Consider the following 144,179-nt stretch of genomic DNA (forward strand, 5'->3'; position numbering starts at 1 on the left):
TATGTCATAAGATATGGGTGATTACACCACTCTCCTCACCTCTCTTCTGAGGTCATTAATCAGAATCAGAATTTATTGTCATGAACATGTCACGAAATTCGTTGTTTTGCAACAGCGTCACAGTTCAAACATTTACATAAACCACCTTACAAAATAAATAAAAATAGTGCAAGAAAAAGTCAAAGTGAGGCATTGTTCATTCTGATGGCGGAGGGGAAGAAGCTGTCCTTGTGCTGCTGAGTGCTGGTCTTTAGGCTCCTGTACCTTTTTTCCCATGGTAGCAGAATGAAGAGGGCGTGGCCTGGGTGTGGGGATCTTTGAGGATAGAGGCTGCTTTCTTAAGACACCGCCTCTTGTAGATGTCCTCAATGGAGTGAAGACTGGTACCTGTGATGTCACAAGCCATTAACAACCCTCTGGAGTTTTTTCTCGTCCTGAGCGTTGACACCTCTGTACCAGACAGTGATGCAACCAGCCAGAATGCTCTCCATGGAATACCTATAGAAGTTTTTGAGAGTCTTTGGTGACATACCGAATCTCTCAAACTCCTCATGAAGTACAGCCACTGACGAGCCTTCTTCGTGATTGCATTAAAACACTAGGGGCATGGTAAATTGCTCCTCAATGCAAGTAACTGGAAGAACACCAAAATGGAGGAGTTGTGGACAAGAGAGAATCAGTCGTAGGGGGTTAGGTGCAAAGGGAAGAGGAATGATTGCCAACATGATGCAATACGTCAAATGGCAGCCTCCTGTACTGTAAAGGTAAGTAAGGTGCTGAATCTAGGAACAGGCAGCAAGCCTGTTGTGGACTCTGATCTTTATGGAGGTGTCTTCTTACTGTCAGTGGGGAATTTGATAGTCCTGTGCATCCTTACATCTATGGTATGGCATCAAGCAACTCATCACTGCAGCAAGGAGCGACCCTGGTGAATCAACCCTCTCATTCTGTTTGTCACCAACTCCAAAGTCCATGAAACTGCCTGCTTACAACATGCATTTAACTAATGCAGCAGAAATTCAGTCCTGCGTGTCTTTTGCTTACCCCCATGGTTGGAAACGTGGAATTAATTGTTTAATGCCATGGTTCCCTTGAAATGGGTTGCAAAAAATATGGGTCCCCCTGCATGGAAGTTAAAATTCAGCCCAAAGTGTGGAGCGGCTGGGTGCTGGTTTGGAAACCTTCAGGGGTGAACTTGGTCAACAATAGTTGTGGCAGCAAAAAGGCCGACTGCTTTACACCAAGCCTGATTTCTGTCTGCTTTGAAAGCAATTGGTACAGTTTAATATCAGATGCTGAGTTAGTATTAGCCATTTTGCAGAAGCCTGAAGTCCAGCAGCTCTGGGCTATCCCTGCTCTTCTCAGACTGCTTCGTATGTGCGAACGTGGAGAGCAGATTTATAAAGGAAAGGTTGATGATTTTGCCAGATCCAGCATGCTGAGAAAACCTATTGAGGGGGAGTAAGCAGAACCTTGCTGTTTTCTTGATCATGTCCTGCAGTGCTAATGGTTTGTAGAAAGATTTGCATTGATCTGCCTCAATGACTACTGCCCAGTAGCACTCACTTCTACTGTGATAAAATGCTTCAAGAGGCTGGTCATGGCTAGAATTAACACATACCTAAGTAAAGATCTGGACACATTGAAATTTGTCTACCGTCATAATCGCTCCACAGCAGATGGAATATCATTGCCTCTCCACTCAGCTCTGGACCACCTTGAAAACAGCAATTCATACATACAGCTCCTCTTCATAGACTACAGCTCAGCCTTCAACACCATTATTCCCTCAGTGCTAATCAAGAAGATACAAACTCTGGGCCTCTGTACCCCCCTCTGCAAATGGATCCTTGACTTTCTCATTGGAAGACCACAGTCAGCATGAATTGGAAACAACGTCTCCTCCTCACTGATCATCAACACAGGACAAAGACCCACGCAATATATATAAATCAAATTATATCTTCTTTTGCTCTGGAAGATTGAGGAGGACCCGGCCAGATGGAAAACTCTGCCCATAATGTGGTGGGCAGAGTTAACTGTGTAAAAATGAAGGTGATGCCAAGACTACTATATCTTTTTCAAATGCTGCCAATTTCATTGCCCCAGTGCTTCTTTAAAATGTTCAATGGATGTGTCAGAAACTTTTTTGTGGAATGGCAAGGTGTCTAGAGTCTCCATGGAAAAGTTGACATGGGAATATAAATTGGTGGGGCTTAAAACTTCCAGATTTTAACAAATACTATTGGGAGTCCCAGGCAAGGTTTGTTGCCTCATTTTTTGAGGTGTCTCCCTTTTTGGGTACATATCAGGTCACATGTAGTAGGAGAAAAGATAGCAGGAGAATTTATATACAAATGAGATGCCAAATCAGTTTAAATAAAAACAGATAAACCCATTATAAACATGTGTGCCAGACATGGCAAAGAATAAATTGATGTACTGGATTGAAGGTGGGGTTATCTCCTAAAATGGCCTTGACCCAGAACAATTGAATACCTATGACTCTGAGCATTAAGATCCTGGACACCTGGGTGCCGGAAGGGGATCAGGTGAATCGAGGATTGTTACAATCAAGGGCAGCTCATGTCATTCGAGCAATTAAGGACTAAATATAAGTTATCGAATAAAACATTCTTCTGCTTTCTGCAAATAAGGTCTTTCCTAAGGGATAAACTGGGACCAACAAAGACTCTGCCTGACTTGGAGACTCTAATTCAAAAGGGGATTGTGTGTAAATTTATTTCTAGGATGTATTCCATAATCCAAATTCGAAAGCCCGAACCCGGGCCTACTTCGGTCAAGGGAAAGATGGGAGTCGGACTTGGGCATCACAATTGATGAACGATGGTGGGATGATTTGTGTTTGAATAGCCTGACAGGAATTATTAATGCCAGACACATAAATGTGCAATATAATTCCTTTCATCAGCTATACCTCACACCAATAAAAATGACGCAAGTCAAAGCCGGAAATCTCGGAAATGTGTTTTAGGTGCAGTGTGGAGATTGGAACCTTTGTCCACTCCATTTGGGTGTGTACAAGGGTGAGACCCTTCTGGGAAGACCTATGGGACACTCTGAAAAAAATTACAAAGGTGAGTTTTTCACAGGATCCGGAGTTGTACCTTCTAGGGGACATTGAAGAAGTATAGTTTAGACTGGCCAAACACCAAATTCAGTTTGTGAAGGTCATCTTGTCAGTAGACAGGAAATGTATAGCGGTTACGTGGAAGTACGACTCCTAGCTGAATATTGCACAATGGAATATGGAAATCCAGAGTTGCATTCCCCTGGACAAAATCACCTACAATTTGCGGAAGAGATATGGCACATTCGTTGAAGTGTGGGAACTGTATCTGAGGCACATCGGTCAGTGCACAGGTATAATTTACAACCCCTCCCCCCCCACCCCCCCCCCCCCCACCGGATAAGAGAAAAAAAACAACAATCAATCCCAGCAGGTAAAGGATTAAGAATATGAAATGGGGAATATGGCGCAGATGACGTGTGCTTTTGCCCCTATCTGTTTTTATTTAATATCCAAGGTCCTCTAGCTTCACGGAGGATCGTTTTCTTTGTTGGTATTTTGGTGATTTTTGTTTGCCTGTATTTTTGTATTTTTATATTTTGGTATTTGTACAATTTAAGGGATAGGGAGGGGAGAGTGTAAGGAGGGGGAAATAAGAACTCTAAATCATATTACGTGGAAAGAGAGTGTGAAGTTCTATTTATTGAATTTGCATGAGTCTTTGGAAAATCAAAACTAAAATATTTTTAAAAAACCACAGATGCACTCCAAGGATGCGTACTTAGCCCACTGCTCTACTCATTATACACCCATGACTGTGTGGCCAGGCACAATTCCAATGCCATCTACAAGTTTGCCAATGACACCACTGTTGTCGGCAGAATCACAAACGTCAACGAGGAAGTGTAGAGGAGGGAGATAGATCAGCTCGTTGAATGGTGTAACTACAACAACAACCTTGCGCTCAGTGTCAGCAAAACCAAGGAAATGATTGTGGACTTCAGGAGGAGATCAGGGGAACATGACCCAGTCCTCATCAAGGGCTCAGTAGTGGAGAGGGTTAAGAGCTTCCAAATTCCTGGGTGCCAACATCTCCGAGGATCTGTCCTGGAGCCTCCATGTTGATGCAATCACAAAGAAGGCTCACCAGCGGCTATACTTTGTGAGGTATCTGAGATTCGGTATGTCACCGAAGACTTGTAAACTTCTACAGGTGTACGATGGAGAACATTCTGGCTGGTTGCATCACTGTCTGGTATGGAGACGCCAACTCTCAGGACAAGAATAAACTCCAGAGGGTTGTTAACTCGGCCTGCGACATCACAGGCACCAGACTTCACTCCATCGAGGACATCGACATGAAGTGGTGTCTTAAAAAACCAGCCTCTATCTTCGAAGACCCCCCACCACCCAGGCCATGCCCTCTTCACTCTGCTACCATCGGGCAAAAGGTACAGGAACCTGAAGACGAGCACAAGGACAGCTTCTTCCCCGCTGCCATCAGATTCCTGAATAATCAATGAACCACAGACACGGCCGCAATTTTTGTCCACTATCATTGCTATTATTATTTTACTTTTTATAGTAATGTCGTAAGATGGTTATAATCTGAACGTTTGCCCTGTGACGCTGCTGCAAAACACCAAATTTCATGACTTGTTCATGACAATAAATCCTAATTCTAATATAGCACCTCAGGACATCCAAAAGCTCTCTCTCCATTTATTGTATAGTTGGAATGTTTAAAACACCAAAGTAAAATTGGGAATAAATGGTTGGCAGGCTGTGACCAGGAATGGTACTTGGTTTCCACTCATCACAATCTAGGACTGAGATGAGGTAAAATTTCTTCACTCAGCTTGACATCTGAATTTAGGAAGAGGCACCAAACTGGATATAACTGTTTACATATAACCGTTTATAGCGTGAAAACAGGCTATGTTGGCCCTTCGAGTCCGTGCCAGTTCACTTGAACAACTCCACTAGCTCCCCCCTCCCGCTCTCCGTCCATAACCCTCCAACCCCCTCACATCCATGTACTCATCCAACCTTCTCTTAAATGACAGAAGGGACCCTGCCCCAACTATCTCTTCTGGAAGATCATTCCATTCTGCCACCACTCGCTGAGTGAAGAAGCATCCTCTAACATTTCTCCTAAAGTTTTGCCCCCTTACCCTTAACATGCCCTCTTGTTACAACCTCCCCTGCCCTCAGGGGAAAGAGTCTATTTACGCCTAGTCTATCTATTCCCTTCATAATTTTAAATACCTCTATCAAATCCCCTCTCACCCATCTATGTTCCAATGATACAAACTGGTGATAGTACAAATGATACAAATCTTGCTGAGATTTTGAGTAGGGACAGGAACATCAAAAGGCTTCAATGAAATATAGGCAAGCTGAGTGAATGGATGTAAGCATAGACAAGTACCAGTGATTAGGAAAATGCTGATGTTCAGAGGGGCTTGGGTGTCCTTGTTCACTTGTCACTGAACGCAAACACAATGACAATTAACAGTTTTCGCACATGTTATGGTGACCTTCATTGCAAGAGGTTTTGAGTGCAGGAGTAATGATATCTTGCTACAATTAAACAGAGCTTTTGAACACAGAATATTACAGCACAGAACAGACCCTTTGACCCACAATGTTGTACTGATCTCCATGAACATTCTCCACAACAATCTAACATTTCCAAACCACACACTCATAACTCTATGGTTTTCTTACATCCATGTGCCTCTTTAAGTGTGGTGAAACCACTATTGTACATATTCATTATATATGTAAATTACATGACCTTTCCCGGTTGACCCTGCTCTCACTGTCCAGCTTGTGACTCCTTCCTTTTCTTCCCCATAAAGGCTGTCATGCCACAAGCCTGCCCCCAGTTCGAGTCCACGCTCCAGATCTTCCCTCCACCCGTTTGCCAATTTCACCCCTTATTGTAAGGCCGTCACCACTAAAAGTCCCCTTTGGAGTCACGAATGGAGTCTCAGTCTTTCAGAGGGAGATGGATTGGATGGTGGACAAACTCAGGCTGCGGGCCACTTTCCCATACCTCGACAATGTCACTATTTGTGGCCATGATCAGCAGGACCATGATAGGAACCTCTAGAAATTCCTCCACTCTGTGAAACGCCTCAATTTGACGTATAACACAGGGAAGTGCATCTTCAACACATGTTGCCTGGCTATACTAGGCTGCATTACAGAGAATGGAGTCATCAATCCCAACCCCGACCGCATGCGCCTCCTGTTAGAACTTCCTCCACTCCCCCACTGCCTCAAAGCCCTGAAACGGTGTCTGGGGTTTTTCTCTTATTATGCTCAGTGGGTCCCCAGCTACGCAGAGCAGGCCCGACCCCTCTCATCAGGGCCACTATTTTCCCCCCGTCGGCAGACGTTCGTGAGGAATTCGACCGGATCAAAGCCGGCATGCATGTTGTGGACGAGTCCATCCTGTTCCAGTTGGAAAATGATGCATCAGATTTTGCCCTGTTGCTACACTTAACCAGGCAGGCAGGTCCATAGCGTTTTTTTCGCATAACCTCTAGGGCCCTGAGAAAGAGGCCCAGGCTATCATTGAAGTGGTAGGGCACTGGAGACATTATCTCATTAGAAGGCATTTTACCCTGCTGACTGACCAACGGGCAGTTGCCTTTGTGCTTAATAATCAGCAGTGGGGTAAAATCAAAAATGATAAAATTCTGAGGTGGAGAATCGAGCTCTCCACCTAAAATTATGACATAGTGTACTGGCCCTGAAAGCTCAACAAGCCTTCGGATGGCCTGTCTTGGGGAACTTTGCGCCAGTGCGCAGATAGATCGACTGCAGGCATTGCATGTCGACCTCTGCAACCCAGGGATCATCCGTTTGTTTCATTTCATCAAGCCCCATGACCTCCCTTACTCCATCGAGGACATCAGGATGCTAATCAAAAATTGCCGGGACTGCACGGAAAGCAAACTGTGCTTCTACCAGCCCAACCGGTCACACCTGATCAAAGCCACTCACCCCTTTGAATGTCTAAGAATGGACTCCAAGGGATCCTTACCCTCCATGAACCGCAACGTTTACTTCATCAACATCAACGATGAGTACTCGCGGTTCCCCTTTGCTATCCCCTGCTCAGACATGACTGCAGCTACCATCATAAAGGCCCTGAACAACCTGTTCACTATTTTCAGATACCCCTACTATGACCATAGAAACAGGGGTTCATCCTTCATGAGCGACAAGCTGCGGCAGTATTTGCTATCCAAGGGCATTGCCTCTAGCCAAACCACCAGCTATAACCCCAAAGGGAATAGCCACGTGGAGCAGGAGAATGGCATGGTCTGGAAGGCAGTACTACTGGCTTTAAAGTCCAAGGGCCTCCCCATCCCCCACTGGCAAGAGGACCTCCCAGAGGCACTCCACACTATCCGGTCCCTCCTGTGTACGGCCACCAACGAGACACCTCATTCCCCAGGAAATCGGCATCCGGAACCACATTACCTACCTGGCTGATGTTTCCCGGGCATCCTACTCCTGTGGTGACATGTCTGTCCATGGGCTCATGTACTGTCAAACCAAGACCACCCGTAAATTGGAGGAGCAACACCTAATTTTCCATCTGGGTACTCTCCAACGGATGGCATTAGCATCGACCTCTCCAGTTTCTGCCAGCCCACTCCCCATTCTCCCTCCCTTCCCCATCCCTCTGACTTCTTCCCTCCAGCTCTCCACCCCTATCCCTCTCCATTCACAGAGCCACCCCCCCTCCCCCTGTTTGCTGGTGGGCCCTCCCTCCCTTATCCACCTATTACCTCCTGCCAGTAGGGCTGTGCTTCTCCCCCTGCCCCTCCCCTCCACCATTTTATTTGGGTGGCTGGCTACATTTTTCTCATCCATTGATGAAGGGCTCAAGTCCGAAACGTTGGTTATGTATCTGTATCTTTGCTACATAAAGGACATTGTCTGACCTTCTTCAGGTAATACAACGGAGATGGAGGAATTGAAAGGAATAGAATCCTTGCCGGGGACTGGGTGTGAAGAAGTGTAGTCGAGGTAGTTATGGGAGTTGATAGGTTTGTTAAAAAACATTTGCTCATACCTTGATGAGGGCTTAAGCCCGAAACATTGGTTATATATCTTTATCTTTGCTATATAAAGTACATTATTTGACCAGCTGAATTTCTCCACCTTTGTATTTTTACTTCAACCATGGGGTCTGCAGACTTTTGTTTTTAACCTGGTCTCCATTTATACTCCATTGTCATTTTCCCTTCTCTATTCCTCTGGTTCACCCCTCCCACCATGTCCCCATTACATTGGCTTCTCTTCCCATTCATTCCCAGTCTTGATTAAAGGTTTCCATCCGAAACATTGACCATTCCTTTTCTCCCACTAATGTTGCTTGACCTGAGTTCCTCATGTGTTCAAAAGGTGTACGTTCCAACTTACACAGTGGGAAACCTTCATCTCTTTAGAGTGAGCGGAGTTGTTCACGGAGTCCTGAGATGCTGCTTTGTAACTGGCCACTGCAACGCACCTGGATCTGTCTGCTCATTGATTCTACCCTGTGTGTGATGGTGGAGGGTAGGGTCGGGGGAGCCAAGAGGGCATGGGGATGGTAAGAAGGGGCTCAACACCTCCTCATGATGCCTAATCATATATGGAACTGCATCTCACTACCATTTGAGGCTCATGGGGATTCGGGCACTGTAATGCTCAATTCCTGGAAGCCCATTTTGTTGCATCAAAGAAGCAAAGGAAATCCCTGTCCAGTCTGTTTATAATTAAATTCTTCCAAAAGAACATCTCTGGAAACATCTGATGATAGGTCTGAGAGGAGAAATCCCAGTTTTAAATGAAAAACTAGATTCTCTTGATGCAGGGCCAAGCTTAATGGAACGCCCAGGGAGTCGTCCAAGAGCTGCATCTGCACTGTCTACATACCATCATTTAAGTACATCAAAAAAATGTACTGCATTCATCAAAGCAGATGCTAAAATATTTTTACCATGTTTCCTTAAACAAAGCCAAAAGATGTTTTCAGACACTGTGTGGATATCAACTCACAAGCTGGGTATTTGAAGTATTGTTTTCTACGGACCATAAGCAATTGTCTGCTGCCTGAATCACAATTCACACCAAGGGCAATACCAGGACAGAGTGGCTATATCCAACAATAATATAACACCTAATCTATTTACACTTATCTAAACTTAACTAACCTTATCTACACGTGTCTAACTTAACCCTCAACTATGTGCGAATTTACTAGTGTTGCGTGAAATACCCCAAGTCACTGCAGCTCAAGGCTAAGTTCTTGAAAGGCAGTTCCAAGTTCAGAAAATCCCAATGTTGACACATAGGCTTTAAATTGATGCAACACACAGACTTTAGATGGATCAGACACGCAGGCCTTAGGTGGATGCGACACGCAGGCCTTAGATGGATGCGACATGCAGGCCTTAGATGAAATTAGCAGTTCTTGAAGTGGGTGAAAGAAACTGGGGATAACAGAATGTTGATTAACTCACAAAACCCTTTTTGAGGTGCTTTCAACGAAATGTCCTTTTTGGACGAGTGCCAACCAAAACTCCCCTCTTCTTTGGCGGAGGGGACATGAAGCAAGTGATGGTCACAAAGCTTCCAGAACCCTTTTCGTGAATCAGCCGCTCAAGTGACTCTCACCATCCAAGCGCACTATTTCTTCTGCAAGTAGAACCCTTTTTGTGGGTCAGTCAAACAAAAGTGACCTTCGCTCTTTTGGTCTTCTCATTCCTCTATAACAGACAGGAGGAAATCAGACAGATTGTCTATAATCATGTAAGAGACCAATCCAGCACAGAATTTCTTCTGCAGAGAGCTGTTTGCTCCTGTGCTGACTCCTTAAAATGGCCCCCGATCAAAGCTATGCACTGCTTCTTCAATATGCTGGTCACATAGACTCTGCATCTGGGATTTCTAGGGCTTCTCTCCTCACTCTGCAAATGTATCCATTTAGGAATATGCTGTTTTCAAAGCCTGTTGCCAGTTCACAGTCACTTTCCAAAACCTGCAAGCTTTTGTTAAATTTGATCTCTTAAAGTGGCAGTCCCACATAAATGTAAATGAACTGAAAAATAGGAACACATCAAAGCGGATGATATAAAAGTTGAAGCCATTGTGGACAGCATAGATGGCAGTCTCCTAGGTTACAACAGGATATAGACAGGATGTAGAGTTAGACGGAGAAGTAGCAGATGGAGTTCAATCCAGTGAAGTGATGCACTTTGGAAGGTTGAACTTGAAGGCAGGGTAAGTGGTTGATGGCAGGATTCTTAACAGTGTACAGAAACAGAGGATTCTTGGAGTCCAGGACTATTGATTTTCAAGGTTGCTGTGCAAGTTGGTAGGTGGATAAGAAAGCATATTGTATGCTGGCCTTCATTTTTCAGGAGGATTGAGTTCAAGAGCCATGTTGCATGTGTATAAAACTCTGGTTAGACTGCACTTGGAGTACTGGGCTCAGTTCTGGTCACCTCATTATAGGAAGGATTATGGAAGCTTTGAAGAGGTTGCAGAGATTTACCAGGATGTTGCCTGGATTGGAGAACGTGTCCTTTGAAGAAATGCTGAGTAAACTCATTATAGGAAGGATATGGAAGCTTTGAAGAGGATGCAGAGATTTACCAGGATGTTGCCTGGATTGGAGAATGTGTCTTTTGAATAAATCATATAACCATATATAATCATATAACCATTTCAGCACAGAAACAGGCCAGTTTGGCCCTACTAGTCCATGCCGAACATCATCTCCCACCTGGTCCCACTGACCCGCACCCAGCCCATAACCCTCCACACCTCTCCCATCCATATACCTATCCAACCGATCCTTGAATATTAACATCGATCTCGCTTCTACCACCTCTGCCGGAAGTTCATTCCATACCCCCACCACCCTCTGCGTGAAGAAATTTCCCCTTATGTTTCCCTTAAACTTTTCCCCTTTTACTCTCAATCCATGCCCTCTTGTTTGAATCTCCCCAACTCTCAAAGGAAAAAGCCTATCCACATTGACTCTATCCGTCCCCCTTATAATTTTGAATACCTCTATCAAATCACTCCTCATCTTCTATGCTCCAGAGAATAAAGTCCATGGATTTTTTCAGTACTTTAAATAAAATATTCCACTCTACTATATTGACTGCTTTTTCAGCTTATGAATAAAAATTGATAAAAGGAAAAATAGTAGGGATTAAATAACTGGTATGGATTTGATGGGCCAAATGTAAGAAAATATGAAATCCCTCAAAAGCACCGATGGAAAAAGACTTCCCAGTTTCAGTGATCTCCTGCAGCTGACATCAATGCAACAACACTCAATATTAAATATACTCCATTTTAGGTGCAGCATCATTTCATAACATAAGAAATAAGAGCCTCCAGTGCCATAGCAGATCTGACCATGAATTCAACTCCCCGTCACTTTTAATTCTATTACAATGTCAAATTCTATCCCACTGGATCAAAATGAGGCGATCCTATGAATTGGTATTGGTCAGGCAGTGTCTGCAGCTTCCACAGGCAGGTAATTCCACAGATTCATTAGGTGTTTACACACCGCAGGTGAGCAATGACCCTACTTTGTCACAGGAAAAGTATCAAGAATTCAGGATCAACTGGGCCTTTCACACCATAATCCAAATTTCTGGGAATTTACCCTCCTTGGCTATTTAGGGAGAATCCCACCCCAAACTGATGACACATTACGCACTCACAGGAGAAAATTCCACTTTGTCTGTCGCCCACACCCCCCCCCCCCCGTTCCCCTCGGTAGGTCAGTGGCCCGCCTCCCCCCTTCACCTCGGTTGGTCAGTGGCCAGCCTCCCCCCTTCCCCTCGGTTGGTCAGTGGCCAGCCTCCCCCCTTCCCATCGGTTGGTCAGTGGTGTTGAGTAAACTAGGATTTTTCTCTATTGACCGAAGATGAGAAACGACTCTGTGAGAGGCATAGACAGGGTGGACAGCCACCTTTTTCATAGGGTGCCAACGGCCAATACCAGATGACATCTGTTTAAGGTGAATGTAGGAAAGTTTTGGGGAAATGTCAAGGGTAAGCTTTTTTTTACACTGTGGTTGTTACCTAGAATGCAGTTAGGGGTGATGGTGGAGGCTGCAACAGGGACATTCAAAAAACTCTTAGACAGGCACATGGATGTAAGGAAAATAGAAGATTATGGGTGTGAGGGAGGGAAGGGGTAGATTGATGCTGGAATAGGTTTATGTAGGTTGCTTGTTCTGTGGTGTAATTTTCTATGTCTCACAACCACTCAGCAAGGACAAGTCTGATGCAAGAAGGAAGTCTGGGGAAATGTGCAAGCAAAGCAAGTGGAATGAGCTCCAGTCTCCTGGGAGCCACTGTGGGAAGGTTACTGCTCATACATTAGGCTCATATCTCAAGTACCTCTGCCTGACTGACATCATCAATGATGTTAGAAGTCCGCAAACTTGCAATATCAAAGCTCACACTGAGTTAAAGACGATTACTTGGTAAATATGACTCTTTAGTGAAATATTAGCATAAATAGAGGAATGGTTAAAAGACAATATGTGTAAACAGATCATTTTATCATTGGTGGGCTTCAGTTCCCCATCCCATTCTCTTGCTGACATGTCTGTCCGTGGTCTCATGCACTGCCAGACTGAGACCACATACAAATTGGAGGAACAACACCTCATCTTCTGACTGGGCACCCTCCAACCGGATAGCACGAACATCAACATCTCTGGTTTCCATTACTCCTCCTTCCATATTTTTCCCTATAGCCCAGTGGTTCTCAACCTTTTTCTTTCCACTCACATCCCACCTTAAGCAATTCCTTACTAATCACAGAGCACCAATGGCATAGGGATTACTTAAAGTGGGATGTGAGTGGAAAAAGGTTGAGAACCACTGCCATAGCCCCATTCACGCTAGCACTTCAAACCAGTAATTAACTGCCAATCTACCACTTAATGTGCCAGTGTGAACGCTCGCGAACTGGCACAGAGGGGTCAGATCGCCTCGGGGATGAGCCACCTAGGGAGGGTGTATGATTGGCGATTCATTTTGAATCAGCATACCGTTTACCCCAGTGTGAATGGGATGGGGGTATGTAGGATGTCACCACTAGAGGATAGGTGCCCCTTTGCTCTGGGATGCCAGGTGATGAGTGTGAAAGGGCGCAGAGAACCAGTTAACACTGGTCCAGTGTGAATGACAAAAATGCTATTTTGAACCGGTTCGTTGAACTGTCAATTTACTGGTTAGCCAATGTGAAAAGAGTATTCCTTTAGCTCTGGCTCTCTTTTCTCTCGGCCTCCATTCGCAGAGCCCAAAACTGCCCTCCTTCCCCTATCATTTCTCACCTTTCCTTTCTCCTGTCCTAACATTTCTCTTCTCCCAGCCATTTCTGTGTTTTTATCTATTTAGGCTGTTTATTCGAGGTAATGTTGACTAAGGACATATTTCATTGATACATTTTCTCCTGCAGATGGACCAAGATGATTGAGGCGTCCAGTTTCATGCCAAAGGCTTGCCCTGTGGCCATACAAGTCGGTGACCTTAGGGCAACACGTGGTTTAATTAAATTAAACCTGTGGCCAATCTTCCGAAATTTATAATAAGGTATGCTGATTTATAATGAGTTGCCTTTACCTGACACTTCTAAGATGGAAAAACATTCAAAGACACTTCATTTTGAGGAATACAAATCGTTCGGGTTAAAGTGTTTCCTGTTTTCTATCGTGTCTTTTAGACGTGATTCGGCCGCTTCTCTTCTCTCTGCCTCCCGACCATCCCCAACTCAATCATTGACCGTCGTCGCCTCAGTGCAACCTACACTGATAGTCCACCTACAGCTGATTGACGTGCGAGTAGCCAATTGCAGCACGAGTTGGGCCGAGCACGCACCGAGCCGTCCAGCAGAGTCAACGACCCACAGCTGATGGACGTACGACTAGCCAATTGTGTTACGAGTTGCGGGGAGCGCGAACCAGCTGATTGGGGCGTTGTCGCTCTCTCTCTCTCTCTCTCTCTCTCCCGTGACGGGTTAGGTTGAGCGGTGGAAGATCTCTTGGTCGTGGTTAAAGGTGGTGAGTGAAGGGGCTGTTACTGATATCAGATAGTTTTATATTCGTTTCTTATGAGTTAAAGAGATAAATGGAGTTTATTGCGGGAATGTCTTTGTTTTTAAAGAGCAGGCCTTCAGAGTCTGTTTTTAAACCTACTCAAGTTTCAAGAATGTTATTTTCACCTCGCCTTACTATGTTCTTCTATTTTTTTTTAACCAGCACTGCATTTAAAAAATAATTCAGTATTAAATGATCCTCACTACAAATTGTTTTCATATCTGATAGAAATTTTACTGGGGAATGGTGCATGTACTTCAAAAGGCATTCTTTCTCTATTTTGTAAAAGAAGTGAAATGCCCTTGTTAATGTAATAATGTCTAGGGCAATAATTTAAAAATACTTTATTTTGGGTAGTTTGAGTACCTGGCCTGATTTGGAATGTACGCATTCTCCTTGTAGGAAACTCCAGTGAAGGTGGGCAAGAGGAAATAATTTTGAACCTTGGGAGAGTTTAATGAGCTAAAGGCTGATAAATTGTACTTCTTTCTGTTATTATTTTTAATCTGTTGGAACAATAGCTTGCTTGAGCATTCATCTACCAACAGTAACTCCAATCAGATTTGGACTTGTTGTCAGAGTACATACATGGCATCATATACAACCCTGAGATTCTTTTTTTTTCCTGCAGGCAAGGCAGAATTACCATTATTGGCAGGGCAAAAAAAAATCTCCAGGGTGACATCAAGTTTCACTTGTCACCTGGATCAATAAATCTTATAGGTATGGGTAACATTTGAGTGAGTTCACTGTAAAGATCCTTCAGTTCCATTGCTGGTGGTGTCTTCTTGGCATTATCCTCACTTCAACGAGTCCAGACTTATCCTCTTCCAAAGAGAATACAGTTTACCTGAAGTACATCATGTGCTTGCAAGCTAATGATAACAAAATCTTTACAGCCCATTTTAAAAAAAAAGCCCTCTAAATTGTTCTCTGAGTTCGTGCACACTACAAAAATGTAATTGGATCACTGTGCAGTTGTTAGACCTTATAAGCATCTGACCTTGTGCAAATGGTTAAATCAGTTAATTTAATCTTGGCCTATTTTTGTGTCCTGGGATGTAATCTTTAGATTTTATTATAAACAATTTGCATTTGATGTTATAAAACAACCACAAATTGGAAAATAATTGACTGAGGGAGAACATCAAATGATTGATCAAAAACATGGTCACTGAAAGGGTTTTTTGAGCATCATAAGGATGGAGAGGCAGAGAATTATGGGAAGGGAGCTGAAAATCACCATCAATGGTGGAGCATGAACTGGATGGAGAAAAGTGGAGGAGCTGAAGGAAGTTACAGAGATGGGGAAGGGTCTGATGTGGCCTCCTCTACATCGGTGAGACTGGATGCAGACTGGAAGATGGTTTCGTTGAGCACCTATGCTCTGTCTGCTGCAATAATAGCATCCTCCCAGTGGCCAAACATTTTACCCCATTCCCACACCCACATACCTGTCTATGGACTCATGAACTGCCAAACTGAGGCTTCCCTCAAATTGGAGGAATAACACCTAATATTACATCTGGGAACTCTCCATCTTGAAGGCATGAACATCGACCTCCAGTTTATGTTAAGGCCCTTCCCCACTGAGTCTCTCCTTCTCTATTCCTTTCCTCCAGATAGATCTACACCCCATTCCCTATCAGAGAGCAACACTCTCCCATTACCTTTTTTTTCATCTTCTGCCCTCCCACTAAGAGCCTGTGACCACTTATCCATTAGCCTTACTCCTCCTCCCCCCGCCCGCCACTTCCTCCCTCCTCTTCTCCTCCCCCGCCCACCTTTATATTCAGGCGGCTACCTGTTTTTGCTCGTACCTTGACCAAGGGCCAAGACCTGAAAAGTCTACTTCCTGTCGATGCTGCATGACCTGAGTTTCTCCATCACTTTTGTGTGTTACAAAGGGGATTGAAAACTAGGGTGAAATTGTTTACATTGGCATTGTTAAACTAGGAGCAATTGTGGGTCAGCACGTCAAGAGGGATAATTGGTGAATGGGTAATGGACTTGATGAAAGTTGAATCAAGGGACAGCAGATTTCTGGATTAACTGAAAGTTATGGCGTCAGAAAGATGGGAGACTGGCCAGGAAAACACTGTTAACAAGGTATCTGGTTCAAACTTCTACTTGTGTTTTATCTGAAGCAGCCTGGCCTCCCCTGGTTCTTTCACTGATTGGAATCATAGCTGCCACCTTACAGCTGCATCAACTTATTTCTACCACAGTGTTTGACGCAAATTGCAGTAGAAGCGCACAACCCACTTTCCAATGAGGGGACAGCAGAAACTCTGGAGCAACTCCAGTGTGGGCTGGCAAAGTTTGCAAGCACCAGCAATGCACCCAGTGCACTTTCATCACCTGCCATGTCCACCGAGCATGAGACGAAATCTTATTTCCGACATTTTTTTTTGTATTTCCTTGCCTCAGTACAGGATATGGATTTGAGACCTGTGCATCTCCAGCATCTTTTTTTCTCACTTAAGCCCTCACCAGGTATGGGGAAGAACGACATGCTTTCAAAATAGTTCATGTCACATGATGCAATCTTTGACTTTCCAATCTTATATTCTGGCAAATGCACCACGTATAGACTCATTGAGTTAATGCACTGAAAGCCTCGTACAACAGAGCTTGTTCAAATGAAATGCAATGCCGGAAAGTGTACCGTCATGTACTTTGGTCAAAGAAATAAATGGGCAAACTATTTTCTAAATGGGGAGAAAATTGAAAATTTCCAGATGCAAGGGTCTTGAGAATCCTTGTGCAGGATAGCCTGAAGGTAAATTTGCAGTTGAGATGGCGGTGAAGAAGGCGAATGCAATGTTGACGTTCATTTCAAGAGAAGTATAAGAGCAAGGATGTGATATTGAGGCTTTATAAGGCACCGGTGATACCTAGTTTGTATGTTCTCCCTGTGTCTGTGTGGGTTTCCTTCCATTGCTTTTAAAAAAAAAAGGACCGGAGTTGTAGGTCAATTGGGTGTAATTGGGCAGCACAGACTCATGGGCCGAAAGGATGTGTAACCGTGTTGCATATTTAAATTTAAAGGAATATTGTGAGCAGCTTTGGGCTTCTCATTTAAGAAAGGATGTGCTGACGTGAGAGAGGGTTCAGGGGAAGTTTCACAAGGATGATTCTGGGAATGAAAGGGTTATATGAGAAATGTTTGATGGCTCTTGGTCTGTACTTGTTGCAATATAGTAGAATAATGGGAGATCTCATTGAAACATTTTGAATATTGAAAGCCATGGACAGAGTAGATGTAAAAAGGTTGTTTCCCACGGTGGGAGAGTCTAGGACAAGAGGGCACAACTTCAGGATTGAAGGGCGTTCACTTGGAATAGAGATGCGGAGGGATTTCTTTAGTCAGAGGGTGGTAAATCTGAAATTTGTTGCCACAGGCAGTTGTGGAGGCAAGCCATTGGGTGTATTTTGGGTACAGATTAATAGGTTCTGGATTAACCAGGGCATCAAAGGCCAGGCAGTGGGGCTGAGTGGGAAAATGGATCAGCTCATGATTAAATGGTGGGCCAGGACTTGATGGACTGAATAGGCTTTTTCTGCTCCTATGTCTTCTGTTCACCTGTTTTATGTTGATAACTGATGGTCTTTCTTAACTAGGGATGGGAATGTCCATTTCCTTTATGGATGTTCTGAATCTTTTCTGAATTATAAACAGGAGTGTTTCTGATGTGAATACCTCATTGTAAGTTGTGAGTAGTTATTCTACAGGTTTGCTGATTTCAAAGTCCTGTCACAAACTCTACAGCAAGTTAGATTCCATGTACAAAAAATGGACTTCAAATATGTCAAATCCTTGTGAATATACGAGCAATTCCTTCAACTCCAATGTCCAGACAATGTCCACACAAATTAATATTCCCACCTGTTATAATCCAGTTTCAGTTGCACACCTTGTGAATTTCCACAGGGATTTTCCAACACCAGTGTCAAGGCTCAGTTTATTGCTTTCTTTTGTGAGTGAGAAGTTGTGGGTTCAAATCCCACAAAATTCAGGCCAGTATTCTACTACTGACCTGAAGGATATGCCACACTGTCAAGGCAGATCCATGGCCCTGTCTGCTTGCTCTCTTTAATGAACATGAATGCTCACCAGGTGAGTTTCTTTCCATAACCATAACCATATAACTTTCCATGTCCTGGGGCCAGTAATTATCCTTCAGATATCACTAAATAATTTTAAGTGAGAATTTGTTTTGGGTGTTGTTAGTGAGATCTTGTTATTGTCGTTGGCAGGCCAGTTAAGAGCTAGCAGCGGTTCAAATGTGTCAATTTGTGTAAGAAGTCCTGCAACAAAACACTGTCTTTGGGAAGCTCTTAGTGACAACATCACTTCCCTTCAGCACAATAGCTGAGGAAACCATTGGAAAGGCTATAAGTGGAGTGCAAAGAGAAGCATGTTCTCTTATGTTTGAACTGTGCCCTTCTTTAAAGTAGGAGACAGGATGTACGTTGGCGTCGCTCACAGTGAGGTTAATCCCAACACTCGGATAATGAACAGCCGGGGAATCTGGCTGGCCTACCTAATTTTAATTGGAATTCTCCATGTCGCCTTGCTGAGTATTCCATTCTTCAGCATTCCGTTGGTGTGGACCCTCACTCACATCATCCACAACACGGTGAGTTAAGGAGAGTGGGTAGGGTGGGACAGCGATGGTTGGGTATTTAGATGGGTGCTTTATAAGGCTGTTTGACGTCTTTAAGGACATAAGACAAAGGAGCAGAATTTGGATTTTCGGCCACACATATCTGCTTCGCCATTCAAATGGATGAAGTAGAACATAAGAGCACAGCACACCTTCAGCCCATGATGCTGTGCTGACCTACATCACCCTACTCAACAGACAAAATCTTCCCTCCCTCACACCCATAACCCTCTATTTTCTTGTCTGTCCAAGAAAATGTCCCTATTGCACCAGCCTCCACTACCACCCCTGGTAATGCATTCCAGCCACCCATTACCTTCTCTTTTTAAAAAAAAAACTTATCCCTGACATCTCTCCCAAAGATCTCCTCCACTCACTTTGTATAGATGTCCTCTGGTGCTTTCTAATCTCGGAAAAAGGTGCTGGCTGCCCTACACTATGTCTCTCATAATCTTGTCATCTCTCATCCTTCTTTGCTCCAAAGAGGAAAGCCCCAGTTCTGCTAACCTTGCCTCATAAGATGCATTCTCCAATCCTGGTAAATCTCCTCTGCATCCTCTCTGAAGCTTCCACATCCTGTAATGAGGTGACCAGAACTGAACACAATATTCCAAGTATGGTCCCACCAGTTTTTATAGAGCTGCAACATTACCTCGGGGCTCTTGAGCGCAATCCCCTGACTAATGAAGGCCAGTACACCATAAGCCTTCTTAACTACCCTATCAACCTGCGGAGCAACCTTGAGGGATCTGTGGATTTGGACTCCATGGTCCCTCTGTTCTTCCACACTATTAAAAATCCTGGCATTAATCTTCCAAAATGCATCACTTCCACACTATTAAAAATCCTGGCATTAATCTTCCAAAATGCATCACTTCACACTTATCCAGATTGAACTCCATCTGCCACTTTTCTGCCCAACTCTGCCTCTGCTTCCTGAAGCCAAGCCAATCCTGAATCCACACAGCCAAGGTTCCATGGATCCCACATCTCATGACTTTCTGAACGAGTCCACCATGGGGGACCTTATCAAATGCCTTCCTAAAATCCATATGCATCACATCTACTGCCCTACCTTCCTCAATTTCTTTTGTTACTTCCTCAAAAAACTCAATTAGGCTTGCTAGGCATGTATTTCCCCTCACAAAGCCACGCTGACTATCCCTGAGAAGACTATACTTCTCTAAATGTTCATAAATCCTGTCCCTAAGAATCCTCACCTGTAGTTTGCCCAGCACTGATGTAGAACTAGTCTATAATTCCCAGGATTCTCCCAATTACCTTTTTAAACAAGGAGACCACATTTACTATTCTCCAATCCTCCGTTACCTCCCCTGTGGCCAGGGAGGACACAAAGATCATTGCCAACACCCCAGCAATCTCTTCTCTTGCCTCCTGTAGTCACCTGGGTATATCTTGACAGGTCTCAGCGAGTTAGCAATGCTAATGTTTTTAAGAAGATCCAGCACCCTCTTTCTTAACCTCAACGTGCTCCAGCCCACAGGCCTGTTCTATACTGACCTCACCTTCAACAAGGTTCCTCTGTCTGGTGAACACTGAAGCAAAGTATTCATTTAATACCTCCCTCCCTCCTCTGCCTCCAGGCACATGTTGCAGCCCTACCTTCACTCTTGTCATCTTTTGTTCTTCACATATTCATAGAACGGTTTAGGGTTTTCCTTAATCCTACTTGTCAAGGCCTTCTTGTGTCCCCTTCTAGCTCTCCTAAATCCTTTCTTAAGTTTCTTCCGGGCTATCATATAATTCTATGAGCCCTTCCTGTCTTTCCTAAACCTGTAAGCTTCCTTCTTTCTCTCACCTCTTTTGTCAACCAATTTCCCTTTTCCTACCATCTTTACCCTGTCTCAGTGGGACAAACCTATCCAGAAATTCAGCACAAGTGATGCCAAAATATCCTCCACATTTTTTCCTGTGCTCTTCCCTGAGAAATCTCTTCCCAATTTTCTCTCCCCAGTTCCTGCCTAATTCCATCATAATTAGCCCTTCTCCAATGAAACACCTTCTCATTTTGTCTACTATTCTTGTCAATAACTACGATAAAGGTCAGGGGAGTTGTGGTCACTTTCACTGAAATGCTTCCCACTGAGAGGTCGGTTCCCTGACCAGGTGCTCTACCCAGTACTAAATCCTTGGACACACCTGACAAATTCTGCTCCATCTCAAGTCTCTCAAATCCGCACCAGTATCTCTGCACCATTCCAAAATCTGCCTACATATCTGCTCCTCAATGTCCCAAGAGCTATTGGGGCTGATAGACTACTTCCAATACAGTGATTGCTCCCTGCCCATTTATACCCACACTGACTCAATAGACAATTCCTCCACTATGTCCTCCCTTTCTGGACCTGTGATACTATCCCTGATTAGTAATGCTACTTCACACACCCCCCCCCCCCTTTTACTTTTTATCCTATTCCTTTTAAAACATCTAAACCTTAATACCTGCATCAGCCAAGTCTCTGTAATGGCCACAACATTGTAATTTCACCTACTGACCCTTGCTCTAATTCATCTCTATTCCTAATAATCCTTGCATTGATATAGACATATTTTAATTCCTCCAACTGACTACATTTACGCTCCCACCACTGCCCGTCCTTCCTGACAAACTCACATGTTGCATCCAGCTTTCCACCATCTGTTGTGTTCTATGCCTTCACATTTTGGTTCCCACCCCCCTGCCAAACTAGTTTAAACTCTCCTCAAATGTTCTAGCAAACCTGCCTTCCAGGATATTGGTGGCCTCCATCCTGTTTAGGTGCAACCTGTCTTTTTTGTACAGGTCATACTTTCCCCAAAGATCCTAATGATCCATGAACTTCAGCCATGCATTCATCTGCCATAACTTCCTATTCCTGCCCTCACTGGTACATGGCATAGGCTTCAGGACCTCCTCAGTTTTCCTATCTCTTTCAACCCCTTTCTCCTCCCCATAACCTTTGTCACCCTTACTACTTAAGAATCTATCAAACCAATGATGTGGCCTCCACAGTCATCTGTGGCAACAAATTCCACAGATTCACCCCCCCCCCCCCCCCCCCCCCGGCTGAAGTCACCTCTCCTCATCACCAACCCCCATGGAGCACCATTAGTTACTGGCAGCCAGCCAGAAAAGACAGCCTTATTTCTACTCTTTGCCTTCTGCCATTCAGCCAATCTTCTATTCACCATAGTATGTTTCCTGGTAATACTGTGAACTCCTTTCTTGTTTAGAATTCTTGTGTGCGGCACTTTGTCAAAGGCCTTCTGAAAATCCAAATAAATAACATCCACTGACACCTCTTTGATCTTAAAACAAACCTGCAGTATACAAGTTGCAATACACAGGATTCAGTCTCTTGAGCTTGAGGGTACTGTTGCCATGGTTAATCTTCGGCATTCTTTCCTACCCTCATATTATCAAAGGACAACCAGCCAGGCCTCCCTTCCTGATCACTTTCTTGGGAATCTGTGTGTGTGCGCAAGCTCCCCTGTGATTTACACCACCCCACTCCAATCCCCCACTATAACCTACACTTATTCATCAGAGATGGTGATGGTCTCCTAGCAAATCTCCATTGCTTGGGCACTGAGACCTACTCTCCCACTGTGCATTGACTGCCAAATACTGTGAAAGTTGTGTACCAGAAGAACATCTTTGAATGATTAATTTGGTCACTTAATTGGTTACTGTATATTGCCCCTGCTGTAGGTAGATGGTAGAATTGGGGTGAGCTGATAGATATGTGGGAGAATATTTGAGAAATGAGGTTAGATGCTGGAACCTGGAGCAAACTGCTGGAGGGACTCAGCAGTTGAGCAGCATCTGTGGAGGCAGAGGGATGTAGTAGGGTTGCTCTATGAGTTGGCATAGCTTGAATGATCTCTTTCCATGCTGTAAGGAAATTGTGCTCACACTGGAAAGGTTGGATTCTGATTTTACTGTCAAGATGCATTGCGATTTGCCCTGTAATACAGTGTTCCTTAATAACTTGAAGTTTCCACAGGTATTCCCCATGCAAGGGTCTGTGGCCTATTTGGCAGCAGAACCTAGGCAGGTCCCTTTCTCATCCAATCAGATTCTGGGAGTTTCAGGTCTGTAATGATTGAGCATATTGCTTGATGCATTTGCCCAGTGACTTTTAAACTGGAGCTATTTTTTTCCAATTGTATCCCTGAGCTTTGCAGAAAGCTCTGTGCAACCAAGTTTCTGTTCACTTGATCTGGGTTACACATTAACACACTGGCCCAGTACACTTATCCAAAATATACCAAGAATAAATGTGGCTTTGATGGAGATACAATCATCACTTATGACTGATAAATGTTAATGATCAAGGCAAAGAGGGATCTGGAATTGATGGAGGCAAGTATTAGTATTAATACTAAGTATTAGTGTAGATGGTTGGCATTTATTCAGTGTGCCAAAGGGCCCATTTATACGCTGTATAGCTCTGTCTCTATAAGCTCAGCAGTTAAATGAAAATCTAAAATTTAATTGATAAGCTGTTTTAAACTGGTTAAATTATTTTCTACAAAGTGGAAGAGTGTCACTACATATTTCACAGGACTTTTAAGCCTAAAACCAAGGCTTTTAAATATGGAGGTCTTTGTATGGGAGAGGCTGGGTGTTTAAATGTTGTATCAAGAGCAACATCAAAATAAGGTAGAAATGATCCAGCCTTTTACGATCTCCATAAGTATCCACCAAGGTTGTTTAAAGATGAGCCTTCCACTCACAACAAAAAATGGTGAGGGCTTCAAGTCAACACCAGGTGTGGTAATGAGTCTCTGTTTATAGGCTATGTATTGGTTTCTGCACACGGTTAAAGGAACACCCTTTGAGACTCCAGACCAAGGCAAGGCACGGTTACTGACCCACTGGGAGCAAATGGATTATGGGATCCAGTTCACATCATCACGCAAATTTCTCACCATTGCACCAATAATTCTGTAAGTCCCAGTTTTACTTTTTGGTAACTGCTTTAATTGTCAGAACTAGGGGGAAACCTGGAGCATTGTCGTGAGAGGGAAACAGAAACTAGCCAGTGAAATCCCCAATATTTACAAGTTTTAATCAGGGTTCAAAACTCCTCTCTTGACACTTGAATGTGTTTTTTTTAGATACTAGACTTTGTTTGCTGTGACATAAAAGATTCTCAGCACCATTGGAAGGACAAGGGCATTCCCAATGTGCTGGGCAATGTTTATCCCTCAAATCAGCATTTCTTGAAACAGATCATTAATTCCTTGACAAATAAATTTGAAATTGGCTGCAAGGTTATTCTACTGTGCTACAATGCCTATATGTCAAACAGCCTTGACTATACAGTACTTTTTTTAAGAGTACTTGTGTGAAAATATCTAGAAATGCAGGTCTACCTTTTTTTTGGATATCACTTCAAGATCTGACAGGCGATGATCCCAGGATAGCTGATATGGTACGAATCAGTCTGTCAATTTCACAGTTGAATACCCTTTCAATACACACCTTAAGTGTTTTAACTTTTTAAAGTTATTTTATCCGGGGTGGGGGGGGGGGGGTGCGGGTGGCGGGTGGAAGTTGTCACTGGCAAGACTAGTGTTTAATGTCGTGAGAAGGTGATTATGAACCACTGCCAATAGGTGCCATCTTTGTGAGAAGGGTTTGGACCCAGTGATAATGAAGGGGCAGCAATGCATTTGTAAAGCAATGTGATTTGGAGAGGAATCTGCAGTCAGCAGTGTTCCCATGTGCCTGCTACCTTGAACTGCTTGGAGAGGAAAGTCACATGGTTAGTCAAACTAGCCAAGGTGACTTGCAGCAATACATTCTGTGCAGTAATGATGCACATTGCAGCCACTGTTGTCCAGTCGAGGGGAGAGTGAATGTCTAGAAGTGGTTTAGGTGTCAATTAACTGAGTTGCTTTACCCTGGGTGGTAACCCTCAGCTTCTTGAGAGGTGTTGGAAGTTGCACTTCGTCCAGGCAAGTGGAGAGCATGTTTTGGTTATGGTGGATAGGCTTTTGGGGAGTAGGGAGAGCTCAAGCCCAAGTTGCTTGGGCTCATGGAAAGACCCATGGAAACAAACTTTAAACAGGTTAATTATTGAAAAGTAATCCAAGGTTGCAAAGCAGATTTTGTGGAGAAACTGGGATTGTTCTTTGTAGAGCAGGATAAGGGAAAGGAAAATTTAATTGTAACATTCGAAACCATAAATGTATTTTGATGGAGAAGTATTCAAGGTGGATTAGGGGTTTGAGGACTATGGGAAACTGGCACAGAAGAATTGAGGTTAGCATCCTCCTCCTGCTCTTGTGTGGAGGCAGAGGAACTTTCCTGTGGCTGGAAGGTCAACAAACAAGGACAAGGATTTAAGATAATTTATAATAATAACAATATGTTTATTGTCATATACATTGTATAATGTACATATGCACCAAAATTGTTGCTGCAGCTGAACAGGTACTTCATGAAAAAACAAGAGTACACATTAAATTAAAAATGGAAAATAAGTACAAATACAGGTAGTTAATATATTCACAGTTTTCAAAGTGCAATAGTGCAGACAGTCCTTTTGTGCTGTGGGAGCATTCGATGGTCAATGTAACAAGGGGAGGTTCAAGAGTCTGATCACTGTTGGAAAGAAAGTGTTCTTGAACCGAGAGGAGCTGGTCTTCACGCTTCTGTACCTTCTGCTCGAAGGGAGCAGTGAGGAGGTGGTGACCAGGGTGACGTTGGCTGCCCTCTTAAGGCAGCACCTCACAGAGATTTGGTAGAGAGTCCAATAACATGCCAATTCTCGTCAGACTTCTCAGAAGGTAGGTGTTGCTGTGCCTTCTTCATGGTTGCCTTGATGTGCTGGCTTCAGGAGAGTTTTTCTGAGATATGGACTCCCAGGAACTTGAAGGTACTTCCTCTCCCCATCTCTGTCCCATGGGTGTGGACAGGTACATGGTCCCTCAACCTCTCCTTCCTAAAGTCAACAATAGCTCCTTGGTTCTTGGTGATGTTGAGAGCAAGATTGTTGTTCTGGCACTACCCAACTTGGTTCTCCATCTCCATCCTGTATTCCAACTCCTCATTTCCAGTTATTCATCAGTGAATTTGTAGATTGAATTGGAGCTGAACTTGGCTAAAGCAGTTGTGTCATTGGCAAAAGAATCAGCAACAAAGGATTTACAGGTTTATAGGGAATGAGCAGGGGGAGAGTTTAACTCCAAAACACAAATCATGGGCTAAATTGTAGTCTTAAACAGTATGTAATTTGCTGAGTAAAGGATTGCTTGTCATTTAATAAATGGTTTCATTTTCTTTCCAGGTATATGCTAGCAAGTTTCTACACAAAATATAATGTTGTTCATTTCCTGGTGAACACAACATCTTTGCTCACTGCCCTCATTCCCAAACTCCCTCAGCTACATGGGGTCCGCCTTTTTGGCATCAACAAGTATTGAGCGGGTGGTTGGTAGCTGAGCGAATGCTGCCACTTACTCCAGCCAACCTCAGAAGGGGCAAGTCTGAATGATGGGCACAATTTACTGAGTGAATAAACCACGAAGAAGCAGCTGGATCCACCTCTCAAATTAGTATCTACACACTTTCCCAAGTGGAAGTCATTGTATGTAGAAATTGTCCTCATGTGAATAAGTTACTTGTTTATAAATTCATATTTCCCTTTTTACATTAATTGTACACACACACACGAAAAAGTTTGTCATTGAGGGTGTGGTAGTGTCTGTGCATATAAGAATGTGCAAATACAGTCCATAGATCTCATTTGCAAGACTAGTCAGATTAGAATGTTTCTTGAAAGTTGTAACCCAGACAGATAAGGTGTTGAAGAAGGTGTTTGGCAGGACAGAGTACAAAAGTTTCCAAGGCATTGGTGAGATCACACTTGGGAGTACTGTATGCAGTTTGAACTATAGGAAGGGATACAAGAAGAGATTCAGCAAGATTTTGCTGGGACTGGAGGGGTTGAATTATAGGGACAGGCTGGGACTTTATTCCCTGGAGTGTCAGGCCGAGGGGGTCGTTATGGAGGTCTATGAAAACATGAGGTGTGCGGATCAAATGAATGTGCAGATGATTCCAGGACTAGAGGGTGTAAGCAAAAGGTGAAAGATTCAGACAATCTTTTCACTCAGAAGGTGGTCCATAGGTGGAACCGACCTGCCAAAAGGGGAAGCGGGGTAAGGGAAGAGAGAGTGATAACAACATTCAAAAGACATTTGGACAGATTTATGGATTTGGCTGGGGGTGGGGGGGGGGGGGGGGTGGGATGGACCAAGTGCAGGCCGATGGGATGAGCCCACAGTGCCCATTTGGTCGGCAAAGACCAATGAGGTCAAATGGCCTGTGCCTGTTCTGTGCAGTATTCTGCAAGTTAAATTTCTTAATTTAGACATACAGCACGGTAACAGGCCATTTTGGCCCACAAGTCCATGCCGCTCCATTTACACCCCCAGTACGTTTTGAACGGTGGGAGGAAACTGGAGCCCCCAGGGAAAACCCACGCAGACACAGGAAGAACGTACAAATTCCTTACAGGCAGCGTGGGATTCGAACCCTAGTCCCAATCGCTGCCACTGTAAAGGCGCTGCGCTAACCGCTATACCAATCATGTTCTCTCTTTCAGCCTCACCCATCTGACAAGTGCAGTAAAATTTTATAAAATTTCTTCATTATTCATTGTCCAGTCCAGAATACATTTGCTATAATTCTTCTCGTGTCTAAAACAGAGGAACCGCTTGACCTTGGCTGATCATGGTCAACTAAACTACAGCAATATGGACTTCCATGAAATTTAGGATCATACAACAATGAAAACAGGACCTTCAACTCAACTTGCCTATGCTGACCAAAATGTTCCACTTGCCTGAATGTGGGCCATGTATCTGTCCAAACGTTTCATAAACAGTTCAATAAAGTAAATTGAACCATCTGACTTTAATAGGACTCTTGCTGCTACAGTGTGCGTATATATTGCCCCCGGTTACAGATTTCCCTTCTCTGAGCAAAAGACAAAAGGCATTCATTTCTATCTATTTCTCTTATGAGTTTGTAAGAGAATCTATGTGATCACCCCTTATCCACCTGCACTCCAAGGAAAAAGCCCCAGTCTGCTCAACCTCTCTGTGAGGCTCAGGTCCGCATGTTCTGGCAACATTCTCAATCTTGTCTGCACCCTCTCCAGCTTGATGACCAAAACTAAATACAATACTCCCAATGGGGCCTCAGTAGCACCTTGTACAACTGTGATGAGACCTCTTAACTCTACTCAATACTCTGATAAAGACCAATGTACCAAAAGACCTTTTGACCATCTACTTGTGATAGCACTTTCAAGGTACTATGGACTGTATTCAGAGATACACTCTGTATTCAGAGTGTTCTACAACACTCCACACCCTTTACTGTGCGTATGGGTCCTACCCATGTTAGACCTTCTACAATGCAGCACCTCACATTTCTCTGTATTAAATTCCATCAACCACTCCTCTGCCCGCCTGATCCTGCTGCAGTCTTTGGCAACTGTCTTCACCATCTAGAATACCAGACACTTTAGTATCATCCGCAAACTTACTACTCATGCTATGTACCCTCTCATCTAAATGATTGATATCAATGACAAACAGCAATGGGCCCAGCATCTCTGAGGCACACCACGAGCCACAGGCCTCCAGTCCAAGAAACAACCTTCCACCATCACCCTCTGCTTTCTTCCAAGAAGCCAATTTTCTCTGGTATTTCACAACCACGTGTGAGGCTGGTCCACTGGTTATTATACAGGATACTTCACTCCATCAAGGACTTTTGCATGAGGCGGTGCCTTAGGAAAGCAGCCTCGATCCTCAAAGAACCCCACCACCCAGCCCATGCCCTCTTCACTCTGCTACCATTGGGGAAAAAGGTACAGGAGCCAAAAGGCAAGGACTCAGTGTCACAAGGACAGCTTCTTCCCCTCCACCATCAGATTCCTGAATAATCAGTGAACCAAAGATCCTTCCTTACTTTTAGTGCAATACTATTTTAATGTTGTAAGATGGTTATAATATGAATGTTTGCACTGTGACGCTGCCGAAAAACACCGAATTTCTTGACTTGTTCACGAAAATAAATTCTGATTCTGATATATGGGCTGTATTAAAAGAATCAAGAGTCAATGCATTGCAGGGGTAGGATAATCTTGAGCCTGGTACTAGTTATAGCCCTTGCTGGAAAGGGCAACTTTGCAGAAAGGTTGGAACGGTGAGAATTAAACCACAACATCTCGAATCACAGGCGACAATACCAAAGCTCAGTGATAAGCATATTACACACCTTAAAAATCACTAATCCTTGGACCGCTCAGACTCTGGTGCAAATGTTGAGTGTTAATTAGTTCCGAGACAGAGAATTTCAGGCTGGTCTCTAATGGACACACAGCATAAATGATCATAGGAGACAATTACTGTCAGAGTAGTGCATTAAACATTCTTGCCCATTTCTGAAATTAAATTGTTTCTGTGCAAAATTTTTATTTACTGCTAAAATAGAAAGTTCGAACCAAGGCCCTTTTCCTTCACGCGTGTTAAACAGCCCATGGCACTCTAACCAATAAGTTAGTTTACCCCATTTGTGGGGATTAAAAATTTGACACTTAACCAAAATCTCTAAAACATTACCTTTCTTTCAGTAATGGAAAATCAAACTAAAATGTAGATGCTGGGAATCTGAAATAACAGAAAATGCTGAAAAAAAAACAACTCAGGTCAGACAGTGGCTGTGGAAAAAGAACGCTTTTTTAAAAAAAATCAAAAACAGATGTAATTCACAATAAATTCTTTACAAAAGGAAAGCTGTTCAAAGTCTCTTTGCATCCATAGTTTCGTATCCATTCATTTCTATTTACACCATTGCCATTGTGGCATCTTGTTACTCCCCCATTTGCCCAGGTCTCAGCCCTTCAATGCGCAGTAATGGAAGGACTCTAGACCGTGATTCTTACCTGCAGCACGCTCATGTTGGCTGCACCAAGCCTCAGTGAATCCCTCCACACCTAATCCTGCATCCTAGAATGTGTCAATCAACAGCATTCCTGTACTGACATCTCAGTCTGCTGAAAGACCAACATCTTTTGGGCAGGCCAAAGGCAGTCTTTCACCAGGTTGATGATCTTCCAGCAGTTCTGGATGTCTGACTGTGTGTGTCCCTGGGAACAGCTCGTAGATCAGAGAGTCCTCTGTCACGTTGCTGCTGGGGATGAACTGTGACAAGGACCCTTGCCTCCTACCCTACAATCTGAGCAAATCTGCATTTTGCAAAGAGGTGGGCAACTATCTCCCCTCCACCCCAGTCATCTTGGGGACAATGTGTGTTGTGGGTGATGCTCCAGTTATACAGGAAGGATCTGACTGGGAGGGCTCCTCTCACTCAGTGTCTGCAGGACTATCCGTGCTGACTACTGCCTGATGGCCTTGTAGTCAAAGGTGTTGGTCTGGAAACTTTTCCACAAAGGATATGTAGCAAAGTCCATCTGACTGGGACGTTGCATGGCAATAGGGCCATGCCCTTCCTTCACAACACCTGAGACAGGTAGAACCTCAGCACATATTTTGGTTCCATGCACAGCCTGATGCAGCCACATGAAGGTGGTCATCAAGATAAAGGTATGCCCTTCGCCCCATTGACTGGCGATTTGTACATGGCGACCCTTCAGACCTTTTCTATCTTGAATCCCCATATGATCCGGAAGACTGCTCTGGTGACTGCCCTGCAGAGGTGTGGGGGGCAGGCCACACTGCAGTACTGAGAGTACCTCGCACCTGATGACCAGGTTCCTCCCTGTTGAGAAAGAGCGTTGCTCCCACAGACCCAATCTCTGGTGGATATTTGCGATTCGCTCTAATTTTTATTGCATGCCTCAACCCATCCAAACCAGATCCCCAATACACTTAGGCGGTCAGATCGGACTGTGAAAGGAATGGTGGACCGATCATTCCAGTTACTGAAGAGCAATATCTTGCTCTTCTTCTGGTTTACCCTGGCACTCAATATAGACTCAAACTGGCCGCAGATGCTGATCCATCCACAGACTGATAGTGTCCAAACAGAAGACGGTGACATAGTCCATGTTCAGGGATGCCTCCACTGCCAGGCCTCTTATGCCCTCGTCCTTCCTGATGTACAGAACACATATAAGACTGGAAAGCAGGGGCAATCTGCCTGACTCCGTTTATCACCCATTTATTTGGGCTGCACTATGGATGTCCATGTAGAGCAGTTTAATTCAATTTTGGATTCCCTCCCAAAAGCCCGTTTTGGAGAGCATGTGCATCATGTATGTGTGCGATATCCATTCAAAAGCCTTCTCTTGGTCTAAGCTGACCAAGCAGGTGTCCACCACCCCCCCCCCCCCCCCCACCCAACCCGACCTGCATGTAGGCAATGGTATCTCTGAACAGTACAAGGCTGTTAGTGATTTTCCTGCCCCGAACCGTACAGGTTTGCTCTGTCAGACTGAACTCAATTGGCAATGACTATGGACAGGATTTTGTAATCAATATTTAACAATGATATGAATCTCCAATTCCTGGTATCCTCTTGTTTGAAGGTGAGGGTGACGATACCCTTCCTCATGGAGTCTGACCTGCTGCCTGTCAGGAGCATAGCATAGTATACTTTCAGCAGATCCAGTCCTACTCAGTCCCATTCATGAGACATCACTTCTGAGAGATTTACTTGATCCAAAGGAATGGATGGAGTCTGTCAGCTCCTCCAGGGTAATTGGCAGGTCCAGACTCTCCCACTTGCTGTTCTCTAAGACCTCTGTGATAAAGGACAGGAAGTTTTGGGAGGCCATTCTGTCTGTGGCCTTACTGTCATACAGTTCAGCATAAATTCAGTTCCTGGATCTGACAAAAGTTTGGTTTCTTTTTTCACAGATATTGCCCGACCTGCTAAGTGTGTTAACATTTTCTGTTTGTGGAATTCTGTTCTGCATGTGATTAACTTAAAAATAACTTTATTGGATCAAAAGCTGTCAAGGTTCTTCAGGGTGATATTATAACGTGTAAATCTTCCAAAGAAATGTGTACAAAAAGTTGTGACTGGTCCATGATACCTTAAGGAGTGAAAGACTAAAGTCTTTAGACCTGTGATTGAAGTAAAAACAGAAATGCTGGGGGAACTCAGCAGGTCTCGCAGCATCCATAGGAAGTAAAGATATCTAACCGTTTCTGGCCTGAGCCCTTGACATTGCGAGACCTTGCTGAGTTCCTCCAAGATACCTCAAACCAACTTTTAATATCCCAACCCTTAGAACATAAAAGCACATATCAAGTTGTTTTCAATGGACAGTTCTCATAAATCGAAGCACTTGTGAATATTTTAAAATGCTTTCTTACCTCTTCTTCAAATAGGAGTTCCAGACTTGAGCCAGGAGTTAATATTTGAAGAAGGTTTTGAACTCCTACTTGAATAGCTCAAAGAGTTTAAGACTTTATACCCTATTTGAACTCCTATACCTCCACTACATTAATGAATGTGCTGTACTTTAACATCACATTCAAATTGTAGTTTCTGGTCCCATGCTCTGATAAATTAGTGGAATAGGAGCAAATATTGGATCAATTCAATGAACACAACTGAACAAAAACATGCAAAATATGGAAATTGAGAACTTGCACACAGAACACCATCCTTGCATCATGACTTCCTGCCTTAGAGTACAAAATGAAGGAGGCCATGTTGCAGTAATATAAAACTTTGATCAGGCTGCACTGTGTGCAGTTCTGGCTTTGGAAAGGGGACAGAAGAGGTTCCCAGGATGTGGCCTGGATTAGAGGATGTGAGTTCTGTGGCAAACTTTGCTTTTTTTCCCTGAAGCATAAGAGGCTGAGGGGAGATTTGATGGAGGTTTATAAAATGATGAGAGGCAGTCATATGGTGGATAGTCAGAATCTTTTCCCAGAGCAAAAGCTTCACACACTAGAGGACATGTGTTTAAGGTGAGGGTCTGGAAGTTTAAGTGACAGGTGCAGAGCATTTTTTTAAAATACAGAGTGGTGGGTGTCTGCAATGGACTGCCAGGAGTAGTGGTGGAAGCAGATACAATAGCAGTTTATTCTAGATAGGCACATGAACATGAAGGGACTGAGGGAGCAAACATCAGAATTTTAGCTTGATTTGGACATTGTGATCAGTATGTGGGCTGAAGGGCCCAATTCTGGTGTTGTACAGTTCCATGTTTTATCTCGAAGTTTTGAGCTTGACTGTAGCCTGAATAATCAAGGAGGGCAAAACTTTGTGTTTAGAGCAAGAATCCGAAGTGAAACAATAAACTATAACAAGATTTCAGCCCCTGCACATTCACTTAACAAAACTTTACATCATGACTTCACAAAATTTGAAATCTTCACAAACAATAACACTGCCAATATTTAGCAGATCACCGATAACCAACCTCATTTCACTGAGGATCCTTCCACATTTTGCAGTTATGTAAATAGGGTTAGCTACTGAACAGTGACAGGCACAAGTGTTAGATTAAAAAAATTTCAGTAGTTATGCCATCCAACACCTTAGGTTCAACATCTTCAAAAAGGTATTTATATGCCTCTATTTGAGCTCACACTCCATATGGAGAGCACCCTCACCACAGGAAATAGTTCATTGTAGCAGCCACGTATCTACAAAATCTGCTTACAGCAATAAGGATTCGATGGATCAAATGAAGGGCAATGTAAAAGAGCCACTGAGACTGATCCTACTTTCCAGATTTCAACTTGTATTTATTAAGTGGTTACCTCAAGCAAACATCAGAAACCTGACTCAAATATTTAGCTGCTTAATTTCTGGTTTGCTTTACAAGGCCCCCATCTGTTTCCTCAGGTTGGTCGAGTTTTTTTCATCAAGGGAGCTTATCAGATCAATGTTTAATGTTTAGACAACATCCAAAGCAAATGATCTCCTCTATTATTTGTTAGAATTTGCTGTGCGCAAAATGACTGCTGAGTGTTTTGCATTACACCTCAAAAGTACTTTATTGGCCACAAACCACTTTCCCAAGGCTATGAAAGGAGCTATACACATGCAGGCAAAGCAATAGGAGTTCAGTTTTAATTGAGATTTAAAGATACAGTATGGTTGCTGAGAATATTGTGTCATTTTTAAATACTTTTTTTAAACAAAGAAAAATACAGTTTGGTGATGCAATCTGCATTTATTTTTACTCCTAATAAAGTTCTAGCTAACAAAAATTGTGTGGAATCTGCAAGCCTTTTTAAATCAAAAGAATGGAGGTCCATTGGGTGAACCCATCAAATAACATCAAATAAAATTGCTCAAAACTGTAACTTCAACAATGGTCAGCAGAACTTTTACAACTTACAAACTTCTACATCGAACAGTCTTGCCATTAAAAGGTAATAAGTTGTCAATTACTTATTCAACCTCAAATATCTTGTCAATTGATGATAGGGTGGGGACAAGATCAAATAAATAAACTTCCCATTCACACCTCATTGAATGATGAACATATGATGCAAAGGCTGGATCGAGAGAGTTCCAGTGTTGACCCCTGAGTACCTCATTTGGGTTGCAAGGCACTTCATATTTGTGTTCAATTGTACTAAGAATTCTGAAAACATCAATGTAACATGTTTCCTCTTGCTACTGCTTAATACTTGTGTAATTACTATGAAAGAGAATATCACCCTTGTTGATGAATTTTGTTAAATTCAATTAGGGAACTGAAGAAGGAGAAAGGAGGGGAGACAGACATTACAATAGCAAGAGACAGCAAAATAAGCACAACTCAATTTTTCTATTTATGGTAGAGTTATCAAAGGTTCATAAGACTTGCGAATAATTTCTGCAGCACAGTAAATTATCCAATATTTATTTTTTTAAGAAATTCAATCTCATCTCTCAAATCACAATAAGTGTCCCAATTTTGCATTTAAATTATTTTCTGGTTTCTTTTTTAATATAAAGTGCTTTATTTTAAAAAGAAAAGGCTCATCATACGGTGGAACTCAGGCTATCAGCCAAGCACAATGTTTCGTCTGTTCCTTTTCCATTCCAAATGTTTCCTCATTAAAAGCGGTCAGGAAGATGTATGACCTTGGGGAAAGGAAGTGCTGAAAAACGGAACATTTCAGAAAGTTGCCAAGCATGGAAAAATAATAAAGCATTTTTTAAAAAAGTCTAATTTTCCATTCTAACTGTTGAAACCAGAAATTAATTTGTTTTTACCTAACAAATTAGAAAGCAAAGCCCTCTTAAGATCACCTTGGTTCCCACTGTATAGCCAAATTAAAATGTTAAAAATGAGTTAAAGTCTATTAATTTGATTCAATAAGAGGACTTATTTATCTTTGTTCTAATCTAGAATTAAGTTTGACCCTCTCAGTCAGACTGCTATCTAGCTGACTACTGAGATTTTTTTAAAGCAGATACAAGGCTTAGTGTGGGAATGTTCGTCGCACCTTCTTCCTTCTTTTTTGCTTTGAGTCTGTTCTCTGTGTGGGCTCTTCTTTTGCCTGACCATTGGACCCCGTTTGTGATGGGTAAAAGGAGCTCATGTTGGACTCTGGTGCAGCTCCCCAGAAAATCTTGCTCAAAAATTCTTGGATGTCAGCAGGAGAACTTGGGCCATTTTCGAAGCCAGCTCTACACAGAAAAAAAAAGTTACGGAACAATTTTTTAAACCACCTCTTCAAATGACAATATTCTCATACAATAGACTGTCAAAATCCTTAACCACAAGCAGACTATGCACTATAACCAGAAGGTTTCCTAATTCACTGGTATGGACCACACAACATACTCATGAAAAGCAAAAAGATGGCTGTTTCTTCACCAACACCTTGTAATGCTCATACGTATTGGATGAGGCTACCTCCTGCACTCTCTACCTGGAACATCCAACAGTGAAGCGTCACTCCTATTTCTGCCACAAAAATTTACATCAATTATATTAACTGCAATCTACAAACCACCCTGCATGAATACCTTCATCAATAAGTGTGTGGAAGACTGTGTGACCAAGAAGACAATGGTTGGAGGTGCTGTGGATAGTGTTGAAGGTTGTCATAGATTATAGTTGATATAGACAAGAGGTAGAGTTGGGAGGAAAAGTGACAGATGGAGTTCAAGGAGTTCAAAATGTCCTAGACCCCCAAAAAAAACCCTGATGGAAGTCATATACAGGCTTCCAAATAGCTGCCAGGATGTGGGATGCAAATTACAACAAGAGTTGGATATGTTCAAAAGGGAGTTAGCTAAGGCTCTTGTGGGCAGGGGAGTTAAAGGTTATGGGGATAAGGCAGGGAATGGATACTGACAGAGAATGAATGATCAGCCACAATCAGAAAAAATGGCGGTGCTGGCTCGACGGGCCAATTGGCCTACTCCAGCACCTACTGTCTATTTTCTATTGTCTATAAAATAAAACACAAAAGTCTGCAGACACCGTGGTTGAAATAAAAACATAATGCTGGAGAAACTCAGTTCAAACAGCGTACTTTATGTAGCACAGATAAAGGTACATAACCAACGTTTCAGGCTTGAGCCCTTCATCAAGGCATTCCCCCGGACAAAAGGCATGCAACAAAGGCAATATTACAGTGGTTGGTGGGGGGGGGGGGGGGGGGGGGGAGGGGGGTGTGGAGCTTCAATCTGCAGGTAGACTAGGAAAATCAGGTTGGTGCTAGATCCCTAGAGAAGGAATTAGTGAAATGCCTATGAGAGGGCTTTTAGAGCACCTTGTGATTGAGCCCATTAGGGAAAAGGCAATTTGGATTTGGTGCTGTGCAAAGACCAGATTTGATGAGAGAACTAAAGGAACCTTTGGGAGGTAGTGATCACAATATCATAGAATTCACTCTGTAGCACAAGAAGGGGAAGCTACAATCGGATGTGTTGGTATTACAGTTGAGTTTAGATAATGGATATATGACTGGAAGGGAACCCCAGTAGAAACAATGGTAGATCAGCAATGGCAGGTGTTTCTGGGAATAATTCAAAAGATGCAGGATCATTTCACCCTAAAAAAAAGAAGCGTTTTAAAGAGAAGAATAAACAACTGGCTGACAAGGGAAGTCAAATTCAGCAGAAAAGCAAAAGAGAAGGCATATGGTATTGCAAAAATTAGCGGGAAGCTGGAGGAATCTTTTAAAACCACCAGAAGGCAACAAAAAAAGCAAAAAGGGGACAAAAGATGAAAGTAACCTAGCCAATAACATATAAAAGGACATCAAAACTTTCAGAAATATAAAGAGGCAAGAGTGGACATTGAACCGCTGAAGAAGTGGGAATGGGGAACAAAGAAATGGCGGATGAACTGAACGGTATTTTGTGTCAGTCTTTACAGTGGAAGATACCAGCAACTTGCCAGAAATTAGAGAGTCAGGGGACAGAAGTGAGTGTAGTCACTATCACTAAGATGCTTGGGAAGCTGAAGTGGATAAGTCACCTGAACCAGATGTTTTGTACCCCAGTGTTCTGAAGAAGAGAGCTGAAGAGATTGTGAATGCATTTGTAGTGATCTTTCAAGAATCACTGGAGTCAGGAATAGTTCCAGAGGACTGGAAAATTGCAAATGCCTCTCCACTCTATAAGGGAGAGAGGCAAAAGACATGCAACTATAGGCCGGTTAGCCTGACTTCAATGGTTGGCAAGATTCCAGAGTCCATAATTAAGGATGAGGTTTCGGGGTACTTGAAAGCACAAGATAAAATGGGCAGAAGTTAGCACGGTTTCCTTCAGGGGAGATCTTGCCTGACAAATCTGTTGGGAGTTTTTTGAGGAAGTAACAAGTAACAAGCAGGACAGACAAAGGAGAGTTGGTGGATGTTGTTTACTTGGATTTTCAGAAGGCCAGTGACAAAGTGTCACACACGAGGCTGCAGGTAGAGTGTATGGTGTTGTGAGAAAGGTACGAGCGTGAGTGGAAGATTGGCTGGCTGACAGAAGGCAAAGTGTGGGAATAAAGGGGGCCTTTTCTGGCCAGGTGCCAGTGACTAGTGGTATCCTGCAGGAGTTGTCATTAGGTCTGCTACTTTTCATGCTGTAATGTAAATGATTTAGATGAAATTAATGACTTTGTGGGCAAGTTTGCAGATGATACAAAGATAGGTGGATGGGCGGGTAGTGTTGAGGAAGTAGGGAGTTAGACAGGTTAAGAGAATGGGCAAAGAAGTGGGAGATGAAATACAGCACGGGGAAGTGTATGGCTGCGCACTTTGGTTGAAGGAATGAAGTAGACTGTTTTCTAAATGGGGAGAGAATTCAGAAAGCAGAGGTCCAAATGGACTTGGGAGTTCTCATACAGGATTCCTTGAAGGTTCACTTGCAGGTTGAGTCTGTAGTAAGGAAAACAAATGCAATATTGCCATTCATTTTGAGAGGACTATAAATATAACTATATATAACAATTACAGTATGGAAGCAGGCCATCTCGGCCCCTCTAGTCCGCACCGATTTAAATAATCTCCTCTAGTCCCACCTACCTGCTCCCTGTCAATAACCCTCCAATCCCCTCACATCCATGCATTTATCCAACCTTCTCTTAAATGACGACATTGACCCTGCTGCAACACCTCTTCCAGAAGGCAAATATGTAATGCCGAGGCTATATAAGGTGTTGGTCAGACACATCTGGAGTATTATAAAAAGCAAAACACGAAAATTTGTAGACACCATGGTTGAAGTAAAAACACAATGCTGGAGAAACTCAGTAGATCAAACAGTGTCCTTTATGTAGCAAAGGTAAAAATACATAACTGACGTTTCAGGCTTGAGCCCTTCAAGGAAATGGAAAATATCGGCAGGGGTCTGAACCAGAGTATGGTGGGGCTTGGTTGCAAAGGCAAGAGGTAATATGTGGAGAAGGGAGGGAGTGGACAGCAGCGAGCAAGGGGAGGAGAGATGGCTAGGTGAGTAGAGAGGGAAGTTGGGGTGGGGGGAGGTAAGCTGGCAGGGGGAAGGGAAAGGGGAGGGTTTCTGAGGGTTAGAGGGTTGGGGAGAAAGGGGTAGATGGGATGGAATAGGGAGAGGTGTAGGGGGATAAGGAAGGGTAAAGAGTAGTAAACGGGATGGGTGAGTGGTATCCAGCAATGAGAACTGGACTATAGTAGGAGTCTATGTCGGAGCCACGTGGTTGGAGTCAGTGTGGGAAGCTCCGGCCTGAGGGCGGGTGGGGCTCAGGTGAGAGTTGGCGGCATCAGGATCTCCTGTAGGTAGGCGGAATGGATCAACCCTTCCCTTCCCCCTTCCAGATCTCCTTCCCCCTTCCCTCTCTACTAACCCAGCCATCCCTCCTCCCCTGCGCGCTGCTGTCCCTTCTTCACTTATAACCTCCTGCTTTTGCGACCACGCCTCCCTCCTTCTGTTTTGTTCGGAGCCTTTGATGGCTCTGAGCCTGCAGTCGCTGAAATTTAGAAGGACGGGGGGCGGTTGGGTGGATCACATTGAAACATTCCCACTATTGAAAGGGCTGGGTAGATTGGGCGCGGAGATGTTTCCAGTAGTGGGAGAGTCTGGGACCAGAGGGCACAGCCTCAGGATAAAAGGACATCCTTCTAGAAGAGAGATGAGAAGCTTCTTCAGCTAGAAGGGAAAAACTCTGTGGAATTTGTTGCCACAGATGGCTGTGGAGGCCACATCACTGGGTAGATTTAAAGCAGAGCATGATCAGTAAGGATGTCAAAGATTATGGGGAGAAGGCAGGAGAATGGGGTTGAATGGAAAAAATACATCAGCAATGATTTGAATGGGGGAAACAGATTCGATGGACTTAATAGCCTAATCCTGCTCCTACATCTTACAGTGTAATGATCTTTGCTAAGCCCTGCATCCTGTCTAAATTCCATTGTAACTTATGACAACCTTCCACATCTTGCCTTCATATCATCTGCAAACTTATTAACCCACCCTCCACTTGATCACATAAAAATGAGAGTGAAAACAGTTGGAAGATCAATAATGATTGTACCGAGCTTTCTTACTCACCGATGTTGACCACCGGCTCCACAAGTTCTTGTAGCAAAAGATATATGGCAATGAACGTGATGTTTATCAGGAGATATTCTTACCTTCTGACACCCAGCCCATTCTAAAAAGAAGAAAAAGAAGTTATTCAAGTTGTAACTTGATACCTTGATGAAGGGCTCAAACTCAAAACATTGATGTATTTTTACCTTTGCAAGATAAAAAACACTATTTGACCTGCCGAGTTTCCCCAGCATTGTGTTTACTTTAACCATGGGGTTTACAGATTTTCATGTTTTACTTGTGACTGTGTGTGACTTGAGTTCACCAAATTCTCTTCCAAAAGATCAGAGAAAAATATGAAGGCAATGTCACAATGGTTGAGGTAATGAAAGAAATCCAGGTACTTTGTATCATTCTATATCCCAGCCAAGGAGGTGTGGGTGTCCCAACCCCACCTGTTACCCACTTGCTTCCTAACCACCCATTTGAAAGTGAATTACAAAATGGAAATTGATTGATGTTCAGGCATTAAGAAAGTAGAATCAAATCTGGTAAACATGGCTCACTTAATTCTATGTTGGGAACAAGTTCAAGGAACTGGATGATCTTTTCCTGGTCCTATGAACCATTCTGAGTTTCCTTCACACTATTGCCAAGCCACCACTTTGTATCTAATGGCTTGATCCATAAATCCATCCAAATGTCTTTAGAATGTCAAAATTGTGTCCCCTTCTGCAGGAGAAACACGCCCCCCCCCCACCACTCAAAATTAAAGTTGTCCCTCAGGTCCCTCTTGAATCTTTCTCCACTCACCTTAAACCCACGTCCTTTAATTAAAAAATCAGCTACCCTTTAGTTCAAAAATCAGCTACCCTTATCCACACCCCTTGTGAATTTATAAACCTTTATAAGGTCACCCCTCAGCCTCCTATGCTGTCGGTATAACCTGTATAAAAAAAGAGGTGAGGCAGAAGCTAGGAAGTGAAAGGCAGATCCAATTCAGGGGTTAATGGACAGACGGAGTCAGATGGGGGAAGATAATGACAGAGCTGGGAGGTGAGATGCTCTAGAATACAATTTTAGCTAGATTCTCCAGAACCACTTTCAGAAACACTCAAGAGTTTGCTGTCATGGAAGAGCTGTAATTTCCATCAACATTTCTTCTCATTCAGCAGAAAACAAGTGCTCTAGCCTGTTCAGAGAAATGACATCATTTCAGTTTCAACCAACAGCAGGTCATTTTGTATGTTTTAGTGTTGACTTTCGTTTCACAAAAACAGAGGAAGCACCTGTTGACAATCATAGGCCTAAGATATTTATGTCGAGTTAAATGGAATATAGAGCACAGACAGAAATCAGGAGCCAGTGATCTACACTGGTGTCTATGCTCCACAAAAACACTGCTGGAGTAACCAGGCAGCTAGCTTTATGCAACACATTATTTCCAAATTGGCAATGCACACAAAGGTCGAAAGATACCATTTTTTTTTCTTAATCCAACATGCTGGAACTATATCAAGACAGCTTTAAATTTTTAATACCTGTGATATCATAGACTTTGCCATCCATCATCGCAAAGTAAGTGATTTTCAATCCCAGCATTTTTGATTCTGCCCAAAAGTCTCCATCCTCGACAGCATGTCTCTTGTTACACTTAGCACAATATCGAGCTGCCCGAGGGTCTCGATCCATTTCAAATCTCCTGCAAATAACATTTGAACTTAATTGCGACACACAGGTAGATAAGGAAATGAAGTTCCAGAAAAGACTTGACATAGGATGTCACAGGGGCCCTGTGGTTAGTAAGGGATTACTTAAGGTGGCATGTGTGGAAAAAAAGGTTGAGAGCCACTGCCCTAAACCTATCCTATCCATGGATCTGTCCACATGCTTTTTTTTGAACGTAAACACTGCGATAGTACCTGCCTCAACCACCTCCTCTAGCAGCTTGTTTCATACACCCATCACTCTCTGTGTTTTAAAAAAAAGTGTCCTCTTAAATCTCTCGCTCCACCCAAAATCCAAGTCTTCTGAACATAGATTACAGCCCACGATGTTGTATATACCTACCAAATAAAAACTAAACACGCCCTATCTCATAACCCTCTATTTTTCTTGCATTTATGTGCTTGTCTAAGAGTCTCCTAAATGCTCTACCAGCCTCCATCACCACCCCTGGCAATGCATTCCAGGCATCCACAACTGCACGTTAAAACAAAACTTACCCCTGATGTCTCCCGAAAACTTTCCCCCCCTCACTTTGTACAGATGCCCTCTAGTGTTTGCTACTCCCACCCTGGGGAAAAGGTGCTGGCTGTCCACCCTATTTATGCCTCTCAGAATCTTGTAGACCTCCATTAAGTCACCTCAGATTCACCTACTCTGGACAAAGGACTCTCTGCATGCACCCAATCTATTCCTGTCATGATCAAAATAGGTGGTAAAGCTGGTAGTGCTTAGGGCACGGAAAGGCTGCAGAGAGACTTGGATAGATTAGGAGAACGGGCAAAGAAATGGCAGATGAAATACAATGTTGGAAAAGGTACAGTCACGCACTTTGGTAGAAGAAACAGACGGGCAGACTATTATTTAGATGGGGAGAAAATTCAAAATTCAGAGGGATTTGGGGGTCCTCGGGCTGAATACCCTGAAGGTTAACCTCCAGGTTGAATTGGCAGTGAAGAAAGCGAATGCAATGTTGGCATTCATTTCTAGAGGAATAGCATAGTAGACCAGGGATGTAATGTTGAGACTCTATAGGGCGTTGGCGAGACCTCACTTGGAAAACTGTGTACAGTTTTGGGCACCTTATTTGAGAAAGCGGGTGCTGGCGTTGGAGAGGGTTCAGAGAAGATTTACTAGAATGATACCAGGAATGAAAGGGTTAGCATATGAGGAATGTTTGTCGGCTCTTGGGCTGTACTTGTTGGGACTACAGAAGAACGAGGGGGGAACCTCATAAAGACATTTTGAATATTGAAAGGCCTGGTTAGAGTAGTTGTGACAAAGTTGTTTCCCATGGTAGCTGAGTCTAGGACAAGAGGCCACAATTTCAAGATAAAAGAGCATCAATTTAAAACAGAAATGTGGAGAATTTTCTTTAGCCAGAGGGCTGTGAGTCTGTGGAACTTGTTGCCACAGATGGCAGCGGGAGTGGTCTTTGGGTGTATTTAAGACAGAAATTTACAGTTATTTGATTAGTCAGGGCATCAAGGGTTTTGGGGAGAAGTCCGGGGAGTGGACCTGAGCGATAAGGATCAGCTCATGATTAAATGGCAGAGCAGACCTGACAGGCTGATTGGTCTACTTCTGCTCTTGTGATTTTCTACACCTCGATGAGATCACCCCTCATCCACCTGGGCTCCAAGGAATAAAGCCCCAGCCAGCTCAACCTCTCCTGGCAGCTCAGGTCCCTGAATACTGGCAACATCCTCATCAATCTTCTCTGCACCCTTTCCAGCTGGACAACATTTTTTCTGCAGCACAGTGACCAGAACTGAACATAATACTCCAAATGGGGCCTCACCAATGTCTTATAAAACTGCAACATGACCTCCTAACTTCTATACTCAATACTCTAACTGATGAAGGCCAACGAGCTGAAAGCCTTTTTGACCACCCTATCTACCTGTAATGCCACTTTCAAGTTACTACATCCCTGTATTCCTAGATCCCTCTGCTCTACACCACTCTTCAGATTCTTACCATTCACTGTGTACCCATGTACCCTGTCTATGTAAAACTAGTCCACAGCAATCTAAACCTTCCCTCACATCTATAACCCTCTATTACATCCATATGCCAAAGAATCTTTTAAATGTTCCTATTGCACCAGCCTTCACTACCACCTTTGTCAATGTATTCAAGGCACCCACCACTCTGTGTAAAAAACACACCTGACATGTCCCCTAAACTTTTCTCTACTCTAAACAGATTGAGCTGTTCACTCTATCTAACCAGCTCATAATCACATATACCTCTATTTAGACACCTCTCATCCTTCATCGTTGCCGTTGTCTACCTTCTTGTGCATCAGGACGTTTATCTCCTCAACCCTAATACTGACCATACTCAAGCCACTACTATTGAATGCCCCAAGTTCCCCATTCATCATGTCTTTCTCAACAGGATAGGAATTATTCTTTAAAATGGTATGGATGGATCTCCTGCAGATGCAGAGTGATAGGAGAAGAAAACAAAGAACAAATCTGGCCAGAGATACAAGGTGTACTAACAGCATTCGAAGGAAGGATGTTCATTTCTCTCTTGCCACTATTTGGATTACATGATGAATGGACAGTTGAATGGGGAACACAAAGACACCTGCAAATTTTGTTCCAAGAGTTGGTTTCTTGCGGGGTGGGGGGGGGGGGAGAAACGTGACCAGGGAGACTAACAAAACAAAAAGCACGCAGCTTTACACTTATTTTACAGATTAGCAAAACAAATAAACACACTTATGTTTTCCTTCACATTTACTGCACAGCATAATGTTCATTGCCTCCTTCAGATCTTCCTGGAGTTTGGTGAGAAACTCATTCATGGATCGATGCAACTCACTCTCTGCAGCGCATTTGCTAAAAAAAAAAGAAAACGCCATTTTATTTGATAAGAAATCAAGAGCAGAAAGTGGCTGGAAAAACTAAACTGAGATTCTGTGATTCCTCAGAAAAAGAAAACAATACAAACCTCTCAGCAACAAGCCTTCAGTATCCATCCACAGGGAAAGTCAGCCACGATAAAATGAAAAAGCAATACAAAAAGTAGTTGCATTTTTGCAGCACCTCTACATCTGGAGGATGACCTCCCACAACCAACAAAATTATGCTGTTAAAGTGGCAAATGCAGCAGCAAGTTTGCGCATAGCAATATTCTACAAATAGCAAATGACCATCTGGTTAGCTGATGGACCCATCCTGCTCTTCAAATTGTGCCAAGGGATCCCTTACGCCCATTTGAACAGGAAATCAGTGCCTTATTTTAGAACCCAAATAGGGGAACCAATCACATCCGAATGTTCTTGCACAGCTCCAATACCGATGTATACAATACAAATCGATAACAGGCACATCACTTCATGTTTCCTCCATGTCATACTCTCCCCTTCTTAAAAAAATAATTACATCATTGCTTCCTTCAATGAGAAGCAAGCAAAATATACACAAAGTATGGAAAAGTGGTTGACCAAAGTACTTACTAGATTAAAAAAAACAGAAAGATTGGCCTAGAGATATTTCATATTCATTAATATTATTCTGAGCAGCTAAATATTTTACCTTTTATGTCACAAGAAAATGAGAAATTATTAATATGCTCGTGCTGATAGATATTTGCGCTAAGCAGCAAGTGTTGTCAGTGTCCAAGAAATAGGAAACTTTTTTTCATCCAGCTTTCGCATCAACTACTTCCAAAGCATGGCTTCCCTGTGTGAGACTGACATACCACCTTTAATCGCTGTGAATTTTACAGACAGTTTTCTGATGTAGGACTTGGAACACAAATCAAATCTGCCAAGACTCGGTACACTTGGGATGTTTGTAAATGACAGAGGAGAATTTCATTCCATTTACCTGAACCACACTCTAACTCAGTCCTGTGTTTAAAAAGCAATATTCTTAAACATTACCACCAGGAAGCTTTATTTTTTTTTTAAAAACATGCTTCAGAAGAGTTTCACTCCCTTAACTCAAAATGGTCATCGTTGGAATGGAAAATTATAAGCAATAATCAAATTCAAGTTCAAAACTTTAATAGAATACTTTTTGATATCACAAATGGAAGGTAAACTGGCATATTTTAAAAACAACTGATCCTGCAAAGACAAAAATTATAGGCCACATGGATGTATCTGGAATGCAGCACTAAATTTTGCTTACATTTCATATTCCTTCCTCCTCTCAGGATTGCTCACAATATCCCACGCTGCTCGCACCACCTTAAAAGCTTCCTCCGATCGTGGGTGTTGGTTTTTATCAGGGTGAACCTGCAATCACAATGGGGTGGGTTACTTTAAAAGAGAAAGCTTTTGAATTGATGCCACTTGTTCAACTACTGCTGATGGTGGTTCACGTGAAGACAAGTCATCTTCATTTTAAAAAAATATTGAACTAAAACTCATCCTAGAACTCTTGAGTGGCAATAAATGATTAGTCAAATTTTACCAGCTGATGAGATTTGGGTAACAGCACCAATTAATTGAAGGAGTTTTTTTTTTCCCCACTGGTATACATTATTGCCTTGGTTTAACCAGTGGGATGCCACCCTCACTTCAGAGACAGAGAAACAAGGTGAAGGGGGGGGTGGGGCTGATGGGAAAATAAAGAAATAAAATTACTCAGTGGGGATTCACTGTCAAGGCCATTGTTCAATGACCCAAGGCTAGACATATGTACCACATTGGGCAAATACATAATCAAGTTCTGATGTTACATCTAAACTGCCTGCTGGACATGATTTCGGCTCATAAATGAAGAATTAATATTCCATCTCAATTTCATGGTCAGCCTGTTGGGGGAAAATATTTAACAAAGCAAAGTTCTAGACACTTCATTGTATTATTAAAATGAAATAGCAAGCCACAACTAAATACTGTTTATAGATTGGCAAATCTGCCAATCTACAGCCTCGTGATATACAAAGAGAACTGCCTCTAACATACACTGATATCTGAACAAATGAGTTGAAAATAAGAAGAAACCTAACAATAGTGAATGGAGCCCTAAAATTCAGAGCAGCATATTATATTGTAGAAATCAGGCAACAGGTCAGGCACATCTTTCAAATTATTAAAGATAATTTAACAAAGATCGCCTGTGTGTATATCTGAAATACACATATTGTTTCGCATGACAATGAATCTTTCTCTAGGTGTAGTTCTTAATGAGTAATTTCTTAATATTATTTACCTCTGTGGAAGAGCAAGAACTGGCAGATGATTTTTCTCGAGAATGGCTGCATTATTTCACACGCACAAATATCTCACTCGACACCTTCAGACAAACTGCTAGGTATTTTGAGAGTTTACCCCAGTTTGATCATGGCTGTAGTCCCTCCTTAGATTGAGGTTCTACTACCCAAGCTAATGCTTTAACACTTTAGCACCTGTCATTACTGCATGAGGTGCTATCTTTGAGGTGAGACATTAACTAAGACCCCATCAAGCCTTTCAAGTTGTATGTCAACGATCCCAAAACACTATTGGAAGAGCAGGGTGTTCCCTGGTCCCTGGCCCAAGTGTCATCTCTCAACCACTGTCACATTTTTAAAAAATCACATTGCTGTTTGTGAAATCAATGCGCAAATTAGCTACTGCATTTCCATTTTTGACAAAGTTGGCTAGACTTATTTCATTGGCAACAAATTACGTTAAGGTGCCTTGGGGCTGTGAAATTGCAATGAGTACAGATTTTTCTTGAATTTCCTCATTTTAAAATTGACATTCAGTGCATTTTTCTTGCTTCTACTTTTGTTAGAGTTGAAATATATAGCCTTTCCTGTCAGAGAAGAGTCACCATTTCAAGTACTGATTCTTCTTTGCATGGTCACAAACACCAAACTTCCAGAATTTCTGCTCATTTACAGTACTTAAATGTTTGTACAAGACATATTGTTATTTTCCAAAAATGCAAATGGAACCTGCAATCAAGTGATCCCTCCCTGGTACTGTTTGCCACATATACTCTCTATCCCATAAACACATGTCCTCTGGTAATGTGACATTTTTACCCTGGATAAAGATACTGACTCATAATTACAGCAAGCTATTTCTTTCAAACCGACACATTCATTCATGGAACAGAATCCAGTCATTGTCAAGGCAGCATCAGTAACTTTCTATTGATCATAACCTAGCTAATTTAAACCCTCAGCTGCATGCATACAGCACGCTATGAAAAGATCAGAATCATAATTGGACAGAAAGACATTTTACATCACATTTGCTCAATCAACTGTAAAGCCTTTTCCTCCTCTGCTAGAACAACAATTTTAGTTAAAGGTATATTAATATTTATTTTATGCCATGCGCAATACTGATTTAGAGGACAACTACATATACTTTGCATGCTTCTCGCAATGATAATCACTGACCAAAATGGAAGAGTTAAACCATCATGAGGTAAAGCACCACAGGAGAGAGCACAGGGGAAAAACACTTATATTTAGGACATTATTATTATTACATATGATATTTAAATCAACTTCTCAAAATGTGTAGAATCAATTTTACAAGAAATCCTGGACATCAACAAGGAAAATGGGAAGTCCGTTCACATTACTGCATCTCGGACCGTAACATTTCTGTTGTTAAGAAAAGATCCGCTAACTGGGTGTAGCAATCTCATAACTACAATCCAATCCAAGCACTCAATTAGCTTGCTCAGAACCCCATTAGTAGGAAGCAGATGCACAGCAATAACATATTAGGTTTGCTTTTTCAAATTTTGGTGCAAATATTCAGAAGTTTGTGCTTTCCAAGATTCTGATGGTCCAGTATGCATAAGGATGCTGACAGAGGAAGTGTTTTGTTTTAAAAACAGACAATAGCCTCACTTAAAACCTGATAACTAAATATTCTGACAAGAACAAAATCAGCTGCAACAGAAAAGACAAAAGTTCAACATCAAAATTCTAAAAGGTGAGGTGTGGGGGGGGGGGGGTGGAGAAAACTATTCACCTTGTTTAGTATTTTAAAATAATTAACTTATTTCTGCAGAAACATAGACCCAGAATTTGCTGGGAACACAGAATTTAAAGCCCTTGGTGTTACTGTTGAGCAAATGCCCTAGTAACTTCTTGTAATCAAAGGTTACCCAGTAAATTGCGAACTGCCATGTTGCTGAATTTTTTTTACTGTTCCACTTTGTAAAAACAGCGGCTCATTGCCATCCACTCATTGCATTCCAAGTTTTTGCTGCATTTGCGCCAATAAAACAATTATATTTATTGCAAAGTATATCATGGTTTATAACAATGCAAGTATATTTTGAGATTTCTCTTCTTGCAAAATGTAAATTTTTCAAACCCAGAGAGAAAACAATCAAAACTAGATTATCATTCCTGCAGATATTGTTCTGTTTGTTCTTTCTTAAAATGCAAAATCTTTTACTTTTCTTGAAAATCGAACAAAACTATAGACACTAAAAATTTAAAATAGAGAATGCTAGACATATTCAGCAGGTCAGACTACATTTGTGAGAAGGGAAAGTTAATATTTCAGGATGATAACCTTTTGACCAGAGATGTTAGCTTTTTTAATTTTCCTCTCTTTTTTCACATTCTCTTCCACACTTTCATTTTTCCCAATTTGAAATAAATTTGCCTCATTTCCTTCACTGTTATTCCTGTTACATTTTATCAGTCTGCTGGTTCTGTCATTCACCAAGATCTGAGATGCTGCATTATCTTTGTCAAGCAGTTGTTAGCGCACATTTCCAGCAGTTTGAAAAGAAAAATGCTCAGGCACAGCAAATTCTGGAGGGAGGGTGCATTACATTGCAAATCAAGGCAAAGTACATCATTAAATGCCACTTTGTGGAAGAATGTTTTACCGATACACAAATAACACATTTCAACACACAGCATTGTTTTAATTTGTCCTATTTATCACTTACTACACTACAAGGCATTGCAAGCGACTGAAGTTGAGACATGAGAGGAAGTGCCCATCAATTTTCCTGCAATCTTTCAGATCCCAGCTGTTACTGCAGAGTCAGTTTAGAGAAACTTTGCAGACACCATTGCCTCCCTCTTAGCAATAAACTCAAGATTAGAGGGCAGTGCAGGGAACGTCAAATACCTGTGCGGATAAGAAGTGAAAAAAGACACTTTCCAGTTTGCCATTTGCTTCTGGTAAGCCTGGGGACATTTCCTGCCACATGCATTGAAGTTGTTACTACATAGGAAATACCAACATACTGAAAGAACTGAGCAGTTCCCACAAATACAACAAAGATTTTTAAGTCACAGCATTAGGAAAACAAATGTTTGATATTATCTGTACATCTGAGCAAAAACATCACTGGGCTTTCATATTCCAATTATCACTGAGAAGCACACAAGAGCCAAAGAGGGTGGAGCCTGCTATCACTGTCAATAAAGTTGAGCAGCACCTTGGCTGTGGTACTCGTCGTCCATTGGCACCCAAAGAATATAAATGCAAAGGCATTCATTTAAAGTTGGGGTGGGGAAAGAGAGTGGGTGATTTAAATAGAAAAAGTCACATTTTATACACATCACACTTTGAATGTTAGATAAGGTAACTGGCTTAATAGAAGTCTTCAAATGGCACAGTTGCACTGTGTCTTTAATTAAATGTCTTCACACAGAACTTACCAGTACGGCCAACCGCCGATAAGCCTTTTTCAGCTCAGCATCACTGGCTATTACCTCCACGCCCAGAACTTTAAAAGGATCCAACTCCTCCTTTGGTACATCAGCCATTGCCAACAGCTGGTCAATCACGTTATCTGGCTGGTACCGATGAGCACCGGGTGACTGGGGCGAAGATGAAGCAGACCGGCCCACAGTCTGCAACTTAGCAATTAGCCAGAATTTCATTTGCAATTTCTCCCACAGTCTTTTCAAATAATTCCTAGATTCTTCTCTTGAGGAGAACAAGCAGTGCAGAAAACAAATCATTACCAAGTGGGGAAAGCTTTCCTGGTCCCATGTGGGTAACCTCTGAAAAATCATGAAAAGACCAGACTTTGCATATTTGTAGCCAAGTTGTACACATCCTATAAATAACATTAGTGCTAGAAAAAGCAGAGCAAGCAGCATTTTTAAAAACTTTAGAGTCATCTTCATTAAGGAAAGGCAAAACCTCCTCAGCTGCTCGGACCCCAACTTTGCCTGCTTCAGAAGCCATGACCTTGCACATCGCCAGAGCAACTTCTCCATTTGTTTTAGCAATCCAAACTTTAATTTATTTCTGTTTTCAGCATGCTGCCGCTTCCTCTCAGATTTTGAGTGCCTTTGTTTATTACTTGAAGATTTGCTATTCTTCTTTGGGTGCTCCTTCATATCCTCTTTATTGTAGGTGTTTAGAGAGGTATCTTTTGTCAGCGATTTGTTTCTTTGTCGATTGCTGCTTTTTCTATTGATTATTTTCACATCCGGCATCTTTATGTTGCTTTTTGCCATACTTTCCTGTTCATTTAATTGATCACATTTGTCCATTCCATCTTCTTGTGAAACATTGGCAGAATGTATGCAATTCAAGTTTTTTGTTCTGAAAGGGAAGTTATGGTCATCATAGCTGTCGGGTTTAAAGCACCCTTCCAAAAACATTTGAGTACGCGCAGAGCCCTTCGACTGAGGAATGGATGATGGACATCTATTCTCTTGCATATCTTTCTCAGTCATACCTTTGTGATTGGTTATTGCATCAGAAAAAGAGTATGGCTTGCTACTTCTGGCCAACTCTTTCTTTCGGTTCAGCTCTTCATCTAAAAGTTGTGATTCTTTGTGAACAAAGCATTTCATGTTATCAAGAGACTTGGGTGAGCTGTTTGATGTCTCAGGATTTGTTGCAGGTTGTTGACTTGTTCTTAACCAAGTCTGATTACCATGCAAAGTGCAGGCACATCTCGAAATATAGTGACTTGACTTAGTTTTGTCACATCGAGCATGGCAGGAATAATTTGGAGAATTGACACCTGGGTGATTTATCTGGGCAAATGGACAATGACTGTGATGTGGCAATTGGGATGCACATTGCTGCTGCTCCTCCTGACCCCAGTGAATCTTGTTTCTTTTTCTCTGCAGATCACCTCGGCTTCTATTATGATCCTTTAGCTCCATTGCAGCAGAATCTGGAGTTGCTGGCAATTAGATTTGTTCCATTTTCACCTGGAATCAATGAGATATAATCAAAAGAAGTAATTACATGTAGATATTCAAAACTTGCACTAATTACATGGTAGTAGCTATTTCACAAGTCAACACTGGATTGTTGCGGTTCTTTTCAGACCTAAAAGTATGTAAAGTAGTCTACCTTGTCTTCATGCTTGATCTCAATCACTATCACGTTATAATGAATTATACTACAGATTAGACTACAGATCAATTATCCATTTCCAGAGAGAAACAATTGTATCCATGCCAATCAATATTTTAATGTAACTTGGTGAATGATGGAGCAGGCTTAATTAATGTGCCAAATACCCCACTCCTGCTCCAATTTCATGATATTCAGTAACCACATGGTGGTGCTCCGGAAAACTCAAACCAACAGAAAACAAACTCCAGCACAGAGCTGTACTCCTGCTCACTACACCACATGTGGAAAAGAAATTAAATAAGGAGTAAATGAATACCACTTTGCTCCTATAAACAGTCAAGGAAGCCACAATTCCAGCGACAGATTTTACCAAGGATTACAGATCCTTTAACAAAATAAGAGGAAACATACTAGTCTGGATAGAGCATTGGCTGATAGGTAGGAAGCAGAGAGCTGGAATACAGGGATCGTATTCTGGTTGGCTGCCAGAAGCTAGTGGTGTTCCACAGGGGTTGGTGTTGGGGCCACTTCTTTTTACATTGTGTATTAATGATTTGGATAATGGAACAAATGGCTTGGTGGCCAAGTTTGCAGATGATATGAAGGTAGATGGAGGAGCAGGTAGTGTAGAGGAAACACAAAGGCTCCAGACATGAACCACATTCAGAATGAAAAAGTTGTCCCTCAGTTCTCTCTTGAATTTCCCTTCTCACATTAAACCTACGCCTTCTGTAATCATCTACCCTGAGAAAAAGACTCAGCATTCATTTTATCCACGCCCTTCCTGGCTTTTTAAACCTCCACAAGATCACCCTCATCCTCCAATGCTCCAGGGAATAAAGACCCACCCTGTCCAAGCTCTCCTTATAATTCAAGCCCTCCAGTCCCAACAACATTCTGGTAAATTTCCTCGACATCCTTCCAATTTATTGATGTCCTTCTTTTAGCTGGGCAACTACAAATCCACATCTACCCTGGACAGCTGAATCACGAGTTCACATCTTCTATATTCAATACCCCAGCCAATGAAGGGCAGCAGGCCCAATGTCTTCTTCACCGCCATGTCCATCTGAGTTGCCACTTTCAAGGAACTCTGCATCTGCACCCCAAGGTCTTTCTGTTCTACAACAGTTGCCAGTGCCCTGACATTCACTGTTGAAGTCCTGCTTTGATTTGACTTATCAAAGTGCAGCACCTCACACTGTCAGGGTTAAATTCCATTTGCCACTCCTTATCCCACCTTGCCAAATGATCTAGCTCCTGTTGAGATCCTTCCTCATTTTCCACTGCACCACCAATTTCACTATCATATGGAAACTTGCTAGTCATGTTAACGACATTGTTATCTCTGTCACTGATTTGGATAGCAATCAGTGGAACCAGTACCGACCCCTGCGACACATCACTGATTCAGGGGGCTCCAATCAGAAAAAGATCCTTCCACTGCTACTTTCTGCCTCCTCCATTTTCCTGACCAGAGCTCTGCAGTGCAGCACGAAACAGGTGCTGTTAAGACTTTTAATGTTTCCATCTGGCTTCTTGTAGCTGCTTTCCTCCACTGTCCCTCAAACATACAAGCTGCATACAATGTGGAGGAAAACACGGAGAGAAGGCACAACCCCCTCACTGACAGTAAAAAAAAGTATTTTGTGAGAGGGGCCTTCTCACCAAACGAATGTTAGGGTTAAAGACCAGGCAATATTGTGAACAGCACACAAGCAGTCGATGAGATAAATACAAATATTCACCAGTCCTCTGTGTTGGACTCATTCGATTCTGGTAATTTCTGCTGACCTCAGAAGCAGAGTACTGGTTGCTATTTCAGAACAGGGACAAGTAAAAAGCTTTATAGTACTATAATCAGTGACCAATGATAATGCGATAAGATTAAATAGACCATGACTGCACAGTACAGGCCCATCAGCCCACAACAATCCAATCCTTCCCTCCCTCACACCCATAACCCTCTATTTTTCTTACATTACATTACATCCATGTGCCTTACTGAGAGTCTCTTGAATGCCCCTAATGTACCAGTTTCCACCAGCACCCCCAGCAATGCATTCCAGGCACCCACTAATCTGTGTTAAAAAAAACTTACCCCTGACATTGTCCCTAAACATTCTTCCACTCACCTTTAACAGATCTCCTCTGGTATTTGTCATTGCAGAAAAAAAGTGCTGGCTGTCCATTCTATCTAAGGCCCTCATAATCTTATACACCTCTAGGGTCACCTGTCATAATTGACATTCCAAAGAGAAAATCTTGCTTCATAAGACAGGTTCAGCAATCCAGGCAACATCCTCTGCACCCTTGGTAATGCATCTACATCCTTCCTGTAATGAGACTAGAACTGAACACAAACTCCAAGCGTGGCCTAACCCAAATTTTTTTTTATATAGAGCTACAACACTACCTCATGGCTCTTGAACTGAATCCCCCAACTAATGAAGGCCAGCGCACACCATAAACCTTCTTTATCACCCTATCAATCTATGCGGCAACCTTGAGGGATCTATGGATCTGGACACCAAAATCCCTATATTCCTCCACACTGTTAAGAATCCTGCCATTAACTACATACTCCACCTTCAAGTTTGACCTTCCAGAGTGCATCACTTCACACTTAACTGGATTGAACTCCATCTGTCACTTCTCCGCCCAATTCTGCCTCTGCTTTCTGTAGGCAAACCAATTCAGAATCCACACAGCCAAGGTTCCTTGGATTCCATGCCTCACGACGTTTAAAATGAATCTACCGCGGGACCCTGTCTAATGCCTTACTAAAATTCATGTGCACCACAACCGTGGCTTTACCTTCATCAATTTCCTTTAGCACTCCCTCAAAAACTCAATTAGGCTTGTGAAGCACGACCTACCCTTCACAAAGCCACGCTGACTATCCTTGAGAAGACTATGTTTCTCTAAATGCTCGTAAATCCTGATCCCAAGAAATCTCTCCAATAGCTTGCCCACCACTGATGCAAGACTCACTGGTCTATAATAAACAAGGGGACCACATTTGCCATTCTCCAATCTGCGGTTACCTCACCTGTGTCCAGGGAGGATGTAAAGATCACTCCCAATGTCCCAGCAATCTCTTCCCTCGCTTTCCGTAGGAACCTGGGGTATATTCCATCCGATCCCAGGGACTTATCAATCTGAATATTTTTAAGAAGATCCAGCACTTCATCTTTCTTAACCCCAACATACTTCAGCATATTAGTCTTTGTGTCATTCTACACTGACCTCTCATTCACCTAGTGAGCACATTCATTTAGGACCTCCCCTACCTCCAGGTACATGTTGCCCACTTTATCTCTAATCGATCCTATCTCACTCTCCTCATTCCTCTGTTCTTCACCTAAATGTAGAATGCCTTGGGGTTTTCTTTCATCCTACTTGCCTATTCTTGTATCAGTGCCTGCATGCCGTATAAAATGAGCAACACTTGTGGCTTTCCCAAACTAACACAAATCATCAGAGTCTCTCAATTTTAACCTGGGAACTCGATCTAAAAATCTCTTAAGTGTGACTATTGGACCAGTTTCCACCACGACCCCAGGCAGCCCATAAAGGGCCCCATCAATCACTGTGCAAAAAAAACTTGCCCTGTACATTTCCATTAAACTTTCCTTTCTAGTGTTTGACATTTTTACCTTGTCAGTCTACTGTAATCTTATAAACTTCTATCAGATCTCCTGTAGCCTCCGACACTCCAGAGAAAACAACTCAACTTTGTCCTTCTCCACAGCCCAACCCCTTTAATCTAGGTAGCATCCTGGTAAACCTCACTGTACCCTTTCCAAAGCTTTCACATCCCTCCTGAAATGGGATATCTAGAATTCCACACAATACTCCAAGGATAGCCTAATTGTAGTTTCATATCACTGCAACACAATTTCTTACTCTTGCACTCAATATCCTGATGAATGAAGACATGCAGATCACATACCTATCTACTTTCAAAGAACTAAGGACTTTGACCTCCAAGGTCACTTTGTACATCAATGCTGCTAAGACTCATGCTATTAACTACAGATTTTCCCCTTACATTTGACCTCCTAAAGTGCAACACCTCACAATTGCTCGATTATACTCCATCTGCCATTTTTCCACCCAGATCTAATCTGTTTCCTTTGATTTGATAATCCTTTACACTGTCCACAACTTGAACCTTTGTGATACCTACAAACTCACTAACCCATCTACATTTTTATTCAAATCATTTATATACACAAACAACAGGGTTCCCAGCACCAACCCTGCAGAATGCCGTTGGTCACAGGCTTCCAGCCAGAATAACACCCTTCCACACTACCCTCTGTTTTCTCATAGGCAAGCCAATTCACTGTCTATCTCATGCATCTTTATCTTCGAGATCATCTACCTTGTCAAATCCCTTACAAAAATCCAGTGCCCGTTCCTCAGACCATCTTTCTCATCTCCTCAAAAAACAATCCTCGCACAAAACTATTTGGACTGTCCTAAATCTGTCTAGGCAAATGTTGCCCCTAAATTATACTCACCAATCACATCCTTACAACTGATGTGCGGCTCACTGGTCTATAATTTCTTGAATTATCCCCATTTCTCATCCTGAACAAAGGAACAACATTGCCTGCTTTTCAGTCCTATGGGACACCAAAGGTTCCTGATGAAGATACAAAATTCTGCCATGCCATTTGAAATTATCTGACATGAGTACCACAAAGATGCAGTAGCTTGAATATGTTATTGAATTTGAATAGACTTTAAGGGTGCAGATATTGGTGTGAACCTCTTGAGCCTTGGTGCCAGCAATGGTACCACTCTCAACCAAGCTAATTCACACACTTCAACCTTGATACCAAAATGCAGACCATGGCAGAAACACTATTTTCCAGATGCAATATCAAACCAAAGCAAAGGCACAAAAAAGATCGCATAACCATTAAAGAAAAAGTAGGTTTATCCAGTATCCTGATCAACATTTACCATTAAAATGAGATTACCATAAACTTTTCTTCATCATCTGTGAGACCTTTCTGCATACAACCGACTGTTATGACTTCTGCATTACAACACAGCTAAGGACACCCTGTACTTTAAAAAAATACATCTACTCGAGCTGCACTATGCTGTGCTGGGAACCTAGCATGAAATATTGGCTGTCCAGTCATCCGAGGAACCTGGTGCAAATCCCTGCCTTCTACTGGCAACTCTGCAGCACTGAGGGAGAGACTACTTGTGAAAGCTGGCATTTGACTGGCTAGGACAAGCAACATGTGACTCCTCATCTCCAAGATGTGGGGCACAGGAATGCCACCTCATGTTAGACACAGTGGAAGTTGTTGCTGTTACCTCGGGTCTTTGGTTGTCCACAGAACTCTCCCCAGACCAGACATCTCTCTATGATAACAAACAGTGGTCATTCTAAATACTATAATAACCCCTTTTAGTGGTAATTCCATTGGTGCTCTTATTCCTGGGAATGCACCAAACAAGGCTCAAAAATAGGTGAGAGGGCAGGCTTCAATTAGGATAATTGGACTTTGCACCAGAATACAAATAGGTTGACCGAGGGTCAAAACTTAGCAAATGGAGTTTCATGCAGGAAAGTCATCTGCTTTAGTAAGAGGAATCCAAAGGAGGAAGGGCAGCAAATGAGTGAAGTACAGAGGGATCTTGGTACTCTTATGCATGAAATGCAAGTAGTTAGATGTAAATGCAGCAAGTCATGACAACGAGTGGCATTTGGCCTTTTTTTCCTCTAAGTTTGGAGGTTGTATTTGCACAGTTTTAATCCCCTTATTTAAGGAAGGATATACCAACAAAGGCAACCAGGAAGAAATTCACTGAGCTAATTCCTAGTATTATTATGAACTGTTTCCCCCCCCCCAACAACCAAGTTAAATTTGCAATCTTAGTATTTAAAAGAATGAGTTATCTAGTTGAAAATACGCAAGATCATCAGGTGCCATGACAAGATGCATGTTGAGATATTTCCATTAGTGGCCATCTTAAACTCATTACAGGAAGAATGTGGAAGCTATAGAGAGGGTGCAGAGGAGATTTACCAGGATGTTGCCTGGATTGGTAAACAAGTTTTATGAGGCAAGGTTAGCAGAGCTGGGACTTTTCTTTCTGAAGTGTAGAAGGATGAGAGAAGACGATAGAGGTCGACAAGATCCTGAGAGGCAGAGATAGGGTGGACAGACAGCACTTGTTTCCCTGGGCAGGAGTAGCAAACACCAGAGGACATGAGTACAAAGTTAAGGGAGGGAAGTTTAGGGGAGAGATCAGGAGTATGTTTTTTTAAAAAAATTCACAGAGAGTTGTGGTTGCCTGGAATGCCCTGCCAGGGTTGCTGGTGGAAGTGGAAACATTGAGACTCTTAGACACATGGATGAAAAAAAAAGAGGGTCATGGGGTAGGGAGGGTTTAGTACTTTTTTTTAGGAAGGGATCTAAGGATCAGCACAACATCGTGGGCCAAAGGGTCTGTACTGTACTGTGATGTATTCTACATTCTCATGTGAGAAGTATTTACAAAATAAGGAAGCAGTCATTTAAAATTGAGGTGTGTATGAATTTCTTCCCACAGAGCCTGATGAATCTATGGAATTCTCTAGCCCAGGGGAAAGAGAAGTTTAATACATTTTTTGAAAGGTTGGGGAATTGAGGGCTCAGGGGGAGAAGTGGCACAAAGGAGGAATTTGGAGCAAATAGCCACAAATGGTTGTGCAGACTTGAAGGGCAAGGTAGCTTGCTCTTGTTCTTATTTTTTTGTATACTCAGTAAATATGATTAACCTTGTAAACAAAGAGGCTCCAAGAATAACATCATTAGCAGTCCATCCCAAAAACTCCCTGCATCTGTTACCATCACAGTACATGGACACTTTTTTTTGCCACTCTGTATGCTTCATTGGTGGCAAGTTCTGTGATTTTTTTGGACAATTCTGTTTGACACGCGACTTCATTTGTTCTGGAAAAGGATCTTGGGTCTGTATACAATCTGGGTCGTTACAAAACAATGTCATCCTAACCATTAGGGAACTACGCAGCTCATAGATGCTGCTGTGACCATGCATAACCAAATCTCTTAAAAACAATACCCACCCATCATAAATTAACTTCTCGTACGCAGTTTGGAGGTGATTATATCAAGCCAAGATTTTTAAAATTCCAGTAGTTCTTTTCAATATTTTGTTTACCCAAAAGGTTAAGAAAGCTTAGAAAATCTATCATTTTATAATTTGAAAAGTTTTACTATGTTATAAAATGATTTAACTAAATCCCTTAACTAATGTAGCTAGCTCACTAAATTTAAATTCTGCTTTTTCTCTAGATTACAGTAATTAAGACATTTCAAAAGAGACTTTATTACCTGTAAAATAGTTCAGAAAGTCCCAAAAGAAATGTGAAAACCACAATATAAATTACGGCTCCTATTTGTCTGCATTTTCCTCCTTCTAACTTTTTTAAAAAAAATGCCCCTCACTCTGCTTTTGGTCACCTTCACTAATGGTGCTTTGTGAGACTTTTGTTTGATAACATGACCATGAAACCCTTGAGATGTTGTACTATTTCATACCAATTAAAAATGAAAGTTTGAGTGTCCAAATCATGTTATCGTATTGAAATGTTGAAGATGTTTAGATCATTGAAACAGTTCTTGGTTAACCATTGCTTAATCCTGTTAGAACAGCTACCAAGGGAATATTGCTTGAAGGGACATCAGAATTTAATTGATTAATAAGCAGGCAATGATTCTGATTCCCAAGATACAACATTTATTTTTATTACATCAAGGAGCTCATGAAGGTTTGCTTATTTTCAATCAGTTTGACAGATGATCCTTCTTGGCATCCATGTTGGCTGATGACTGGTGGCAAGAATGCCCCATGTTCTGACAATTAATCTCAAGAGTGAGAGGGGAGCAAGAGGGGTATTCTTGACTCTGGTTACTTCACTGGGCAAACTCCTCCCATCCCTCCAGTGTTGTCATCATCAGTGCTCGTCCTTGCATTCTACAACCTCTGCCAGTTCAAGCAGAATTTAGAACAACCAACATTCGTTTTTTTTTAAATCTAAAAACCCGCCAGCATTCTTTTATGCAACAGTGAAAGCATTATGACATCGCCACACAAAATACGTTGGATGTTTTTTTGAAACAAAACCTGTTTTCAAAGACCTATTTTCCAAGACTAAAACACACCAATTCGAAAACTGACGCTTGGCTTGGTAGCAATTTGTAACTCTGCACAATGGGAGTGTTTGAAAGAAGAAAAATCCAAAATGTACAAACGGTTTAAGAGTTTCCTGATAAGTGATCAGCACAGAAATGATCTTCACGCGAACCCAACTCATCCCAGAAACAGGTGATTCTCGTCCAACCGGCCAGCTTTACCATTTCATTGAGTCAGACCCAAAGCAGCACATTTCACATGCTCGTCCGCCAGGCTCAAGTGGGATGTGACATTTGGGCCACGTTTGACAGCAGTGGCGTCACGAATGGCTTTATTGTGATCTTCACCCGTAACCTAATGAGTTCACTCCTTTTATTCCCCACACGTTAGACATTTCACTACCATCTTTTTAAATCCTACGGTGGGCGAGTGAAGGTCAATCTAATCAACTTCATGAAAAAATCGGCAAGTTATAAAAATTCCATTTACCTTAAAACACGAAACCGATGAGTTGGAATTTCTACTTAAATTCTCTAACGATAGACATTGTTCCAACCGATTTTCGCTTTAAAAGACATTCGCCGGCGCTAAAAAACAAATTCTGCTCCTTTGGCCATTGGAGCTCCTTCCAATCTGATCGCGAGGGAACTGCAACCGCCCCTTCAACCGCCCGCCTCTTCTGCCACCTCATTGGTTCCGTCACCTTCTCCCAAGAGAAACGCCCGCAGCCATTGGCTCCCGCCCGCGTCCGTCACCGCGCTGACGCACGCGCCCGGCCCCCCTCCCCCTCCCCTCCTCTGTTTGGATTCGATGATCACATTTGAATGTAAAGAAGATAACGAATGTAAACAGACTCTGCAAGACAGAGAGAAAAAAAATCCATAAAGTGCACAAGTCCGGGTCCTTGAATGAGGCCCTGATTGAGGAGTCTGATGGTGGAGGGGGAGCAGCTGTTTCTGAACCTGATGGGGCGAGTCTTGTGGCCCCTCCACCTCTTTCCTGATGGCAGCAGCGAGAACAGAGCGTGTGCTGGGTGGTGTGGGTCCTTGATGATCGCTGCTGCTCTCCGACGGCAGCGTTCCCCGCAGATGTTCTCGATGGTGGGGATGTCCTGGGCTGTGTCCACTACCTTTTGTAGAGATTTACACACAGGGATAGTGGCGTTTCCATACCAGACTGTAATGCAGCTGGTCAGCACCTTTTTAGAAATTTGCCAGGGTTTCTGGTGTCATACCAAACCTCTGCAAACTCTTGAGGAAGTCGAGGCACTGATGTGCTTTCTTCCCGATGCCATTAGTTTGTTACTTCCAGGAAAGATCCTCTCAAGAACTTAAATTTGCTCACCCTCTCCCCTGCTGATTCCCTCATGATCACTGAAGGTTATTTGCACGCAGAAATCACAGCACCCCCCTACACACAGTCGTTGGCTTCTGGAAAGGAAAACCAGAGGGGACAATCAGCTCCTTGGTTTTGGTGACTTGAGTGCAAGGTTGTTGTTGGTGCATCATTCCTAAGAATAAAGACTGAAGTATGGCCAGGGAAGGAGTCATCCACCCTTTGAGCAGTTTGTTCAGTCACATGATTTACCATTGGTTAAATACTATTTTATATGCAGTTTTTTTTAAATTAGGAAGATAGAAAATCCTGTGGGCAAAGCACAACTTATTTTGGAGTTCCTCACAAGAGTTTGGAGTATCTTCTTAATAAGATTCACAATGGGACAATTGGAGGGGATAGGTGGTGAAGAAATGGTTCATGTTCAAGGAGGAAGGGACTTGCATCAGATTTGTTGCTTAAATGATGCTGAGAGTGGGCAGTCCAAACAGAATTTTTTTTTCCATGCTTCACCATGTATGTAACACTATGATGTGACAGAATACAAGTTGATATCAGCGAATCCACCTCATACACCAAGCTCCTAACTCAACTGTGAAGAGGCAAGAAATTTGAGGGAGAACACAAGGGACAGCAAGCATACTTTCTCTTGCAAAATAGAGCACGTGAACAATAAAAAAGAACAAGTTTCAAAGGCTACTCTTGCTCGCAAAGTAACATTGGACAACAAAAGGTTTGCTGCCTGAAAAACAATTGGGGATTATGATAGACAACTTCAAGCTGAAAGACTGTGGTGATACTACTGTATACTGTTACTTGGTTTCTGGCACTGTGTATATGTATGGTTCATATGTATGGCTGACCCACCTTTCCTTGGTAACTTCACCCCCCGAAATCCCCTAATAAGGGCAGTTACACCAAGTCCCTCCCTCAGTATGAGTCCTGGGATCAGGCCAGAACAGGAGCATGGTCCAAGTGTTATAGTATTAAAAGCCTGTCATCCAGCAACTCCAGCCTTTTGGTATCATTGATAGTGCATCAATCACAAAGATAAATTCATATTTGCTGTATTACTTAGTAAGTTGGAGAAACATTAAATTAACTTTTATTGACTTTAGCATGTTTAATCGCATAATGATGTTGACACTTTATGTTAGCTTAACTAACCCAAAAATGTTTTGCCGCTGATTTTCGTTTGTACTCAGCATCTGATGCCTCTCGTGTCAGTGTCCATTGATGGATACCAGTTGCCCTGATACTGCTTTTCCATGGTCGCAATGTTCTGGTGAAATCTTTCACCATGTTCATCACTAGACACTTTCAGGTGGCCAATTGACCCACTTGTAAAGCCGCATATTTTGGCAAAATGCGGCTGTGGGAAGGCCACGTGAATGTGCAGGAGGCGCCTGCAAGGCGAGTTTAGTAACCCTCCTCCGAGAGGGATAATCCCCGCAGCACAGTGGCCTCCCAGCCATCTGAATGCAGCAGCAGTCAGCTGGCCAGCGCCTGATAGCTCCTCTCCCAGTCCCCACACTGTTGGGCGGCCAGCGCGGGACGTCCCCACACTAATCCCACTGCCCCACTCACGAAATCAGTCCCCACACTGTCGGGCAGCCGGCGCGGGCTGTCCCCAAACTGTCGTGACTGATTTCGGGAGTGGGGAGATGGGGGCTGGAGGGGCCGGCGGGGGAGAAGGGGGCTGACCGAAACAATGCCGGTACCCGACTCGAGCACCTCCTTCTCCCCCGCCGGCCCCTCCAACCCCCATACTCACCTGACGGCCGCTCTAGCCCCGTGAGTGGGGAGAGAGCGGGATCAGTGTGGGGACGTCCCCGCGCTGGCTGTCCCAGCTGACAGCCAGCCATCCTGAATTGACAGCCCAAGGGACAGGAGCCAGAATGCGCTCAGATGCGCATTCTGGTGGTGCAGCTGTCCTTTCAGGTGGCCAGTGCTGTGCTTTCAACGCTGCCACCTGAAATGCAATTTAAAGGGCCGCTTTTGCTTCTTCAGGTGCATTCTTAGCGGAGAATGCACCTGAAAAAGCCTACTGACTGCACCAAGATCAGCAAGGAAGAAGTCCAAGTGCAAATGCAGAAAAAGACTTTTCAATGACATGTTGCTCTTCATGCTTGAAATAGGCTTAAAATATATACGACTGAGAGGGGACTTGATAGAGGTATTTAAAATTATGAAAGAAATAGATAGACTAGACATAAACAGACTCTTTCCCCTGAGGGCAGGGGAGGTTGGAACAAGAAGCCATGAGTTAAGGGTAAGGGGGCAACACTTTAGGAGAAATATTAGAGGTGGCTCTTTCAGAATGGAATTAACTTCTGAATGAGATAGTTGCGGCAGGGTCCCTTCTGTCATTTAAGAGAAAGTTGGATGTGTACTTGGAGGTGAGGGGATTGGAGGGTTATTGGCAGTGAGTGGGAGGTTTGAGCTAGTGGAGTTGTTCTAGTGAACTGGTGCGGACTCGAAAGGCCGACATGGCCTGTTTCCGCTCCGTAAATGGTTATATGGTTTTAAATATACATTTCCAACAGGAGTAGCTGAAAGATGCTGTGTGCAGGGTGGAAGGGGTCCTTGACAATTTTGCAAGCCCTCTTTAAAGATCCTGGTAGATCACATTGATGGTGGGGGGGGGGAGGGTGGGAAGAGATATCCCAGTTATCCTCTCTGCTGGTCTTATGAATGCCTTCCAATCAGACATTCTAGAGCAAACGTACCACACTGTGATGCAGCCAGCTGGGTCCCTCTGGATAGATCTCCAGTAGAAAGTTGATGTAATGGTGGCCGGTAAACTTGACCACATCAGCCTTCTCAGGAAGTGCAGTTGCTTTTGTGCCTTTGTGACAAATGAGGAAATGTGTGTTCAGGATAGGTCATTTCTTAAGTGTAGATTTTTTTTTAAATGGAAAAGGGCAGCCAGCAAACAAATTGCTCAATTTGGATGGAGAGAGTTTTGCCTTCAGACATTTGGACAAAATGCAAGAACACTTTAAAAAGATACTGTGGCGGTCCGCAACCGCGGAGATTGGGCCGGCATAACACGTGGTAAGAAACAGCAGCATAACTCAATAATGATACCCCTAGCACAGCAAACCGGTGCAGTTGGAAGCTGGGGTAGTACAAGACCAGCAACCCTAAAATGGTGCTGGGCAGGCTGCCCAGCTAACAGAGCAACAACAGGCTGGGGAAGAAGGGGATTCATATGTAAGAAGGTTCCGTGGGTGGGAATTTTTGTTATTCATGCGGCTGATGTCAGCCAATCAACCAAACGGCGGGAACTCCAACTGTATAAAAGGAGCATTTCCAGCCTCAATAAAGTCAGAGCTTAACCTTCCACACTGCGAGTGTGGACACCGTTGCAATATTTCTCCTAAAGAAATAACCAAGGTTATTGTTTTTAAAATGTTGGTTGTGGAATAAGCATGGGCTTGGATATTAGAGCTCTGTTCTATCTTGGGAGGAGTGTTTAAATATCTCAGAGTCAGTATCTCTCACACTTCAGCATTATGCTTGTACTCTCTCTGATGAGGCTTATGGAAGGGAGAAACCATTCATCACATCTAGAGGATTGGAGCATACAATCCTCTTAGTTTAATTCTCCCTCTCCTAAGAAATTGTGACAGAACTAATAGGATAGAGGCTATTTCCTCACATGGCAGAAATACAGAAAGAAGACAATCTTGCATTCACAGCTGGGGCACTGAGGAATGAAGCAATTTTCACACAATAATTGTAATAATCCAAGGGTGGCTCTTTGATGTAGAATGTGCGGCTTGCAGAAATATGTTGGCTGACACAGGAATCATATGACCCAGTGCTCACCATAGTAGCATTAGTGGGTGTGGCTTGCGATTGTGTTTGTGGCATGAACAGCTGTGTGGCGGGCAATGAAATTAGTGAAGTGTTAGTATGATCCAGGCCACCCCCTCTTCAGAGCTCCTGATGCCTGACAGTGGACTCTCGCTTAGGCCACGGCTGCCTGTCCACCAGAGCTCCCTTTGCCCCAGTCACCCCTCCCGTCCAAGCTCCTGATGCCCCGAACGAAGAATTACCACAGTCTCTCCCCATCCATCTGAGCTCTCAACGCTGTCCCGAGTGTGGATTTACCAATACAAATAAAACGTATGGTGTGTGTATATGCGTACATTTTGATTATTGAAGCTAATACAAATTAGCAGTTTAAAAACTACATACAAAAAATGTATATAAATATTGAGAAATACATGCATGTAATAATTATGTAACAAAATGTACAAGTGTAAAAACATGAAAGTAATATTTTTTTCATGCCTTGTCACTCTCAAACAACTGAAGTTTATTGTATGTGGCTCTTATGTTAAGCAAATTTGTTCACCCCTGAAATATTCCATTCTAATCACCTTATAGACATGCTTGGGGAGAGTGGTAAAGAAATTTCTGGACATCGATTTCACTGGCAAAGTTAATAAAGAACATAGGGAAATTCGAGTTCAGCTGGCATTTAGTCAGATTTAAGTGAATGGTAGAACAGATCAGAGGGGCTAGGAGATTAATGGACTATTCAAACCAAAGCACGGGACCCAAGCTAAATGTTTCCAAAGGAGGAAAAAAAACACCCTCCCTCTCCTATCCCAACCAAATGCAGAACACTTCTTCCCAACCACAACCCTACATTTTCCCCTCACATATGGAAAGATGCAAGTCAACCAGACATTTTCTTGATGTTTATTGCAATTCAAAATAATTTTAACAAAACATTAAAATACAAGATAGTCAGATTTAAACATACAATTTACACGATTTGTGCCACTGGCTCCAGGTTTGGTGAGTTTAAACTGCCTGAGCATTGGTTATTGTGACTATTGCATAGCCAATTACTTTTAAACCCAAATTTTAAACTCTAATTAAAGCCAACATGTTGCACCAGACTTCATCATCCAATATACAGCAATTTCAGGAATCAAAAACAGTGGCATCAGTCAATAAACAACAAGCTAAAGTTCCAAAGTATTGTTTTAAAATAAATATTTTTTTAAAAATTAGGCATCCAGCATGGTAATAGGCCTCCAGTCCACGTGCCCGTGACATCCAATACACCAATCAACCCAAAACCATAAGGGTGGGAGGAAACCGGAGCACCCGGAGAAAACCCACGGGGAGAACCTACAAACTCCTTACAGACAACGCTGGATTTGAACCCTGGTCGCTGGCACTTAAAGAGTATCTGTTATCCACACGAATATTTCTAAATATACAATAGCACCAGCATTACCTGGATGGAGTAACCTGGAAAATTAGCGCCTCCTTTCATTTGTTTTCAATAACAAAGCAAGAACAAAGTTTGAGTGAACTGCTGTTGCAAGTGAAGGTGGTAGAACATATTCTATTATGGAGTTCAGCAGTACACCACTTCTATCTCAATTCCATTCTCTGATCACAGCCAAGATATTTAAATACAAATCACTGCAATACAAATGTTCCCATATTGTTCAGCTAACTCAAAGTAATAGTGTAAATCTGACTCAGACTGGCTCCATCTAGATATTCGACAAGACATTGCTTATTTTTAAGCCCTCCTCTTCCCCCCCAACCCTAAAAAAGTTTAAGATCTTGTCATTCCTAAAATTGAAAATTCCAGTTCACTGCAGCAGTGCTTATTATCACATTAAAGGAGGAAATCCTCTGTTAATACTGTTTAAAGGGTTGTCAAGTTTCCACTCATTTTGATACCCCAAAGCAGAGAGTGGAGTGAAAGAACAGAAGAGACAATCATACGCTAATAGTTCCAGTGAAATTAAAAAGTTCTATAAACAGATGCCAACTATTGGAAAAAGGAGTCAGCTCTCATTTGCACATTTTGAGAGAAGACCACAAAAGAAAATGTTTGGTTTGAGCTATTCCTACATTAGAGCAACTGTAGAGCAAAGAAATAGATCATGCAGTTTGATAGAGTTAAGTGAAACACAAGTCTGCAGACACTAATTGCAGTAAAAACACACCAAAATGCTGGAGGAGCTCAGCCAGTCACGCAGTGTCCGCAGGAGATAAAGATATATTGCTGACATTTTGGCCTTGAGCCCTTCAAAGAATAAGCAAAGATTAAAACCAAGATAAAATAGCCCAAAACAGGACAAACTGCAATATTTATACTGTACCACTTCATTATTTGAATAAAAGGGAACTTCGATCATGAAGTGTTCTTTGCACAGACACAACCACCAAAGACTCGTGGACTTTGGTACAACTACAAAGCAGATTCAATTTGATTTAAATATACAATTTTGCAGTTGATAGAGTTAATATATTTTCAGTCAGACATTTAATTTTAATGTCAAAGGACAGAGGAAGGAGCATTAAAATAGAAAAATAGTAAATATTTTATTTGAAAAATCCAATAGCTACAACAGCAAATTTAGTTAAAAAATTGAATTAAAAATGATAAAAATGTGAATAATGGTGCTGAAAAGTTAACTAGGCCATGGAAACACAATTTCTTTTCTCATGGTTTATAGCAGTCAGATCTAAATGTGACTTTTTATTTCCTATCACCCCTGACATAAGCTATTGCTTCCAAATAGAGTGATTGGTTTCTTGGCTTCCCTGAATTCCAAGTAGTGCACCAGGTAAGATCAATTTTTTTTTTTAAAAAGCAGCCAAAAAAGTCATTAAGAACTCAAACTTATAAGAGACTGAATACAAAGAAATAACATCCTTACTGCAACTGTTTGGTAAATGTCCCATACATTTCAGGGGCATGACAGCTACAATGCACAAATGTGATGCATAAAGCATCAGTCCTCAGCATTCCTGCTCCAATCTGGATAAAGATCCTACCTGTACTGAAGTAATTACAAAGTTTATGATGCAATAGTGAATGGCATCTTAATTATTTCAATGATCCAGGTCAGGAGTCAAACAAAAAGCAATGCAAACTGCTTCATCATCCACAGAAGGTGTCCTCATCTCTGATTGATGGACCTCACTTGGAACATTTTCCACCAAGGCCCAGTCTCAATATTAGCTGTCATAAAAATCAGGATCATCGATCACATCCTCCAGAGCAAGCACACTGCCAAGACCGTATTCTTGTTCGTGAACAGAAATTTCATTAGGGTTAAGGTGATACTCCCCTTCAACAAAGTCAGCAAATCTGGAAGCAAGATAGACCCCACAGTCACATCAATGTCTCAAACTAAAGAGCAATTGAAATACATCAGCAACATCAAATAGATACTTTTATAAAAACTCTTCCAGCATAATACTTTATCTTGTTACAAGTAGAGAGACATCTTTGGAGAAAGGATGTATTATTCTGAAGTTATCAATTCATTCCCCTCCTCACCCAGAGTATGAATCAATGCATTAATGATATCCAATCAGACACACCATGCTGGTGTCAGCAAGTTACTCAGAGGGAAAACACTAGAGCTGAACCCCATAGTTCCCGTTGCATGTCCAATGCTACAGATTTCCAATAGCTAAGTGCCCTTCGCTTTGAATAGAAATGGAGGTGCCAGTATCAGTTCAAGCACAAAAGGGGGGGAATCAAACCATTCTGCCAACCAGATTTCCATGTACTTCAACTGAGGGGGAAAGTAAGTAAAAGCAATAATAGGCCTCTTGATAAAGTTGAATTACTTCAGTCAGAGCTTGACTATAATTTACCATTGGTTACATGCTGTTTGAAATGTGTGTGTTTTTTTTAAATTGAGGAGATAGAAAATCCTGTGGGCAAAGCACCACTTTTATTTTGGAGTTCCTCAAGAGTTTGGAGCATTCAACAAGCTTCTTTGACACCTAAATATTCACAATGGGACAATTGGAGAGGATGGGTGGTGAAGAAATAGTTCATGTTCAAGGAGGAAGGAAATTTGCATCAGATTTGTGTTTGGAAAATGGGTTTTAATGATGCTGAGACCGGACAGTCCAAACAGGAAAAACAACATTCCATCTATGTACCACCATGGTGCTGACAGAATTCAAGCTGATATCAGTGATTCCATCTCATACGCCAACCTCCTAACTGTGAAGAGGCAAGAGATTTGAGGGAGAACACTAGAGACAACAAGCATGCTCTCTTTGTACAATTTTAAAAAAAAACAAGTTTCAAAGGCTACTCTTGCCTACCTCCTAAAGGTCAGCTTCAAAAGGAGCAGCATGGCTGGTGTAGCATTTAGCGCAACGTTTTACAGTTTTACAGCACCAGCGATCAAAACCGAGCTGTCTGTAAGGAGTTTGTACGTTCACCCTGTGTCTGTGTGCGTTTTCCCCAGGGGCTCCAGTTTCCACCTACTATTCGAAATGTAGTGGGGGTATAGGGTAATTGGGTACAAATTGGGCAGCATGGGCTCATGGGCCAAAATGGCCTGTTAACATACTGTAGGTCTAAATTTAATAATTTTAAAAGTTACATTCAAACGTGCCTGGAAATAATGGCCTTATCTGTGACTAGAAGAGATATTGGAGAAAGTAACACTGGACAACAATTTTTTTTTTTTACAGGTTTGCTTCCTGAAAAACAATTGGGGATTACGATAGACAACATCAAGCTGAACACAAAGATAATTTCAGATTTTCAGTATCATGTAGGAAGTTGGAGAAACATTAAACTAACTTTTATTGAATTCAGCCTGTTTAATCACATCATGATCCTGACACATCGCGTTAGCTCAACCGACCTAAAAATGTTTTGCTGCTGATTTTCATTTGTACTCAGCATCTGATGCCTCTCATGTCAATGTCCAACAATAGTCGGCTGGCATTGATGGATTCCAGTTGCCCTGATATCACTTTTCCATGGTCGCAATATCCTGGTGAAATCTTTCACCGTGTTCGTCACTGACGGCACCAAGATCAGCCGGGAGAAGCCCAAGTGCGAATGCAGAAAATGAATTTTCAATGACATGTTGCACTTGAAGTAGACTTAAGATATGACAGGAAATCACAAAAATTGGTGATATCTAAAAAACAGTATGTGATAACACAATTTTAAGGTGATTTTCATAATCAGCTGCCAAAATCCATAAAATACACCCAAAAGTGTTGAGGAAGCAAAATCTTCATTGTCAGTGACATTGACACACCTCATGTTACATTTTTGTTTTTATCCTAATATGCATTTAAGTCTATTGCATATGGTAGATAACCCAGGTAACCACTGCAGCCCCTCTTTCTGGAAATGACTACATCCAATATTTTAAATTTAAATTTAGACACAGCACGGTAACAGGTCCTTTCAGCCGACGAGCCCATGCCGTCCAATTACACCAAAATGACCAACAACCACAGGTACACTTTGAACGGTGGGAGGAAACCGGAGCCCCTGGGGAAAACTCACACAGACACAGAGAGAACGTACAAACTCCTTACAGACAGCATGGGATTTAAAGCCCAGTCCCGATCGCTGACGCTGTAACAGCATTGTACGAACCACGCCACCCTATTGAAGTGTGATTCTTTTTCATGATAAACTGCTTCCCAGACATTCTCAAGGAACTTCAAACTTCAGTCTTTACACTGAAATATAAACATCTTCCAGCACAAAGCGCACAAGGTTTAGACCAGCTGCATATTTAAGATGTCAAGCAATGACCTTGAACAATCATTTGAATGCCTGTTTAAATTTTAAATTAAAACAATTAGACAGAGGACTGCAACAGGGCAATTCGACTCTACGAGTCCATGCTACCCATTTTACACCCCATTAATCTACACGTATTTGAAGGATGGGAGGAAATTGGAGCCCCCAGAGAAAACCCACACAGACATGGGGAGAACGTACAAACTCCATAGATAGCGTGGAATTCAAACCCAGGTCCAGTCCCAATTACTGGCACTGTAAAGGCGTTACGCTAACTGCTACGTCAGCTGTGCCGCCCTTTAGCGTCAAGCTTTGAATATTCAGGTTATCCACTTCTACAAGGAAAATGAGCATTTTGAAGGAAGCTGATCTCAGAGTCAGAAAGTCATTCAACGTAGAAACAGGTTGTTTGGCCCACAGTCATCTTATCTACAAGAGCCTCATCTGGTCTGTAACCCACTATTCCTTGAGGATGCAAGTGTTGTCTGGAGGTTTCTCAAATGTGAGAGTCTCTGCCTCCACTTTCTCAGGCAGTGCAACGCATTCCACATTCCAAACCCAATGAGAGAAAAAAAAATTCTTCCTCTAAATCTCTCTCTCTTGTACCTATGCTCTCTTCTTTTGGATACCCCAACCAAGAGAAAAAGACTAACTACCCCTGCCCACAGACAAAAAGCAACAGGCTTAATGGGCACCATCACTCTTTCTCAATGTATCTTTTCGGCTTATTTGGATTTTAATTTGGAGCTGGATGCACAAACTGTTATGATGAGCTCTAATTTGCCAAGCCACAGAGAGCAAAAGAGCTGTATTTACTACCTGGAATTTCACCATGCACCCAGTTACTGGCCTTGATTGTACAGTCAATGGCAGGTGGGAAATCCTTACCTGGCTGCTTCTTTATTCGAAGATAAATCAGGAAAACCATTTACACAAGGTAAACAGCGAGAAGCGAGAGGAACTTGGAAGGTCAGGTAGCATTCGTTGGTAGACAAAGTTTCAGGTCAGGACCCTTTACCCTCTTGCACATCTAACTAGCAGGTTAAGGGCAGTGCTGAAAATGCCTGGGAAGAAGTTGCTTATTTTCTCAGGACGGAGGAGGACAGCAAAAGCACAAGAGGATTAAATGGGATAAGAGCATTACCTTTTTGGTGTTGAAAGTCTGGACACCATTTTCCACGCATTAAAGTCTGGGCTGCTGCAGTATTTTTGCAGTTCCACCAAAGCTTTTTGGGTTTCTACTTCTCCTTCCCTTTGAAATTCCTCTTCAGTTAGAAGCCTGCGAGACTCTGGCTTGTCTCTTAGTTTGAGCATTTGACTAAAATGAAAGTATTTAGAGGTACTTAATCAAATAACTTAGAACTCTATAAACTACTGGAGTCCCAATGCATTTTACAAGCTACTACACAATGCCAAGAGCTGATAATTTAAGTTTCCTTGTCGCCACCAATCTACAATTCCCACTAGATGATGCCCACAAAGTACAAACAGCAACATAGGCAGGATATTGACGTGTTGCACATAAGAGTGTTGGCAAAACTCAGTTCGTCATGCAACATCCATCAGAAGCAAAAGGCAGTTGGCATTTCGAGCCAGAGCCCTTCCTCAGGAATGTGGGTTTGTATCTTTATCTTTGCTACATGAAGTACACTGTTAGTACACTGAGTTTCCTGAGCATTGTGTTTCAACTTCAACCATTGTTTTACTTCCTGAATAAGAAAGTGGGAGGAAGGGGAAGGAGCACAAACTGGCAGGTGATAGGAGATACAGGTGAGTGGGGGGGAAAGGAGCTGAGGGATGATAGGGAGAAGAGGGTTGGGAAAGATGCTCTCTGATAAGAGAAGGGGGTGGGTAGCTGGAGGAAGGGAGAGAGGTGGGGAAAGAGAGAGACTGGGTCTACTGGAGCAATTGGGTTTGTGGATCTTGGATAGGAGGTAGAACTGGGCAGTGTGGGGTTGGGAAACAATGTAGTGGAAGGGAGATGACCAGAAATGATGAGATCAGCAATAATGCAGGAGACAGCGACTTGATATTTCTTGGCGGGGTCCTGTTTGAAGGTTTCGAGAGCTGCTGTTTGGCCTCGGCAAGGAAGAGGTCAGTATGCCAAACCATAACAGCACCACCCTTGTCTGCGGGTTCAATAGCACAGCTGGGATTGCAGTTATCTGGTGATGCATCACAGCGAATGAAGGTGTGTGTCCATGGGAAAAAAAAACACTGTACAACTTGATGCCTGAGTTTTGTACCAAAGTCAACAGTCACTGGGTACATAGTGAAAGCAGCAGGAACTATTTGAGAAGCTGTTAGTATGAACCCATAACTGTAGTATTACAGTATTTCCGTCACAGAAACGATGGAATGCTTTGCGCCCCAGAAATCCACTCATTTCACCCAGTATCCCCAGGTGGGTTTGACAGTGCCAATTAATAATGAGGTGAGAAAACAAATCCTCTGCAATTCATCAGATGTATTAACCACCTCACCCACATGCCTTTGGGTATGGAGGAAACCCATGTGGCCTTGACTTCATTTTTAGTCAGTGTGATGTTACGAGCCCAGAGGACACCAAAACCCAGCAGCAATAGATATTCACCAAGACAAATGGTTACATAAATAAAAGTTGCTTTTAATTATCTTTAAACATGAAAACAGAATCAAACTAACTTATCACTATTGACTTACTTAACCCCCTTCTAATTCTAAGCGCACGTGTATGTAATGTGTGTGCAAGTTCAGAAAAGTTCTTTGGTTCACAGTCCAATCTCACTTCCATTCCTCCAAGTTTACTGGTTGCAGGCAATTCTTATACTGTGCACAGAATTTAACATTTGTAAAGTTCATCAGACTTTGATGCTTGAAAGGTTCTTGTCAATTTTCAGAGAGAGATTGGTTGTTCCAGGACATCCACAACTGATTCCTTTTTAAAATCAGTCACATCAGTGACTTGCTGACGAAACTTTCCCCCTTCAGGGTTCACCAGATGAGAACCTCTTTCTTTCAGGTCTCCAGAGTGCCTTTTTGTTTCTCTTATTCCAAGTGAAACATTAGTCAGCCAGTTCTCTCCTCTTGCATGAATCACAAGGGCTTTGACCAGGCTGAATAAAGCACGTACAAACCCGTCTTCCAAATGGGGCTTTCCAGAAGCTTGCCAGCTTTTTCTGATGGCTGTAACACTGTAGAAGTGATCTCTCTCTCTCTCTCTCTCTCTCTCTCTGAGAAAGCCTGTTTGACCTCTCCTTGCTTGCAAAACCACAAGCCCCTCTTAGAACAACTCCAATCTGCTGCTCCAACAAGATCTTTCATCTGTTGCCTTTTGTAAACAACAATCCATTAGTGAAGTCTCTTGGGTGCTCTCCAAAGCTCTTGCAAAGACTGTTGGCCCAGACATGTCTAGCATGGGGCAGAGCTCCAGTATTTTAAATAAGATCAGTTTTAAAGTGTTTGTATGTGACCTACTCTAACAAACCTTTCCCAATTTATCTCTCAAAATCATATCTATATACTCTGTCACAGTGACCACAAGGAGTTTCCTTCAGGCACTCCAATTTCCTCCATATCCAAAGGCATGTGGGTCAGGAGGTTAATTGGCCATGTATTAGAGTGGTAGAATTTGGGGAAGTTTAATTGAGGAGAATAAATGGGCATCAGTGTAAATATTTTAAAATTTAAATTTAGACAAAATGGCAACAGGCCCTTTTGGCCCACAAGCCCATGCCGCCCAATTGACTGACAACCCCCAGGAAAAAACCCACACAGATGTGGAGAGAACATTCAAACTCCTTAGACAGCGCAGGATTTGAACCCTGGACCCGATCACTGGTGCTGTAACAACTAACTGCTACGCTAACCATGCCACCCAGGGAATGTTTGGTCAGCAAGGATTCTACGTCCCAAAAGCCTATTGCCATGCTGTACATCTACGATACACAATGCTTACTTGTATACAGTGTATGACCACCGAAAGGGTAGTTCTATGTTTTTGATGCAGAAAGCTACAACGATGAGGGCTAAGGCAACCTGTCGCACTTGAATGCCAGAGTAGATGAGAAATAGTCCACAGAGTTGCAGGGTCCAGTTCAGCAGATTGATGCTTCTCTCCTCCTCAAAAGGCCCATACTTGTAACAGACAGCGAAGCTGATGAAGCCAGAAATTGTCACATAGCCTAAAACATCAACAGTACAGGAAGAGAAAACATTACTGACTCATTGCCTGCTTGTCTTAGATAATCTGGAGAGCACAATCCTAGATCATTTCTTAACTGCAGAGTGGCACATAACAAAGGAGTGGCTAGGGGCAGAAAGACATGGCTACACTACTTGGTATAAGGATGGATAAGCAGAAGAGATCAAGTACTTCTTCACTGCAATGGAATAAAAATAGAACAATGATCATCCAAAATCTCCTAAAGCTGACCGTAGCAGGTGAACACAAATATGCTGGTAGATAACAGCAGGGGTGTACATGAAATGTACTATCTTTTACCACTCATGCCTCAGCTCTGCGGGAAATGGTCCAGTTCCCTGGCAAAAAAAATTAAATTGCTCAAGTCAACACAAAAAAAAACACAGACATAGGTGCACCTTTCAAAAAGTAGGTTTTTTGAATTCAGTCAATGCTTGCATCAGCTAAGCAGGGTGTGGGCTGGTTTATATCCTGCCTTTTTACTTTTTAGGGATTTTTATGCACAAAACCTGCATTATCGCCTGCTCATTTTTAAAGAAAAACAAATTTACCTTTTATGCAGAGGATGGAAAAGGCGGACAGCACACCGGCCTCTCAGGGCAAAAGAGGCAGGATGCGTAGCACAGCAGCGGCTGCACTGCGACAGCTCTGCCACCCCGCCACCTGACAGCCCTCTTCCCTGTCAGGAGGGGGATGGCATGAGGGAGTGCAGCTTGACCGCTCCACCAGCTGCTCAGTGACAGTGCAGCGCGGCAACGGGGCTGTCAGCACAACGTCAGTCATCTTATCTTCCTGTTTGTAGCCACTTTCACCAGCAATCCTTTAATGCAGGAAGTGGAGTGACTTCATCTCTGAGTCTAGCCTCTAGGGCAGGGGGGTCAAACTCCAATTCACCGAGGGCCAAATTAAAAACTTGGACTAAGTCGTGGGCCAAACTAAATATTTATGGAAAATTTTCAACAACATCTGCAGGTTTTCTCTTCTTTCAACATATGTAATGTTAAACTTTTTCTTATTAAAATAAATGTTTAATCATAGTTTTGGTTAAACTCTTTCCAGACGAAGCATTAACAAATGAGAAATAAAATATTCAATAAATAATATTTCTCTATAGCCTTTAAGCTCCTGTTAAATGTATTTTTTTTTCCACAAGCCAACGTCAAAAAAATAACAACTTGCTTCAATGAAAATCCAATCTTTCAACTAGGAACAGTCCAAAGTGAACCAAAGAAAATATGAATCCAAGCTGAGCTTGCTCCACGGTGATTTACTCTGATGCACCTGGGTCTAAACCAGATACTTGGCATCTCTTCTTAGATGCAAGTTCATCAAACTCTGGGGTCAGAGTTTGCCTCCCACCTGTCTTGAAAGGTCCTGTTTTCTGTCTTTTGTTTGGCCATTTTTCGTAAGGGGTTTATTACGTGTGAGTTGGGCGACAGGTCACAGATGCTGATGAAAGTAAAGAGAGGAGATGGGGGCGATTAGCGGGCTGACGGGCCGGCGCCGACGCATTTGCAAAGCAGTCTGGGATTTGTAGTATTAGGTGTGCATGCACTATACTGGCGCGGCGGCCAGCGGGCCAGCTCTAATACATGTTTGATATGATCTTGCGGGCCAAATATAATTATATCACAGGCCAAATTTGGCCCGCGGGCCTGAGTTTGACATGTGTGCTCTAGACGGTTCAGAGTTCACCTGCTGAATCTGCCCTCAGAGCTTTTATGAAGTGAAGCGAAGTAGAGAATATCTGCCTTTATATTGGCTTTCTTCCCCCACTATAAAAAATTATTTTGATACAACAGGCATGTTCCATCATACAACACAATCCATATAGAAACAAAAAAATCTCAAGAGAAGCACCAAATGCAAAGGACTAAAAAATTCTAGTAAGGAAATAGGGACTAGCATTCCAAACTAAGAGGTCAGTCCAGTTTGTGTAATGGATATTTTTATTGCAAGGACTGTGAGGGAAAGTTTTTCCTCATGTTTGAATAAAAAGCAGTGCAGAATGAAAGGAAAGTTGGATGTGCAAGAATATGTCATCTACATCAGCCTGGCTGCTTTTCCTTCAACTTAATTTGATTAGCGTAAAATCTCCTCCATCTGATTTGCCTTTTTTTTTTTAACTCTTACACAATTTCCATTACAATTTTAAGTATTAAAAAATGTCTTTTTGCTAAGTAAAAGCAATATACCTGCTGAAATGAATTGTGACAGGCTCCCAATTACTGTCAAATGACTTTTACTTACTTATATGATCAAACTATCTAGCCCCACACCATCCTAATTCACAATGAATCACCCTTGAAAAGGATGTAGGCTGATTGGTCTTTTTTTTTAAAAAATGCCTTCAATATTAGCAGCTTTAATACAGGAGAGGTGGGACAAGAGGAAATGCTGGGGTAATAAATGTTCAGGTCATTCCAAAGATCATAAAGCCACTGTACAAGACTTGGTCTCACAGGAAGTACAGATATTTAATTCTAACAGGCAAATGACAAGAGCATTAAAGTCCAAGGTGGAGCCTTCATTTTTGATTGGGGATGTTCCATTATTAGTTGCAAACAACAAAATTACTACTAAGTACAAATGGTCACAAAAGCCAAAAATGTAAATATATATCATCATATGCTGGGCATCACTGCAGACAAATCCTAGATGTACCATAATTAAAAACCATAAACACACTCACCCAAGGCATACTGCCAGTAATCCTTCAGAAGAAACTGCAAATTCCTTATCGTCACTTGGATGAGATAGAGAGACACAGACCAACCACCTGCCACTAACAAGTAGAGAGAACTTCTCTAAAATAGGAAACGAAAAAAAAAATAGCATTTTGGTTTGGCATTCTGTTTGCACGAGAGGTAAGTGACATGTATACTGGTTGAGAAACTAAAGGAAATCTCTTATTTTCCACCCAACTGCAGAACAGATTTGTAAATTTTACTCCCTCCCACCAAGGCAGGTTCAAGGCAACCTCAACCAGAGTTCAAATTTAACTCTTTCAATTATAATTGTCATTTGGAATACAACTTCCACGGTTGAATTTCACAGCCAACACAATCAACTTCGCAATGCTGTTCAGAGCACAACAGCTTTTGACAGTCAAAATGCACACTGGTGCAGACATGGCTCCACTTTAGAGAATGGAATACCTTAAAAGCTTTTTTCCATCATGTACTGAACTTGCATTACATTGACAAAAGCAATGCTGATAGTGGTCACATGAAGTGAACAAAAGTTTTCAGTTGACAACTGCAGACATTCATCACCTCAAAGTGCAAGCAAATTCAGCTGGGATACAAGGACCTGTTCACAAAACAGGACAGAAACACACAAGTCAGTTAATTTTTTGACATTCTCCAACCTACCTTGGGTAAGAAACGAGCCAGGACATAGATGACAATAATGGCTGAAGCCAATACACCAAAGCTTATTCCTGATGTATAGAAGAAAAGCCGACTTCTAAAAAGGGGAAAAAAATCTCAAATTCTTCTGATACATTTAATAAAGTATTTTTTACAATCGCAATACCACCACGAATATAATCTCTCAAAACACCACATAACAGAAAAGGTGAGTGATGACTGACACATGACAGAGATTTAGCTCAACTCCACCACAAAATTTAAAAACATTTTGTTTGCAAGTTTTCTCATGTCTTCTGCACCATCTTTCAGCAGGATGATCCAGATGAGGGCTTGAATAGTTGATTGGTACTAGGCTTCGACAGACATTTCACCTGGGGAAGCATCTTGCGCAATTCCAACCTGGCCAAGATCCCAAGAATTCACAGGGTTCACTGTGCCTTGGCTACTTAAGAGAATTTTTCCACTTCTAAAAATTCATGTCAAATTACAAAATGATTCCTGGACAACAAGGCAGGCATTTAAAGGTGTCAACTATCTCTTCATTCAAGCATCAACATGGAGAGAGATTTAGAACAGTCAAAATGAAGGACAAGAGAAGGGATTGTAAAGGTCTGCTGCGACTCACTCAGCAGACATTCCTTTCTAGACCACTGATTTAGACATAGCCCACCAAAGTAGATTTACCCTTCTCTTCCCTCTTCCCCACTCTGCAGACAAATTGAGTTATCCCATTGGATGATAAAAGAGAAACACTCCCATCAGGACTACAAATCAAGTTATTTCCAACATGCAAGTCAGTGCTAGCTTTATGCCAGAGCTACCGTCTCTTATAGCAACTTGTTTTCAAGAATTTATTCATTCAACTTCATTCTGACCCCAAATAAAAGCCACATTTTTAATCTGTAGATTTCCCTTTCGATCAGCTTGTTACTCCTCAGCATCTTATGACCCACTACCATCAGGAAGGAGGTACAGAAGCATCACAATCAGGGCTGCCATGCTGGCAAATAGCTTCTTCCTGCCAGCTGCAAGTTTGATGAATGATAGACATCCTGTAACCGAATAAATTCCAAAATATTATATGCACTGTGGTCCAGAGAAATGCTATTTCGTGTACATATACAATCAAATGATAATAAACAACCCATATCAGCAATCCAATCTCTTCAGAATTATCAAACACATTGTACCTGCTGACCAAAAGTCACCCTTCCTTTATGTGTCTGCATTTTCTTCTGAGGGGGTGACTCTAATCAGCAGTCTTTATCATGCAATGCATGGTATGAATGACAAATAAAGGCGACTTGAGTCACTAAAATCTGAAATCCTAAAGGATTTCTAATCTGCATTTAGCTCAAGTCAAAAGACTACCTTGGATTGCCATAGCTTTAGGAAGTCTTACAGTCCACACACTGCCACATATTACAATGACATAAAGCTTGCATGATCAAATCTGAACTTCGCTTGTTAACGTTGTCTGCATCTTCCATTTAGTTTTATCCACTCAAGTAAATAACCATAACAAACTGCATCTCACTATTTTGTTTAAAATTCACCTTAGTTTTGAGAGAGTATAATAGATGAAATACTTTGTTCCCAAGGTGGTTATGCTCCACCATGGGGGTTGCTGTCCGTCTCACTTTACATTACTCCTGGCACAGGTTTTTAAAATTCATTGTTTTCTGGCACTTCGCTGCTGCCCAAATTCTGCGCGGTTTTTAAATGCATTGCATTTTCCAACATGCTTTGCTGCTGCCTGAATTCTGCACTTTTTAAATGAATGCTTATTTAAAGTGGAGTTTAATAGGTTCTGGATTAGTAAGGGTGTCAAAGGTTACAGGAAAAATACACCCAATTCTGCTCTTGCATCTGTTGTGCTTTACTGTACTGCTGTGCTTTACTGCACTACATTCCCTGATGTGCTTTGCTGCGTTGCTGGTTGATTTCTGCATTGTTCAGGTGCATTACTTTTCAATGAGAAATGCTATACTGCTGCCAGATTCTTGCGCTGCTTTTAAATGCATTGTATTTGCTGACATGATTGCTGCCCCCATTCTCCCACACCCCTGTTTGTCATCTGGTTTTTGCACAACTTTTAATTATTCTGAAGAGAAAAACAAAAGCTGCAGACACTGATGTCGAGCAAACAAAGAATTGCCAGCGAAACTCAACAGGTCAGACCATATTTATGGGTAGAACTGAAGAGTTCCCCCAGCAATTCTCTGCTTGCTTTTAATTGTTCTGCTCTGGCCAGTCGACCTGCCTCTACTTGCTTGAAGGTCTTAAATTCTCAGTTCATAAATAATTATAAAGCGCTTTTAAACATCTCTACTCAATTCTTTTGCTGAGATGTCTTGAAAGATATTCTTTAAATAGAAGTGACCATCTTTTGAGCCACCAATGTACCTCCTGTGAAAAGGAGAATACAATTCTGTCTTCCTAGGTCTTCTGATTTAAGAATTGAGAAAAGGAAATTATACTGAATATACATTTATAACTCGGTGAAAACAAGGGCTCAGTGAGCATAAAGTCACAGGGAGAGACAATGGAGGCACTGAGCCAGTGCAGTAGCTGTGCTGAGGCAGGTGGAGGGAGTAGTGAATCGGCAGGGGTAACACTTCCCAGGGGCATAATGAGTGTGCTAAGAATTTGAAGCAGGCAGGATGTACGGCTATCCAAAGAAATGAGGTCGTGGCTGATGTGACTTTGGAAACCCTCCAAGTGCCAAGGTTTATGGATACAAGTCGGGCACTTTTTAAAATACACAAGAATGATGAACCTATACAGTTTTCTTGAAGGTTTTGCCCAAAACATCAGCTAGTCTGTTGGCTAAAAACATTCTCTGACCTGCCTTTTATCTAGTGTGTCCCACTTTAATTAAGCTTCTTACTTCACTGCTTACCTGCTCAGGCTATCAGCATAAAAAAACAACAGCAGGCCAAAAGTGAAGATAAGCATCAGCTGTGGACTGAAACCTACAAAGAATCAGAATTCAGAATCAGAATTTATTGTCATGAACACGTCACAAACTTTGTAGCTTTGTGGCAGCGTCACAGTGCAAACAGTTACAGAAACCACCTTACACAACAATAAAAACATTGCAAGAAAAAGTCAAAGTGAGGCAATGTCTGTGTTAATTGTTCATTCAGGAATCTGATGGCAGAGGGGAAGAAGTAGTTGTCCTTGAGATGCTGAGTGCTCATCTTCAGATTCCTGGACCTTTTCCCCGATGTAGCAGAGTGAAGAGGGCATGGCCTGGGTGGTGGAGGTCTTTGAAGATAGTGTTGGAATATAGGGGTTAATTAATCATAGAAAATATGTAGAATATATGCTTATGTACTATTCAGTTTGTATACATGAATCCAGTACTATGTATCTATTTAATATTTACCTCATGGCGAAGGGAAAGAGTAATGTAAGTAAGGGGCAGCCACAGTATGTAGCAAAGTTGGCTGATTACAGTAGGTTTAGAATTGCCTCCTCCCAAAATACAAAAGAGAGGATATGTATGAAACAATTTAGTAGGAATGGAGGTGTTGATTAGCACAGGAGACGATGGCCAGACAAGAACAAAGAGAATCCTGACAGAGACTGTCAGAAACAAAGAGAATGAAAACGAACTCAGTAAGAAGGCTAAGAGAGAAGGAAGTGTTGAGTAGAACAGAAGAATATGGCCAGATGAGAACAAAGAAATATGAATTGATTTCTGATCAAAGCAACAGGATATTCTGGCCTGGAGGATTAAGATGGGAGCTCCACTCCCCAGATATCTGCAGAGTAGGAGATGACTTGTGATAAATCTTATGCAAAAAATCTAGCAAAGAAAGCCAACTTTTGTTCTGTTTTTTTTTCTTTTTCTTTCTTTGGCTTGGCTTCGCGGACGAAGATTTATGGAGGGGGTAAAAAGTCCACGTCAGCTGCAGGCTCGTTTGTGGCTGACAAGTCCGATGCGGGACAGGCAGACACGATTGCAGCGGTTGCAGGGGAAAATTGGTTGGTTGGGGTTGGGTGTTGGGTTTTTCCTCCTTTGCCTTTTGTCAGTGAGGTAGGCTCTGCGGTCTTCTTCAAAGGAGGTTGCTGCCCGCCAAACTGTGAGGCGCCAAGATGCACGGTTTGAGGCGATATCAGCCCACTGGCGGTGGTCAATGTGGCAGGCACCAAGAGATTTCTTTAGGCAGTCCTTGTACCTTTTCTTTGGTGCACCTCTGTCACGGTGGCCAGTGGAGAGCTCGCCATATAACACGATCTTGGGAAGGCGATGGTCCTCCATTCTGGAGACGTGACCCATCCAGCGCAGCTGGATCTTCAGCAGCGTGGACTCGATGCTGTCGACCTCTGCCATCTCGAGTACTTCGACGTTAGGGATGTAAGCGCTCCAATGGATGTTGAGGATGGAGCGGAGACAACGCTGGTGGAAGCGTTCTAGGAGCCGTAGGTGGTGCCGGTAGAGGACCCATGATTCGGAGCCGAACAGGAGTGTGGGTATGACAACGACTCTGTATACGCTTATCTTTGTGAGGTTTTTCAGTTGGTTGTTTGTCCAGACTCTTTTGTGTAGTCTTCCAAAGGCGCTATTTGCCTTGGCGAGTCTGTTGTCTATCTCATTGTCGATCCTTGCATCTGATGAAATGGTGCAGCCGAGATAGGTAAACTGGTTGACCGTTTTGAGTTTTGTGTGCCCGATGGAGATGTGGGGGGGCTGGTAATCATGGTGGGGAGCTGGCTGATGGAGGACCTCAGTTTTCTTCAGGCTGACTTCCAGGCCAAACATTTTGGCAGTTTCCGCAAAGCAGGACGTCAAGCGCTGAAGAGCTGGCTCTGAATGGGCAACTAAAGCGGCATCGTCTGCAAAGAGTAGTTCACGGACAAGTTTCTCTTGTGTCTTGGTGTGAGCTTGCAGGCGCCTCAGATTGAAGAGACTGCCATCCGTGCGGTACCGGATGTAAACAGCGTCTTCATTGTTGGGGTCCCCATTTTGTTCTGTATGATAATGAAATCTAGCAAAGGAAGCCAACTTTTGTTCTGTATGATAAGGTTGAGCTATATAAACTGTAGAGACTGGACAGTAGAGGTCAGTCTTGGGGAATAGCTCATTGTGCAGGTGACCTATGAACTAACGACTGAACCAGAGCTCTGTTAAGCTTTATTCTTGTGCTGTGTAATAAATTGACCGTTGAACCGAATACCTTCTCCTATCACTTCATTCAAAGAACACGCTGGACTCAGACCACACATAGACTAAATTAAGAGTAAGGTAAAGCCAGAGTCCGACAATTTGGTGACCCCGACGTGATGAAGATGGAGAAGTGACGGAAGAAAAAGATACGAAACCCCGGTCGATTGTGGTGTGGTGATAACAACAAGTGGCCATTCAACAAAAGGAGGTAAGCAGACGCCTGTTTAAATGAAGTTCTGCTATTGGCAACGATAAAATTGTGTGTTGTCACTACTCTGCAAAAGTCCTAGTTAAAGCCAAAGAATAAAGCTTCAGGGGTTAGAGGCCCCTGTAAGAAGCGGGGGTTAGAGTCCCCAGCAAGAAACGGGGGTTAGAGTCCCCCGTAAGGAACTGGGGTTAGAGTCCCCTGCAAGAAAAGGGGGTTAAAGCCCCCCTAGTAGAACGGGGTTAGAGTCCCCTGTAGAAAAAGGGGGTTAGAGTGCCCCTAGTAGAACGGGGTTAGAGTCCCCTCGTAGCGATCTCGAGATATAGGTTTAGACACTTGGCCAAATAGAATAAGGTGTATTGTGTTATAGTTATTTGTTTCTATAGTGTATAATAAGTATTTGGTTAAGAATAGTGTATCATAATAGTTTATAATAAGTATTTGTTTAAGGATTGTGTACAGTGTGCCGCTGGTGTTTATAATAACGTGGGAAGGGTCGAAGTAGATTGCAGGGTGGCAAAATCCTACCAGGGGAGAGACCCAGTGAAGTACGAAGTCTAAAGGGTTAAAAATCGGAACATAAGATGGAAGGAGTAATTAGGGATGTAGGGCAAAAGTTCGGGGAAGACAGATGGTACACCAGAAAATCTGCCGTTTTCCACAGTGGGAAAAAACAAGGAATCAATTACTGGGAGGATTACCGAAGGGAGAGGAGGTACAGGCTATGGCACGGTACGAACAGATATGGAAAGAGCTGCAGAGTCAGGGGAAGGTACCGCGAGGGTTTGAAAAGATCCGGCTTGTAATGTACTTGGGAGAAGCCGAGAGGGAAGCGGCAAAGGAGGTACGGGAACATGAGGCAAAGGGACAAGGATTTATATGGAATAGAAGGCTTAAACAGCAGAAAGAAGTGAAGGAACAGAGAAGGGCAGATTTACACAATATGACATTGGCTTGCATGGCTGTGGAAGCGAACCTTCAACATGATATTAAAAAGGGATCCCCTATCACAAAGGAGAAAACGGGGGAGGTTAAGCTGTCAGCCCCGCTATATCCAAAGTTACCAGAGACATTGCCACCACCTTATCCTATTCCCCAGATGCCAACGATGCAGATAAGTGAGGGAATAGTGAATGTCACTGAGTTAACAGGTCCAGAACTACATGAGGCGAAGGAGAGACTGAAGAGAGTTGCGCAGGAGAGAGTGGAGGAAACAAAGGAATGGGTGCACGAAATACAGAACGATATATGTGCAGTAAGGGAAAATAGTAGGTGCTTGGGAAAAACAAATGAGAGAGAGCAAGAACAGACACTTGAGAATGCCTTCTCGGTAGGAATGTCAGAGGATCACTCCACCCCCACTCCTCACAATAGACAAAAGGAGTCAGAGGATGAGGAGATCTTGACCTTTTGGAGTCAGTGTAAGGAGAGTTGGACGGATAAAGCAGGAGTACACCCAGCCACAGATCCCTTGCAGACTACACTATTTAAATCTGCAGTAACGAGCGGGCTGCCAGCTGCAGTCAGGGAGGCGTTAGAGAATAACCCTGATATTCCTGGTTGCTCGACTGAGCAATGGGAAAAACATTTGGCCCATCACGTGAAGCGTTATAGGGCTAAGCAAAAGGAGGACAAACAAATTATGGAGTCTACACAAGTGCAACTCCTTAAGCTTCAATTGGAAGAGGCTAGAAAAAAGGCAAATGAGGCAAAAAAGAATCCCTCAAAGGGTGCGAACCAGATGATTCAGCAGCCACCGCAGCCACCACAAGGGAATAATATGAATTGGCACCCGGCCCCAAATTGGGCACCGGGTCACACCTATGGGGGCAGGACTGGAGGTCCAATGGGGGGGATTCCGAGTAAGAGGGAGAGGTCGGGGTGTTCCATGAGTGCAGCCAGCCGTATGTTTTAGATGTGGTCAACCAGGACACTGGAAGAGAGAGTGCCCCCTAGCATGGGGTCTTCAGGAGACTGGGGGAAGGGGATATGGACCACCACAAAATGAGCATTGGGTCCAGCCCCAGAGATCGTCAGTGCCACCCCCGGTACATCAGGCACCCCATGCGGCTCTAGCTCCGAAGAGACATTCCCTTTGCTGACAGAGGAGGAGCAATATTGCCCACAGTGACGGAGCCCGAGCACACATGAGCAGGCTAGGTTGGCAGACCCTTTCCTGCAGATTAAAGTAATGGACATGGAAGTATCCTTTTTAGTAGATACGGGTGCCAGATTTTCAACACTTACTGGCACTGAGTTTCAATCTAAAAAGTCATCCAGTAGCGTCCAGTTGATAGGGTTCTTGGGTACACCAGAAAATCTGCCGTTTTCTACACCACTAGTCACTTCTGTGGCAGGACAGACTTTTGCAAATCAATATATTCCGTCGGCAATGCGCCCTACTAATCTTTTGGGCAGAGATCTGCTGGTCAGGTGCGGAGCATCGATCTTTGTGGACCCAGCGGAATAGAGATCACCTTTCCAAATGGATATTCTATGAACTGTTCATTAACTACACTTCATTCCGGTTCTCAGATGTTGTTGGCAGCCGTTGGAGGATACGCGTCGGAGGGACTATGGGCTGACATTTACTGGGGGCTGTTGGAACCGGAGGACTGACAGTGCAGTTTTCTCTATCTGGTCAGGCGTACAGGATTTTGTACCCTTCAAATGATCGGGTCCTCCTTGAGCATAGACAGATTGAACGCTTGCGTGGTAGAGAAAGGATGGATCATCCCGACTCTGCCCCTATGTTAGATTCTATCCCTGAGGTCCTTTGGTCAGTGGGACCAGCAGACGTGGGTTTTTGCCAGCAGGTTGATCCCATAACATTTGAACTTTCAGATTATACTCCCATTTGGCAGACACATAAACCCGAGGCTGAGGTGGGTCTGGCAGATACCATTGATGGCCTTATGTATTCAGGGGTGTTGGAACATTCGTGTTCAAGTTGGAATACACCCATCTTACCTGTTCTGAAACAGGACACGGGCAAATATCGGATGGCCCATGACTTAAGGTGCATTAATGGTATTGTGCAAACACCCACAGTTCCAGTACCGAACCCATATACCGCCATGACTGCTCTAACCCCTGACCACAAGTGGTTCTCTTGCATAGATTTAGCGAATGCTTTCTTTTGTTTGCCGCTGGCAGAATAATTAAGAGATGTGTTTTCTTTCACGTATAGAGGTAGAAAGTTACGTTATACTCGACTCCCGCAGGGCTTTATCTTATCCCCAGGGATTTTCAATCAGGTTTTGAAAGAACAGCTGGGGGGGGGCTAGTACTGCCATGTGGGGTAGTTCTGATCCAGTACGTAGATGATATCTTATTGGCAGCATCTGAGCCTGTCTCCTGTTTGCAGGCCACAAAACTCCTGCTAGTGCAGCTGTTCAAGGCAGGTTTTAAAGTCTCTCGTTTAAAGTTGCAATGTTGTAGACAAGTGGTCTCCTTTTTAAGAAGAATGGTCTCAGTGAAAGGTACAGGGATATCCCCTGTGCATCGTACAGCGATACTACATCATCCAAAACCTAAGATAGTTAAGGAAATGCTTTCGTTTTTGGGTTTGACAGGTTATAGTAGGCAGTTTATCCCATCGTATGGTGAGTTGACACATCCACTGCGAACTTTGGTGAATGAGCAGGGGATGAAGAATCTGGGAGCTACACTTGATTGGACTGCACAGGCTGAGATGAGTTTTATTCTACTTAAGCAAGCTCTTACAACCGCTATAGATTTGGCGATTCCAAATTATAGACACCCTTTCTTTTTGGATGTTTCTGAAAAAGCACACACGATTGTTGGTGTCCTTTTTCAGAAAAAAGGGGGTGGAAGATGTGTGCTCATGTATGTGAGTATAACACTAGATCCGACTGAAGACAGACACCCACCATGCACGAGACATGCAGCGGGGGTAGCAAAGATTTTACAAAAGGTGGCACACATAGTGATGGGACATGCCCTGACGGTATTAACAACACATAGTATTGTAGCATTTGTGAGCTCGACAGCATTTACAATGACTTCGCTAAGGCAGACGAGACTAGAAAAGATCCTGAATGCTCCAAATGTTACGTTTACCCATGAAGGCATTAACATGGCAGACAATATGGGAGAGGGAGAACCACACTGCTGTGAGAAGAGGGTAGTAAAGGATATTAAAATAAGACCTGACTTACAGGCTACACCCTTAAGAGAACCAGATGAAACCTTGTTTACAGATGGGTGTTGTTACAGACACCCCACAGATGGATTGAAAGCTGCCTATGCGGTGGTACGAAAAACTACAGGAGGATTTGAAGAAATCATTACAGGGACAGTGAGAGGAAAGGAGTCAGCACAACTCGAAGAACTACAGGGAATGATAGCAGCATTAGAATGGGCAGAAGGGAAGGAGGTCAATATAAATACAGACTTGGCATATGTGGTAGGGACAATACAGGTTGAGCTTAGTCAATAGATTAGAAGTGGGTTTTTAACAGCAGCAAGGACCCCAATTAAACATGAGAAGGATGTTAGGAAATTGGGTGAGGCCCTCCTGAAACCAAGGGCATTAGCAGTTCTTAAATGTAAAGGACATGATAGAAGAGATACGATGGTGGCTCGGGGAAATCAGGAAGCGGACATGGCCGCTAAAAGGGCAGCAGGATACGGCCCTCAGTTTATTATGATACAGGCAGACAGAACAGCACATGACTTATTACCACCGTGTAGGGTAGAAGTAATAATACATGAACAAGCAAAGGCATCACCTCAGGAAAGGATGATATGGGAGGAAAGGGGGGCAACCGAGGATCAAGGACTATGGAGATCGATAGACGGGAGGCCAGTTTTACCATCTGGACTCATGAAACCCCTCCTCGAGGAGGCGCATGGGCTAACACACTTTGGGAAGAAACAGATGATAAGGTATTTGGTACATTGGTGGCACCCCTTCCTGCCGGCGATGGTGGAGAATCATATCAGAGAGTGTAAGGTATGTATAACATATAATGTCAAGGCGACTGTGAAACCTCACGAGGGACAGTTTCCGTTGCCTAAGTTACCAGGGCAGGAAATTGTAATTGATTACACGGACATGATAGAGAGGGCAAGGGGATATTGATACCTCTTAGTAGCAGTTGATGTGTTCAGAGGTTGGCCGGAGGCAATCCCTGCCAAAAGAGAAGGTGCAAAGATGGTAATTAAGTTCCTAATCAACCAGTACATTCCTATACATGGGTTTCCTAGGAAGATCAGGTCAGATAATGGAAGTCATTTTAAGAATGAAGATTTACAGGAGGTAAAAGTGATGTTAGGGTTAAAACATGCCTTTGGAACGGTTTATCATCCACAATCCCAAGGAAAAGTGGAGAGAATGAACCAAACAATAAAAGGTAAGATCGGGAAAGTACAGGCACGGACCAAATTAAATTGGGTGGATGCGCTGCCCCTGGCATTGATGTCAATAAGGAGTTCGGTAAGTTATGTGACAGGATTTACTCCGTATGAACTACAAACGGGGCACCAGTTTCTGGGACCTGGAGCCGGGATTCATACCACAAAGGAAGAGGTAAGTCCAATGAAATGTAAGCTTTAAATTAACGGCTCTGGTATCAGCTTTTTCACAACAGGTCACTAGTACCGAATGGAAAGGTGAAACCCCAATACCATCCGTTGCGGAGTGGGTTCTGCTAAAGGTGATCAAGAGAAAGTGGTCGGAGCCCAGGTGGACAGGAACCTACAGAGTGGTGGAAAGAACATCCCACGCGGTTCAACTACTGGGAAAAGGAGAGACGTGGTATCATTGGAGTCAGTGAACAGCAACGGACCCACCAACACGGACACTGGAACAGATTCGAACGGAGGTGACTGAGAACCTATGAAGCAACTACGGACTAAGAACTGTTTGAACGGGTCCCTTTAAAGAGACTATTGGATTACGGTGACTGTATTTCAGGATTTGAAGTGATAGATCTATATTGAAGTCAACAGAACTTAGGGGGTTGTGATGGACACTATATGGGAACTATGGGTGATGTTATTCCTAGCCCTTGAAGCGTCTGGAGAAGGAAACAACTGTACAAATTGTTTGCGGTCAGCCTGGGAGGCCCATAACGAACCGAAACAGTACTTTGCGGATTGGACTGACGTTCCTGAACACTGGACTGAAGTGTGTTCATAATGGTCGTTTGTGAGGTTAAGTTTAACAAGGGGTCGGAGATGCCGGTCCTTGCAAAAACTCCTGAGGTCTTGGTCCCATAAGTTAACTGGTGGTTGGTCTCATTTTCATGAGACCAAAAGGGGTCTGTTGGAATATAGGGGTTAATTAATCATAGAAATTATGTAGAATATATGCTTATGTTTTTCTTTGGCTTGGCTTCGCGGACGAAGATTTATGGAGGGGGTAAAAAAGTCCACGTCAGCTGCAGGCTCGTTTGTGGCTGACCAGTCCGATGCGGGACAGGCAGACACGATTGCAGCGGTTGCAAGGGAAAATTGGTTGGTTGGGGTTGGGTGTTGGGTTTTTCCTCCTTTGCCTTTTGTCAGTGAGGTGGGCTCTGCGGTCTTCTTCAAAGGAGGCTGCTGCCCGCCAAACTGTGAGGCGCCAAGATGCACGGTTTGAGGCGTTATCAGCCCACTGGCGGTGGTCAATGTGGCAGGCACCAAGAGATTTCTTTAGGCAGTCCTTGTACCTTTTCTTTGGTGCACCTCTGTCACGGTGGCCAGTGGAGAGCTCGCCATATAATACGATCTTGGGAAGGCGATGGTCCTCCATTCTGGAGACGTGACCCATCCAGCGCAGCTGGATCTTCAGCAGCGTGGACTCGATGCTGTCGACCTCTGCCATCTCGAGTACCTCGACGTTAGGGGTGTGAGCGCTCCAATGGATGTTGAGGATGGAGCGGAGACAACGCTGGTGGAAGCGTTCTAGGAGCCGTAGGTGGTGCCGGTAGAGGACCCATGATTCGGAGCCGAACAGGAGTGTGGGTATGACAACGGCTCTGTATACGCTTATCTTTGTGAGGTTTTTCAGTTGGTTGTTTTTCCAGACTCTTTTGTGTAGTCTTCCAAAGGCGCTATTTGCCTTGGCGAGTCTGTTGTCTATCTCATTGCTTATGTACTATTCAGTTTGTATACATGAATCCAGTATTATGTAACAATTTAATATTTACCTCATGGTGAAGGGAAAGAGTAATGTAAGTAAGGGGCAGCCACAGTATGTAGCAAAGTTGGCTGATTACAGTAGGTTTAGAATTGCCTCCTCCCAAAATACAAAAGAGAGGATATGTATGAAACAATTTAGTAGGAATGGAGGTGTTGATTAGCACAGGAGACGATGGCCAGACAAGAACAAAGAGAATCCTGACAGAGACTGTCAGAAACAAAGAGAATGAAAACTAACTCAGTAAGAAGGCTAAGAGAGAAGGTGTTGAGTAGAACAGAAGAATATGGCCAGATGAGAACAAAGAAATATGAATTGATTTCTGATCAAAGCAACAGGATATTCTGGCCTGGAGGATTAAGATGGGAGTGCTACACCCCAAATATCTGCAAAACAGGAGATGACTTGTGATAACCCTTATGCAAAAAATCTAGCAAAGAAAGCCAACTTTTGTTCTGTATGATAATGAAATCTAGCAAAGGAAGCCAACTTTTGTTCTGTATAAGGTTGAGCTATATAAACTGTAGAGACTGGTCAGTGGAGGTCAGTCTTGGGGAATAGCTCACTGTGCAGGTGACCTATGAACTAACGACTGAACCAGAGCTCTGTTAAGCTTTATTCTTGTGCTGTGTAATAAATTGACCGTTGAACCGAATACCTTCTCCTATCACTTCATTCAAAGAACACGCTGGACTCAGACCACACATAGACTAAATTAAGAGTAAGGTAAAGCCAGAGTCCGACAATAGAGGCTACTTTCTTAAGACATCGTCTCTTGTAGATGTCCTCGATAAGAGTGAAGACAGGTGTTCGTGATGCTGCAGGCTGTTAATAACCCTCTGGAGGTTTTTTCCCTTGTCCTGAGTGTTGGGACCTCCGTACTAGACAGTGATGCAACCGGCAGAATGCTCTCCACCTGTAGAAGTTTGAGTCTTCAGAGACAGACACACTAAATCTCCTAAAACTCTTCACAAAGTAGAGTCGCTGATGAGCCTTCTTTGTGATTGCACCAACATGGAGGCTCCAGAACAGACACCCAGGAATTTGAAGTTCTTGACCCTCTCCACTGATGATGACCCCTTGATGAGGAATGGGTCATGGTCTCCTGAAGTCCACAATCATCTCCTTGGTTTTGCTAATGTTAAGTGCAAGATGGTTCATGTAACACCACTCAACTAGATGATCTATTTCACTCTTGTACGTTTCCTCATTGCTGTCTGTGATTCTGCAATCACTACAAGCGTAGTCCAGATTTGTAGATAGAATTGGAATTGTGTCAAGCTACATGGGTGTATAGTTGAGCAGAGGGCTAACCATGCATCTTTGAGGCAGGCCTGTGTGGATTTATTTGCAGATGCCAAGGGTTTGGAACTTGTGGACCAGCAGTGAGGGAATAATGGTGTTGAGGCTGTGCTGTCGTCAATGAAAAGCAGCCATATGTTCAAGTTGCTGTTTTCTAGGTGACCCAGAGCGGAGTGGAGAGCCAGTGATATTGCGTCTGCTGTGGAGTGATTGTTACTGTAGGAAAATTGCAGAGGGTCCAGACCTTTGCTTAGGTACGTGTTAATTCTGGCCATGACCAACCTCTCAAAGCATTTCATCTCAGTCGAACTTAGTCCTACTGGGCAATAATCATTAAGGCAACTCATTCTTCTCTTGTTGGGCACTGGGATGATTGATGCCCTTTTAAAGCAGGTGGAAACCTCCGACTGTAGCAATGAGAGACTGAAAATTTCCATGAACATCCTGGCAAGTTGGTGGGCGCAGATTTTCACTATCTTGCCAGGTTCACAATCAGTGCCTGACACCTTGCAAGGGTTCATATTGCAAGAATAGGTCAAGATGACATTTCAACAGCACTAAATACATCTTTTCAATTACAAGCTTCATATTACAATTCATGAAACAAAATCTATTTCTGACATTGATTGCAGTTTTATTTTCTGGTTTTAAGATTTATTCTACTTTTTATGATAGTTTAAATCTGCAGAGTGAACAGGCAAATGTCTGTACATTGACAGAATGGAACAAAATTCTGTAGATGCTGTGATTGTAGTAAAAACATAATGAAATGCTGGAGGAGCTCAGTCAGTCCTGCAGTGTCTGTAGAAAGTAACGATATAGTACTGAAGTTTTGGGCTTGAGCCCATACCCGTCAGATCCCAAAGTTGGTGGATTAGAGAGCTTTCACCTGTAATTAAAAAGTGCCCAGCTCTCTTTGTTAAAAAGAAAGAACAAAGAAATATTGCATCCACAGAATGTAAAGGCCTCCGCAGAAAACAGCTTTGTTATGAACTAACAACCCTTTCAATTTTTTATTTGGGACTAAAGGGACTTTGTTAGTCCTAACAAAGGAACAGCAATGAAAAATTCACCAGACAATGGTAAATTCAAAATAATTTTTTTTAAATTAAACTATTAATAACATCACATTTCTTACTTATTTCTAATCTTATTTCTAAATTTAACCCCACTATGCACAAATGCAAAATGTGTGTGTATAATTAAAGTCACCTTCTGAACAGTCAATTTTTAAAAGTTCAGCATCATTTTAGTCTTGCTTGAAGGTCTAAAACTCTCAGTTCAGAAATAATTATAAAGCACTTTTAAACATCATATCTTCAGATCTCTTTACTCAATTCTTTTGCTGAGATGCCTTGAAAGATATCCTTTAAATAGAAGTGACCATCTTTTGAGCCACCAATGTACCTCCTGTGAAAAGGAGAATACAATTTCTGTCTTCCCAGGATCAAATCATCTTTTTATTGAAGATTTTGAAATGTGTTTTCCACATGAAGGATCTGCCTCTTTTCAAAGAGACAGCGAATGTAGCTATTCTCCTCCGCGATGAATTCACAAACCCAAACAAGAGTTAAACAAAGTGGCCATACAAAAATGGACCCAGTAGAATTCTGTCCTCTTTTCCAAAGAGACAAGAGAAGTGGTCTTCCTTATTTCAAAAGCCAATTATTCTGTGTTTCCCCCTTTCCCAGGAGTAACACTCAACAGCACCTATTTGAGTTACTGTAATTCAACCCTGTCTTTCACAAGGTTCCAACCCCTGTGTGTCACAGGGTTTTGACTTCTGCACCCTCCAAATTGAACTCTCTCATTTCGATAATATATTTCCACCCATTTCTCATGTCACATGGTATGTTACACCATTTCAGTCTTTGAAGCTCATAAGGTCTTTTGACACGAATGTGCTAAAGTATTCAAGTCCACTTATGTCTCTGAGAAGTCTGCTTTCCTCAACTAAAATGACCAAGAAAGATGTGTCATCTACTTATACACATTAAATCTGATTGTGTTTATCTTCTTAGCATTTTAGGTGGTGGAGGTATGAGGCCGGCTCTTTCTGTTATGTTCCATGTATGATTCCCAGATTTTTTCAAACAATGTAACTTTGTCTTTTAAATTGTATGTGATTTTTTCCAATGGAATACACTTGTTAATTTCCATGTACCATTGTTGTATTTTCAGGCTCTCTTCCATTTTCCAAGTTGACATTATATATTTCTTTTGATACTGCTAAGACTATCAATCCTTTTCATCTTCTTGACTCCAACTTCAATCAGCATTCATTTTCGTCTCAAACTGGCTTCTGTTTTCTATCTCAAAGAACTATGTGTATTTAAAATGCTAATGTGTTGTCTTTGTGCCCCTGTAACCACCCAAACTAACTTATTAAACTATATCTAAATAAAAGTTTTAACATTAAACTAAGGACTCACGATAACAGATTCGATACAGCTTTATCTTAAGGCTACTTGGAAAAAAGGTGGTGGTGGGGGGGTCTGGTGTCTGAGTGATAATGCTGCACAATTCAACAGAATAAGGATGACTTCCAGCACCCTAGAAGTATTATATACACTTGTTTACTATTTTTCTCATGTCTTTCTGACTAATTTACATGAATAATCTGGAAACACTCAAAGACCATAGAGCAGTACAGCACAGGAACAGGCCCTTCGGCCCACCATATCCACACTGACCATGCTGTTCATCATCTGCCTACACAGGTCCATATCCCTCCATTCCCTGCATGAAGACCTTTGTCCAGTGCATCTAGTCTTCAGAATGGTGTCATACATGTTCCAGTAAGCACTTCAATATAATCTGGGATAATACTTGTCTAAGTAAAGAAAAACACAAAACAATCAAAATGCACAGGATCTAGTCATAGGAAACTCTGCCTACTCAAAAGCAATTAGCAAAACATTTAGTGATGAAATAGGCATTGAGGAAAATGTCTGAAAGATGACAATGCCATGCTTAAAAAAAGTTCAAAGGAGGCAGAAACAAAAGCAATAGTGTGAATTTACTCCAATATAACAGCCACTGCAAAGCAACATCATGAATTACAAGGAACTAAATTGGTTAAAAACTCACGGCGTGTCAATAGGACTTCATAATCCACTTTACTGTTTGGTTCCACCTTAAAGCAGGTTTTGTCACTGAACAAATCAACATTCAGGTAAGTTTCATTCACTTTCTCCTTCAGCATTAATATTGCTGACTCCACGATCCAATTCCACATGCCCAGATCTTCTAGCTCCATTTCATTGTCCACTTGCTTTATTTTAAATTTCTCAGAGCTATTCACTCGGATCTGACAAATGAAATAAAGAGAATTGGTTGTAATAATATTCAAAATGTGTCAAACCGACAATATAATCATTACTATAAGAGCCAGACTCTACATACAGCACATTAAGGACAACTTTTAAGGCTTGTATGAAACATTAATTTGTCGTGGAGAAGTTAGGGGATTGAGGGAAAAGAATTATGTCTTGAATCATATCTACATTACAAAAGAGGCACCACTGGCAGTTTTAAAATACATGAAGGTGGATAAAACTCCAGGGCCTGACTAGGGCCTGGGACATTGTGGGAAGCGAGGGGAAAAATTGCTGGGACCTTGGCAGGGAAAATTCTATCATCGAACCGGAACACTGGAGGGTGGCTCATGCTATCCCTTTATTGAAGAAGGGTGCAAGGACAAGCCAGAGAGCTATTGGTTAGGGAATGCAATGTCAGTTACTGGAGGGTTTCCTAAGGGACTGGATGTACCCTACACAATTGGAAAGGCAAGTGGTGTATGGGAAATCATGTGTCACAAATCTAATCAATTTTTTTTTGAACAGGCAACCAAGAAGACTAATAAGGGCAAGGTGGTGGACCCTGTCCACACATACTTTGGCAAAGCCAATTGACAAGGCCCAGCATGGTAGACTGACCCAGAAGAGAGTGAGATAGTCAGCTGGTGATAATAAAGGGTTGTTACTCAGATTAGAGGGCTGTGACCAGTGGTATGCCACAGTAATTGGTGCTTGGGCCACTGTTGTTTGTATTAACAACTTGAATGACAATGTAGTTAGCAATGGTTAGTATGTTTGTGGATGACACCAAAATTGGTCATACAGCAGATAGTAAGGTTATACAAAATTACAACAGGATCTAGATAGACTGGGAAAGTAGGCCAAGGAATGGCAGATGGAGCTCAACTTGGACAAGTACAGGATTTGTACATTTTGGCAAGTTAAACCTAGGCAGGACTTGCACAGTAAATGGCAAAGCCCTGGAAAGTGTCACAGAACAGAGATCTTGAGATAGTGGCACACAGTTCCCGGAAAGCGTGGATACATGTAGACAGTGTGAAGACAGTGTGGCATGGTTAGCACAATGCTGTTACAGTGCCAGCGACTGGGGTTCAAATCCCATGTCTGTAAGGAGTTTGTACGTTCTCCGCGTGACTGCGTGGGTTTCATCCCACCATTCAAAACGTACTGGAGTTGTAGGTCAATTGGGTGGCAAGGGTTCGTGGGCTGAAAGGCCCTGTTACCATGCTCCACGTCTACATTTAAATTTTAAAAATTAAAATGTATAGGTATTGAGTACAAGAGTTAGGATATCATGTTATAAATGTACAATAAGTTTGCAAGACCACACTTGGGAGCATTATGGACAGTTCTGATCACTGAGTAATAACAATTAAGATGAAAAATGTGCTGCAAAGATTCACCAGGAATGGAGGGCTGGGGCTTGGGTGGAAAAGTTGGGCCTTTGCTTCCCTCCCCCCCCCCAACTTCCCAAAGAGAGGAGGAGGCTAAAGGAGGACTTTGTAAAGGTTTATACAATTATGAGGGACACAAATAAGGTGAATGGTCACCATCTTTATCCCAGGATCAGGGAATCCAAAACTAAACCTAGATATAAGATGAGAAGGGAAAGTTTTAAAGGAGACCAGAGGTGCAACTTTTTCCACAGAGGTGGTGGGCATGCAAACAGAGCTGCTAGAGGAAGTAGTAGAGGCAGGCACAATTACAATATTTAAAAAAAATTTAGGCAGGTGCAGCAATAGGAAGGCTTTTATAGGCCAAATGAAGGCAAATGGGACTAGCTCAGGGAGACAACTTAGGATGGAGGAGTTGAGCCAAGGGCTTGTTTCTGTGCTGTAAAACTGACTAGGACTCATTCAGTTTAATTGCATCATTAAAAAAAATTGGAGTGTTGAGCCACTTCAATTGGACAACATTTTGGGAATCCCCACATGACTTCTGAACCAAAAAAAATCATACAACCGGTTACAAAGTAGGGCATTGAACATTAAATGAATGTTTGAAAAAAATAACAGTATGGCAAATTAAGAAGTAGAGGTTCAATGCTCTTGGGAATGTACTGTAAATTGTGGCTATTTGTCCATTAGGAAATCTTCAGGAAAAAAACAATTTTCAACTCATCTTGACAAACTGCAACCTCAGCCCATTTCAATACACTTTTAGTTCCCTTATCAACTTCAACCCTACCCACCTTCAACCATGACCTTTCACCACTTCCTCACCACTGTTGCAATAAGAAATAATGTTGGCCCATAAAGTATGCCATTCCAGTCTCAAAAATCGACAAAATTTTGCCCCAGTCAGGGCACAGGGAGAGCAGCGGCGGCCTCGGCCCCGGTCCGGGCAGTATGGACCGACCTAAGAGGGGAGGCAGACCCCTCCAGCCCGGGTAAGAAACCTGCATAGGAGAAGGCCACTCCGATATAAAACCTACGACCCAAGGACCTCGCTGCCACGTCCCAGCTTGCTTGGCCACGGCACACGAACCATGGGTGTAAAGGGTGGGGCCAGTCCTCCCCCCCCCACGTCCTCCCCCCCCCACGTCCTCCCCCCCCCACGTCCTCCCCCCCCCACGTCCTCCCCCCCCCACGTCCTCCCCCCCCCACGTCCTCCCCCCCCACGTCCTCCCCCCCCCCACGTCCTCCCCCCCCCCACGTCCTCCCCCCCCCACGTCCTCCCCCCCCCCACGTCCTCCCCCCCCCACGTCCTCCCCCCCCCACGTCCTCCCCCCCCCCACGTCCTCCCCCCCCCACGTCCTCCCCCTCAAAAGATGCTCACGAACTCAAGCTAGCATGCTGGAACATCAGAACCATGCTAGACAAGGCTGACAGCCACCGACCTGAACGTCGGTCTGCCCTCATTGCACATGAACACCTCAGACTTGACATCGACATAGCCGCTCTCAGTGAAGTCCACCTGGCAGATGTAGGCAGCCTCCAAGAACGCAGCGCGGGCTACACACCCTACTGGTCTGGCAAGCCTTCGAATGAACGACGCCTATCTGGTGTAGGCTTCATGGTCAAGTACTTCATTGCCTCCAAACTCGAAAACCTTCCGAAAGGCCACTCGGATCGAATCATGTCCATGCGACTCCCCCTTCAAAACGAGCGTTGCATCACCCTCATCAGTGTCTATACTCCAACCCTCCAGGCGGAACCAGCAGAAAAGGACAAGTTCTACACTGACCTGCGCAACCTCATCCAACGCACCCCTACAGCCGACAAGGTTGTCATCCTTGGCGACTTCAACGCTCGCGTCGGCAAAGACTCAGAAACCTGGCCAGGAATCCTGGGCAAGCATGGCGTCGGCAAGTGCAACGACAATGGGCGCCTCCTGTTGGAGCTCTGCGCGGAACAGCGGCTTGTCATTACAAACACCCTTTTTCAGCAGAGGGACAGCCTTAAGACTACCTGGATGCATCCCCAATCCAAACACTGGCACCTCCTGGACTACATCCTGGTGCAAGAAAGTGACAAACGAGATGTGCTCCACACCAGGGTCATGCCCAGCGCGGAATGCCACACTGACCACCGGCTAGTTCGCTGCAAGCTTAACCTTCACTTCAGCCAAAGCCCAGGAACAGTAAAGCCCCCAGAAAGAGGTTCAATGTTGGAAACCTACAGTCAGACGAAGCGAGAGGAATCTTCCAGGCAAACCTCAAAGCAAAGCTCGACGATGCAATCCGCCTCACGGACCCATCCCCTGAAACCCTCTGGGATCAGTTGAAGACTACCATACTGCAATCCACTGAAGAGGTACTGGGCTTCTCCTCCAGGAAAAACAAGGACTGGTTCAACGAAAACAGCCAGGAAATCCAGGAGCTGCTGGCAAAGAAGCGAGCTGCCCACCAGGCTCACCTTACAAAGCCGTCCTGTCCAGAGAAGAAACAAGCCTTCTGTCGTGCATGCAGCCATCTTCAGCGCAAACTCCGGGAGATCCAAAATGAGTGGTGGACTAGCCTCGCCAAGAGAACCCAGCTCAGCGCGGACATTGGCGACTTCAGGGGTTTCTACGAGGCTCTAAAGGCTGTGTACGGCCCCTCACCCCGTCCAAAGCCCGCTGCGCAGCTCAGACGGCAAAGTCCTCCTCAGCGACAAGATCTCCATCCTCAACCGATGGTCAGTTTTTCAGTGCCAACCGTTCATTCCAAGATTCCGCCCTGCTCCAGCTCCCTCAACAGCCCCTAAGGCTAGAGCTGGATGAGGTCCTCACCCAGGATGAGACATATAAGGCAATCGAACAACTGAAAAGTGGCAAAGCAGCAGGTATGGATGGAATCCCCCCAGAGGTCTGGAAGGCTGGCGGCAAAACTCTGCATGTCAAACTGCATGAGCTTTTCAAGCTTTGTTGGGACCAAGGAAAACTGCCTCAGGACCTTCATGATGCCACCATCATCACCCTGTACAAAAACAAAGGTGAGAAATCAGACTGCTCAAACTACAGGGGAATCACGCTGCTCTCCATTGCAGGAAAAATCTTCGCTAGGATTCTCCTAAATAGAATAATACCTAGTGTCGCCGAGAATATTCTCCCAGAATCACAGTGCGGCTTTCGCGCAAACAGAGGAACTACTGACATGGTCTTTGCCCTCAGACAGCTCCAAGAAAAGTGCAGAGAACAAAACAAAGGACTCTGCATCACCTTTGTTGACCTCACCAAAGCCTTCGACACCGTGAGCAGGAAAGGGCTTTGGCAAATACTAGAGCGCATCGGATGTCCCCCAAAGTTCCTCAACATGATTATCCAACTGCACGAAAACCAACAAGGTCGGGTCAGATACAGCAATGAGCTCTCTGAACCCTTCTCCATTAACAATGGCGTGAAGCAAGGCTGTGTTCTCGCACCAACCCTCTTTTCAATCTTCTTCAGCATGATGCTGAACCAAGCCATGAAAGACCCCAACAATGAAGACGCTGTTTACATCCGGTACCGCACGGATGGCAGTCTCTTCAATCTGAGGCGCCTGCAAGCTCACACCAAGACACAAGAGAAACTTGTCCGTGAACTACTCTTAGCAGACGATGCCGCTTTAGTTGCCCATTCAGAGCCAGCTCTTCAGCGCTTGACGTCCTGTTTTGCGGAAACAGCCAAAATATTTGGCCTGGAAGTCAGCCTGAAGAAAACTGAGGTCCTCCATCAGCCAGCTCCCCACCATGACTACCAGCCACCCCCACATCTCCATCGGGCACACAAAACTCAAAACAGTCAACCAGTTTACAAATCTCGGCTGCACCATTTCATCAGATGCAAGGATCGACAACGAGATAGACAACTGACTCGCCAAGGCAAATAGCGCCTTTGGAAGACTACACAAAAGAGTCTGGAAAAACAACCAACTGAAAAACCTCACAAAGATAAGCGTATACAGAGCCGTTGTCATACCCACACTCCTGTTCGGCTCCGAATCATGGGTCCTCTACCGGCATCACCTACGGCTCATAGAACGCTTCCACCAGCGTTGTCTCCGCTCCATCCTCAACATTCATTGGAGCGCTTTCATCCCTAACGTCGAAGTACTCGAGATGGCAGAGGTCGACCGCATCGAGTCCACGTGCTGAAGATCCAGCTGCGCTGGGTGGGTCACGTCTCCAGAATGGAGGACCATCGCCTTCCCAAGATCGTGTTATATGGCGAGCTCTCCACTGGCCACCATGACAGAAGTGCACCAAAGAAAAGGTACAAGGACGTGGACATTTACCCCCTCCATAAGTCTTTGTCCGCGAAGCCAAGCCAAAGAGAAGAAGACATGAGGGTATCCGTATTTAGAGGAAAATATATAGAGTATAGATAAGAATTAATAAGGGAATGAAAGGGAATAGAGGAAATAAGGAGGGAATTAAAAGAGTGACCTTTGTTATATATGAAAATTGAAATCTTTTCCGGGGGGGGGGGGGCTGGGTGGGGAGGAGTTACAGTCACTGCAAAATCAGTTGACGCTTGCGAGTGAATTCGCAAATCCAAATGGAGAGGGGAGATGTGGTTGCCCGACAAGGGATAAAGGGCAACTCAGGAGGGGGAGGGGAGAATGGGGTTAAAGAAGTTTTAAATAGGAGAATAAGGAAAATGCTTGATGTTTTAGAAATGTTGTCTTATAAAGTGTTTAAAACAAGAAAGCAGAAATGGATAAGAAGGAAAGGTGATGATGAGGAAACGGAAAGGGAAGATAAACAAAGTATGAAATGGCTACGTTGAACTATATGACTTTAAATATTAACGGAATACATAACCAAATCGAAAGAAAGAAACTGCTAAATTTACTGAAAAAAAGAAAAAAATGATATAGCATTCATGCAAGAAACACATTTAACTGAAATGGAGCATAAGAAATTAAAGAGAGATTGGGAAGGACATGTAACAGCAGCGTCATATAATTCAAAAGCAAGAGGAGTAGCTATATTAATCAGTAAAAATGTACCAATTAAAATAGAAGAGGAAATAATAGATCCAGCAGGGAGATATGTAATGATAAAATGTCAGATATATTTGGAGGTTTGGAATCTACTCAATGTATATTCACCTAACGAAGAAGATCAAAAGTTTATGCAAGATATTTTTTTGAAGATAGCAGACACACAAGGGAACATATTAATAGGAGGGGATTTCAACCTTAATTTGGATTCAAATATGGATAAAACTGGGGAAAAAAATTTAACAGAAAGAACAAAGTAACCAAATTTATAATTAAATCGATGCAAGAAATGCAACTTTTGGATATATGGAGGAAACAACACCCAAAGGAAAAGGAATATTCATATTATTCGGGTAGACATAAAACATACTCAAGAACAGACCTATTTCTGTTATCAGTTCGTATGCAAGATAGAGTAAGAAAAACAGAATATAAAGCTAGAATATTATCGGACCACTCACCCTTGATATTGACAATAGAGTTAGAGGACATCCCTCCAAGAATGTATAGATGGAGATTAAACTCCATGCTACTTAAAAGGCAGGATTTTAGAGAATTCATTGAACGACAAATTAAAATGTACTTTGAAATAAATACGGAATCAGTGAAAGATAAGTTTATACTATGGGACGCAATGAAAGCGTTCATCAGAGGGCAAATAATAAGTTATGTAACCAAGATGAAGAAGGACTACAATCAGGAAACAGAGCAGTTGGAAAGGTAAATAGTAAATATAGAAAAAGAATTAGCAATGAAGGAAGACAACTAAAAGAAGAGAATTGGCAGTTAAAAAAATAAAATAACAAACACTACAAACATACAAGGTGGAGAAGAACATAATGAAGACAAAACAGAAATATTATGAACTAGGGGAAAAAACACACAAAATTCTAGCATGGCAGCTTAAGACAGAACAAGCTAAGAAAATGTTATTGGCATCAAGGAAAAAAGACAAACAAATCACATATAATCCAACGGAGATTAATGAAAACTTTAGAGAATTCTATGAACAATTATACCAAACTTTTCAGTTTTCACGAAGGGAAAGAAGACAAAATAGATGAATTTTTAACTAAAATTGAACTACCAAAATTACAAATAGAGGAACAAAATATATTAACGGAACCATTTGAAATAGTAGAAATACAAGAGATAATAAAAAAAACTACCAAATAATAAAACACCAGGAGAGGATGGATTCCCAATAGAATTCTATAAAACATTTAAGGATTTATTAATTCCTCCCCTCCTGGAAGTAATCTACCAGATTGACAAAACACAAAGCTTACCAGATTCATGTAAAACAGCAATAATTACAGTAATACCAAAGCAAGGGAAAGATCCACTCACACCAGCGTCATATAGACCAATATCATTACTTAACACAGATTATAAGATAGAACTATTAGCAAACAGATTAGCAGATTATGTACCTAAAATGGTAAATCTAGACCAAACTGGATTTATTAAAAAAAGACGCACAACAGACAATATTTGTAAATTTATTAACTTAATTCATGCAGTAGAAGGAAATAAAACTCCAACAGTAGCGGTTGCTTTAGACACAGAAAAGGCCTTTGACAGAGTAGAATGGAATTATTTATTCAAAGTACTACAAAAATTCAGCCTACCAGAGAAATATATTAATTGGATTAAAGCATTATATAAGGGGCCATTGGCGAAAGTGACAGTAAATGGATATATATCAAAACAATTTAACTTAAGCAGATCAACAAGGCAGGGATGTCCACAATCTCCCTCACTGTTCGCGTTAGCTATAGAACCTCTAGCAGAACTGATAAGAACAGAAAATAAAATAAAAGGGATAAAAATAAAAGACAAGGAATATAAAATCAGTTTATTTGCAGATGATGTTATAGTATACTTAACAGAACCAGAATTATCAATAAAAGAATTATATAAGAATTTGAAGGAATATGGAGAAGTCTCGGGTTATAAGATTAACGCAAATAAAAGTGAAGCAATGCCAATCAATAATGCGGATTTCTCAAAATTTAAGAAGGAATCACCATTCAGATGGCAAATGCAAGCAATAAAATACCTAGATATACAAATAAATAAAAACCTCGGCCATCTATATAAACTCAATTATTATCCACTAATGAAAAAATTACAGGACGATTTAGAGCATTGGAAAGATTTACCACTAACACTAATAGGAAGGATAAACTGTATTAAAATGAACATTTTCCCAAGGATACAATACCTATTTCAGGCATTGCCAATACACTTGACAGAGAAATTCTTCAAGGAGTTAAAGAAAATAATAAGGAAATTTTTATGGAAAGGGGGGAAACCGAGGATAGCACTAGATAAATTAACATAATGGTATAAACAAGGAGGCTTACAACTGCCAAACTTTAAAAATTATTATAGAGCCGTAAAATTAAGATACCTATCAGATTTTTAATCAAACAAGGGAAAAGCCAGACTGGACTAGATTAGAACTAGATAAAATAGGGGAGAAGATACCTGAACATATATTATATAAAGGGATGAAAAATTGGTACAACGTAGGAGTTCTCCAGTATTACATCATCTGCTCAATATTTGGAAGAAGATTCATGTAGAAAGGAATAAAACAAATTACCAATTACCAAAACTAATACTGACACAAAATCAGTTAATCCCTTTTACAATAGATAACCTTTCCTTTAGAGAATGGGAGAAAAAAGGGATCAAAAGAATAGAAAATTGTTTTTCTGGAAATAGATTATTATCCTTTGAACAAATGAAGGATAAATATAATATAACTCAAGATACAGTGTTGGCATATTACCAACTGAGATCCTACTCGAAGGACAAATTAGGAAGCAGTCTGATGTTACCAGAGGGAAGTAATTTTGAATATGTGATTATAGACACAATGATAATCAAAAAATTTATAACAAATATGTATATTAAACTGCAAGAAAAGGAGAATGAGGAAACAAATGATAAAACTAAACAAAAATGGGAACAAGATTTAAATATAAAGATAAAGAAGGAAACATGGGAGAAGTTATGCTCAGGAACTATGAGAAATACAATAAACACGAGGTTACGTATGATACAATATAACTGGATACACAGGCTATATATTACACCTCAAAAGTTAAATAAATGGGACCCAACGGTATCTGACAGATGTTTTCATTGTAAAAAAAAAAGGGAACAACAATTCATGCAATCTGGACATGTGAGAAAGTAGAAAAATTTTGGGAAGATCTAAACCAAATATTAAATAAAATTACCGAAAACAATATACCAAAAAACCCAGAGATCTTCCTCCTAAGTAACATAAAAAATAAAGAATTTGGACTTGATTTGGATGGTGCACAAAAATAGATTTGTTAAGATAGCCCTAGCCGTAGCAAAAAAATGTATTATGTCAGCCTGGAAATTAGAAGATAATTTGAGAATACAACAATGGTATATAGAAATGAATAAATGTATTCCATTGGAAAAAATAACATATAATTTCAGAAATAATATTGAAATATTTGAACAAATATGGGAGCCTTACATGAAACACAATAGCGAAAACCTACCGGGGACATCTACCACCTAAAATGACAGAAGGAGAAGAGAATGAAAAGAACTGACTCAGTGGAATTTCTTGTTTATTTTTATTGAATGACAACATTGTTTGACTGGTTTAATGTTTCTTAGATTTTGTACTTTAAATGAATGGGGGGGTGAGGTAGGGAGAGTGGGATGGGAGGAGGGAGGGGGGGGAGAAAACGACACTGTATATATTTAAAAAGGAAAATGTATGTATCTTGGTCAATGTGGTTTATGGTGTGAAAAATAAAAAAAATTTAAAAAAACCTACCTGCTTCAGAGAGCAGCAGACACAAAAAGCATAGGCTGTAAATTTTTATCCGGCATTTTCTCCTGCCACCTCTCAACAATCATTTCAATTCCCCACCCCATTCACTTGCTGATATGTCTGTCTATGGTCTCTTCCACTGCCAGGCTGAGACCACCCGCATATTGAAGAAACAACACCTCATCTTCCGTCTGGGCACCCTGCAACCACATGCTTTAACCTCAACTTCTCCAGTTTCTGTTAGCCCCTCCACCCCAGCATCTTTCCTCTAGCTTGTCTCTCTCCTTTCATAGAGCCAAAAACTACTCCCCTTCCCCTATCCATTCTCACCTTTCCTCTCCTGTCCTCATCATATCCAATTCATATCTTTTGTCTGTTCGTCTGTATTCCTCCCCCTCCCATTCTTCTCTTTTCCCTAGCTTTTTAATATAGGCCCCTTACCTGTTTTTTGATCCCCCTTGAAGAAGGGCTCAGGCCCGAAACAGCAATTATAGAACATTACCTTCTCTGGACGCTATAAGATCTGCTGAGTTCCTCCAGCATTTCTGTGTTTATACTACAGAGTCTGCATACTTTGATGTTTTACACATTCTCCTCTCGCCTCATGGTCCTCTTAGCAGATCCTAATCAGGTGTGCTATTTTTCGACACTACTGTAGACCAATTAGCAAAACTAATAAAATCACAACCATAACAGCACAAGAGGAGACCTTCTATCCTGGCTTTATGCAAGGCAATCCAGCTACTTTACAAGGCACTCCAGCAATCAAGCAGATTTGCTAGAGCTGTGGGGGAAGGTTAACTAGTTTGGCAGGGGTGTGGGGAACAGAGTGTGAGAGCAATGTCAAGGGAGCATGGCCACCTAGATAGGAATAATAACGATAACAAAGGTAGGATGGAGATTAGGGTAGAAGGTAGAAAAGAGAATATATGTGAGGGTCATTCTCTGAAATGCATATATTTTAATGCAAGAAGCATAGTGAACAAGGTAGATGAGCTTAGAGCATGGACAGATACTTGGGGTCATGATATTGTGGCAATTAGTGAGACCTGGCTACAGGAGGGGCATGACTGGCAACTTAATATTCCAGGATACATTTGTTTTAGATGTGATAGATCAGGGGGTAAAAAAGGGGGAGGAGTTGCTCTGCTTGTTAAGGAAGACATTACTGCGGTGAGGTGGCAGGATGGTCTGGAGGGATCGTCCATTGAGGCTGTTTGGGTGGAATTGAGGGGTGAAGGAGGCATGAGGGTTCTAATAGGGGTGTATTACAGACCACCAAATGGGCCAAGAAAATTAGAGGAACAAATTTGTAGGGAGATAACGTATATGTGTGAGAATCATAAGGTAGTGATCATGGGAGATTTTAACTTCCCTCACATTGATTGGGATACCCATACAGTTAGAGGGCTGGATGGGCTAGAGTTCGTTAAATGTGTTCAAGATTGTTTTCTAAATCAATCAGTAGAAGAACCGACTCGGGACGGTGTAATACTAGATCTCCTGTTAGGGAATGAGCTAGGTCAGGTATCGGACATTAATGTTGGAGAACAAATTGGGTCTAGTGATCATAACTCTGTTAGTTTTCGGGTAGTTTTAGGGAAGAGCAAGGAGGGGCCTAAAGTTGAGGTTCTGGATTGGAGAAGAGCAAATTTCGAAGGAATAAGACGGGATTTGGGGAGTATTAAGTGGGACAGGATATTTTCAGGTAAGGATGTAAATGAAAAATGGAGGATATTCAAAAAAGAAATTTTGCGGGTACAGAGTAGATATGTCCCAGTGAGGATCAAAGGAAAGGCTGGAAGTCATAGGGAGGCTTGGTTTTCGAGGAATATTGGAAATTTGGTTAGGAGAAAAACGGAGGTGTACAAGAGGTATAAAGATCAGGGAGCTGAGAGTTTGAAGGAGGACTACAAGGAGTGTAGAAGGAATCTTAAGAAAGAAATTAGAAAGGCCAAAAAAATGCACGAAGAGGTTTTGGCAGACATAGTAAAAATAAATCCAAAGGGTTTCTATAGGTACATTAAAGGTAAAAGATTAGTGAGGGATAAAATTGGACCCCTTGTAGATAGCGAGGGTAGGCTGAGTGAGAAGTCGGAGGAAATGGGGGAAATTTTGAATGATTTCTTTGCCTCGGTATTCACTAGGGAAAAAAATATTGAACCAGTTGAAGTAAAGAAAAATAGTGGGGAGGTCATGAAGCATACAAGGATAACCAAGGATGGCTGTGTTGAAAAAGATAAAGGTGAATAAATCTCCGGGACCGGACAAAATATTCCCAAGGACACTCAGGGAGGCTTGTGGGCAGATATTGGGGCCATTAACAGAGATATTTAGGATGTCACTAGTCACGGGGGTAGTGCCAAAGGATTGGAGGGTGGCGCATGTGGTTCCGCTGTTTAAGAAAGGGTCCAAATGTAAACCTGGGAATTATAGGCCCATGAGTTTGACGTCTGTGGTGGGTAAGTTGATGGAAAGTTTTCTGAGGGATGGTATTTACAAATATTTGGAGGTACAGGGATTGATAGGGAGTAATCAGCATGGTTTTGTCAGGGGTAGATCATGCTTGACAAACCTGATTGAGTTTTTCGAGGGGGTTACAAAAAAGGTTGATGAAGGGAAAGCTGTGGATGTTGTCTATTTAGACTTTAGTAAAGCTTTTGACAAAGTTCCCCACAGGAGGTTAGGAAAAAAGGTGGAGGCATTAGGTATAAATAAGGAGGTAGTGAAATGGATTCAGCAATGGTTAGATGGGAGGTGTCAGAGAGTAGTGGTAGAAAATTGTTTGTCCAATTGGAGGCCGGTGACTAGTGGAGTTCCTCAGGGATCGGTCCTGGGTCCACTATTGTTTGTTATATATATTAACAATCTGGAAGTAGGGGTGGAGAATTGGATGAGCAAGTTTGCGGATGATACAAAGATTGGTGGTGTTGTGGATAGTGAGGAAGATTACCGTAGATTAAAAGGTGATTTAGGAAGGCTGGAGGTGTGGGCTGAGAAATGGCTGATGGAATTTAATACAGATAAGTGTGAGGTGATACATTTTGGAAAGGCAAATCTAAATAGGTCATATGCATTAAATGTTAGGCTATTGAGATGTGCAGAGCAACAAAGGGATTTAGGAGTGATGGTCAATAGTACCCTCAAGCCTGATACTCAGGTAGATGGTGTGGTGAAGAAGGCATTTGGAATGTTGGCCTTCATCAATCGGAGTATTGAATTCAAGAGTAGGGAGGTTATGATGAAATTGTACAAGGCATTGGTGAGGCCAAATTTGGAGTACTGTGTACAGTTTTGGTCACCAAATTATAGGAAAGATATAAACAAAATAGAGAGAGTGCAGAGAAGGTTCACGAGAATGTTGACAGGATTTCAAGGTTTGAGTTACAGGGAAAGGTTGTGCAGGCTAGGGCTTTTTTCTCTGGAGCGTAGAAGATTGAGGGGGGACTTGATAGAGGTGTTTAAGATTTTAAAAGAGACAGAGAGTAAACGTGGATAGGCTTTTTCAATTAAGAGTGGGGGAAATTCAAACTAGAGGGCATGGTTTAAGATCGAAGGGGGAAAATTATAAGGGGAACATGAGGGGAAATTTCTTTACGCAAAGGGCGGTAGGGATGTGGAATGAGCTTCCGGCAGATGTAGTTGAGGCGGGATCATTGGTTACATTTAAGGATAGACTAGATAGTTACATGGAGAGGAGAGGACTGGAGGGGTATGGACCGGGTGCTGGTCAGTGGGACTAGGAGGGTGGGAATTTGTTACGGCATGGACTAGTAGGGCCGAACTGGCCTGTTCTGTGCTGTAAGTGGTTATATGGTTTATATGGTTATATGGTTTACTCCCATTCCACCACTCTCTTCAGTGTCCTTTCAAGTACTTGTGATACAATTGAATACGCTTGCACTAATATACCAGGTAATCCATCCAGACCCCAAATGTTTGTTATGCAATTTTTTTCCTCATGTCACTTTTGATGCTTTTGCCAATCATGGGTCATACCAAGTTCCCTAGTTCTCAACTCCTCTGACAATGGGACAATAGTTATTTTCCAATCCACTTACAACCATCATAATTATGTATTTCCCACTATTAAAGTGCCACATGTCCACCCATTAGACCAGCCTGTCCATTCTTATCCTCCTCACAATTCACAATGTCTCCTAGCTTTGAGTCACCTGTAAATCATACCCTCTATACCCATGACCAAATCATTAATTTACATCAAGAAAAGCACTGGTTCTTGGACTGGTTCCCGAGTCTCATTAACAAACATTTCTTGGAAACCCATATACATGACATCAATTGCATTTCCCTCATCTCTATTGCTTCATCACAGAAAAACAAAGATTATACAGAATATATTTTTAACAAATTCATGCTATCTTTCTTTCATCACTCCATATAAATCAAAGTGACTTAATTTTTTTTTGGAGCATTTTATTTAAGAATTTAAAAAACCACATTCATGTATACAAAACTAAGTATAAATGTGGTAAATATAGAAAAATAACTTATCCCCCCCACCCCCCCCCCACTCACCAACCCTCCACTAAAGTATTAAAGAAAAAAAGGATAAAAGAAAAAATTAGAAGAATGCCAAAAAATATATAAATCTCAATACAAATAAAAATGGAACTGAGGGTTACGAACAGGACTGGATTTCAGAGAGTCCTTCAAATTTTCAAACCAACACACTTTAAATATGGGCTCCATATTTTCAAGAAAAAAATAATTTATTACATAAATTATGCTATTTTCACGTGGAATACAAGAATGCAATTCAGCACGCCATCTCTCCATCCCCAAGTCTGTATCTGATTTCTAAGTACTGGCTATGAGTGACTGTTAATTCTGTTTCCAGAACTTTTCCCATCACCAGGATTCTGACTGTTCTGTAGTGATTGGGCATATCCTATACTTTTTAAAAAAAAGCAAGAATATAATATTTGGAATTTTCCAGTCCTTGCTTGGAATTAGAACATAGAAATCAATAGCACAGAACAGGAAATCAAGTGTTACAGGGAGAAGGCAGAGAACGGAGTTGTAATGGATAGAAAATCAACATGATGGAATAGCAGGGTGAACTTGATGGGCCAAAGTCTGCTCCCATCTAATTTCCTTTGTTACTTCCTAGGATACAATTCCAAGACGAGGTGATTTATCCTCCAGTGCTGCCATCGTTTCAAGTGCCTCTTCTATCAATTAGCCCATTCAAAATCAACATCCCCCTTTGCCATGATTCTAGCAAATATTTTTTTCTTGGTGAAAACTAATACAAAGTACTCATTTAATAACTTATCCACACACTTTTTCTCTATTCCTTTTGGTGTCTGATCAGCCTCACTTTTCCTCTTAATTCTTTTCCTGATCACATGCCTTCAGAATACTTTTGGATTCCACTTTATCCTTGCTGCCAGTTTTTTCCTCAAATTTTATTTTTGCCCAATATTATTTAAAAAATAACCAAACAAATGTGATAGAAAAAGCTGGATCCCTGGGATCGAACGAAATATACCCCAGGTTACAACAGGAAGCCAAGGGAGAGATTGCTGGGATATTGACATGAATCTTTGCATCCTCCCTTGCCAAAGGGTTGGTACCAGAGGACTGGAGAATGGAAAATGTGGTCCCTTTGTTTAAAAGAGGTAATAGAGAGAATCTTAGGTATTAAAATGCTCCATTATTCTCATGTAATGCTACCTTTAGAATGTAACATACAGTACTTGAAATTCTTTAACTTTTGTCCACTGAAAGGCAGAGAGTCGCCACTTTGTCCAGCACCCCTCACAGAAACCTACAACACCTGGTGTTCCTAGGCAGTCTCCCCTCCAAGTACTGATCAGGCCTAAGCCTGCTTAGCTTTTGAGATCAGACAATCTCATGCGTATTCAGGCTATTAAGCTTCCTACTGGAGAGGATACTTTTTAAAGAAAATTTTATTTTTCACAATATAAATCATATTGACCAAGATACATACAGACATTTTTTCTCTTGAATATATAGTGTCATTTTCTCCCCCTTTTTCCCCCCCTCCCTCCCTCCCTCCCTCACCCCCTTTCCCATTTATTTGAAGTTCAATCTATAAGATAAACAATGTTGTCACTTAATAAAAATAAACAAGAAATTTTATTGAGTCAGTTCTTTTCGTTATCTTCTCCTTTTGTCATTTTAGGTGGTGGAAATCCACGGTAGGATTTCTCTATTATGTTTCATGTATGGCTCAATATTGTAATGTTATTTCTTAAATTATATGTCATTTTTTCTAATGGAACACATTTATTCATTTCTAGTACCATTGTTGTATTCTCAAGTTGTCTTCTAATTTCCAGGTTGACATAAAACATTTTTTTGCTACAGCTAGGGCTATTATAACAAATCTTTTTTGTGCTCTATCCAAATCTAGTCCAAATTCTTTATTTCTTATATTACTTAGGAGGAAGATCTCTGGGTTTTTTGGTATATTGCTTTTTGTGATTTTATTTAATATCTGGTTTAGATCTTGCCAAAATTTTTTCACTTTCTCACATGTCCAAATTGCATGAATTGTTGTTCCCGTTTCCTTTTTACAGCAAAAACATCTGTCTGATACTGTTGGGTCCCATTTATTTAACTTTTGAGGTGTGATATATAACCTGTGTATCCAGTTATATTGTATCATGCGTAACCTCGTGTTTATTGTATTTCTCATAGTTCCGGAGCATAGCTTCTCCCATGTTTCATTCTTTATCTTTATGTTTAGATCTTGTTCCCATTTTTGTTTAGGTTCACCATTTGTTTCCTCGTTCTCCTTTTCTTGCAGTTTGATGTACATGTTTGTTACAAATATTTTAATTATCATTGTGTCTGTAATCACATATTCAAAATTGCTTCCTTCTGGTAACCTCAGGCTGTTTCCCAATTTGTCCTTCAAATAGGTTTTCAGTTGGTAGTATGCAAACATTGTATCGTGAGTTATATTATATTTATCCTTCATTTGTTCAAAGGATAATAATTTATTTCCCAAAAAACAATTTTCTATTCTTTTGATCCCTTTTCTCTCCCATTCTCTAAAGGAAAGGTTATCCATTGTAAAAGGGATTAGCTGACTTTGCGTCAATATTAGTTTTGGTAGTTGGTAATTTGTTTTATTCCTTTCTACATGAATCTTCTTCCAAATGTTGAGCAGATGATGCAATACCGGTGAATTCCTACATTGTACCAATTTTTCATCCCATTTATATAGTATATGTTCAGGTATCTTCTCCCCTATTTTATCTAGTTCTAATCTGGTCCAATCTGGTTTTTCCCTTGTTTGATAAAAATCTGATAGGTATCTTAATTGTGCGGCTCTATAATAATTCTTAAAGTTTGGTAGTTGTAAGCCTCCTTGTTTGCACCATTCTGTTAATTTATCTAGTGCTATCCTCTGTTTCCCCCCTTTCCATAAGAATTTCCTGATTATTTTCTTTAACTCCTTGAAGAATTTCTCTGTTAGGTGAATTGGTAATGACTGAAATAGGTATTGTATCCTTGGGAAAATGTTCATTTTAATACAGTTTATCCTTCCTATCAGTGTTAGTGGTAAGTCTTTCCAATGCCCTAAGTCGTCTTGTAATTTTTTCATTAATGGATGGTAATTTAGTTTATATACATGGCCGAGATTTTTATTTAGTTGTATACCAAGGTATCGCATTGCTTATGTTTGCCATCTAAATGGTGATTCTTTTCTTAAACTTTGAGAAATCCGCATTATTCATTGGCATTGCTTCACTTTTATTTGCGTTGATCTTGTACCCCGACACTTCTCCATATTCCTTCAATTTCCTATGTAATTCTTTTATTGATATTTCTGGTTCTGTTAAGTATATTATAACGTCATCTGCAAATAGACTGATTTTATATTCCTTCTCTTTTATTTTTATCCCTCTTATTTTATTTTCTGTTCTTATCAGTTCTGCTAGAGGTTCTATAGCTAACGCGAACAGTGAGGGAGATTGTGGACATCCCTGCCTTGTTGATCTGCTTAAGTTAAATTGTTTTGATATATATCCATTTACTGTCACTTTCGCCAATGGCCCCTTATATAATGCTTTAATCCAATTAATATATTTCTCTGGTAGGCTGAATTTTTGTAGTACTTTGAATAAATAATTCCATTCTACTCTGTCAAAGGCCTTTTCTGTGTCTAAAGCAACCGCTACTGTTGGAGTTTTATTTCCTTCTACTGCATGAATTAAGTTAATAAATTTACAGATATTGTCCGTTGTTCGTCTTTTTTTAATAAATCCAGTTTGGTCTAGATTTACTATTTTTGGTACATAGACAGCCAATCTGTTTGTTAATAGTTTAGCAATTATCTTAAAACATACCAGATTCATGCAAAACAGCAATAATTACAGTAATACCAAAGACAGGGAAACCACTAGCACCAGTGTCATATAGACCAATAGCTCTACTTAACACAGATTATAAGATAATTGCTAAACTATTAACAATAGTTTTATCAATCTGGTTGATTACTTCCAGAAGGGGAGGAATTAATAAGTCTTTAAATGTTATATAGAATTCTATTGGGAATCCATCCTCTCCTGGTGTTTTATTGTTCTGTAGTTTTTTTAATATCTCCTATAATTCTTCTATTTCAAATGGTTTTGTTAAATTATTTTGCTCCTCTGTTTGTAATTTCGGTAGTTCAATTTTAGTTAGAAATTCATCTATTTTGTCTTCTTTCCCTTCGTTTTCAGTTTGATATAGTTGCTCATGGAATTCCCTGAAGTTTTCATTGATCTCCGTTGGATTATATGTAATTTGTTTGTCCTTTTTCCTTAATGCCAATACCATTCTTTTAGATTGTTCTGTCTTAAGCTGCCACGCTAGAATTTTGTGCGTATTTTCTCCTAGCTCATAATATTTGTTCTGTCTTCATTATGTTCTTCTCCATCTTACATGTTTGTAGTGTTTCATATTTTATTTTTTTGTCTGCCAATTCTCTTCTTTTAGTTGTATCTTCCTGTATTGCTAATTCTTTTTCTATATTTGTTATTTCCCTTTCCAACTGTTTTGTTTCCCGATTGTAGTCCTTCTTCATCTTAGTTACATAACTTATTATTTGCCCTCTGATGAACGCTTTCATTGCGTCCCATAGTATAAACTTATCTTTCACTAATTCCGTATTTATTTCAAAGTACATTTTAATTTGTCGTTCAATGAATTCTCTAAAATCCTGTCTTTTAAGTAGCATGGAGTTTAATCTCCATCTATACATTCTTGGTGGGATGTCCTCTAGCTCTATTGCCAATAACAGGGGTGAGTGGTCCGATAATAGTCTAACTTTATATTCCGTTTTCCTAACTCTCCCTTGAATGTGGGCTGATAACAGGAATAGGTCTATCCTTGAGTATGTTTTGTGTCTACCCGAATAATATGAATATTCCTTTTCCTTTGGGTGTTGTTTCCTCCATATATCCAAAAGTTGCATTTCTTGCATCAATTTAATTATAAATTTGGTTACTTTGTTCTTTCTGTTAATTTTTTTTCCAGTTTTATCCATGTTTGAGTCCAAATTAAAGTTAAAATCCCCTCCTATTAGTATGTTCCCTTGCGTATCTGCTATCTTCAAAAAGATATCTTGCATCAATTTTTGATCTTTTTCATTAGGTGAGTATACATTGAGTAAATTCTAAAATTCTGAATATATCTGACATTTTATCATTACCTATCTCCCTGCTGGATCTATTATTTCCTCTTCTATTTTGATTGGTACATTTCTATTGATTAATATAGCTACTCCTCTGGCTTTTGAATTATATGATGCTGCTGTTACATGTCCTATCCAATCTCTTTAATTTCTTGTGTTCCACTTCAGTTAGATGTGTTTCTTGTACGAATGCTATATCAATTTTTTCTTTTTTCAGTAAATTTAACAGTTTCTTTCTTTTGATTTGGTTATGTATTCCATTAATATTTAAAGTCATATAATTCAACATAGCCATTTCATACTTTGTTTATCTTTCCTTTCAGTTTCCTCATCACCATCTTCCCTTCTTATCCATTTCTGCTTTCTTTTTTTGAACACATTATAAGACAACATTTCTAAAACAAAAAATATTTCCACTATTCTCATATCTAAAATTCCTTTAACCCCAATAGTCCCAACCCTTTCGGAGTTGCCCTTTGTCCCTTGTCGGGCAACCACATCTCCCCTCTCCATTTGGATTTGCGAATCCGCTCGCAAGCGTCAACTGATTTCGCAGTGACTGTTATTCTTCCCCACCCAGCCCCCCCCAGAAAAGATTTTAATCTTCATGTATAACAAAGGTCACTCTCTTAATTCCCTCCTTACTTCCTTTCTTCCCTTTCTTTCCCTTCTTAGTTCTTACTTATACTCTATTTTTATATATATATAAATATAGTTTGTTGTCATTTTTGTTCTTGTTACATCTCTTCATCTCTCTGTCTGTTTTGTAGTTGTTCTGCAAATTTTCGTGCTTTTCCGGATCCGAGAATAGTTTGCCTTGCTGCCCCGGGATAACTATTTTAAGTACCGCTGGGTATTTTAACATAAATTTATAACCTTTTTTTCCTTAAGGTCGTTTTTGCTGCATTAAACTCCTTCCTCTTCTTCAGGAGTTCAAAACTTCCTGGGGGGCGTGGCAAGATGGCGTAAGGACAGACGTGCCTTCCAGTAATTGGCAGCAATAGCATTTGCTCAAGAGCTGCCAATTACTCAGTTTCAACAGAGACATAGTCCGCCGCGATCTCTAAGGAGACAAGAGATGGAAGAAAAGAGCTGTGCTCCAAGAAGGAATGGTTGTAATGGTGACTCGGCAGTTGGAGCTGATTAAAAGAAGAGTTGTTCTTTTTTTTTTCCTAATTTTTTTTTAAAAAAAGGGATATTAAATAATGATGATGTTAGTTTAAGATGAAGTGAGAGTTGGGGGAGAGAACTGGATAGGCACTATTTCCTGAAAGTCATCTGCTACGTGTGAGTTATCTCACACCCATATTTTTTGGGAGTTACCGCATTGCGCGGTTTAGACGGGAGGGGGTATTTTTAACCTCCTACCCGTTTTTTTTCCTTTTTTTGTATTATTAGATTAAAGAGTGAAGGGTTTTTTTTTGTTTAAATATAAAAAAAAAGCATAAGAAAGTATTTGATTGTTTAAAAAACTAAAAATTGATGTGTATTGTTTGTCCGTTCGCATGTTATATCTGGTTGTGTGTCCGTGTTTTTGCACCAAGGACTGGAGAACGCGGTTCTGTCAGATTGTACTTGTACAATCAGATGATAATGAAGTTAAACTTGAACTGTGTTGGAATGTTCTATGATTTGAAAAGCAGAGTCAAGAGTAGATTTACAGATATATTCAAATGAAAGCCTCGAAAGGTTCCTACCTGAATCTGTGTCCAAATTTCTCTCCATCCAGGTAACATAGTATTGTTAAAGCAAAAGCTCTTTTGTTCATTGGAACAATGGATTTTGCCTTCTTTAATGTAAACAATTCTTCCGTTTCTTTCTGTTAATAAATGTTTCAATGAGAAATAAATGAGCAAATTCATCTTGATGGCTGCTTATGAATAACATCCCTGCCATTCTAGGTTGTTTAAACAAGATCATTGAGGCTGCTAACAACCTATCCTTACCAAGGCCTCCCAGAAGGTAAAGAAAGGCAAAATTCAGCCTCTGGTGCTAAACTAACCATGGGTAATTTCCATTCCACGTAAAAGTGCATTGCTTGGTATGTCAATACATAGGGCACCATTGACGAGCATCCCAACCTGAAAACGAATGGCAGCACTGGGACAAAAAGCACTACAAAAGCAAAATATTGCACATCTGAAATTCCGTTAATGTTCAGGTCAGAGAGAGCATCAACAGTGAAGAGAGTGTTGACATTATTTCAATTGAAATCTATAATGACCAGGAGGAAATGGGGAGCTTGAATTGGAACAGAAAGAGATATTGACTATCTATCATCCTCACATCTTCCAACAGGTCATCCCTAAGGCTTCTTCACTCCAGAGAAAATAACCCATGGAGGCAAGCATGCTAGTTGCCACCTTAACCACCCTATCAACCAGCGTTGCCACTTTCAGGGATCCAAATGTCCAAGTTCATTAGTCACTGTTCATCAACATGCCGTAGTGCCCTACCATTCACTAAGCATTTACTAAAGCCTGTCTTCTAATACCTACATGATCCAAACAATCAATATATCCCTCCTTGAACCCATTATCCACAATTTTAGAACTATGGAACGTTACAGCACAGAAACAGACCATTACTGTCTGTGCTGAATGATTATTCTGCATCGTCCCACTGACCTGCACCCAGTCCAGAGCCCTCCATACCCCTCCCATCCATTTACCTATCCAACTTCTTAAAGTTGAGCCCACATTCACCATTTCAGCTCAATCCACACTCCACCATGCTCTACGTAAAGAAGTTCCCCCAATGTCTCCCCGAAACGTTTCCCCTTTCTCCTCAGATTATCCCTTTGGTTCCCAAGGGGCCCCACTCTTTCCCTAGCTGCCATACTCAAAGGACTTAGAATCCTCTCATTTTTAATCCACTGAACCCTCACAAATCCACAACCTTTAGCTCAGAGTAAATCACAAGATCTGAGCAGAAGTAGGCCTATTGAGTCTGCCATTCTAATCATGAGCTGATCCATCCTTCCCCAGCTTTCTCCCTGAAGCCATTGATGTCCCGACGAATCAAATACCTGTCAATCTCTGCCTCAAATACACCCAATGACTTTGCTTCCACACCTGCCTGTGGCAACAAGTTCCACAGAAGGAAAACAGGAAAGGCTGCAGACACCATGGTTGAAGTAAAAACAATGCTGCAGAAACTCAGCGGGTCAAACAGTGCACAAACGTAGCATAGACTTACTTTTAATTTAGACATACAGCACGGTAACAGGCCCTTTGGGCCCACGAGCCAGGGCCGCCCAAACATTCCAATTTGCCCACAACCCCTAGATTCAAACCCCAGTCACTGTAACAGCACTGCACAGAGTTAGCAGCAGAACAAGTCGAATCAGGGGGCATTGGGGTAACCACAGGAGGAAGGGCACAAACTGGCATTCAACAACTGACTCAGCAGTGGGGGAGGGGGCAGGTACCAGACCCACCGGGAACCTCCTCCGTGCGCCCTCCCTCCCTTGTAACAGACAAATGAATGTGTATTATAGCACTTGGAAACAAAACTACACGACGCTGGTGCTGTGGGTAGGTTGGTGGGGGGGGACAGAAACAGACACAAACTCATTTGAAGGGCATGGCCCACAAATGCCACCTTTGGCACTAAACCATGCCACCCATAACGAAACACTTCAGGCTTGAGCCCTTCAAGTAGTAAAATAAAAGTCTGCAGACCCTGAGATTGAAGTTAAAAATACGAGGCTGGAGAAACTCAGCAGGTCGTTGATGGAGATAGAGATAAAGATTGAGCACCGAAGTTTCGGGCTTGAGCCCTTCATCAAATTCCACAGACTCACCACCTTCTGGCTCAAGAAATTTCTCCACATCTGTTCTAAATGGACCCCTTTTTATCCTGAAGTTGTGCCCTCATGTCCTAGACTCCCCTGGCTACCTATGGGTCTATGGAACTATTATCCAGATCACAGATTTATTTCCAACAATAAACTTTATTTTCAATGAATTGTTTGCAAAAATAAAAGTAACCCGTTCAAAGTCTTTTCACATCCAACCATTAGCATTAATTGGACACTGTTCCTCCCTAACGTGGCTCTTTGTTGCTTCCCCCCCTCGCCTGTATGATGGGCTCCCTCAGCGGGCGTGGGAGCGCCGGGACGTCCCTGCCAAGGCCGCGGGAGGAGCCCCAGCGACCCCAACCCCAGCGCATCGTTCCAACACCATCTCGCCCTCTTCATACCTGCCGCACAAATCTGCGTGGCTACAAACAAAAAGGCTGCCAACAGCCCGAACCAGCTTCCTCTCAGAGACAGAGCACCGAAAGGATTCATCCCTCCCGCCATCGGCAACCCCCGGGCCTCAGTCACATGACCCGGCAATCCCCTTTCTTCCCCCCGGTCATCCTCGCGCACTCCGTGGATTGACAGCGTTCTCCCGCCAATCGCCGCGCACAGAGCCTCCAAACCAACCAACCAACGAGCGCGACACATCCTCCCGCCGGCAGCGAGCCCGAAGACCGGTGAAGAGCGACGGGAGCAACTGGAAGTAGTTTTAAAGGGGTATCGTAGAAAACTATACATTTTTATTTTATTCGTTTCTGTTTTGAAGACATCGATTTTTTTGACGACTCAATCCACAAATTTGCGCAGTGTGATTTAAGTACTGTTAGGTCTGCTTTGTTCAAGAATGAGTGAGTCAGACACCAGACTGAGTCGAAATCAAGGTTCTTTATTACCGGATTGTAACACTTGCAACTAACAGTGTTAGTTGGAGAAGGCGCATTCTGCCGTGATCAGCAAGTGGTGTTTTTTTTATACCCCAGGACACGCACTTAGTAAATTATCATACCATTAGATTGTCCAATCTGATGAAATGGTGCAGCCGAGACTCGCCAAGACAAATAGCGCCTTTGGAAGACTACACAAAAGAGTCTGGAAAAACAACCAACTGAAAAACCTCACAAAGATAAGCGTATACAGAGCCGTTGTCATACCCACACTCCTGTTCGGCTCCGAATCATGGGTCCTCTACCGGCACCACCTATGGCTCCTAGAACGCTTCCACCAGCGTTGTCTCCGCTCCATCCTCAACATCCATTGGAGCGCTTACATCCCTAACGTCGAAGTACTCGAGATGGCAGAGGTCGACAGCATCGAGTCCACGCTGCTGAAGATCCAGCTGCGCTGGATGGGTCACGTCTCCAGAATGGAGGACCATCGCCTTCCCAAGATCGTGTTATATGGCGAGCTCTCCACTGGCCACCGTGACAGAGGTGCACCAAAGAAAAGGTACAAGGACTGCCTAAAGAAATCTCTTGGTGCCTGCCACATTGACCACCGCCAGTGGGCTGATAACGCCTCAAACCGTGCATCTTGGCGCCTCACAGTTTGGCGGGCAGCAACCTCCTTTGAAGAAGACCGCAGAGCCCACCTCACTGACAAAAGGCAAAGGAGGAAACACCCAACACCCAACCCCAACCAACCAATTTTCCCCTGCAACCGCTGCAATCGTGTCTGCCTGTCCCGCATCGGACTTGTCAGCCACAAACGAGCCTGCAGCTGACGTGGACTTTTTACCCCCTCCATAAATCTTCGTCCACGAAGCCAAGCCAAAGAAAAAACATTGTCCAATGAATTAGCTGTTGCTACCCTTCTCTGTTAGTCTGCTGCACATCATTCTTGTTAGTGCAAAGCTTATCTTGAGTGTACAAGGTCACATCTGCATTCTGTTACTCCTTAGTACTGGGTGACTCCTTCTCCGGTCCCATCTCATGATGTTTTTACCTTACAATCCCTCCTTTGTCCTTTGGCTACCACCACGTTACGTTAGTTCGCCTACTATTGCCAAGCTCTATACGGGTTCTGTTCACGGGGTTTTTTCGGCTGGTGGACGAGGGCTCCCCCCATCCCTCTTTAGCGTATACCCCCCATCCGTTTCCCCGATCCCATTGCCCGTTTACGTTTTCTCCCCATTTGCCCCCAAGCAACTAACTGGCTTTCCCTTCTAAGCATTTGTAATTAGTTAAGATAATAGTAAACATTCGTGCTACAGTCTATTTTATAACATCTCCTCCCTGTCGCATTCTTCATCAGACTCCAGATCGATCTCAGCATTTTTTGACGCCTCCTTTGAAGTGAGATAGTCCCGCTCCGTAGCTTGTAGAGCTTGATATTTCGGAGGCAGATCATCGCGGTTGGCAAAGGCTCTCTCTCTTTTTTTTTAAAATTTTTTATTTTTCACACCATAAATCACAATAGTCATGATATACACTTTTTCTTTTTCACACATTTACAGTGACTTTTTCTCCCCCCCCCCTCCCTCCTCCCAAGCCACCCCCCCACCCCCCCCCCACCTCTCATCCATTTTAGGTATACAATCTAGGTTGCATTAATTCAGTCAGACAATGTTGTCATTCAACAAAAATACACCAGAAATTATACAGAGTCCATTCTTTTCTTTCCTTCTCCTTCCATCAACTTAGGTAATGTTTGTCCCCGGTAGGTTTTCGCTATTATATTTAATGTAAGGCTCCCATACTTGTTCGAATATTTCAATATTATTTCTTAAACTATATGTTATTTTTTCTAATGGAATACATTTATTCATTTCTATATACCATTGTCGTATTTTCAAATTATCTTCCAATTTCCAGGTTGACATAATACATTTTTTTGCTACGGCTAGGGCTATCTTAACAAATCTTTTTTGTGCATCTTCCAAGTCAATTCCAAATTCTTTATTTTTTATGTTACTTAGGAGAAAGATCTCTGGATTCTTTGGTATATTGTTTTCTGTTATTTTATTTAATATCTGATTGAGATCATCCCAAAATTTTTCTACTCTCTCACATGTCCAGATTGCATGAATTGTTGTTCCCCTTTCTTTTTTACATCGAAAACATCTATCAGATACTGTTGGGTCCCATTTATTTAACTTTTGCGGTGTAATGTATAGTCTGTGTAACCAATTATATTGTATCATACGCAGCCTCGTATTTATTGTATTTCTCATCGTTCCAGAACATAATTTCTCCCATGTTTCCTTTTTTATCTTTATATTTAAATCTTGTTCCCATTTTTGTTTAGTTTTACCATTTGTTTCCTCATTCTCCTTTTCTTGCAGTTTAATATACATATTTGTTATAAATCTTTTGATTAACATTGTATCTGTAATCACATATTCAAGGTTACTTCCCTCTGGTAAACTCAAATTGCTTCCTAATTTATCTTTCAAGTAGGATCTCAGTTGGTAATATGCCAGCGCTGTATCTCCAGTTATATTGTACTTATCTCTCATTTGTTCAAAGGATAAGAATCTACTTCCTGAAAAACAATTTTCTATTCTTTTAATCCCTTTTTTTTCCCATTTTCTAAAGGAAAGGTTGTCTATTGTAAAAGGGAGTAGCTTATTTTGCGTCAATATTAGTTTTGGTATTTGATAATTTGTTTTATTTCTTTCTACATGAATCTTCTTCCATATATTGAGGAGATGGTGTAATACTGGAGAAGTTCTATGTTGTACCAATTTTTCGTCCCATTTATATAATATGTGTTCAGGTATCTTTTCCCCTATTTTATCTAATTCTAGTCTCGTCCAGTCTGGTTTTTCCCTTGTTTGATAAAAATCTGATAGGTACCTTAATTGTGCGGCTCTATAATAATTTTTGAAGTTTGGCAATTGTAAGCCTCCTTGTTTATACCATTCTGTTAATTTATCTAGTGCTATCCTCGGTTTCCCCCCTCTCCATAAAAATTTCCTTATTATTTTCTTTAACTCTGGCAAAGGCTCTCTCAATGGTCCTCGTGACCAGCATTCGAATGCATGGAATACAACAACAGCCACAAGTGATAAAAATGGATACAGAAATGAACAATCCTAGGAAAAGTTGTCCCAACATTGTGCCCCATTTCCCAAACACTCCATGTAACCAGGACAAAACAGGGTTAGAGACTCCAGATTGGGCTTTTAATTCCTTCGCCAATGCCTTATGTTTTGTCAGCCCCTTAGTGAGTGACCCATCTGGCCCTGTGTTATTAGAGATAGAAGTGCAGCATAGATCGAACTGGAAGGTGCTATCCTTGTCTTTATCTATCTTCAGAATAACTTTGGCCCCGCATGGATCCGAACTACTCTGTTGGCTTGTTTGGCAACCCATCAACAGGAATGCCCATAGGGCCCTCGGCATTGTCCACATGAGTCTCATCATATTTTCCAATACTCGCTACTTGTTGTTTTGCCTTGGAGCAAAAGGCAAAACGATGCCAATTATTATCCCCTGGTTTGTCAATTCTTACCGACCTATCTGTCACGGCGGTAACAGTGTATGGTCCAGTCCATCTAATTTCAGTCCAATGTACCTTCCCTGGTTTACGGATATACACCAGGTCTCCCTCCTTCACTGGAACTCCTTCAGTGTCCGGGTTCTCCTTATTTGCATTTGCCACCTGTTGTGAAACTGATCCGGACACAGCTTCTGCAGTCTTTGGTCATCGCCCTTGTTCACCAGGCAGGCATCTCTGAGTACTCTTTTTGTCGTCTCGAGATCTCTAATGTCCGCTGTGGTATTCCACCACGGCGAATTTGGGAAATAAATTCTTAAGTTTTCAAGTGTACAGACATTATCATACCTACCGGACATTTATAAGCCAGTCTTTTTATACAATTGAGACCAATAAGCCTGAACCTTCGTTTTCTTTCAAAGCCCAACCTTCACGTGGGAGATTTCTCCTCTTAATAACCAGTTTAGGGCAGAAAACTCAGGTCCCCAATTGTTCATAGACCACCTTCTCACTCTATTGGACTTTGCAACGACACAATAAAGACTTTTTAAACTCTAGTAGTTTGTTGGCGAAGCACTTATCAAATGTCACTCAAACACCTTAAGGACTTTTATAGTTTTGTCTGTAAACACTTACGTGTTACAATCCTGGCAGGTGACGACCTTCAATTATGATCGTCTAATTTGTCCGATCTCCAGTTCTTACTGACAATCATAGAGATTTTAAATGAGAGAATTTTGTTAAAACAGGCTTCTCTGGACCTTTTTGTCAGCCGGCTGAAATGATTGTCAGGAAAAACAGAAACCGTCATCTAGTGTTCACTCACCCATCACGTCGGGGTCACCAAATTGTTAGGTCTGCTTTGTTCAAGAATGAGTGAGTCAGACACCAGACTGAGTCGAAATCAAGGTTCTTTATTACTAGATTGTAACACTTACAACTAACAGTGTTAGTTGGAGAAGGCGCATTCTCCCGATATCAGCAAGTGGTGTTTTTTTTATACCCCAGGACACGCACTTAGTAAATTATCATACCATTACATTGTCCAATGAATTAGCTGTTGCTACCCTTCTCTGTTAGTCTGCTGCACATCATTCTTGTTAGTGCAAAGCTTATCTTGAGTGTACAAGGTCACATCTGCATTCTGTTACTCCTTAGTACTGGGTGACTCCTTCTCCAGTCCCATCTCATGATGTTTTTACCTTACAGTACACGAGGGCCACTCGTCCCTTCCATGACTGCCTCCCCATTTGATAGATGGTGGCTGATCTGGTCAAGGCCCCATCTCTTGTGCAGAGTGAAACACAAAAGTCTGCAGACGCTGTGACTGTAGTAAAAACATACCAAAATGCTGGAGGAACTCAGCTGGTCTGGCAGCAGCCACAGGAAGTAAAGATGTTTTGGATGTCAGATTTATTGTCAGAGTACATACAACCCTGAGATTTTTCTTCCAGAATTACCACTTATTGGGAGTGCCAAAAAAACTGTACACAACGTGCAAATGTAAGCAAATTAAGAAATGTAAACAAACTGACTGCAATACAGGGAGAATTTTAAAAAATCAATAAAGTGCACAAGTACGAGTCCTTCAATGAGTCCCTGATTGAGTTGGTGGTTGAGGAGTCTGATGGTGGAGGGGGAGCAGCTGTTCCTGAACCTGGTGGTGCAAGTCTTGGGGCAGCAGCGAGAACAGAGCTAGTTTGAGTACAGACGTTTAAGGTTAAAAAAAGGCTTTTGTTATATTTTTAAAAATAATATATAGTGTTTTCTCTGGGGAAGGGCTGGGAAAGATAGAAAATCTACCCACTGCAAAATCTGGTGACGTTTGGGGTTAATATCGCAACCCAGGTAGAAAAGGGAGTTGTAGTTGTCTTGCGAGGTGGCAAGGACAACTCAGTAAAGGGGAAATTAAAGTTGTGTTTTTTAAATAGTATTGTTTGGTTTATTTATGGTTTTTGTTATTTTCTTATTAGCTGTGTCATCGCGTATAGTAAAGAGTAAGAACAATTTAAAAAGTGATTTTGGAAGAAGAGAGATGGAGGGGTTGAAGAGGTGGGAGAAACTTGAAAACAAATGAGTAGGATGAGTACATTGAACTATATTACTATTAATATTAATGGAATCCACAATAAAATTAAGAGAAAAAAGTTACGACACTACTTAAAAAGGAGAGAATAGACATAGCATTTATACAAGAAACACACTGAACTGAGTTAGAACACCGCAAGTTGAAGAGAGACTGGGTAGGTCATGTAGTGGCATCATCATACAATTCAAAAGCCAGGGGAGTAGCTATATTAGTTAATAAGAATCTATCAATTAAGATAAAGGAAGTAATAACAGACCCAGCGGGTAGGTACATAATGATGAAGTACCAGATTTATTCAGAATTTTGGAACTTGCTGAATATCTATGCCCCTAATGAAAATGAGCAGGAATTTATGAAGGGTATCTTTTTAAAGATAGCAGACACATAGGGACACATTTTACTAGGGGGGGGGGGGGAAACACTTTAATTTTAACCTTGACCCATTGATAGATAAAACCGGAAAGACAACTATAAATAAAGTAGCCAAATTTACATTAAACTTAATGCGTGATTTGAAGATAATTGATATATGGAGAAAACAACACCCAAAAGAAAGAGATTATTCATATTATTCAAACAGACACAGAACCTATTCTAGGATTGATATGTTCTTGTTGTCGGCTCATATCCAGGGGAGAGTTCGAAAGACTGAATATCTGACCACTCACCCTAAAATTGAGTTAGAGGATATTCCACGGAAAACTATGGATGGAGGCTAAACCCCATATTGTTAAAAAGGGAATACATTGAACAACAAATCAAAATATATTTTGAGACAGATGCAAATTCGGTAATGGATAAATTTATATTATGGGATGCAATGAAAGCCTTTATTAGGGGACAAATAATTAGTTACATGACTAAGATTTAAAAAGAATATAATTTAGAAATAGAACAGTTGGAAAAAGAGATAGTAATTATAGAAAAAGATTTAATGAGAAGGGAAAATATAGAGAAAATAGAGAACTGACAGAGAAAAAATTAAAATATACATTACAAACATACAAAGTGGAGAAAAACTTTATGAAAACAAAGCAAAGATATTAAAATATTGGCTTGGCAACTTAAAACAGAACAAGCAAAAAGAACCATCTTAGCAACAAGGAAGGAGGATAAACAGATTTCATATAACCCAATAGAGATTAATGGAAGTTAAAAAAAATTCTATAAGCAATTGTATCAAACCGAAAATTCAGGGAAAAACGAGAAAATAGATGAATTTTAATCAAACATTGAATTACCCCAATTACAATTGGAAGATCAAAATAAACCCCTGACAATTGCAAAACTACAGGATAAATTAATGACATTAGCGAATGATAAAATGCCAGGTGAAGATGGATTCTCTACAGAGTTTTATAAAGTATTTAGTAGTCTATTAATTCCACCCCTTTTAGAGGTAATGAAACAGGTGGAAGAGACCTAGAATTTGCCTGACTCATATAAAACGGCAATAATTACAGTAAGTCCAAAAACGGGAAAAGATCCACTGTCACCGGTGTCATATAGACCAATATCTTTGCTAACTACAGATTATAAATTAATTGCAAAATTATTAGCGAATAGATTGAGAGACTGTACCGAAATTAGTGAAGTTAGATCAGACAGGATTTGTTAAAAATAGAAAAGTGGCATATAGTGTCTGTAAGTTTATTAATTTAATCCACACAGTGCAAATAAATAAAAAAACAACTGTGGCAGTAACTCTAGATGCAGAGAAAGCTTTAGATAGGGTGGAATGGAAGTATCTATTTAAAGCACTACTGAAATTAAAACTACCTGAAAATTTTATTAATTGGATTAGAGCACTGTAATATCGGTCTTTGACAAAAGTAGTAACAAATGGGTACGTTTCAGACTACCTTATATAAGTAGGTCAACCAGACAGGGATGTCCATTATCATTTTCCCTGTTTGCTTTGGCTATAGAACCATTGGTAGAGATGATAAGAAGGGAACCTAGGATGAAGGGAATAAAAGTAAAAGAGGAAGAATTTTAAATTAGTTTATTTGCAGACGATATTATAGTATATTTAACAGACCCAGATAAATCAATAAAAAGGTTATATTATCAAGTTGAAAGAATTTGGAGAGATATCAGGATACAAGGTTAATATTAATAAAAGTGAAGTGATGCCAATAAACAAAGCTGATTATACAAAATGTAAAAAGGAATCCCCTTTTAAATGGCAATCACAGGCTATACGTTACTTTGGTATCAGGATAGATAATAATTTAAATAATTTGTATAAATTAAACTACCAACCGTTAATAAAGAAAATACAGCAAGATTTAGAGAAATGAAAAGATTTACCATGAACTTTAATAGGGAGAGTAAACTGCAGCAAGATGAATATATTTAGATTTTGTACTTTAAATGAATGGGGGGGGGGAGGTAGGGAGGGTGGGATGGGAGGAGGGAGGAGGGGGGGGAGAAAATGACACTGTATATATTTGAAAAGGAAAATGTATGTATCTTGGTCAATGTGGTTTATGGTGTGAAAAATAAAAAATTTAAAAAAAAGATGAATATATTTCCACGGATACAATATTTGTTCCAAACGCTACCGATTCCCTTGACAGGAATTTTTTATGAGACTGAATAAATTAATAAGTGTGGAGCTTGCAGGAGCTGAAAGAAATCATTGCTGCCACAATGAAGGTCGAACGACTGGTTTTTTTTCACAACTTTATTTATTCGTTCAACAAGCTTATTACATACAGTAAAAAAAAGTACATATTGTGAACAATTAAAAAAAAATGTTTTAAAAAGAAAAGAGAAAAAAAAGAACCCCCCTCCCCCTTCTCAGCCAGCTCTCTTTAGGCGAGCCAAAGAGAAAAAAAAAACTAAAATATATTTACTAAAATCTAATCAAAGTAAATTTAAATGTAAATATTCTGAATATAAAGGCCACTTATTAAGAAAAAAATAATAATAATTATCATGTAAAACATACGTGATTTTTTCCATTACCAAACAAGTTTTCATCTCATTATGCCATCTATTAATATCAATCACATTAGCATTTTTCCATGTACTTGCTATACATTTTTTTGCTACAGATAAAGCTAAATATACAAAAGCAATCTGAAATTTATCTAATCCCAAATCTTTCAAAGGCTTCAACTTACCCAACAAAAATATTGTCGGGTCTAGAAGTATTTTGATCTTATACAAATGTTCCAAAAACAATTGAATTGCTTTCCAAAAAGATTGTATATGTACACATAACCAAACAGCATGAAAAAAAGTTCCAACCGAATTACCACATCTAAAACAAGAGTCTGATTCACTAAAACCATATTTTTAAAAACTTTTCAGATGTTAAATACAATTGATGTAAACAATTGTAATTAACCATTGCATAATGAACATTTATCAATCTAGTAACACTGTCATGACAAATATCTAACCAGTCATCCGCTGAAAAAATAAAATTAATATCCTTTTCCCATTTAATCTTAGATCTATCCCATCCCTTTTTTTCCACACTCTCCTGTAATGTTTGGTACATCAATGAAATATATCCCTTCTTTGGTACAATCACAAGAAAAGATTCAAATTTAGTCATTTTGAGTAAAGTCATATCTCTACCAAATATTTGTTTTACTAAAGATCGAAGTTGATAATAAACGAATAAAGAATTCTCATTAATACCAAAATCTTCCCTCATTTGATTAAAGGATAAAAATTTACCTTCTTTAAAACAATCCCCCAAATTTTTTATACCTTTAGATTTCCAATGTAATAAACATTGATTATGCATTGAAAAAGGAATAAGTTGATTATTATATAATGGTGTTAAAGTCAATAATTTACCCTTAGAACCTATTGTTCTATTTTTCCTCATCCATAACTTCATTAAATGCTTTAGTATAGGCACATTATATTGTTGTAATAAATTTAAATTCCACCGAAACAAAAATTGATGTATTTCAAATTCAAAAATATTCGCCACCTCAATTTTAGCCCAACTAGGGGGCCGTACCAAATCCATTATATTTAAATTGATCTGCCTCATAATAATTTTGAAAATGTGGTAAACGTAATTCTCCTAATGCATATTTCCAAGTTAACTTATTCAAAGCTACTCTCAGAAATTTACCCTTCCATAAAAATTCCCTAACCATTTTATTTAAATCTCGGAAAAAATTCTTATTATGTAAACATGGAATTGACTGAAACAAATATTGTATATGTGGAAAGATATTCATTTTAATTGTATTTATTCTTCCAATTAAATTTATAGGAAGATCCTTTCAGTTAATCAAATCAGCTTTGATCTTTTTCATTAACGGTACATAAATTAATTTATATAAAGATTGATAATCAACATCCACATTTATATGTTAACGACTGTTTTTATTCGCATTCAGCGTGTCCCTTTAAGGGCAGCATGAGCTCAGTCACCTGGTGCATTGTGACATCATAATCGCTGCCCAGGGTGCGCGCTGGAAGGGATGCTGGAGTCAGAGAGAAACCTCTGACGACGCCATTTCCCTATGGCTGCCCCGCCATGTGGCGTGGGGCCGGTTCACCATGAGGATGTGAGCCGCCACACAAACCCCCCCCCCCCCCCAGAACTGGGTACGCATCCTGGCGCTTTGGCGGCCGGCCTCGGCGCTTGGGCGCGGCTGTCTGCACCAGCTGTGATAATTCCAAATGAGCAGTTCTTCCCTGCTCCCCACATCTAAAGTAAAAATCCCACCCGACTGCCGGAGAACCTTGTACGGCCCTTCTTATGGGCGCTGCAGCAGGGCCCTCTGTGGTCCTCTCCGGACAAACACAAATTGTGCGACGTCCAGATCTTTCGGTCGATGGGATGGTCGGGTGCCATGGTGCGTTGGGGATGGTGGGGTTAGGTTGCTCAGTCGTTTATGGAGGTCCGCATGCCGCTCACCTTCGTTGTGCATCATCTCGGCCTCTGGGCCAAAGAATTCACCTGGCAGGGAGAGTGGTGTGCCGTAAACCATTTCTGCTGACAAAGCTTGCAGGTCCTCCTTGGGCGCCGACCTAATCCCAAGGAGAACCCAGGGCAACTCGTCCACCCAGTTGGGGCCGAAAAGTCTTCCCATCAGAGCGGACTTTAGGTGTTGGTGGAACCTCTCTACCAACCCATTAGACTGTGGGTGGTAGGCCGTGGTGTGGTGCAGTGTTACCCCTAAAATCCTTGCCAGCAGTGACCATAGTGCAGAGGTAAATTGGGCGCCTCTGTCGCTCGTGATGCGCCGGCACACTGAAACGATCGATCCACTGGCTGACCAGGGCTCTAGCACATGTCTCCGCTGACGACTCACAGACCAGGATGGCTTCCGGCCACCTGGTTGCTCTGTTCACTATGGTAAACAGGTACCGCGACTCCCTGGACACTGGCAAGGGGCCCACGACATCCATGTGGATATGCTGGAACTGCCGCATTGCTGAGTTGAAATGTTGAACAGGGGCCTGTGTGTGCCTGTGGACTTTAGACGTCAGGCACTTGGTGCAGTTGTGGGTTAGCGCTACCACCTCCTTGAGGCCATGCCAGATGAATCGCTGCGCCACCATATGCACGGTAGTTTTTACTGAGGGGTGGGCGTAGTTGAGGCTGGGAGCTAGCGTGCTGATGGCCGGGCGGGAGACCGCATCTGTGACCACATTGTCCTTACCCACCCTGTGCCGGATGTCTGTAGTGAATTCGGACACGTAGGACAGGTGGCGCTGTTGTCTGGCCAATCACGGGTCCTTGGCCACAGCCAGTGCTTTGGTGAGGGGCTTGTGATCGGTAAAAACGGTAAAAGAAGTATCGGAAGTGGCGGATGGCCAGGCACAGCACCAGGAGCTCCCGGTCAAATGCACTGTATTTAAGCTCTGGCGGCCGCAACTGCTTACTGAAAAAGGCCAGCGGGCGCCACTGTTCCAGTACTCCCCCGACCACCATGGCTGAAGTATCGACCGAGAGTGCCATGTGCGCTTCCGGGAGTGGGTGCGCCAACAAAGTCGCCTCTGCAAGGGCCTGTTTCATTGCAGTGAAGGCCTCGTCTGCCTCCTCTGACCAGGCCAGGGTCTTCTCTTTCATCGCGATCAGCGCGAAATGAGGGCGCATGATGCAGCCGGCATTGGGGATGAATCGCTGGTAAAAATTTACCATTGTCACGAATTCCTGCAGGCCCTTGAGGGAGGAGGGTTTGGGAAAATGCTGGATGGCTGCCACTTTCTCCGGACCTGCCCCAAACGCTGAGATGGTGTGCCCCAGGAACTGCAATGTCTTTCCCAAATTGGCATTTGGCCTTGTTGACCATGAAGCCGAATTCTGCTAGCCGGGCGAACAGGATACGGAGATGGGCCTTGGGCTCTTCGCGGCTGCGGCTGGCTACCAGGATGTTATCTAGGTAGATAAAGATCAAGTCCAAATCCCTACCCACTGCATCCATGAGGCGCTGGAACGTCTTGGCCGCATTCTTCAAACCCAAACAGCATCCGAAGGAATTCGAAAAAGCTGAAAGTGGTGATAATAGTGGTTTTCCCAATGTCATTGGGGTGTACTGGGATCTGGTGGTATCCACGCACCAGCCACCTGGCTCTGGTGTGCAGTGGGGGGCCTTTCGTGGAGATGTGATGGAAAACTCCATGGCGGGGGGAGGGGACTTCGAAGCGTGGCTCCAGGATGGCAGGGAACTCACTGAGGATCTTGGCGAACTCGTCTGTGGCAGTGGTTACCGTGGCAATTTTGGGTCTGACTTCATCCGCCATACCTAGGTGCACCGAGCGAAAGATGAGGCCGTTGAGCATCCTCCTGCCCCTCACGTCCACCAGCAGACCGTGAGCCCTTAGGAAGTCAGCCCCTAACAGTGCAGTGCCTACCGAGGCCAGGACAAATCTCCAAGTGAACTTTTCATCCCCAATCTGTATCTGTGCCCTACGGGTCTTGATTGAGGAACCATTGACAGCCCACAGGGTTGGACTGGGAGTCCAGGTGCGAGTTTCCAGCGCTGCAGGGGGGGAAGGCACTCAGCTCGGCCCCAGTGTCAACCAGGAAACGGTGGCCCATGGAGTTGTCAGTGATGTAAAGGAGGCTGTTCACGTGACCAACCGTCACAGCCATCAACGGCAGTTGGCCTGGCCATTTTCCTGGAAGTCGCAGGGCTGGCGGCACTTGCAGGCTTTCACTCGCCAGCACTGGTGATAAAAGTACCATGTTAACTGGATTTACTCTGACTTGTGCTTGGGGGTATCCTGCAGAAGGCGGGGCCCCGGCTTGGAGACTTGGCTGAGGGCTGCCTCGTTCTCCTGTTTTGCGCGCCAGAGGGCATCTGCCCGGGCTGCACCTTGTGGGGGTCGGAAAAGTTCTCTTCGGACAGATGGAGCTGGATATCTTCTGGCATCTGTTCAAGGAATATTTGGCGGAAGAGGAAACACAGTTCATGATCCTCCGCCAGGCCCAGCATTTCGTCCATGAGGGCTGAGGGGCTGCGATTCCCCCAACCCATCCAGGTGTAAGAGCCTGGAAGCACGCTGCTGGGGAGTGAGGCCAAACTTCCCCAGATTTTTGAGGGCGGTATACTTGCCCACTGCTGGTGGCTGGTGAATGATGTCGTCCACCCTCGCCGTCGTGTCCTGGTCCAGCACGCCCACGACATAAAATTTTGTGGCGTCGACTGAGATGTTGCAGCCTCCGCCTTCCCGAACCATGTCCGTGGGCGATTGGGCCAGAAGGGGAGAAGTTTGAGGGCTACTGTGTTCACCTCAGTTGCGTCCATCATTCGCTGGGTCCGGATAGCCATCTGGGCCCGTCGGGGTCACCACTGTGGAGTTTGCAGGAGCTGAAAGAAATCACTGCTGCCACACCGAAGGTCGTTAACGACTGTTTTTTATACAAATTCAGCGTGTCCCTTTAAGGGCAGCATGAGCTCAGTCACCTGGTGCATTGTGACATCATAATCGCTGCCCAGGGCGCGTGCTGGAAGGGATGCTGGAGTCAGAGAGAAAACTCTGACGACGCCATTTCACCATGGCTGCCCCACGACTTGGTGATACAAGCGGGGCCGGTTCGCCATGAGCATGTGCATGAGACATAAGAAAGTTTTTATAGAAGGGTAAAAAATCAAGAATGGCTTTGGAAAAATTAACATGGAGGTATAAACAAGGAGGATTGCAGCTACCAAATTTCAAAAATTATTACAGGGCAGCACAGTTAAGATATCTATTAGAATTTTATCAGGCAGGAGAAAAACTGGATTGGCTCAAGATGGAATTATACAAACTAGGAGGAAAAATTCCTGGAACATTTACTTTATAAATGGGATGAGAAAGTGGTGCAACACAACAATTCACCGATACTACATCATATACTAAAAACATGGAAGAGAATACATCTGGAGTGAAAGATGATAAATGATCAAATACCAAAAATGCTACTGATGCAAAACCCTTCCATTCCTTTCACAATGGACAATTTATTTTTTAAGGAATAGGTGAGAAAAGGAATTGAAAGAATAAAAGATTGCTTTTGGGAAATAATTTATTAACATTTGAACAATTAAAAGGCAAATACGGAATATCACATGGTACAATATTTTCATACTATCAATTGAAAACTTATTTAAAAGAAAAATTGGGAACTAGCCTAAGATTACCTGAGAGTAGCTGCTATGAATACTTAATTACAGACACCGTGATAATAAAAAAATTTATTACAAATATGTACAGCAAATTGCAATACAAGGAAAATGATGAAGCAATGTATAAACCCAAACAGGGTTGGGAAAAAGATTTAAATATACGAACAAAGAACAAAACATGGGAGGAACTATGTACAGGAACCATGAGTAATACAATAAATACTTGGCTTCGTATGATACAATACAATTGGCTACATAGACTATATGTTACACCTCAAAAGTTAAAAGAGTGGAATCCAGCAATATTGGACAGATGCTTCCGTTGTAAACAAGAAATTGGAACAACATTACACACAATTTGGACATGTACAAAAGTGAAAACATTTTGGGAGGATTTAAATTTAACATTAAAAAGAATTACATATACCAAAAAATCCAGAATTCTTCCTGTTAAACAACATAAAAGACAAAGAATTAGGCCTAAAATTAGACAGGACCCAAAAGAGATTTTCTATGATTGCGTTTGCAGGAGCAAAAAACTGCATGAAGATAACGTGGAAAACGGAGGCCACCTTAAAAAATACAACAATGGTACATAGAAATGAACAAGTGTATTCCATTAGAAAAAAAATACCTACAATCTAAAAGACAAATATGCTTTATTTGAACAAATTTGGGAACCAAACATGGAATATATTAGAAACCGCTGATTTCAGACCTCCATCACTTAAAGTGATAAAATACAAGTACTAATATAATTAAATATGGAATTTTGGACGACACGATTTCTTTTTCTTCTTTTCTTTTGTGCTCTTTTATTGTTTATTTATTTTCTTCTTTTTATTTCTTACTTTACATTATAGAGGGTGGGAGGAAGGGGAAAAAATGAAAATGTCACTGTATATTTTAATGATGAATGTTTGTATATATTGTTATTGACATGGTTCACGGTGAAGTATTAAATAAAAAATTATTTAAAAAAACTCAGCTCTCACCCGCATCTCCTCCATTTCCCATACATCTACCCTGGCCCCCTCTGCCCCCAGACGCAACAAACGTAGAATCCCTTTATCCTCACCTACCACCCCACAAGCTTCCGTATTCAACACACTATCCTCTGGAATTTCTGGCACTTACAACAAGATCGCACTACCAGACAGGATCCTTCTCCCCCCCCCCTCTCTGCCTTCCGTAGGGACCTCTCCCTCCGTGACTCCCTCATGCACTCATCCCTCTGCCCCAATCTTCTCCGCTCCCCCCGACACCTTCCCCTGTGGCCAAAGGAAGTGTCACACTTGCGCCCACTCCTCCTCCCTCACCACCATTCGGGCCCCCAAACAGTCCTCCCAAGTGAAGCAAAATTTCACCTGTGCATCTGCGGGTGTGATCTACTGCATCTGGTGTTCCCTTTATGACCTTCTCTACATCAGAAAGACTGGGCGCAGACTGGGAGATCGCTTCGCTGAGCACCTTCGCTCTGTCCACATCAGTGACAGGGATCTCCCAGTAGCTGACCACTTCAATTCTGTGCCCCACTTCCACGCTCACATGTCTGTCCGTGGCCTCATGGTCCCATCAAGACCATCCGTAAAGGGGGGCGTGGCAAGATGGCGTAGAACCAAGACGTGGGTTCTGTCTCTCCCTGGAAGGATTGATTCATACCCGAGTTATATAAACTGTTTAAAAGTTAAAAATTTTATTAAACGTATTATTAAATGTTGGGCCTGTGTAGAGTGCGTTGAAAGAACCAAAGACTTGTTGATCCAAACCAAGGCTTTTATTAACTAAAAGACTGGAGAATATCACAAGTAGGTCGACCAGTCCAGAATGACCTGGTCTGGCTAGGAGTAATCCTTTAAGACCTCCCAGTAGGTGTGGCTACGCTCTCAGCCAATCACAGTCATCCTACACTACCATCTGTACATATAGAATATCACAGGCTGCAAGAAATGAAGAAAGGAAAAGGTCAGTAGCAGAAGAAATTAGTTATTAACATTGTTGGAAAAAGTGAAAAATCTGGGCCTACTGACCAGGAAAAGCACCAGGATCAATTAGGTATGGAACCTAAGCCGCAGATGTCCTTGGATCAACTTGAAAGAAGATCGCTGTCTCCGGGGATTCCATATAACCATATAACAATTACAGTACGGAAACAGGCCATATCGGCCCTTCTAGTCCACACCACCGATCAACCAAAGATGGCGCCACCGTCAGTGTAGCTGGGGGAGGGGTGAGTCAGGTGGGGTAGCGCAGGGCAGTGGGTGAGATAGTGCTACAAGTAGCGCTTTAGTGCGTGGCAACGTGCCTGCGAGCACCCGCCACTATGCAACGGGGTCAATGAACATGCGCCCGACATCGTGTTTCCATGAAGTCCTGGATCGATTTCGGGCTGCGGGGGGACCTACTCCAAGTCAAGCTGAAGAAGTCAGCCCGACGTTGGATCGGGTTCAAACGCACAGCATGGTGACCAGAGAGGATATTCTGATACCTGAAGATGAGGAAGAAGAACAAATTGAATATTTGGACGAAGAAGATCAAGAGTTATTACTGATGTCAGCTGAAGCAATGGAAGGTAGGCCCAGAACTACAAAAATTACAAAAATGGCTTCTCCTTTTAAATCTCTTACTTCACCTACTTCTAATCCTTCACCTGGACCTGATGTGGTTACAATGTTTGAGGAGTTAACAAAACAGAATGAAAATATTATGACTTATAAAACCACTAGTTTTCATAATGTTTATGTTGGTGGATATGAAAAGTAAAATTTCAGATGTGCGTGGAGAAATTGCAGCTATGAAAGAAGATCTTAATAAATGCTTGATTGTGGTGGAAAGAAACAAGAAAGTGGAAGATAGAATGGATCAAGTGGAAGAATCAATATCTGGGTGGGATATGCAAAAGAATTTGTTTATGCAAAAAATTGATTCTTTGGAAAATCAAAGCTAAACAAATAATGTAAAGGTAGTTGGACTTGCGGAGGACTTTGAAGGTCAAGACCCTACAAAATGGATTCCAGAAATATTAGGGGTGGAAGCGTTTCCTGATGGATTGGAATTGGACAGGGCTCATCGAGCATTAAGAAAACTTTTTTCTGGACAACCTTCAAGAGCAGTTCTAATCAGATGTTTAAGATATTAAAATTGGGAGACGATTTTGCATCTTGCGGTGCAAAAAGTCCGAATTGATCAGAATCCAATAATGGTTCAAGGCAGTAGAGTTTTCTTTTACGCGGATTTAAGTCAGAAGGTTATACAGTGATGTAAAGAGTTTAATCAAGCTAAGTCGGTGTTGTGGAAGAAGGGTTACAGGTCGACATTTAGATATACAGCTATTCCGAAAGTGTTTTATGGGCCATCTCAATTTCAATTTTTTGAGAAAGCTCAAGATGTTTTAACTTTTGCTAATCCTTTATCAGATAATAAGCTGAGCTTTGATCTTTCCAAGAAGCCAATAATCAACGTTCCTAATGTCAAGAACGGAAATGAGAGTGAATTGCAGAAGATGGAGATGTTACAGCTGATTGATGTGGAGGAATATATTATAAAGCAGACTGGACAATAAGTTTATGATTTTCTTTATTTTTTAGAAGTCCCACTGGGGAGAGGCAGATGACCCATTGAATTCGAAGTCATCTACCACTAGTGGTATCGACCACACCCGGTCGACGAGGGGGCTACTGCTTAGCAGTTTAGGGGGAGGAGGGGAATTTTTGTGATTGTATTTGATTGTGTTTTCTTCTTAACGCTCGATGAGCCCTGTCCAATTCCAATCCATCAGGAAACGCTTCCACCCCTAATATTTCTGGAATCCATTTTGTAGGGTCTTGACCTTCAAAGTCCTCACGACTTATATATTTTGAATTATATATGCCTTTGTTGAATAAGATTAAAATTGATTTACAGAAATGGAAAGATTTGCCATTAACTTTAATTGGGAGAGTAAATTGTATAAAAATGAATATTTATCCTCGTATACAATATCTTTTAAAATCTATTCCATGTGGGATTCCGAAGAAATTTTTTAAAGAATTCAATAAAGTAATTCGATTATTTTTAGGAAGGGTAAATTATCTAGGGTCTCTATGCATTAATTAATGTGGCAGTATGAATGGGGAAGACTTCAATTACCAAATTTTCAAAATTATTATGAAGCGGCTCAGTTGAAATTTACTAATAGGTTGTTTGATGTTCAACAATCACTGGTCTGAGCTAAAGTTGAGTTGGATCAAATTCTTGAAAAAGAAATGACTCAATTTATTTACAAATGGAATCCTTTGTTGTTACAAAAATATAATTTACCAGTATTAAGACATATATTGGATATTTGGTATAAGCAGGAGCAGCTTATAGGTTCTAAAGGGAAATTTTTGATTAAATCACCCTTGTATTAGAATAAATTAATTCTGTTTTCCTTAAATAATCCTTATTTGAAAAATTGGAAATTGAAAGGAATTAGTATTATACAGGATTGTTTTGAGGCGGGTAAATTTTCTACATTTAATAGATTACAAGAGAAATTTGGTATCTCTGCAAATTCTATTTTAGCTTATTATAAAGTTCGAGATTTTTTGCGAATACAATTTGGTAAGGAATTAATTTTACCAAGTCAATCTTAAGTTTGAGTTTATAATGGTTGGCAAGGACACAAAAGGATTTATATTGGATATGTATAGGTTGTTGCAAGAAAAGATGGATAAAGTTGGGATAGATAGAATGAAAGAGAAATGGGAGAAAGATTTAGATATTGAATTGTCTTGGGAGGAATGGTCAAGTATGTGTATGGACAGTGTTACAAAATTAATTAATGTGAGATATAGTATGGTTAATTATAATTTTATTCATCAATTATATTTGACTCCTGAGAAGTTGAAGAAATATCGATTTAGACCAACAGATTTGTGTTTTCGATGCGGAGAAAAGACAGGTACTTTTGTGCATTGTGTATGGACATGTAAGAAAGTTAAACTTTTTTAGGAAAAAGTTATTAAATTTTTGAGAGATATATTTACGATCGATTTGCAAATGGATTCAATGATGTGTTTACTGGGATATATAAATGCTGCTATTTTGGGATTGGTTGATAAGCCACAATTGGCATTTCTGCGATTAGGGTTAGCAGTTGCAAGAAAATGTATAGTGATAACTTGGAAAAATGATGTGGAATTGAATATACAAAGATGGCATAATGAATTGCAATCGTGTTTATATTTGGAAAAAAATAACTTACAATTTGTGAAATAATAACAATTTTTTAATTAAAAAGTGAAGTTTATATTTGGATTGTATGATTATTGATCTTAAGTAAGTGATGTAAAGAGTTGGCACATTGATTAATTAATTTTAAATGTATAATTTTTTTAAGGCTCCAAGGGGTGAGGGAGGCAGTCAAGATGATGTAGTTAGTGGAGTGAAGGAGGGGGGTTATTATCATTATCAGTATTTTTTTTTAATACTTGTCCTTTTTTCTATATCTGTATTTGTATCGTATTTTTTTCGTAATATCTTGTAAAATTCTTAAATAAAATAAAAAAAAACATCTGTAAATTGGAGGAACAACACTTGATTTTTCCATCTAGGCCCTCTCCAACCAGACGGCATTAATATCAACTTCCTTGGTTTCTACTCGCCCACTCCTCGTTCTCCCTCCCTTCCCCATCCCTCTGTCTCCTTTCCTCCAGCTCCCCACCCCCTTCCCTCTCCATTCACAAAGCTGTCCTCCTCCCCCTGTTTGCTGCTGTCCCCTCCCTCCCTTATCCACCTATTACCTTCTTCCTGTGGGTTTGTGCTCCCCCCGACTCCCACCTACGATTTTGTTCAGGCGCCTGCCGATATTTTGTCATCCCTTGATGAAGGGCTCAAGCCTGAAAAGTTGGTTCTGTATCTTTATCGTTGCTATATAAAGTACACTGTTTGACCTGCTGAGTTTCTCCAGCCTCGTGATTTTACTGAAAAGTGCAGGAATTATGTGACAATTAGGCAGACTAATCTCTGTTGAAGTAAGTAAGTTTTGATTCCATTCCTGTTCTGAGCCATGCTGGGTTGGGGGTGCAGAGGAAGCAGCTTTTGGGATGATCAAGGGAAATTCAGTGTGGCAACTGTGCTCAATGGTAACTCCTGGTCGTGAGCTTCAGGAGGCATTAACCACGTCCTTGTAGCACAGGTAATCCAGGTGCCCTATGACGTCAAAATATCAAACAAAGAATGACAAGAAAAATGGGACAATTCCAAAAAGACACATAGCATTTCAGTGTAAAACAGGAAAGTCTGCAGACACCGTTGTTGAAGTAAAAAGGCTGGAGAAACTCAGCCGGTCAAACAGACATAACTCATGTTTCAGGCTTGAGACCTTCATCAAGGTATGATCAGAATTTTAGTGTTGTTAGCTCACCTATAAAACCCGAGAGTAAAGTTGCTTTAAACCTTGCGATTTGAACTGTAGGGGTCTAGGCTATACTGCAGGCATCAGGTTATATGGTTGTATTCCCACTCTGTGTGTAACACCCTTTCTTTACTTCCTTTATCTTTTCACTATAGTTATGGTCTGGCTCGGGAAAACGCAAGTCTCAGCTGCCAGGTTCAGCCAGGTCATGCATGTAGGTCCTTCCTGTGGTGGAGGATTTTTGCTACTTGCAGTTTTATTTTCACAAAAGTAGAACCAAATTAGACAGCTGTTTACGCTCCATACTTGCAACATAATAAACCTCCTCCCTTGTTCTCTACACCTACACTTGCCTGATTACCCAAGCTCGTGCTTCCGTTATCATGTCCTTAACTGATTACTTAAATATTTCAATTTTGAAATTGTGCCTTTTGATGACTGTATTTGAAAGGGCTTTTTTTTTTAACCAAAGCTGTATCATTAGTCCCTTTCACACTTGCAAGTGATCCCAGGAATTAACGGCCAATCAGCCTTTAAAGTGTCTAGTGTGTGTAGTATTATCAATTATACCCAACAGACCAGAAGTCGAGATTAAAAGGCTTTAATCGCTAAACCTAGTCATATCGTACATGCTGTTGGCCCAATTCCAAGGCAGTACTGAGGGAGGGGGATTGGGCGATAGAGCCTTTATTAGGGATCTTGGAGGGGGAGGAGTTAAAGTATTAGGGGCAGGCCAACCAGTACAATGACTATAATACAGTGTTCCACCACATTCACCCCTTCTTTTGAAACAAAGTTCGGTGGGGTGAAGTGTCAGAGTCCATTCAGAGTCTATTTACAGGTTCAGCCTGTCCAGTGGTTTCATCCGTCGAATTGACCGGCACAGTGCTCTGTGTGACGGGCTGTGATTCAGATGGCTGATAGAATCAATTGGGGCTGGTTCATGGGGGGTAGGGATGGGGGTTGGGGAAGGTGTGGGTTGAGGTGGGGCGGTGCAGCTGGTGCCGATGGTGGGGTCGGATCCTCGACCGTGTCTCTGGTAGTTATGGGGAAGGGGAGTGTGCTGGTCGATCGACTGTGGTCAGTTCAGCGAGCACATCAGTTGCAGGGGCTCCTGCATATGCCAGGTCCCAGACAGATACAGTGTCCCTCCGCCCATTCTGGTACTGCACGTAGGCATACTGGGGGTGTGCATGGAGAAGGTGGACCTTCTCGACCAGGGGGACAGCTTTGTGGGTTCTGGTGTGCTTCTGGAGTAGCACAGGACCTGGGATCATCAGCCAGACTGGTAGCGTTGTTCCTGACACCAACCTCCTGGGGAAGGAGAATAATTTTTCATGTGGGGTCACATTTGCCACGTTACAGAGGAGGGACCTGGTGGTGTGGAGTGCCTCTGGTAGGACCTCTTGCCACTGAGAGACGGGCAGCCCTTTTTGACTTAAGGGCCAGGAGGACTGCCCTCCAAATGGTGCTGTTCTCCCTTTCCATTCCCTTGGGGGTTATAGCTTGTGGCTATGCCTTTTGCCAGCAGGTATTGGTGCAACTCCTTGCTCATAAATGAGGATTCTCGGTCACTGTGGATGTAACTCAGATATCCGAAGACTATGAAGAGGTTATGCAGGGACTTAATGACAGTGGCCGTGGTCATATCTGGGCAGGGGATGGCGAACAGGAATCAATATGGAGAAAATACACGTTCCGGTTCATGGAAGGGAGGGATCCCTTGAAGTCTATACTTAGACGTTTGAAGGGGTGGGTGGCCTTGATCAGGTGAGCTTTCTCCAGCCTGTAGAAGTGCGGCTTTCACTCCTCACAGACCGGGCAGCTGCAGGCCAGCTCCCTGATGTCCTCAACCGAGTACGGGAGGTTGCAGGCTCTCACAAAGTGATAGAGCCTGGTGACCCTGGGGTGGCAGAGGCTGTCGTGCAGGGCTTGGAGGTGATCTGCTTGTGTGTTGGTGAAAGTACCTCAGGACAGGGCACTGGGAGGCTCGTTGAGCTTCCTGGGCCGGTACAAGATCTTGTAGTTGAAGGTGGACAGTTCAATTTCCACCTCAGGATCTTGTCGTTCTTAATTTTTCCCCACTGTGAGAAACAGAAGGACCTTCACAGAAATTGCTCGAGACAAAAATTGAGAACAAAGAACATTTATTATACAACAATGCAAAGTTGGGTGCTTCCCCTTACCCTGGGAATATACACATACACTGGGGCTCACCCAACTTTTATACAGTTCATTTCAGTGCAGGCAGACCCCTCCAGCCCGGGTAAGAAACCTGCATAGGAGAAGGCCACTCCGATATAAAACCTACGACCCAAGGACCTCGCTGCCACGTCCCAGCTTGCTTGGCCACGGCACACGAACCATGGGTGTAAAGGGTGGGGCCAGTACTGCGCACACTGCACTCCACCTAAAAGCTCCTTTGCGCAGGCCCGAGGACAGGTCCACGTCCTTCCCCTCCACGTCCTCCCCCTCCACGTCCTCCCCCTCCACGTCCTCCCCCTCCACGTCCTCCCCCTCCACGTCCTCCCCCTCCACGTCCTCCCCCTCCACGTCCTCCCCCTCCACGTCCTCCCCCTCCACGTCCTCCCCCTCCACGTCCTCCCCCTCCACGTCCTCCCCCTCCACGTCCTCCCCCTCCACGTCCTCCCCCTCCACGTCCTCCCCCTCCACGTCCTCCCCCTCCATGTCCTCCCCCTCAAAAGATGCTCACAAACTCAAGCTAGCATGCTGGAACTTCAGAACCATGCTAGACAAGGCTGACAGCCACCGACCTGAACGTCGGTCTGCCCTCATTGCACATGAACTCCTCAGACTTGACATCGACATAGCCGCTCTCAGTGAAGTCCGCCTGGCAGAAGTAGGAAGCCTCCAAGAACGCGGCGCGGGCTACACACTCTACTGGTCTGGCAAGCCTTTGGATGAACGACGCCTATCTGGTGTAGGCTTCATGATCAAGAACTCCATTGCCTCCAAACTCGAAAACCTTCCGACAGGCCACTCGGACCGAATCATGTCCATGCGACTCCCCCTTCAAAAAAAGCGTCGCATCACCCTCATCAGTGTCTATGCTCCAACCCTCCAGGCGGAACCAGCAGAAAAGGACAAGTTCTGGGCAAGCATGGCGTCGGCAAGTGCAACGACCATGGGCGCCTCCTGTTGGAGCTCTGTGCAGAACAGCGGCTTGTTATTACAAACACCCTTTTTCAGCAGAGGGACAGCCTGAAGACTAACTGGATGCATCCCCGATCCAAACACTGGCACCTCCTGGACTACGTCCTGGTGAGAGAAAGAGACAAATGAGATGTGCTCCACACCAGGGTCATGCCCAGCGCAGAATGCCACACTGACCGGCTGGTT

The 144,179-nt window shown here is 42.1% G+C and overlaps 3 protein-coding genes across 8 annotated transcripts; 1 reads left to right on the top strand and 2 right to left on the bottom strand.

Moving 5' to 3' along the window:
* Positions 1 to 14,057: 14,057 nt before the first annotated feature.
* LOC138747292 (ORM1-like protein 2) lies at positions 14,058 to 27,089 on the top strand. Of its 3 annotated transcripts, none has more exons than XM_069906382.1 (4): positions 14,058 to 14,138; positions 18,636 to 18,817; positions 23,646 to 23,797; positions 26,146 to 27,089. In XM_069906382.1, the coding sequence occupies exons 2-4, from the start codon at positions 18,644 to 18,646 to the stop codon at positions 26,279 to 26,281; spliced, it is 462 nt and encodes a 153-aa protein (XP_069762483.1). In that variant the 5' UTR covers positions 14,058 to 14,138; positions 18,636 to 18,643; the 3' UTR covers positions 26,282 to 27,089. The 3 variants fall into 3 exon arrangements, with proteins under 3 accessions (XP_069762483.1, XP_069762484.1, XP_069762485.1); XM_069906383.1 differs by having other exon boundaries at positions 14,083 to 14,138; positions 18,633 to 18,817; XM_069906384.1 differs by having other exon boundaries at positions 14,088 to 14,135.
* Positions 27,090 to 33,912: 6,823 nt separating this feature from the next.
* dnajc14 (DnaJ (Hsp40) homolog, subfamily C, member 14) lies at positions 33,913 to 60,663 on the bottom strand. Of its 3 annotated transcripts, none has more exons than XM_069906379.1 (7): positions 60,469 to 60,663; positions 50,139 to 51,656; positions 45,683 to 45,789; positions 44,264 to 44,383; positions 41,348 to 41,508; positions 39,825 to 39,927; positions 33,913 to 35,483 (listed from the first exon to the last, which is right to left on the bottom strand). In XM_069906379.1, exons 2-7 carry the CDS (start codon positions 51,606 to 51,608, stop codon positions 35,276 to 35,278), a joined length of 2,169 nt encoding a protein of 722 aa, XP_069762480.1. In that variant the 5' UTR covers positions 51,609 to 51,656; positions 60,469 to 60,663; the 3' UTR covers positions 33,913 to 35,275. The 3 variants fall into 3 exon arrangements, with proteins under 3 accessions (XP_069762480.1, XP_069762481.1, XP_069762482.1); XM_069906380.1 differs by lacking the exon at positions 60,469 to 60,663 and adding an exon at positions 60,201 to 60,293; XM_069906381.1 differs by lacking the exon at positions 60,469 to 60,663 and adding an exon at positions 60,099 to 60,189.
* Positions 60,664 to 66,016: 5,353 nt separating this feature from the next.
* nemp1 (nuclear envelope integral membrane protein 1) lies at positions 66,017 to 119,834 on the bottom strand. 2 transcript variants are annotated; one of them, XM_069906385.1, is made up of 9 exons: positions 119,713 to 119,834; positions 117,207 to 117,328; positions 95,363 to 95,582; positions 81,345 to 81,417; positions 78,443 to 78,536; positions 77,761 to 77,875; positions 74,823 to 75,048; positions 72,030 to 72,203; positions 66,017 to 68,455 (listed from the first exon to the last, which is right to left on the bottom strand). In XM_069906385.1, exons 1-9 carry the CDS (start codon positions 119,813 to 119,815, stop codon positions 68,323 to 68,325), a joined length of 1,260 nt encoding a protein of 419 aa, XP_069762486.1. In that variant the 5' UTR covers positions 119,816 to 119,834; the 3' UTR covers positions 66,017 to 68,322. The 2 variants fall into 2 exon arrangements, with proteins under 2 accessions (XP_069762486.1, XP_069762487.1); XM_069906386.1 differs by having other exon boundaries at positions 68,363 to 70,265.
* Between the last annotated feature and the right edge of the window lie 24,345 nt (positions 119,835 to 144,179).

Source organism: Narcine bancroftii, chromosome 12, assembly GCF_036971445.1.
Source record: "Narcine bancroftii isolate sNarBan1 chromosome 12, sNarBan1.hap1, whole genome shotgun sequence".
Classification (NCBI taxonomy): domain Eukaryota; kingdom Metazoa; phylum Chordata; class Chondrichthyes; order Torpediniformes; family Narcinidae; genus Narcine; species Narcine bancroftii.

What these genes read in the sequence shown, in the direction of transcription:
- LOC138747292 (XM_069906382.1), top strand. Translation starts at nt 18,644, where the DNA reads ATGTACGTTGGCGTCGCTCACAGTGAGGTTAATCCCAACACTCGGATA. An exon ending in CTCACATCATCCACAACACG is followed by an intron (nt 18,818 to 23,645) that starts GTGAGTTAAGGA and finishes CTCTGTTTATAG; the next exon opens with GCTATGTATTGGTTTCTGCA. An exon ending in ACCATTGCACCAATAATTCT is followed by an intron (nt 23,798 to 26,145) that starts GTAAGTCCCAGT and finishes TTTTCTTTCCAG; the next exon opens with GTATATGCTAGCAAGTTTCT.
- dnajc14 (XM_069906379.1), bottom strand. Translation starts at nt 51,608, where the DNA reads ATGGAGCTAAAGGATCATAATAGAAGCCGAGGTGATCTGCAGAGAAAA. An exon ending in AGGAGGAAGGAATATGAAAT is followed by an intron (nt 44,384 to 45,682) that starts GTAAGCAAAATT and finishes TTTTTTTTTTAG; the next exon opens with CAAATGCGCTGCAGAGAGTG. An exon ending in AAATGTGAAGGAAAACATAA is followed by an intron (nt 41,509 to 44,263) that starts GTGTGTTTATTT and finishes TGTTATTTGCAG; the next exon opens with GAGATTTGAAATGGATCGAG.
- nemp1 (XM_069906385.1), bottom strand. Translation starts at nt 119,815, where the DNA reads ATGGCGGGAGGGATGAATCCTTTCGGTGCTCTGTCTCTGAGAGGAAGC. An exon ending in TGGCTCGTTTCTTACCCAAG is followed by an intron (nt 77,876 to 78,442) that starts GTAGGTTGGAGA and finishes TTCCTATTTTAG; the next exon opens with AGAAGTTCTCTCTACTTGTT. An exon ending in AGACTTTCAACACCAAAAAG is followed by an intron (nt 68,456 to 72,029) that starts GTAATGCTCTTA and finishes TCTTGCTTCCAG; the next exon opens with ATTTGCTGACTTTGTTGAAG.